Source organism: Hyaena hyaena, unplaced genomic scaffold, assembly GCF_003009895.1.
Source record: "Hyaena hyaena isolate Hyena2069 unplaced genomic scaffold, ASM300989v1 scaffold_95, whole genome shotgun sequence".
Taxonomy (NCBI): domain Eukaryota; kingdom Metazoa; phylum Chordata; class Mammalia; order Carnivora; family Hyaenidae; genus Hyaena; species Hyaena hyaena.
In genome coordinates, this window is record NW_024080727.1 from 3362504 (window position 1) to 3505859 (window position 143356).

The 143356-nt window shown below is 47.0% G+C and overlaps 1 protein-coding gene across 1 annotated transcript; it reads left to right on the forward strand.

Annotated features, from left to right (window-relative positions):
- Window positions 1-25063: 25063 nt before the first annotated feature.
- On the forward strand, window positions 25064-116743 carry LOC120233700 (protein FAM169B-like). The gene is made up of 9 exons (XM_039235079.1): window positions 25064-25100; window positions 47303-47433; window positions 51117-51216; window positions 76167-76252; window positions 82818-82995; window positions 104748-104930; window positions 108768-108899; window positions 113889-113983; window positions 115204-116743. The coding sequence occupies exons 1-9, from the start codon at window positions 25070-25072 to the stop codon at window positions 115285-115287; spliced, it is 1020 nt and encodes a 339-aa protein (XP_039091010.1). The 5' UTR covers window positions 25064-25069; the 3' UTR covers window positions 115288-116743.
- The last annotated feature ends 26613 nt before the right edge of the window (window positions 116744-143356 follow it).

Genomic DNA, 143356 nt, shown 5'->3' on the forward strand with positions numbered 1-143356 from the left:
GGAGATAAGGATACAGCCACTGCATTCACAAGTCACTAGATAAAATTTAAGAACAGGGTGGGAGCGATGCCCACCACAGGCGGCACAATGTTAAACACTTTGGCACATGCCGTTGGTAAACAGCGTGAAGTCATCCTTCTGGGAGCCTGTAGAAAATGCTTCTTTTCATTGTGGACTTTTAGCATCTATATTACTTTTCTATATTTTCCTACTTTTAAAAACCACTCTTCTCCCCACTTAAGAGCAACTATAACAACGAGGTGCCTGGCTGGCTCAGTTAGAAGAGCATGTGACGCTTGATCTCAGGGTTATGAGTTCAACTCCCACATTGGGTGTAGAGATTATGTAAATAAAAACTTTTAAGAGCAACGATGACGAAAACAAATTCAAGTTCTTATTCATTAATAGCTCACCTCTCTGAGAGGTGAGATGCTGCAAGTGTAGAATTAAACATTCTTTTCCTCTCTGTAATTCCATAAGGTCCATTTACGATGCCTGGCATGGAGCGAGTACACATTAGACATCGCCCATGATATTGACAAGGTTGACTTTGGTAGGAGAAAGCATGAGGTTAGAAAAGAATGCCATTCATCTGGGGTGCCTGGGTGGCTCAGTCTGTTAAGCATCCAACTTTGGCTCAGGTCATGATCTCATGGTTTGTGAGTTCGAGCCCCACATAGGACTCTCTGCTGTCAGCATGCAGCCTGCTTCGGATCCTCTGTCTCCGTCTCTTCTGCCCCTCCCACACTTGTGCTTACTCACTCTCTCTCTCTCTCAAAAATAAACAAACATTAAAAAAAAAAAAAAAAGAATGGCATTCATTCATGTATCCAGCCCTCTGTGGGAATGGGGATATGTTGACAGAGATCCCCACAGACAGTGTGGTGCTTATGCTGACTTAGGAACTATGTGCCCGTTAGTGCATTGTTCAGCCCATCTAATTATCCATATCTGTATAATGGTCCAAACGTATGTACTTGAACTAGGTTGGACCCTTGCCTTAAGGTTGCCACTTAGATAAATGGCTCAGCAGTGGGTGCTGTGTTGGTAGTCTGCTGGCACTTTCGTGGGTGCTACCACTGTGGTCCCAAACCAGAATCGGAAAGTCTAACCCTGAGTAGAGTATGTAGGCTTGTGAAGGACACAGAATGATGGAGGGAAGCCCAGGGACTGGGCAATGGTCCTGCAATTGAGAGCGAAGAGAGCCTCTAAAGACTACAAGAGACTCTGCCCTGGAGAAAAAAAGCCAGAAAGAAGGGCAGAGCAGAAGCCAGAGTCAGAGAGCAGGGACCAGGGAAGGAGGCAAACTGGGGTGGCAGTGGGTGCTGGGAGCTGGGCCTGGGCTTGCTTCCTCATCAGCTGTTAGTGTGGCTTCCTTTCTGGTCATCACCACTGTGGTCCATCGTGAGCTAGAAGAGTGACCAGGCTGTCAACTAGTTTGTATCTTGGGCTCTGGTGGGAGAGCTGGGAAGGGGGTGGCGATGAGCTTAGGACACAGAGCGGCCTTGATGGCATGGCTGTAGGGCTGAGGCATTTGGGTGACTCTCCCCACTTTGCTTACCCAGGGGTCATTGAGCAGTGGTTCTGAGTGTTTCTTGAGTTCTAGGAAGTTTATAAGCCATTACTGAGCTGGAAGTGGTCCTCTTCCTCTGAACCAAATGCTGTTTTCCCCCAGGGGAAGAGGGAGGCATGTGAGCTGAACCCGGACTTCACTCGCCAGGACCATGGGGTCCTCAGGCCAGATAGTCAACAACCCTGAGCTTCCATGTTCTCACCTGCCAGTGTCATAGGGGCAAGTCACAATAACTAGTGATCAGCAAGACAATAGCACTATCTTCACACCCACCTTGTTTCCCAAGGGGTGATTTGTGGGCCCTTTGATTAGGGTTTTGTTCAATTTTCCTTGTTCTATTTTGTTTCTCTACCATCTTGGAAGTCATATACTTTGTTTCTACTCTTTTATAGTTATTCTTGAAATTTTCCCATGCATATATAATTTAACAAAGTCTAAATTTAATATCACGTGCCTGTCCTATCGAATACAAGAGCTTTAGAAGATTTATATTTCAATTGCCCCTTGACTTCTATGCTTTCACTGTCCTTTATTTTGGTTTAATGTTTCATTTCTAAATCTACAAATTAGCCAGTTACTATTATTATTTATTGACAAATAATGCTGCTTTAGGGGTATCTGGTTGGCTCAGTCAAAAAAAGCATGAGGATCTTGATCTTGGGGTAATGAGTTTGAGCCCCACATTGGGTGTAGAGATTATTTAAAATAAACAAAGCTCAAAAAATAATGCTGGTTTAGATTTTACCTCTTCTTCCTCCTTCCATCTCATGCCATCTTTCTGAAAGCATATTCCTTCCATCTAAAGGACATCTTTTACATTCTCCTTTAGTGTTGTGTCTGCTAGGAATAAACTATTGGTGCTTATTTTTATGAAAATGTCTTTATTTTTTTCTTGTTCTTGAAAAATAATTTGCTGGGTACACAATTCCAGACTGACATTTCTTTTCCCCCAGCACTTTGAAGATACTTCTCCACTGTTCTCTGGCTTTTATTATCATTTTAGAAAAACTCACTCTTGGTCTCATTGATTTGCCAATTTCTATGGGTGGCCCATCTTTTCTTTCTGGCTACTTTTCAGATCTCTTTGTCCTTGCTTTTTTGTGGTTTTACTGTTATCTCTGTGGATTCATGTCTTTCATCAATTCTGATATCATCTCATCATTATCTTTAAATATTGTTTCTTTTCCATTCTCATTATTCTCTCTTCATGGGACTCCAATTAACCATATGGTAGATATATCATTTTATTTTTTAATTTTTAAAAATATTTTTAATGTTTATTTATTTTTGAGAGAGAGATATAGCATGAGCAGGGGAAAGGAAGAGAGAGAGGGAGACACAGAATTCAAAGCAGGCTCTAGGCTCTGAGCTGTCAGCACATAGCCCCATGCAGGGCTCGAACTCACCAACCATGAGATCATGACCTGAGCTGAAGTTGGACACTTAACTAACTGAGCTGGTTAGAATATCTCATTTTATTATCCATACCTCTTAATTTCTTTTTTCACTTCTCTGTTCACCTCTTTATGCTGCTTGAATAATATCTTCAGATCTATCTTCCAGTTTACTAATTTTCTCTTCATCTGTCTCTAAACTGCCACATATATGTATATTTGTGTGTGTGTGTGTGTTTCACATTTCACAATTTACCCATTTATTACAAAAATTTTTTTTAATGTTTTACTTATTTCTGAGAGAGAGACAGCATGAGCAGGGGAGGGTCAGGGAGAGAAGGAGATACAGAATCTGAAGCAGGCTCCAGGCTCTGAGCTAGCTGTCAGCACAGAGCCCGATACAGGGCTTGAACCCACGAACCGTGAGATCATGACCTGAGCCGAAGTCAGATGCTTAACCGACTGAGCCACCCAGGCGCCCCACAGTTTACCCATTTAAAGTCTATAATTTGAAAAAATATGGAGTCTATAATTCAATTATCTTTAGTATGTTCATGGAGTTGTGCAACCATCACCACAATCAATTTTAGAATCTTTTCATCACTCCTGAAAAAATCCCATACACATCAATAGTCATTCCCTGTTTCTTCTAATTCCCTTTCACTTGCCTTCAGCCACCACTAATCTACTTTATGTCTCAACAGACATTCATCTAAATGGAATCCTACGACGTGGTTTTCTGTGACTGGCTCTTGCACTTAGCATAATTCTAAACTTCCTTAGAGGTCATCTGTTGAATTCTTCACATCAACATTTTAAATTTCTGTAAGCTCTATTACTCTCTTTTTCTTTTTCTAATATGTATTTATTTTTGAGAGAGAAAGAGAAAGCAAGAGACAGAGCATGAATAGGGGAGGAGCAGAGACACAGAATCCGAAGTAGGCCCCACTGTCAGCCCAGAGCTCCATGTGGGGCTCAAACTCATGAACTGCATTTGATCATGACCTTAAACGACTGAGCCACCCAGGCACCTCTCTATTCCTCCCTTTTTCAATTTACCTGATAGTCTTGAGAGACTCTCTTTTGATAATCTTTTTTTCTGATTCTATCTTGACTTCTTTATATATGTCACATACAGTTATGCTATTTTATGATGCCATCTAGCAGAACAATTTAGAATCTCACGTTCTTGAGGTTCTAAGTCTGCTTCTGCTGATTTTCATTCAGGGCAGTTTATTTCTTCACATCGTTGGTGACATTTGAATGGAAACCGTCTAGTTTATCTTAATTTGTAGAAAATCTGATGTTATTAAATCTTCAAGAGAAATAGCTTCTGCTTCTGCTGAGAGCTGGGATGCTAGACAGGATCCCCTTGCAAGGGTGTAGCTTACTGGTTGAGTCATCTCCTCACCCCCCCAACCCCCCAACCCTCCCCCCCACTTACAGCTGACTGCTGACAGTTTTTCCCCCCACCCGCCTTTAGTGTGTGGAGGCTAACCTGCACTCCTTCAGGCTGCAGCCCTCATATGTGTGACGTATGCATGTACATGATGTGATGTGTGTAAGCTTTCCTCTCCTATGGCATGCCCAGCAATGCATGGAAATCCCATCCTTCCTCGTTTATCTACAGGGGAAGGGCCCCTCAGAGCACCTAGTTTGCCACTCAGCTTTCACTTCCTGGAAGCCCCCAGCCTGCGTCTGAGTCTGCCCTGCTCTTCTGACTTTATTGGTCAATCTCGAGACTCCCAAATAATCCTCTGGAACATTTCATTTCCTGTGTGGATCTTCAAGGTCAGAATCTCTTTGCCCACAACTGAGAACACTGACTGATAGAAGAGTTTCCTAGTAATAAGGGTGATATTTGGGAGCATCAGCAGTGCGCCTTGCCCTGGCCCAAGGGTTTTACATGGCTTAACTCCCATGGCCATGTCAACCATCCTGCTTTGCAGATAAGGAAACTGAGGCATGGAAAAGCCAGGTGGCTTGTTTGGGATCCCCCAGGCTGCAGCTGCTGGAGCTGGGAGGCAAATCCAGGCCCAGGCAGCCTGGCTCTTTTCTCTTTGTGTGACAGCAAAAAGAGACAGAAGGGCTTGAGGCCATCCAGCGTTGAGCAGAAAAGGCCCTGTTTTTCGAGGAAAAGGCTACCAACACCTGAGAGCTCATAAAATCTCTGACTTGGCCTTTCTGGTACGAAGTGTATAGCATGCTTGGCAGGGAGTCTGGGGGTCTGGGGTTCTCTGAGCTTTTCTTCTGGCTGGAAAAAAACCCACCCAAATTCTAACTCAAGAGTCATGAGTTTCCCTGACGGCATCTGAGCAGACAGGCTAGCATTAAAGCAATGCTATAGTGTCTGGCGAACGCATGATTCAAGGCCCTTTGCTGCACTCTCAGCTTGACTGGGAAACCCTGAGAATAGACTCAAGACCTCACCTTTTTTTTTTTTTTTAAATGTTTTATTTATTTCTAGGAGACAGAGAGAGGGACAGCGTGAGCAGGGGAGGGTCAGAGAGAGAGGGAGTCACAGACTCTGAAACAGGCTCCAGGCTCCGAGCTGGCAGTCAGCACAGAGCCCGACGCGGGGCTCGAACCCACGAACCGCGAGATCATGACCGAAGCGAAAGTCGGACGCTTAACCGACTCACCCCTCAAGGCGCCCCTCAAGACCTCACCTTTGACTTGATCCAACAGAGGCATGAAATTGACAGTCAAGTACAAATAAACAGCCCGCTGTGCTCTGAGCCTAAGTGATGCCCATGTGGGGACTGTAGGAGGCATTTGCTTCAAGAGGGAGAGATGGTCTGCTTTGGGGATGAGACCCTGACCCCTCCTCATCCTGTCCCAAAACGTACTTTCTCCGGGTCAGCCACTTCCTTAAAAATAAGGGAGTGTCATTTGTAACAATGATCATCATTAAGCACTTACCTTATGCCAGGCACTATGAAGAGTTATTTTCACAGACTTACATACTTGCTTTCGTGCTTGTTTCTTTTTCTCATCAGAACAACCCTGTAACATCAGCACCATTATCCACCCATTTCATGCATGAGGAAACTGAGGCTGGGGGAAGTGACTTTCCTGAGGCCCCACAGCCAGAAGGGGTGGGGGTCATGGAAGCCCAGCTCTTGGGGCAGCAAAGCCTGTCTTTGGGCAGTCCCCATCCTTCCCATCCTTCCCAGGAGTGTCCCTGTGGTCTCTTTCCTTTACCAAGAAGCCGGAAGGGCCACCTGGGGGCAGGCAAGTCACAACCCAAAGGCCAAAGGCCAGTCCTTCCAAGGGCCTGAGTATTTGTTTTCTCCCCTCTGATGTGGATCTGGCTACTGAGGGACCTCGTACATGGGGTTTCTCAGACCCGCAGAAGGAATCCGTGGGCCCCTGAGCTTCTGGGTCTGGTGGGTGTTTACCTTCACTGCTTCCCAGCTGGAATTTACCAGGTGCTGCCGGAAGGGCCCAAAACCTGAAAGCAAGGAGACTCTGGTTAGCTCAGGCCAGGCCTAGTTGGAGGGGGGGAAGATGTCTCTACATCTGGGGTGCTCCCTGTACCCCCCATGGGAGCCTCCTGCCTTTCTCAGGGCCACAGCGGTCCCTGGGAACTCCACACATGCCCTTACTTGCCTGCAACCTCACCAATCTGGGAGCATTTCAGGGTTCTCCGGGGGAGGCATTCTGGGAGAGCCAAAAAGGAATGTGCAGCCGACTCGCTAGGAAGGCTTGAGAGTGCACAGATGTCCGGTTAAAAAGCATGCTTTGTAAGAGCCCAGAAGTACACCCATGTGAATACGCCCAGTCATTTCCTAGGAGGGGTGCAGAATCAATTCCATGGAAGAGGGGTGGCCTTTCCAACCAGTGCGGATGGAACAGGACACTCAGAAGGAAAACATAAACCCTCAACCTCAGTCTTGCGCCTTATTCAAAAATATACTCAAAATGGATCATCAGCTTCGACGGGAAAAGTAAAACTATACAATTTTTAGTGGTAGAGAAAAGAGAGGAAATTTTGGGAGGAGTTCTTGATGCCAAGAACATCCCATGATCTATGAAAGTAAATGTTAGTAAACCAGATCACGTCCCAATGAGAACTTTTGCTCTACGAAAACCCCTTTTTGAGAGAATGGAAATACAAGTGACCGACAGAGAGAACATAGTGGCAAATCACACAACTTCTCAGTTGTGGGCAAATAGGTTATGACTTGGGACATTCACACTGGAAATCGAATGATCAAGAGGATTATTTATAGTTGCAAATCATACAACATTGAAAAAAAACCAACCCAGGGCACCTGGGTGATTCCGTTTGTTGAGCATCCAACTTTGGCTCAGGTCATGATCTCATGGTTCATAAGCTCAAGCACCGCGTTGGGCTCTGTGCTGACAGCTCAGAGTCTGGAGCCTGTTTCAGATTCTGTGCCTCCCTCTCTCTCTGCCCCTCCCCAACTTGCACTCTCTCTTTCTCTCTCTCTCAAAATTAAATAAACATTAAAGAAAACAATTAGAAAGTTGGCAAAATACACAAAGGGACAGTTCACTGATGAAGGTCTGCGTACAGATAGCAAATAAGCATAGCAGGGGATGTCCGAGATCGCTTGCCAGGAAGATGCAAATTAAGACCACAATGAGATATCATCACACTTCTAGAAGAGTGGCTCGAATAGAAATACTGATAACACCAAAAGCTGACAAGGATGGAGAGAAACATTGCTGGTGGGAATGCAAAATGGTACCCCTACTCTGGGAAATAGTTGGCCAGTTTCTTTTAAATGTTTTATTTATTTATTTATTTATTTTTATTTATTTATTTTTTTATTTCTAGGAGAGAGAGAGACACAGCATGAGCAGGGGGAGGATCAGAGAGAGAGGGAGACACAGACTCTGAAACAGGCTCCAGGCTCCGAGCTGGCAGTCAGCACAGAGCCCGATGCGGGGCCTGAACCCACGAACCGCGAGATCATGACCCAAGCGAAAGTCGGACGCTTAACCGACTAAGCCACCCAGGCGCCCCATAAATGTTTTATTTATTTTTTGAGAGAGAGAGAGAGAGAGCACAAGTGGGAAGGAGCAGAGTGAGAAGGGGACACAGAATCGGAAGCAGGCACCAGGCTGTGAACTATCTGCACAGAGCCCGATGTGGGGCTTGAACTCACAAGCCATGAGATCATGACCTGAGCCGAAATCAGGCCCTTTACCAACTGAGCCACCCAGGTGGCCCAGCCAGTTTCTTTTAAAACCAAAACTGGACTGCACACCTTACGGGCTCCTGGATATTCATCCCAGAGAAATGAAGACTTGTCTTTGTGCAGAAACTTCTACACCCTTGTTTACAGCAGCTGTATTTGAAGTAACCCAAACCCAAAGCTGGAAACTACCCAATGTCCTTCAGTAAGTGAACAGTAAAGCAAGAATTCCAAATCATGGGAGACTACTCAGCACGGAACAGAAAAAATTAGAAACAACATAAATGTCCATCGACTGATGAGTGGGTAATCAAAACATGGTATAATCCACACAACAGAACATTATTCATCAGTGAAAAGAAATGAAGTACTAATACAAGATACCATATGGATAAGCCTTGAAAATATTATGCTCAGTGAAAGAAGCGAGCCACAGAGGACCACTTAGTTTATGGCTCCATTTATATGAAATGTCCAGAATTGGCAGTCTAGAGAGACAGAAAGTGGATTAGTGGGTAGTAGATCTGGCTGGGGGACTAGGGATTGATAGTTAAGGGGAGTGGGTTTCTTCTCAGGGTAACGAAAATGTTCTAAAACTGATTATGGTGATGAATGCGTAACACTGTGAGTACACTAAACACCATCGAACTGTAAGTTTTAAATGAATGAATTGTGTAGCATGTGAATTTTATCTCAGCAGAGCTGTTAAAATGAAAAAAAAAAAAAAAGAAGAAGGAACCACTGATATGTACATCAACTTGGATGAGCCTCAGAGGCAATATGCTGAGTGAAAACAAGTCAATCTTAAAAAGGATACATTCTACATAACACCATTTATACAATACAGTAAAACCTTGGTTTGCGAGCATAACTCATTCCAGAAACATGCATGTCATTGAAAGCACTTACATATCAACGCGAATTGGCTCAGTTTGTGATCATGTGATATTCTACGTCACGTACTACTCATATTGCAAGATATCAGTCATTTATCAACTTAAAATTTATTAAAATTGTTTTCTTGTCTTGCAGAACGCTTGCAGAACAAATTACTTGCAATCTAAGGTTTTACTGTGTTTGTAAACTAACATGATTACAGAAATGAAGAACAGATTGATGGTTGGCAGGCGTTAGAGAGGAGGGAATCAGGTAGGTGTGGCTATAAAGGGCTCCTTCCAGAGAGCCTCGTGATGTCAGTACACTTATGTATCTTGATGCTGGTGGTGGTTACACAAAGCTACACATGTGATAAAGATGCATAGAGCTGTACACACACACACACACACACACACACACACACACACACACACACACACTAGATCATACCAATGGTGATATCCTGGCTTTGATATTGAAGAGGTTAACATCGGAGGAAGCTGGGTGAAGGCCGAAGGAGACCATTCGATACATTTCTTTGTGAATTCCTATGAATCTATAACTACTTCAAAATTAAAAATAAATTTAAAAACGTGTATTTCGGTTCAGCATTTCTCAGATGCTGATATGCACATCTGTCTTACTAAAATATAGCATCTGATGGTGTGGGTTTGGGTGAGGCTGGAGACTGTATTCCTAAGAAGCTCCCGGGGGGTACTGATGCTGTTGGCCCTTGAACCACCTGGTGAGTAGTGAGGCTTTGAATGCCTAGGATCAGAATCCCTGGAAGAGGAGAGAGAGTGGGAGTGGCTGGGGGAGACTTCTGGAGGAGATGAGGGGTAGCCAGGACTTCATGGTGGGGAGGGGGCAGAGTGGCTGGTAGCAATAGGCAGCCCCAGTCAGTAGGTGTGGTCTGGGCAAGGTGAGCCCCCTGGGGGAGGCCTTTGTCAGGGAGCCTCATCTGGGAAGGAGGGCTGCTGGGTGAGCCTGGTGAATGGAATGGCTTCTTCCGCTGGGAACACTCATTTACACAGTGTACTATTTCACAACTTAATTGCAGTGAAGATTTCTTTCTTTTTAATTTTTAAAATGTTTATTTATTTAATATGAGAGAGAGCATGCATGCACACATGGAGGAGGGGCAGAGATAGAGAGAGAGTGTGAATCCAAAGCAGGCTCCACACTATCAGTGCAAAGCCTGATGCGGAGCTTGATTTCACAAACCATGAGATCATAACCTGAGCCAAAATCAAGAACTGAGCAGCCATTGGGGCGCCTGGGTGGCTTAGTCGGCTAAGCGTCCGACTTTCGCTTAGGTCATGATCTCGCAGTTCATGGGTTCGAGCCCCGCGTCGGGCTCTGTGCTGACTGCCAGCTCAGAGCCTGGAGCCTGTTTCAGAGTCTGTGTCTCCCTCTCTCTCTGACCTTCCCCTGCTCATGCTGTCTCTCTCTCTCTCTCCTAGAAATAAATTAAAAAAAAAAAAAAAAAACAAAACATTAAAAGAACTGAGCAGCCAGGCACCCCTACAGTGAAAATTTCTAATAAAAGGAAATTAGGTAGAATTTTGCTTTGGGGAGGACAGCAACCCTTCTCTGGAACTAGTTTAGGAAAGGTTACCTGCTGGCCTGGGGAGAAGCCATGTCTTGGGACTCCATTGCCCTCTCTGTGTTCTGGCTGCTCATTTATACTGCACCCATATCTTGAAGTGGTCCCTCTAAAACCCAGGCCATGGCTGGAATGGAAGCCTGGAGTGGTCAGGGACCTGAGTTGAGCTCTGTCTTCACTTTTTGCATCTCTGCCCCACCACTGACCAGCTGGGAGACTTAGAGCAAGTTTCTTAGCTTTAATGCCTTAGTTTACTCAGCTGTAAAATGGGGACCAATTATAGTCATCTAGTAGGGTTGTTATGAGGAATAAATGGGTGAATAAAATGAACCATTTGCAATACTGCCTGGGGCATAGAAAGCAGAGTGTTCACCTTTACTACTGCTAGAGTTATATACTTCCTGGGCTGGTCTGTTGTATAGATTAATCAATGCCATGTATGGAAAGTACCAGACAGTTTCCAGAACTTGGGAGGGGCTCAGCAAATGCTGAATCCTTTTCCAGTCTCCCCATGTGGCTCTGATTCTCCCTGATCACCTGATGCCCCCACCCCGCAGGGCACTGAACCCATTAGTCAGGGGCACCCCATCTCCACCCTTCGAAGACGAGGTTTCTCCTGGGCCTCTATTCCTCTCTCCAGAAAGAGAGGCCTGTATCAATCAGGGTTCTACAGAGCAATAGAATACATGGTTATCCTTTCTAAATATGTATACGTATCTAGAAAGAGACATTACCAAGTACTGGCTTATGTGATCATGTGGGTAGCAAGTCCCACCATCTACTGCCTGGGAGCTGGAGGCCCAGGAGAGTCAATTCCTCTTGGAGTCTGAAGACCTGGGAACCAGGGGCACAAATGATGTAAGTCCATCTGAGGGCAGGAGACCACACCCCAGGCCAGCAGTCAGGCAGAAAGAGAAAATTCAACCTCTGTATTCTATTCTGGCCTTCAGTGGCTTAGAAGATTGTGGGGTTTTGTTTTTGTTTTTAAGGCTGCCCTTGGGACTTAACTGCTTTCTGAATGAGCCATGAATTTTGAAGATGAACTTAACTAGGGCAGAAAGGTCTCTGCAGACAGGGACATTGATACAGACCATTTACTTTCCTGAGCCCACCAATTTAAATGCTCATTTCTTCCCAAAACACCCACTCCCACTCTCTCTCCTCTTCCAGGGATTCTGATCCTAGGCATTCAAAGCCTCACTACTCACCAGGTGGTTCAAGGGCCAACAGCATCAGTACCCCCCGGGAGCTTCTTAGGAATACAGTCTCCAGCCTCACCCAAACCCACACCATCAGATGCTATATTTTAGTAAGACAGATGAGCATATCAGCATCTGAGAAATGCTGAACCGAAATACACGTTTTTAAATTTATTTTTAATTTTGAAGTAGTTATAGATTCATAGGAATTCACAAAGAAATGTATCGAATGGTCACCTTCGGCCTTCACCCAGCTTCCTCCGATGTTAACCTCTTCAATATCAAAGCCAGGATATCACCATTGGTATGATCTAGTGTGTGTGTGTGTGTGTGTGTGTGTGTGTGTGTGTGTGTGTGTGTGTACAGCTCTATGCATCTTTATCACATGTGTAGCTTTGTGTAACCACCACCAGCATCAAGATACATAAGTGTACTGACATCACGAGGCTCTCTGGAAGGAGCCCTTTATAGCCACACCTACCCGATTCCCTCCTCTCTAACTCCCGCCAACCATCAGTCTGTTCTTCATTTCTGTAATCGTGTTAGTTTACAAATATTGTGTAAATGGCATCATGCAGATTATGTCCTTTTGAGGTTGGCTTGTTTTCACTCAGGTATCGAGGTACCCTGTGGCCGGGTCAAGTTGACGCATAAAATTAACCATCACAGGCCCCAAAAGATGGCTTAGAAGGAGTGAACCCCCCACCCCCCCTTGGGGCCTCTTACTTATTTCATCTCTCCTTCAGAGTGACGCTTAGAGTAGGAGCCCATTCTGGAGAGGACTGTGCCTTTGCTCTGGATCCGGAAGCTCTGGATCTAGAACCACTAACAAGTGTGACTCACAAGGGGTAAATCTTTCTCCGGGAAAGGAGGGAGTTTGGACAGGATCCTGACACCAGGAAGCAAACGGTGTCCTCTTGACACTGACTCAATCCTATGGAATAAAAAAGACCGTAGCTGCCCCTGAGAACAGCCAGGAAACAAACAAAGAAACAAAAAAGAAGTTTTTAAAAATATTGAGATTCAGGAAAAAGGCACTGAGAAATCACACACTTCCTGGGATGATTGTACACGTTATAAAAATGCAGCGACACACACACAGAAATCACCTTCTGATTCTCTGCTTCAGAATCGTATTCAGATCAACATATCCAGATCATCTCTTACCTGTTTTTAATTAGGAAAAACAACTCAGCTAGTACAGGTTTGAAGCTCTCTAGTTTTGCAGGGTCAAACCTGATGGCTTTACCCTTGGCAGGCCCTGGGGGTGAAATTTGCCTAAGGCTGGAGGAATCTTCTGTAATCAAGGGAGGCAGCTTTGGAGGGACGGGTTTTCTGGTCTCTCATTGTTCTGTTGGTGCAAGTCAGAAGGCTTGAACCTGAGGCAGTTCCTCAGAGCCCCTGTCCTTCTCCTCACCCCCCGCCCCCCACAGCCCCTGCACCCTCCCATCTCCTTCGGCCTGTGTGCCAATAGCCTTGGCGATATTTACATGCAAATCCAATCAGAGGAAAAGAAGACCCTAAGCATTTTTAATAAAAGAAGACCACTCTGTGGAAGCCCAGTGAGCTTTCCCACATCGTGGCTGATTATCAGGTACTTCAACAAACAATCCAGAGTTTGCCAGCAAACCACAAGCTGGCCGACCAGAGGCAGGGGTCACTGTGAGTCTTCAATATTCGTATTTCATTGTGACAAGTGTTATATTTATGGGGGGGATACAGTTTCCTTAGCAATTCAAGAATATTTTGAGCCACTCAATCTCTGTACCCAAAATAACACAGATGAGAACAAGGGAGACAAAAGATTTGCAAAAGACTTTTCTTTTCCCTCAGAAGCTTAACAGGAGTTTGATGATAGTCTGAAAATATTAAGATAGGTAATTTTCAATTTTCTGTGTACACAGGAATACGGGTCTCCTCCGTTTCCTTCATCTAATACAATTAAAAAACCTTAAAAGGTGCCAAATATGTCTAACTAAAAAGAAGGGGCTTTGTGAAGAACTCAAGCCCTTCGGGGACCCGCTGTGACAAGGACTGGGGGGGGAGGCTGGGGTTGATTTGGGGTGTGCTGGTGAAAGGCAGGAGTGGGTAGCTACCATTCCTTCCCAGTTGACCTTTCGGGGTTCAGAGGCTCCAATTGGTGGGTCCCAGGGGGACCTTCAGGGTTTTCTGAGTAGCTGAAAGTTCTTCAGTCTGGGCGTGGGGGCTGGAAGCCCCTCTGAGGTGGTTATTGTAGAGGGACCGCTGTCCCAGCCTTATAAGGCCCCATCCCTTCTGGATCCTCAGCAACCACTTCCTTGCTATGGAAAATGCACCCCGGCGGATACCTCATGGGCCTATTGGGTCCCAGACGCGGACAGCCCATGCCACCCTGGGATTCGCCCTTGGCGGGTGGAAGGACGAAGTCTGAGCCCAAGCCACACATGGGCGCCTGTGTGTGTACCGCTCGAGAGTTATTCGAAGTGAAGGATAGGACCGAAGCAGAAAAGCCCTGTTTTTCAATACGGCACAGCACGAGGTTAGCTTCCGTCTGGAATTATTGGCACCACCAGTTGCCACTCTTTTTCCCTGAGAGAGACCTGTTTATGACCGGATCAGGGAAGCGCACATTCCAGGGTCAGGCTAAAAGCCGCAGCAAATGAGAAAGCAGAAAAACAGTCTTACCGGTCACCACCACGCAGCTGGACTGGGAATCCATGAAACCCAAGTGCGGTGTGTGTGGCTCTGTGTCTCTGAGGGTCAGATGGCTCCGCCCAGGGCACTGGGTGCTCAGAACACTGGGTACCCCTCCTGCCTGGCTGCTGGTAGCCTCAGGCTCCAATCAGGGCACCCAGCCTTGTGTAGCAGGGAGCCCCCCTCCCCCACAAAGGGGGAATGGCTGAAGACTCTGGGTGGGGGTAGGGCAGTAAGATGATATGGCTCGAAGTCAGAAATAGCCAGCTGAGGACTGAGGCTTTGGGCAACAGATAAGTAGCGGGTCAGAGCACAGTCAGGGACTTTCTGGACCCTTGGGTCTGGATCAGTTTGTTGCTGGATCAGTTTGTTGGGTATGGGTCTAAGGTGAGCTACGAGTTTGGGGACCAACTGTCCTTGTTTGCCCAGGACTGAGGGGCTGCTGGGATTGGGATGGGGGGGACTACAATGGGCTGAATCCAGTGCAGTCCCAGGCAAATCTGGTGGGTGGATGACCCCATAAGCTGTTTGTTTAGACTTTGTTTTCTCCTCTTTAGTATTCTCCCCCTCCGCTCCTCTGGAGTCCCTCATTGTGTGAGGTCCTTAGGACTAAGTGAAACTTGGTTGCTCTTGACACTGATCATGCAAATTCTGTTAAAGAAAAACTGGGAAGGGGCACCTGGGTGGCTCAGTCGGTTAAGCGTCCGACTTCTGCTCAGGTCATGATCCCACAGTCCGTGGGTTCGAGCCCCACGTCGGGCTCTGTGCTGACAGCTCAGAGCCTGGAGCCTGCTTCAGATCCTGTGTCTCCCTCTCTCTCTGTCCCTCACCCACTTGCTCTCTGTCTCTGTCTCTCAAAATAAAAACATAAAAATTAAAAAAAAAAAACTGGGAAAAGAAAACCAAAACCACAGATGAAGCTTATGGCAAAAGTGTTGGTTGAAAGCACCTGTCACCTAGAACCCTCCTCAGAAGAGTTCATCTCTCTGTGCCCCGTCTCCCTCTTTCTGTGAACCAGGGAGGATCACGGCACTTTCTTCCTAGATGGAGCCTTCCTGAGCCCCGGGACTGTCCCTGGCCCCCGCAGCCCTGGGGGACAGAGGCTAACCCCACATGCTGCCTGCCTGCCACAGCACTTAATAGGTTCTGGACTAACTACTCAATGTTAGCCGCTGCCTCTTGGTAGCATTCTACCTGGCTATGAAGATGTTCCTCCTCCTTAATTATGTCAGAGTAACTAAAGCTAACCTTTGGGGCTAGTTTCCCTATGGAGGAAGCCATGTAATGCAACATCTTGACCTTTCAGAATATATATATATAGATATATTCAGAATATTCTGAATTGGGTTTTATATACATATAATATATGTATACTATTGTATACATATAATATATGTATACTATTGTATACATATAATATATGTATACTATTGTATACATATAATATATGTATACTATTGTATACTTATAATATATGTATACTATTGTATACTTATAATATATGTATACTATTGTATACTTATAATATATGTATATTATATAATAGTTAAAAATACCTATTTAAAAAATTTTTTTAATACAGAGCCGCAGAACGTAAGCACAGGAGGGGCAGACAGAAACGGAGACACAGAATTGCAAGCAGGCTCCAGGCTCCGAGCTGTCAACACAGAGCCTGATTTGGGGCTCAAACTCATGGACCGCGAGATCATGACCTGAGCCAAAGTCGGATGCTTAGCGGACTGAACCACCAAGGTGCCCCTAAAAATATATTTTTTAGAAAGCTGTCTGATAGGCAGTACAAAAAACCATTTTCTCTCTCGCTGGGCGTGGCCACAAGAAGCTCCTTCTCAGGGAAGCTGGCAGAGCTCCTGCAGAGCCACACTGCCTCCCCAAGTTCCCCACGCTGCTCTGTGTTAGAGGATGTGACCATGTGGTTGCAACTTCTTAATTGGCCCCCTGATAGAAAAAACTATACCACCCCCTTTAATTGGGATCACTGCCAAGGACTAGACTCCACCTGATGCCTTCCTGGGACGATGAACCAAGGACTATTCCTTTTAATTGGCCCCTGGTGTGGGCTGCAGGCTTATTTACAGCCAAGAACAGGTGGGAAGTGGCATTTGCCCCCCAGTGGCCTTCCCCTGGCTCCTCTGGGAAGCCGGGCCCACCTTGTTTTGCAGGGGAGGTAGAGGGCGTTGCACTATACCTTGTTTTGAGATTAAATCAGGCCAAAAATCCAAGTTGGAAAGCAATTACGGAGTTTCACATAGTCCCTCGGGCACTGTTGATGTTTTGTCATCCCCCATTTTGGTGAATGGTTCCCTTGGTTCTATTCCAGTTCATGTCACTTACGTAGTTCTTCTGTCAGGAGGGTTTTGCATGTCTGTTACAGTCATAAGCCAATTAGACCCCTGGAAATGCCCACATTTGTAAAGCCGGTTGCTGCTAAGGTCACACTCTGATAACAACATTAATTAATGAGATCTGGGTAGCCAACTTGTGTTTCCTAATGTTCACTTACCACACCTCGAAACAGACTCAACTGTTTTTAAGATTGTGCTACTTTTCTGATAATGAAACTGCACTTTTTATTTTAATTTTTTTCAGGATTTGACACGAGCCATTCTTATTTTAACTCAAACTGGAATGGGTCCTAGAATTTTCACTTTCCCATCATTCACTTATTTCCCTGTATCCTAAACTTTCCCCTAATTTTGCAATTAATGAAAAGGAAAATGAGAAATGCAAAATACTTTACTTAGCAACAGTGACATGTCTGATTGCATCCAACCCCACCCGTAAAAAAAAAAAGCCCCACACATTCTCATCTCTAAAATGAAAACAATCCAGAGAAGTATGGATTTTGAGGTCTGACATCTGCATTTTTATTTCTTTTTCCATTGTAAAAACAAATGGTCTCTAACAATTGCTGATGTCAAACACAATCTTTAGGCGGGTGAAATACAGTAAGCCTGAGAACGAATAAGGCGACTAAAGAGAGATGTTTTATTTAACAAAAAGCACAGTGATCTTCCTTATGAGTTAGATTCCCGAGAGGAAAATATTTGTAATCATGTTGGACTCTGGGATTAAGAGGGCAAGGTGCGACCCTGTCTCAGTGAATTGAAAAGCAAATAACAGTACACACGTGTTCTCACCAGGGACAACAAATGTGGACTGCCAAGATTATAATATCCCAAGACCTAAATATTTTGAGTTTTGAACCAAACATAAAACTTTGTAGGATTTGTTTAAAACTTCTCATTGGCAAGTTGTGGCTTCCTGCTTAAGCAAGAAAAAGAATGAAAAGGCCTGTTTATTTGTCCCTGACGTGAACAGCTCTTACAACACATTTTGTACACTTGACATAAATGAAATTTAATCAACCTGGTCAAATTCCTCTTGGGAGTTAGGGAGAATAAATCAATCATCAAGAAGCACTTGCAATTAAATAATAACAATAGTAATAAGCTCTCTCTGTGTCAAACATCTCTGCCTCGAGCTCAGCTACTTATGTCTACCATAAAATACAAAGCTCATGCCCAAAATGCCTCTTATCAAAGCACTAACAAATTCTCGAAAAATGTCACTTTTCCAAGGTAGCCTCTGGGGACTCACTCACTCGCCCTTACTCCTTTCCTTTTCTAGCTTAGTAGTTCAAAGGGGGACAAAACAGGGTCAGGAAAGAGCCACAGAGTAAACACTATTTGTCCCGCCCATGTAGCTTTCAAAGCAGCGAGGACAATATGCAAATGAGAGGGCGTGGCTGTGTTCCATAGCTATGAATTTTGAATCCGCGTAATGCCCACTTGTCACAAACTATTATTCCTCTTGTGGTTTTTAGAACTATTTAGAAGTGTAAACACTATTTTTAGCTCACAGGCTGTACAGAAAATAGGCGGAGGGCTGGGTTGGGGCTGTGAGCTGTAATTTGCCAGACCCCACGCTAGAGTACAATTTTTCTTCTATAAGGAACAGGATGTGGTTGAAGATAAAGTGACCTTATGGGATACAGGAACAGATTTGTAGTTAAATGAGTAACTAGATTTGGTTAAAATAAAAATGAGGATTAAGGGACTCAGACTATTCCATCAAAGAATTCATGGCTTTCCCTTTTCAGTTAGGTTTGTCTGGTGTTAAATTAGAAGAGTATTCTGAATGAACGTTGCGAACAGTTTTGTGTTCAAAATTATAGTATTTATGATTTTGACTACTGTGGAATTAGCTCACTGAAGCAGTTAGCAATTGATTTTTTTTTTTTCAATTTTACCCCACGATATGCTATTGTTGGTTTCCTAGGTGGGATTTGACTCCAACACTCATGTAAGGAAAGACCTGGAAGCCGTATTTCACCTTTTCGCAGGTTTCTGACACAACATATTCATGTTTTTAACCTTCATACTAAAGAAGAGCTCTCAAATGCTCACAGCATTTATTTATTTATTTAAAAATTATGATTTTTAGACTTTTATAATATTCTGAAGCAACCATTTAAAACAAAGGCGTCTGGGTGGCTCAGTCGGTTAAGCATCTGACTTAGGTCCAGGTCATGATCCCATGGTTCATGGGTTCGAGACCCGCGTTGGGCTCTGTGCTGACAGCTCAGAGCCTGGAGCTTGCTGCAGATTCTGTGTCTCTCTCTCTGCCCCTTCCCCTCTTACGCTCTGTCTCTCTGTCTCCCAAAATAAATAAGCAGTAAAAAACATTTTTAAGTAAAAAATTAAACTTTTAAAACAGAGAATTGGTATGTTAGCAACCACATTATAACATTGAGATTATGTTCAATATTTCCACAGGAAACTGGTATAGAAAGATGCTAGTTTTAATTAATTAATTAACCTTTAATTTGAGAGAGAGCATGAGTCAGGGAGAGGGGCAGAGAAAGAGAGAGAATCTTAAGTGGGCTCTATGCTCGGTCAGCTTGGAGCCCAACGCAGGGCTCGATCCCACAATCCTGGGATCATGACTGATGGGGTTTTGAAGTGATGGGGGTTCAGAGCGCACAGCCAAGAAAGAATTCTTGGGACGCCTTTGGTGCAGAAAGATTTTTTTTTTTTTTTTTTTTTTATTAAAGCATGGGAGACCGGACTGATGGGCATAAAGAGCTGCCCCAGGACCTTGGGGGAGAGACTGGTAATCTACCTGAAAGCTGGGGGAGATAAAGTCCAGGGGAAGTTTCTTAAAGGGATTTCCATAAGCTAAACAGGACTCACAGATTACCAGAGGCCTAGCTATTGTCAAGCTAAGGTTGTTTTTCCCTCTAGCAAAGGATTAACGTTGAGACAGTTGGGCGTTCCTGGAGAAATGTTTACTCTGCTTGCGTCAAGTATTTGTCAATGGGCTGCGGGTTATGAAGAAATTTAATTTTATCTGCCATTTTCTTTTGCCTTTGTTTCCCACATCAGTGACCTGAACCGTAATCGAGAGTCAGACGCTTCACCGATGGAGCCAGGCACCGATGGAGCCAGACAGGCGCCCGAAAGATGCTACTTTTTATGTGACCGCAGAATTTTGAATTAATAGCTTAAACATTTGCATTTTAAGATTTCTAGCAGTCTTCTCTGATACATCATAAGGTAATGTTCTCCCTACATTTTATAGGAGACAAAACTTTCTCCTTTTTGTCTCTATTTTTCTTCTGTGTTATATTTTGTCCTTCCGTTTTTGCTAAGCCTTGATCTGTTTCCGCCCCTCCTCTTTTTTTTTTTTTCAGGACTACAGCTCCTTGACCCAAAAGTAACAACTACTACAAAAGGAATTTGTTTACTTATTAAAACCCAGTAGCTTGCTAGCCCTTTTGTTTAAATACTGGGATTTCTTTTTTTTTTATTTTTTTATTTTTTTTAATGTTTTTTTATTTATTTCTAGGAGAGAGAGAGAGACAGCGTGAGCAAGGGAGGGTCAGAGAGAGAGGGAGTCACAGACTGAAACAGGCTCCAGGCTCTGAGCTGGCAGTCAGCACAGGGCCCGACGCGGGGCTCGAACCCACCAACCACGAGATCATACCCAAGCGAAAGTCGGACGCTTAACCGACTAAGCCACCCAGGCGCCCCTCACAAAGTCCTCTTTAAATAAAAAGAAAGGATCATATCACAAATTATCTTGTAATCATCATTATTTTGATTCCAAAACCAAGAAAAGACAAAGAAAGAAAACTACAAACAAGTCCCTTCAGCAAATTGAATCCAGCAATATGGAAAGAGTCATACATCATGACNAAACAGGCTCCAGGCTCTGAGCTGGCAGTCAGCACAGAGCCCGACACGGGGCTCGAACCCACGAACCGCGAGATCATGACCTAAGCGAAAGTCGGACGCTTAACCGACTAAGCCACCCAGGCGCCCCTAAATACTGGGATTTCTTTCAAATTTCACAAATACCTTGGGAACGGCGAGAACAGTTGTGTTCCGACTGAGGAAATGGCCATGTAGATAAATGCGGCCTTACGAGGACTAAACTACCTTCTAGATGTAAGATAGAACCACACTGAAAACTTGCTCTAGGCCTTGTGGGACCCCCATTTTTTCAGTATACATATTTAAATATATTTTTCTTTTCTTGGTTAGGGTTAAAAGCAATTTCAGTGTCAGAAGTAAGTGCAGAGTGGCTGAGGTTTGAGGAAGGTTTAGACATCCAACAACTTATTTATAGACAATCAGATGCTCTACTTAGAAAATCTATGATAATTGGCTTTAAAAACTATTAGACCTCATAAGAGTGGCTGGATAGGAAACCAAGCCAATAGTTTTCTTATGTACCGGTAATACCCAATTAGCAAGTGTAGAAAAGAAAAGTGGAGAAAAGAAAAAGCCCATTCATAATGACCAACAAATATCAGACACATGTAGGAATAAACCTAGCATGAGAAATGTATTAGATCCAAAAAATAAAAATAATAAAAAATAATATAAAAGGGGTGCCTGGGGTGGCTCAGTCAGTTGAGCAACTGACTCTTGGTTTCTACTCAGTTCATTAATCCAGGGTTCTGAGACTGACCCCCACGTAGGGCTCTGCACTGAGCATGGAGCCTGCTTAAGAATCTCTCTCTCTCTCCCTCTCTCTCGCTCTCTCCCCCTCTTGGGATGCCTGGGTGGCTCAGTTGGTTAAATGTCCAACTTGGGCTCAGGTCATGATCTCAAAGTTTGTGAGTTTGAACCCCTGCATCAGGCTCTCTTTGGTGGTGGTCCAGAGCCTGCTTGGGATCCTCTCTCTCCCTCTCTCTCTCTGCCCCTTCCCCATTTGTGCGCTGTCTCTCAAAATAAATAAATAAACTTTAGAATTGAAAAAGGATCTCTCTCTCTCCCTCTGTCCCTCTCCCCTGCTTGCTCTCTCTCTCTCTTTTTTTAATTAAAAAAGTTTTTTTTCATGTTTATTTAGTTTTGAGAGAGCACGCGAGTGAGCAGAGAAGGGGCAGAGAGAGAGGGAGACACAGAATCCGAATCAAGTTCCAGGCTCTGAGCTGTCAGCACAGAGCCTAACTCAGGAGCTGTGACATCATGACCTGAGCTGAAATCAGACACTTAACTGACTGAGCCACCCAGCCACCCCTCTCTCTCTCTAAAATAAAGAAAAAGTTAAAAAAATATAAAGATGTATTAGGCCCAGCTGTAAAAACTAGAACTTTAGCGCCCCCCCCCCCCGCCCCAAAAAAGACCTGAATAAATGTAGGTGAGTTTATGTCTTTGATTGGAAGGCTCAAAACTTTAAAGATGTTAATGCTCAGGGGCATCTGGGTGGTTCAGTCCCTTATGTCTCCAGCTCTTGGTTTCATGGTTCATGAGATCAAGCCCTGCATCAGGTTCCTTGCTGACAGCATTGAGCCTGCTCGGGATTGTCTCTCTACCTCTTACCCCGCCCGCCCCCCCCCCACCAAAATAAATAAATAAACTTAAAAAATCAAGATGTTAGTGCTATGAAATTAATGTTCAAGTTAGATGTAATCTGTGTCAACTCTCAATATCCTTAACTACCTGGTTTGAATATTTGATTAGGACGTGCTTGTCTTCCTGGATGTCCAAACATGTGATAAAGCTATGGTAATTAAAATAGTGTGGTATTGTAGTAGAAATAGCAAAAATGGTCAACAAAAGAAGAGCCTCATGTACATGGGAATTTAATATATGATTTAGGAAGCAAGTCGTAGTAATGGGGAAAAGAATGGACTATTTGGTGGTGTGGGAACAGTAGGTTCTAGTTAGATCTGTTCCTTATGCCAGAGACATAGATGAGTTTTGATTGGATTTAAAATTCCAATCTACAGGCCAAAACAATAAAAATATTGGAAGCAAATGTAGAAGAACTTATTTTCTTATTTTGGGGTAGTTTCAGCCTATTCGAGAGAGACAGAAAGCCCAGAAATTATTAAGGGAAAGAAGGAGTTTTTGATTAAACACCAACTTTGAAACAGGAGTTTAATAGGAAACAGGGACCTTTTCAATCTGAAATCCTTTTTTTTTTCTGAAAGAACATGTATTCAGGTATTATGTGAGTAATTAAAAAAATACAAAACTTAAAAAAAGTAACAAGGTTTTGAAGAAGTATGCTTTATTTTTTAAAATTCTTAAAAAATATTTATTTTTGAGAGAGAGAGAGAGAGTGAGACAGAGACAGAGTGCAAGTGGGAGAGGGTCACAGGGGAGGGAAACACAGAATCTGAAACAGGCTCCAAGATCTGAGCTGTCAGCACAGTGCCAAATGCAGGACTTGAATTTAGGAACCGTGAGATCATGACCTGAGACGAAGTCGAAGTTTAACCAACTGAGCCACCCAGACGCCCCTGAAGTATGTTTTTTTAAAAAAAAATTTTTAAAGTTTATTTCTGAGAGAGAGAGACAGCATGAGCAGGGGAGGGTCAGAGAGAGGGAGACACAGAATCTGAAACAGGCTTTAGGCTCTGAGCTGTCAGCACAGAGCCCGATGTGGGGCTGGAACTCATGAACAGTGAGATCGTAACCTGAGCTGAAGTCAGACGCTTAACTGACTGAGCCACCCAGGTGCCCCAATAAGTGTGCTTTAGAGAAGAGATTAATAAGCCTTTAGCTCTGTGCGCCAATAGTAGCACCCACGATTATCAATTATCGGGAGTTCAACAAAGATGCAAGACTCCCCAAAAGAGACTTGTTTCCACCTCAGGGCCTTTGCACTTGCTGTAACTTTTGCCATTTTCCACATGCTTACCTCCCTCACTTTCTTCATGTTTTTACTTCTCTTTCTCTGTTTTAAACATTTCCCCCCCCCCCAGCCCATATTTACCACACTGTTATGTTCTATCTCCTGCTCACTTTCATCCACTAGAAAGTAGCCTCGGAAGGCAAGATTTTATTAATCTTGTTCACTGCCGAATGGCTTCAATCGAGAACAGGATAGGGCACATCCTGAGAGCCTAATAAGCCCGTGCTTATTAAACAGGACAGGTGTTTGGAGAAGTTAAGGGTTCTGAATGCTATTGCCCAGGGAGCTCTGCGTTTTCATTGATGTAGAAAATGAAACCTCCAACTTTCAAGGACTCAAGGATGAATCTAAGGACAGTCTCCAGCTCTGGTCTCCATTAACGTGCACATTGCTGTGAAAAGTAATGGAAGCACAACGGGGGGCCATTTTTCACCCCATGCATGAGGATGTCCTCCTCTATGTTAAGTCTGTTGCTCAGTAGGTGGGGGTGCACACTTTCTGGCAGTTGGGAGGCTCCCCTGAGCAGCTGGTTGCTGAGGGCGGAGGGACAGGCCCGCAGATGAGTTCTAGACCCTCCCGTGTTGCGGCACAGGCGCAGAAGGACTGAGGATGCAGCTTGGGCAGTCAGCCAGCCACAGGGGCCAATTTCAGAACTGCCGACCCAAGAGAGCAGGCGCTGACTGACCACAGACTATAGGGTCCAAGGCCCTTGGCATTTTAAAACCACCCCCTGCTCCACACCTCCCCTGTAAAACAAAACAAAAAAAACAAAACACCTTGAAACAGGCCAAGAAGAACTACTGGAGAAATACTTGGCTGTCAGGGAATTACGCTATTTCAAGTTGAGTACAAACCTGAACAATTTAATAAATGAAAGTATTGGTTATCAGCAAAAATGGGCACATTGCAGGCATCAGAAGAAATCCGAAATGGGCAGAAAAGGTTAGGAGATGCCCTTCCTTATGTGTGACATTCATGGTCTTTGGGTTAGTTTTAAACTGTAAATTTTCGAAAAGGAATAATGCAAATGATTCTGGTCCTCAGAAATGGAATTAGAACAAGGAAGTGAGAAGGGGCTCAGAGAGGGGCTACTGGGTTTGGAACCAGAGACACTGGCCTTGGGATGGGATGCAAATAGTTTTCTCTTCCAAAAAATGAAGGGAAATAATAAACTCCTCGGGGGTGTCGGACTGGCTTTGCAAACTGGGGAGTTGTTGGGGGGGGCTCCGCTGGACTGCGCAGCGGGAGGCCCCCAGGCCCAGCTCTGGGGAGGGAGCCGCGATCCCGGGCAGTCCTGGGGGAGGGGCGGGTTAGCCTCGGAGTGGGGGCGGGGGAGGGGCGGGAGCAGCCTCAAGCGGCGAGAGGAGGGGAGGGGGGGGGGGCCGAACGCCGCGCCGGGGGAGCCCAGCATGGAGGCGGAGGCAGCTCGCGGAGCCGCAGGTAAGCGGGGCCGCGGCCGTCGGGATCCGGAGCCGGGTCGCCTCCCGGGCTGGCCGGCGCGGTGGCCCCTCCCCGCGTGTCGGGTTTCAATGGCTGGGCTGGCCCGAGAGCCCGGGGCCCCAGCGCTGCAAAACAAGACCATAAACAGCGCGCAGCGGCCAGGAAAGTTTCCCCGGAGTCGGCGCCAAGGCGCCACTAGCCGCGCACCTGTCGCCTCCAGGGAACTAGCTGGGCGGGCGGCCCGGGACGTCGGGTGCGGGGCCGACGGGGCCGAGGCCCTCACCCCCCGGGAGGGTAGCTCTGGAGGGGTCACGGTCACGGCTCCCCCGCGCGTCTCCGGGGCCACCGGACGTCCGCACCGCTGACCCTGGCTTGGCGAGCTCACTGCCTTCCCAGCCTTGGTGGCCCTGTCTGTGAAATGGGAACCGCACGGCAGGAGAGAAATCAGTATAGCAGCTCCGGTTACAGCGGTCACCTCTGCTCCCCGCCGCCCCCTTCCCGGCCTCGGGGACGGTCTGTTTTATTCCCGGGCACCTTGCGCGGCGGACGTGCGGCCCCCAGCCCTGCAGGCCTGTTGGGGAGTCAGGATTTGAGCCCCCCCCACCCCCACTGAGTTTGTCTCCTCCTGCTCTGCCCAGGAGGGGCCCTGTCCCGCCCCCTCTCGGGAGAATTAGGCCAGCGGTGCCACTTCTGACTCTGAAAGCACGTGGGACAAAACCCCAAAGGGGTTTCCGTCTCCCGCAATGTGTGCTTGGGTGGGAGCTGGCGTAGGGGAGTTGGATGCTGAGAAAATGCCTCTCCCCGTCCTGCATGCTCTTCCTCCAGCGGGGACCCGAGGCCAGGTACCTCTCGTCCCCTCCGCCCAGTCCCGCTACGAGGCGCGCGGCCACAGGTGGCCAGCCCTGCCCCCACGTGCAGTCAAATCCCGGGCCGGCCGCTTTCTCCCGCCACACATTTCTGTAAGGAAAAAAAACATCAATCTTATAGAGGCTCCTCTGCCTTTTATTGGAAATCAGCAGCGGCGAATGACTCTTTTTTTTTTTTTTTTACGATCTCCATTTTAAAAGCTGTGACTTTGAGTTGTTTTCCCCAATTTGTAGAACGAGTTAAGGAGAGAAAGTGGCCACTGGCCAATTGTATGAGTTTTCCATTCCCGGTGAAAGTTTTCATTGGTCTAGAGATTGAGGAATCCTTTCGTCGCTGTTTTTAGAGGTGGGGGTGGGGGGTGATACTGTTTCGTTTTTTATTTTTTTCCTCCCTGTGGTCCTTTCTGGAACGTTGCTCGCCATGGTTGTGGATAGTGAGCGCTGGGCCAGTTTGTTTGAGAACTGGGTCAAGAAACACAAGTGACTTGCTCCTCTGATCTCTTCCGCATCTGCACGATGGAGAAGATTTTGCTCCTTGAGGATTTAGTGTACAGGAATACCTTCTATATTTTCAGCACTTAGTGAATGGGCACAGAGTTGCTCAATCCCTTCTTCCCTTCCCCTCCTCCGCTGAGTGTACCATGAATCAGAGAGGTCCTCCTAACCACTGCCTTAGCACTGTGCTATTCTGCCCAGCCTTTCTACGTTTAATGGGAAAAGTAAGGGTAATTTCATCTTCTGGAAAAGTGTAGTTGGCCTGAACACTTTGAGGATTTTCCTGTATTTCTTTCAGCGTTTGCTGTGGCTTTCGTGGTTGCTGATGGACCAAAGGACACACGGCAGTTACACATTAATCATTTCCACATGCGCTAGAGCCTAATGGATTGGAGTCTTACATAGCTGAACCATTGCCCAAGCTTTGATAGCCCATTTCCAAAAAGGGCTTGAACAAATCATGTCGATGGAGGAACTCTTTTTCCTTTAGCAAGGAAGCATTAAACTAAGAATTATGCTTTCAGATAGGGCTGTGTCCTGGTCCCTGCTTGTCTAGCCCTAAAATGTAGGCGAAGGGTATGCGACATTCCCATGGGAGATGAGCCTCCTCAGTATAGGGGTGTCTGGTTGGGGGTACGATACAGTGGGGTTCTGCAGCTACCCCAGAGTAATTCAAGACATGCCCCGGGGCCACATCCACACAGTCATATACACACACTCACACACACACAGTCTCTCTCTCTCTCTGAGGGTTTGTATATGTTTTTAATTTCTCTGAAGCTGAAAAAGTTCTTAGGTACTAGCCGACCATCCGCTGCTGTCATTTTAGCTTAGAGCATCGTGGAAAAGAAAAGGAAAGTCAGACACGGTCCAGTTCTGTACTCCTCTCATCCTTCACCTTGAATTTCCCTCATCTATAAAATAAGGACTTGTCCTACCTCGTAAGGGTTTCATGTGACCCACGTTCATCACTGCTGACTGCTGGGCCCATCGTAAAATTTAGGGTCCCCTCTGAGAAGGCCATTTGTTTTGCCTTTCATCCCTTCTGTTTATACCCCAGATTGAAGGGTTTGTGAGAATGGCCTTTCTTATGATCTCCATTTAGAAAGGCAGTTTCAGGGCACCTGGGTGGCTCAGTCGGTTAAGCATCTGACGCTCGGTTTCAGCTCAGGTCATGATCTCACAGTTCCTGGGTTTGAGCCCTGCGTTGGGCTCTGCACTGACAGTGTGGAGCCTGCTTGGGATTCTGTCTCCCTCACTCTCTTCCCCTCCCCTGGTCTCTCTCTCTCTCTGTCTCAAAAAAACAAACAAACAAACAAACAAAACTATTTAAAAAAAGTCAGTTTAGTGTTCCAGGTAAGAAAAGTTAGGTGTTGGACAATTTGCATTGGTCATAAAGCAGAGCCTTGTAGACAGGAAAGCTAGAAGCACGCAAGGAAGACTCCAAAGGACAGGTTGACTGCGAAGCTTGGGTTGGGGGAACCAGGACAGTGATGCTGCCAGTAAAGGAACTAACTTTCAGAAACACGGGGAAAACATGAAGTAATCTGGACACCGAGATTTCAGAATGTTCCAGAACATGCCACCCATTGGTGATACTGAAGAGTTAGTCAGAAACACTAACTCCGGAGTGTGGGAGGAATCCAGAAAGGGCAGTACCTGCTCTGAGCTCTGTTGGGGACCCCTGGAGGTCTGGTGAGGGTGTCTCCTTGGGAAATGGGAGGAGGAGAGGAACTGAGGGCACAGCCTGAAGGCTCAGAGAGGGGGCAGTTCTGAGGTTATGAGACATAGACCCAAAGGAGGAGAGACCAGAAAGAAAAGAAGCCCGGGGCAGGGCCTGGGGCCGAGAGAGACTCAGGCATGTAGGACCCGGGTCTGCCCAGAAGGAGGTTGGGGCAAGGGAGAAGTAACTTGCCTAATGTCACCTGCTAGTAAGTGGCAGGTTGGGACTCACATGGGGGTGGCGGTGTTTGATGTGGAGCCCCTCCCAAAAAGAGTGTTAGGCTCAGGAAGGAAATAATTCTTTTTTTTTTTAATTTTTTAAATGTTTTTATTTATTTCTAGGAGAGAGAGAGAGACAGCTCGAGCAGGGGAGGGTCAGAGAGAGAGGGAGTCACAGACTGAAACAGGCTCCAGGCTCTGAGCTGGCAGTCAGCACAGAGCCCGACGCGAGGCTCAAACCCACGAACCGCGAGATCATGACCCAAGCGAAAGTCGGACGCTTAACCGACTAAGCCACCCAGGCGCCCCAGGAAGGAAATAATTCTTGAAGCAGTTCCTAAACGGCCTCCTTCCTTAGGGACGACTGCACGTGAACATAAAACTTAAACCAAAGAAAAAAAAAATCAAATATTTATCAGCCACTTTGGGTCTTCACTAGTTCAAGGTTCAGAAGGGTCCTCATAGAGGCATGTGGACATGGCAAGCCTGGGCACATGACTTGAGTCTCTGGCAGCAGGGTCTCTTTGGGGGACAGTGGGTGGGGGTCTGGGCTGGCCACTGGGTCTCATGTCACTGTCGCTAAATACTTGCGTGGCCCTTGGCAAGTCTCCATCCCTTCATCGGGAAGGAAGAGAAGAGATGAGACGGTCTCCAAAAACCCACTTGACTGAAGTTTGTCTGTTACTTCCTACCCAGCCAGACTGCGATCTCTCTGAGGGCAGGACCTCGATGAATCTTTCTTCTTCAGTGCCGGCTCTTACCTGGCACATAGCAGGAGCTGCATGAGCTTTGAATGGTGACATCATTTCATTTTAGGAGCTGGTGAAAGCTTTCGTTGGTTGTGTGGTTGTAGGATTACCACATATTGGGCGTATCAGGATATGGAATGATCCAGGCTGATCTACCCTTGCTGGTGCCGGGTGTCCCTGGACAGGGCTCTGGTCAGTCCATTCCTTGGAATATCCTTCCCAGGCCCTGCTGGTCCTGGGAGGCGTGGGTCCTGAGCAGGTCCTCCTAATGGCTTGGACCTTTCGTGTTACACCCCCGCCCCCAGTCCCCACCGTTGGCCGTGATTCCTTGCTGTATAATGTTATCTGTGCTATAGACGGTCCTTACTCCATTTCTGAATAAGAGCTGTGTAATATCTGTGTTAAATGGGCATCTCCAGTGCATGAAGCCGGGCCAGAAACGACTCGTGTTCTGACCTCCTTCTGCCGTGTCTTGGCAAGTGGAGTGAATGACTGAGTGGCCAGGACTCTGGCTGGGTGGGCATGGAGGTGTTGTCTTTCTGACCTTTGAAACCCTAGTCTGCTGACCGGCTGACTGGCCTTAGCTCGGTTCCTGACAGCAGTTCGCTCCTGGCTTCTCTGATGACATTCTTATTTGTAGCTTAGCCTTGGGAAATTCCAGACAGAGGATTGGAGAAAATGGCTCTGTTTTGTGCTGTGTCTGAGTGGTGTGGAAAGAAAATGCAGGGCAAAATTCAAGCACATTTTGGGGTCCGATGCCCCTGGCGTCATGTGACGTTCAAAGTCAGGGTTGCTAGGTTGTGGGGGCCTTGGCATTGAGACTGACTGTCAGTAGCAACTGAAGGTCGGGGCCTTTGAATAACGCTCATTAGGATGTAACAGCTGTGCTTGAGACATTCCATGCTTTTGAGTGCGTCCTTCCTCTCTTGTGGGTTTTCTTTCCCAAGGCCCTTGATCAGCAAGCTGCGGTGGGGGGTGGGACACACAGGGTGTACGAATCCAAAGGCCACTGTCTGTGGTCATCCCCACCCCACTCTGAACCCCCCCGGGGAGTCCTCTCTCCTCGAACTCTTTGCCTTCCCGATGCCCAGGCAGTGGCCTCATTTCCCACTTAAACCAATACCTGTTGTCTGTCTAGGCGTAGAAAGCTTTCAGTGTGCTTCTTTGCTCCTCCAAAGGAGGGCAGCCCAGGACCATTGGGACCCAGACAAGATAGAGGTCTGGGGGCCTCAAGGGAGGGTCTCAAGGGAGCTCCCATCCATGTATGTGCTGGGGGCTCCCAAGGCCCAACCAAACTCTTCTAGACCGCTCCTTTTCCCGGACTTGCAGAAGTTAAGACAAATGTGCTTTTCTTGGAAAATGAGTTTCTAACCACTACTCTTGAATTGCATTAGGAGAGGGAGAAAGCTATGTTCATCTCTTCATTGCATTTTGCTGAAATAAACCCTAACCAGAGTCCCTGAATATTTCATTCAGTGGTTAAGACCTTGGGAAGATGTTGTGGAGACTTCCCCATTGTGTAGATCTTCCTCTGGCAAAACTGTCCCCTGCCCAATTCTCTTCTGCTACTTTGTGGACTATTTTTGCTGAGTGTGTGTATGTGGGTAGAGGGGTATAATGCTTAGAGCGAATTATAGTTGGTTGTTAGTTTTGATCTTTATTCCTGCCAACAAGGGATTTCTGTAATGTATACGTATTGCTTACCTTTGGGCTCTTAGAACATCTTGGGGGGAAAAAAAGCCATGCAGAAAGAAAGGTATTGCTTTGTGTTTTTTTTCCATACTACATGACCACTGAATAAAAATATTATGAAAATATTAAGAAATATATGGGTAAAGACACTAATGAAACAAAATCTGTCCTTCTGCTAAAACATAATCTAGTTATTTGCTGATGAATATTGTTTTATTTTTGAAAATTTTCAATGTTTATTTATTTTTGAAAGAGAGAAAGAGGATGAGTGGGGAGGGGCAGAGAGAGACGGAGACACAGAATCCGAAGCAGGTTCCGGGGTCCGAGCTGTCAGCACAGAGCCTGACGCGGGGCTTGAACCCGTGAACTGAGATCATGACCCAAGATCATGACCTGAGCCAAAGTTGGATGCTTAACTGACTGAGCTACCCAGGTGCTCTGATGAATACTGGTTTTTAACCATAACAATTAAATATGAGTATCAACAAATCATCTTGTTTTAATTTTTTTTTTTTTATATTGAGATGCCCTCCTCCTAACCCTTGGCCTACTTCTATTTTTCTCTCTTCTATTTTGAAATATGATACCTATGTTTCTATTCTTGGGGGAGGACTATAGAAATTCTACTTATTTATTTTTTAAAGTTTATTTTTATTTATTTTGAGAGAGAGAGAGAGAACAAGCGGGGGAAAGGACAGAGAGAGAGGGAGGCTGTATCTCAAGCAGGCTCCATGCTGTCAGTGCAGAGGCTGATGTGGGGCTCAAGCTCAGGGACCATGAGATCATGACCTGAGCCAAAGTCAAGAGTGGGATGCTTAACCGACTGAGCTACTCAGGCACCCCTCCCTCAGAAATTTTATTTTATTTTATTTTATTTTTTTAATATTTTTTATTTATTTCTAGGGGAGAGAGAGAGAGACCGCGTGAGCAGGGGAGGGTCAGAGAGAGAGGGAGTCACAGACTCTGAAATAGGCTCCAGGCTCTGAGCTGGCAGTCAGAACAGAGCCCGACGCGGGGCTCAAACCCACGAACTGCGAGATCATGACCTAAGCGAAAGTCGGATGCTTAACTGACTAAGCCACCCAGGCGCCCCAAAAATTTTAAAATGCATGTTAACTCAAATTCTGAAACTCATCACTTTTTAAACTTTCTTAGAATCATGTAAAGACCATATAGTGCTTCCGTTTCAATGACCCCCTTCCCAGTTCATGTGCTGTTGTTACGCAGCACCTTTGTTCTAATTTTTAATTTCCTGATTTCCAATGTCTGATGCTCTGATTTTTAATTTCCTCCAGTTAGATGTGTTTGTTTCGTCTGGTCGGCACTGGCTTGAATCTTATCCGCATGTTTATTATTTTCTTTGCTCGCATTCCTTCTTAACTAACTTACCCTTGAGGTTCTTTTCCTTTCTCCTGGTAGATATCCTCTAGAAATAACTTTAGTGAGGATTTTCTGGACACAAACTCCCTCAGGTTTAGTTTTTCTAAACAGTTCTTTATTTGCCCACAGTCTTGGAAGTTACTTTTGCTAGGTGGTGGATCAAAGTTCTTTTCCTTCTGGCCTTGGAAAATGTTCTTCCATTGTCTTCTGGCTGCTATAGTTGCCGTGGAGAAGGCCGCTGTCAGTCTACCTGGTATTCCCCGAAGAGCTGTCTTTGTCTTCTGGCTGCTTCTGTGGTAGGCCATCTTTTTGTGTTTGTTGTTTTGCAGTTTGATCACAGTGTGTTTAGGTGGGGATTTTTCTTTTTCTTTTTTCCGACTTTGGGGATTGGTTGGGATTCTAATATCTGAGGATCAGTATCTTTCGTCAATTCTGGAGACATTTCAATCGTTATTTCTTTAAACCTCGACTCTTCCCCATCCTATTTTCTCCTTCTAGAACTTCAGTTAAGATTAGTACTGGACCGCGTCGTTCTACTTTCCCTCTTTCTTAACCTGCCTATCATATTTTCTGCCTCTGCCTTTACGTGCTGCTTCTGGGTAATTTCTTCAGATATATTTTCTAGTTCATCAGATTTTTAAGACATTCATTTCTAGAAGTTCTACTTACTTTCCCCCTAGAATCTTATTAGCCAAACAAAAAAAGTTGGTTCTTTAAATTTCCTATTTACATTTCTTTAAGCATATATAAGATCCTCATCTTCGGTACTGGATGATTTCAATATCTACAGCCCTTGTAGGTCTGATTTAATTTGTGCTGACTCTTTGTGGCTATTTATTTCATCATATGTTTAGAGATTTTTGAAATCAGGTCTGAAGGACCCCAAAGCTGGTACCCTTCCCTTATGCCCAGACTCCACAGCCCGTGTGGCTCCATACTGGGGAGATCTGACCGGATGGCATCTTTTTGTGCGTTGCTTCATCTGTCTTTTCTGATGGGCCCTGTTCATAATACCTTAAGGAAAATACTTAGTGTTTTAGAATAATGTACATCTCATTCTTTCCATTGGCAGTTCATCAATTTCCCGCTTTGGAAAGAGCTAGGATCTTAGCAGACATAGATTGCTTCCAGTGCTAGCTTATAAATCTGTCACAAGCTGACAGCTCCCCCCAGTAGAATTTCATTGACTTGTATAGAGGGGAGGGGGTGAAGTAGAGGCCAGCTTGGCCCCTCACCTTACGGATCCAACCAGCAGCCAGTTCCACCAGGTCTGCTGCCCATATGACTCAAGCCCACCATCTCTTTCTCATTATCTCCTCCGTCATCTTTGGTTCAAGCCATTGTCCTTGGCTGCCTCCACCTATGTTGCCTCTGGTTTAGTTCCGAATGCCGTGAGTTCCGGAAGAAGAAATGAAGACACACTGCAGCTCTGCCGCCCTGTTAGGCACCTTTCAGCCACCTCCACTTGCATTTTCCTTGATTCCCGAAGTCAGGAACGAGGCCAGGGCCCTGAGCCTTTGGCCTCTGCCTGCCTGCTTCCTGTGACTCGTGTCCGTTGTCCCTTGGCCAGCCATGCTGCAGGTACACTGGCTGACCGTTAGACCTTGGAATCCTTCTGCTGCTTTCTCCCTCCTACATGGACTGTTCCTTCAGTCTTTGGGGCCCTTGCCCCTGCTCTGCACGGGGCTGACATTTTATTCTTTGGTTCTCTGCTTAAAGATTACTTTCTTAGATCGATCTTCACTAGTCATCTTGTCTCCCGTCTCCCCTTCCCTTCTCCCGCCATGCCATGGGGATATTTAACGTTTCTGTGTCTCCCTGACCAAGCTGGAAGTTCTAGAAGTGCAGAGACTCTGTTTTTCGCCAGTGTTGCCCAGCACCCCTAAGTGATGGCCCCAATGTCTGTTACACATTTTAACACAGTTTTATAGTAGAATACTTTGCAAACCTTTGCTGTGGGTTGATAGTGAATGTGACCTGGGTCTGATTAGACTACTTCCTGTGACCCTGGGGGTAACAGGGAGACCATGGTCTAAGTTAATATCACCCTTGGGCAGGGACCCTGGGAGCAGGTATCATAGAGGCCTCAGGGTATTACTGTATTATTATTTTATTTATTTATATATATTTTAAAAAATTGATTATTTTTTACTGTATTATTATTTTTAAAAAACTGGAAGAAGTTTTATTTTTTCCCCCTCCAAGCTTTAAAGTAGCTTCCCAGAATGACAGTGCACACTCAGTCTGTCCTCTGGACTTCAGCCATCTCCCAGCTACTGCTGTCTTTGGAGTGTGGCTCAGCTGGACAGTGGGCGTCACTGTCCTGTGATGCAGGTGGTGTGAATGAACCGTCTGCAGGCAGCAGCCCGCTTAGGCCACTCCTACCTTGCCATTTAACCCTTTGTGAATGCATGTCTTTTTACTTCTTACAAGGTTTTCAAAGTACAACACATGTGTTTTTTTTAAATTTTTAATGTTTATTTTATTCTCGAGGGCGAAAGACAGAGTGTGAGAGGGGGAGGAGCAGAGAGAGAGAGGGAGAAACAGAATCTGAAGCAGGCTCCAGGCTCCAGGCTCCAGGCTGTCGGCACAGAGCCTGACATGGGGCTTGAACTCGTGAATGGCAAGATTCATGACCTGAGCCGAGGTCAGAGGTTTAACTGACTAAGCCATCTAAGCCATCCAGGCGCCCCCCCCCCCAAATACAGGTTATGTTTGGGCAAAAGACTTGAATAGACCTTTCTCCAAAGAAGATATACAGATGGCCAGCAAGCACATTAAAAGATGCTCAAAGCATAATGATACCACCGCATACCCTTTAGAATGGCTGTTATCAACCCCTCCCCAAACCAGAAAATCACAAGTGTTGACAAGAATGTGGGGGAATTGGAACCCTTGTCCACTGTTGGTGGGGACATAAAATTAAGCAACGACTGTGGACAGCAGTACGGTGGTTCCTTAAAAAAATTAAACATAGATGGGGCACCTGGGTGGCCCAGCTGGTTAAGCGTCCAACTCTTGACTTCAGCTCAGGTCACGACCTCATGATTTGTGAGACTGAGCTCCGTGTCAGGCTCTGCGCTGACAGTGGGAAGCCTGCTTGGGATTTTCTCTCCCTCTCTCTACCCATCCCCAACACGTGCATGTGCACTCGCTCTTGCTCTCTGTCTCTCAAAGTAAATAAATAAATTTTATTTAAATAAAATTTTTAATGTTTATTTAGTTTTGAGAGAGAGAGAGAGAGAGCTCAAGCAGGGAGAGACAGGGGAGACACAGAATCCAAAGGAGGCTCCAGGCTCTGAGCTGTCAGCACAGAGCCCAACGTGGGGCTCGAACGTACGAACCTTGTGATTATGACCTGAGCCGAAGTCGGACGCTTAACCGACTGAGCCCCAAATAAATAAACTATTTTTTAAAAAGTTAAAAAAATTATGGGGCACCTGGGTGGCTTAGTCGGTTAAGTGTCTGACTTTGGCTCAAGTCATGATCTCACGGTTTGTGGGTTCGAGCCCCGCGTTGGGCTCTGTGCTGACAGCTAGCTCAGAGCCTGGAACCTGCTTCAGATTATGTGTTTCCCTCTCTTTGACCCTCCCCTACTCATGCTGTCTCTCTCAGAAATAAATAAAACATTAAAGAAAATTTAAAAAATAAAAAAAATTAAGTGTATTATTACCATATGATCTAGTAATTCTAGTTTACACTCAAAAGAAGGGAAAGCAGAAGCTGAAAGAAATATTTCTAAATCCAGGTTCATTGTAGTGTTATTTACAATAGCCAAGAAATGAAAGTGGTCCAAGTGTCCAACAAAAGGTGAATGGATCAACAAGATGGCATTTTTGCGCACGCACACGCACACACACACATGCACACACACATATTATATAATGTAATATTATTCAGTCTTAAAAGGATTATTTTAAGCAGTGCTGTGGTGAGTACAAGCTGTGCTTTGGTGCCAGCACACAGTACATGGCTCTCGACATGATCTACATCAGTAAGCAGGGGCGCTGGTCAAGGCTTTGCTGGAAATCTTAAAACCTGAGTTTGAGTCTGGCCCTACTACTGACTTTCTGTTTTTGAACTTCCGTTCCCACATCTGAAAAGTGGGGTGAGGCTCTGTGTGCTTTATTGACTTCAAAGGGTTGATGTAAGTTTCAAACAAGCAAGTACTTGTGTGAAAGCCTTTTGCAAAACTGGAAAAAAACTATGTGAATGGAAGATGTACATTTTACTTATTTTTAAAAAAATGTTTATTTATTTTGAGAGAGAGAGAATGCATACACAAATGAGCAGGAAAGGGGCAGAGAGAGAGAGAGAGAGAGAGAGAGAGAGAGAGAATCTCAAGCAGGTTCGACGCTATCAGCACAGAGCCTGACTCAGGGCTCAGTCTCCCAAACCTTGAGATCACGACCTTAGCAGAAATCAGGGTTCGGATGCTTAATCAAATGAGTCACTCAGGCACCTCAAAGGGTACATCTTACTGTGAGAACTTCTCATTAATAGTCTAACCTTTTTCTCCCAGCTAGTGCTTTTTTAAAAATGTATTTAATTTATTTTTTTAAGTAAAATCTATGCCCAAGGTAGGGCACACTCAGGACCCCAAGATTAAGAATTGTGTGCACTTCCCACTGAGCCAGCTAGGTGCTATTTAGTGGGTACTGACTTTGATGCAGCTTGTCGTATCTGGCATGTACCTCTTCATCTACGTTTTAGTTTTACACAAAGGATCCAGTGCCCTTATAGAAAGGTAGCTCCCTTGAAACATTTCCAGTTATTGGGGAGTAAATAATTTTTTTAGGATTAAGGTAAACCCATTCTTTTTTAAAAATGTTTATTTATTTTAGAGAGAGAAAAAGAGGCAGACAGAGTATGAGCAGGGGCAGAGAGAGAGGGAGACATGCATTGTGAAGCCGGTTCCAGACTCTGAGCTGTCAGCACAGAGCCCAACGTGGGACTTGAACTCATGAACTGTGAGATCATGACCTGAGCTGAAATCTGACGCTTAACCGACTGAGCCACCCAGGTGCCCCTAAACCTCTTATTTTCCATTCATTCTCCATGTGTGTGGTAACCTGGGTGATGAGTCTAAGTACTATGCAGCGCGCACAATTTAGTCTAGAGCTGGGATGTGGAAACTGAGGACTGGTCTATTTTCAACTATGTCTGATGCCTTGCACAGGACTGGGCAGGCCAAATAGAAGCTGATCTTTTCCTCCGCTTCAGAGCTATTATTATTTGCCGTGTAATAGATGAACATATGTAGGGATATGATTTTCTGGATGAAAGTTTGTGAAGTCCATTAATAGGCACAATTTTGGGGTAAATTCTGAGAAACATTATTCTGTGAATAATGGGTAAAAGCATTACATTGATGAGGAGTTATTTTTCTTCTTCTCTGTGTACTGTGTGGTTTAGGGCTCTGGTTCCACTCTGGACAATTGCTCCCCACAGCCTTTTCCCATCAGCTTCAGGGCCATCGTGTGTTGTGGTGTTACTGACACTGGGGCTCGGTATTTTCACAAGTTCTTGGTCAATTACATTCAGGATGCAAAGAGTCAAGCTTTCTGTGTTCTCCTGAGCCTTCTTCCTTCTCAGTAAAGGATAGACAAATATGGCACCGTGGTGATGAACACGTGGGATGCAGTGGCTCAGTTTAGGGGTGAGGACAGCCTCAGCTTCCTACAAGTGTCAGGGTCAGAAAATTCTAGGTCACCATTCATAAGGAGCTGTGTATTGGAGATGCTGTTTCATCCCGTCCGCCCCAAACAGGGCTTCGCATTTGTCCGCCGAGGTGACACCCCTTTGGATGCAAAAAAGAACAGCGTGTTTCATTCCCACCTCCTATTCTTTTGCATGATTCAGGGGAAAAAGAGGTTTGTCTTTGTGTCATTTGCCTACAAGTTAAGATGCACCGGCGCTCAGATTACGAGACCTCCGTATTAAAAGCAAGATTACGCAAACCTTTGTGTGGGCGGCACACAAAGTCATTGGCATATTTTACCATCTTATACTTGGGACAAGTGATTTATTCTCAGCCAAGGCAATGACATGTTGCAAGTGGGCCAATACTAAATATGTGATAACAGAGAGACAGGCTCCCTGTCAATTACCGGGGAACGAAACCTTCCCGCCACCACCTGCAGACCTTTCCCAGCATGCTTCCGTTCCCTGACAGTTTTGCTCATCTGCTTGGAAAATTCTCACATATTCCACAGTCTGTCTTTCCAACTTTCTGTGTTCCCCCCGCTCAATTCTTTGCTAAGAATATTTTGGCAATCAGCTGCTCTTCAAAACCAACAAAAATATCTGAGTGTGTGTTTGCTTCACCTTCTGTTTTCTACTCCTTTCTGTAGACGATCGCTCTGGTCACACTGTGGCTCCCTTGCCTGGTGGACTTGTGGGCTCCAGGTATTTGCATATTTGCTCTCTGAGAAAGATGCTTCCTTCTACCCTGATGTCACTTCAAAACACTCTCCCCCGGGCGCCCGGGTGGCTCAGTTGGTTGAGTTGAGTGTCGGACTCTTGATTTCGGCTCATGTCAGGATCCCAGGGCCGTGGGATCGAGCCCTGAGTTGGACTTCGCGAGGAATGTGGAGCCTGCTTGAGAGTGTCTCTCACTCTCTCTCTCCTCTCCCCTGCTTGCATGCTCTTTCTCTCTAAAATTAAAAAAAAACTTAAAATATCCTCCCTCCCCCAAGCTCCCACTCTTCTCTAAGTTGTGCATCTCATCTGTCAGTGTTTTGGACAAAGGGGTCCCTGGTTAAATAAATTTGGGAAATAAATGCAGGATTAAGCACATTCCACTGCCTCAGGATTTTTCCACATTCTACTTGCTGCAGAACTCCCAGCAGGGAGCTCTGAGGACAGTGGGCCCCCTTTATGAAACCTGCCGGCCTTGGGAACCCTGTTCACAGCATATCGTCTGGAGCTAAGTGTTCAGGGATGCACTTGGGAAAATGCTGGAATGGCAGGTGGAGAGTAATAGTGAGGGCTGGATTTTTTGATAGCAAGTAGATGCCAGGCAACGTTTGGTACGACTGTGGGTATTTCTCACCACAGGTTTCCCCCGCTCTCTGCAAATAGGCTGGAATGGTATAAAGAGAAGAGTCAATTACCATAAACTTACATGGAAAAATGTTCGCGCATGCATAGACCCAAAAATAACCTGGCGTTGGCTTTTCTGATACCTTAGGACACATCTTGCTGAGGGACACGTAAAATAAATCACGATAAAGCGCAGGTGCTCGATGACACCGTTCCAAGTCCTGGCAGCTTGATGCTGAGATGCTGGGTGTGGTTCTCCGGGAAGGAGCTTGTCCGGGCTGCTCTCACTGCTCAAGGTGTGCGCCGTGTCTGTAAGGGCTCACTGCAGAACTGATGCCGAACACGATTTTCGCTTTTCACCTTTTATCATAAAAGGAAAAGTCCTCTTTGGATTGCTTCAGTGAAGAAATCCAGCTCTTTCTTTTTTTTTTTTCCCAATGTTTTATCTATCTCTAGGAGAGAGAGAGAGACAGCGTGAGCAGGGGGGGTCAGAGAGAGAGGGAGTCACAGACTGAAACAGGCTCCAGGCCCTGAGCTGGCAGTCAGCACAGAGCCCGACGCGGGGCTCGAACCCACGAACCGCGAGATCATGACCCAAGTGAAAGTCAGACGCCCAACCGACCAAGCCACCCAGGCACCCCAAAATCCAGCTCTTTCATAAAAGCCAAGTGGCATAGTGCAAACTTGGGAAAAGCAGGGGATACCTGTATACGCAACAGCCCTCTTTCATTTTTTCGTTAAACATACTCATCCTTTAAGTTACGAGGAGTTCTCAGTTTTAAGGTGTCCCGTGGCGAATGCTTGGGAGGCTCAAGATGAAGTTTGCATGGCGAATGCTGAGTTGTAAAGCATACAGCTCGAATACACACAGCTCTGGGAGTGCATCGTGCGGTGAAACACATGCCTCATGAGGAGTCGGGGAGCCCAATAAGTTCCTGGTCCTGAATCCTGAGCAATGGAGGGGGCATTTGGGAATCTTCTCCCATTGGGTGCTGCCTCGGGTGTATGGAACACTGGGGTTCAGAGCTGCACGGATCTCTTGCTTCAGGCTTTCTGGTCTCTCCTGGTGCCTTCCTCTCTCTGGTTACAAACTAGTCTCCATGTTTCCTGCTAAGTCCAGAATTAGTCACTTAATCCTCCTTGGCAGGTTTCTTCTATAATATTGATTCTTTCTTAGAAGTTCCTTTAAAAATTTTTGTTTTAATGTTTATTCATTTTCTTTGAGAGGGAGAGAGACAGAGTGTGAGTTGGGGTGGGGCAGAGAGAGAGGGAGACACAGAATATGAAGCAGGCTCCAGGCTCTGAGCTGTCAGCACAGAGCCCGACACGGGGCTCGAACTCATGAACCACAAGATCATGAACTGACCAAAGACGGACGCTTAACCCACTGAGCCACCCAGGCACCCCTCTTACAAGTTCCTTTTAGAAGAAAATTGATTTGTGTAGAAAAAGCAGACCACTTGTGTGAAAAATAAAGAAAAGTAAAAATTTAAAAACTTGTATATAAGGAATATCAAGTCTTTTTTTTTAATAGTCTATTGTCAAGTTGGTTTCCATATAACACCCAGTGCTCATCTCCCCACAAGTGCCCTCCTCCGTGCCCATCACCCCCCATCCCCTCCTCCCCACCCCCATCAGCCCTCAGTTTGTTCTCAGCTTTCAAGAGTCTCTCATGGTTTGCCTCCCTCCCCCTCCCCAACTATTTTCCCCTTCTTCTCCCCCACCATCCTCCGTTAAGTTCCTCCTAATCCTCCTATACGTGCAAACATATGGTATCTGTCCTTCTCTGCCTGACTTATTTCGCTCAGCATAGCACCCTCAAGGTCCATCCATGTTGCTACACATGGCCAGATTTCATTGTTTCTCATTGCCATGTAGTATTCCATCGTATAGATAAACCACATCTTGATCCATTCGTCTGTTGATGGACACTTAGACTCTTTCCATGTTTTGGCTATTGTTGAGAGTGCTGCTATGAACATTGGGGTCCATGTGCCCCTATGCATCAGCACCCCTGTATCCCTTGGGTAAATTCCTAGCAGTGCTATTGCTGGGTCATAGGGGAGTTCTATTGTTAATTTTCTGAGGAACCTCCACACTGTTTTCCAGAGGGGCTGTCAAGTCTTAATCATTGTTGAAAAATAAAAGTGGAATACTACCTTCTAATTTCATATTCTTAAATTTTTTTTCATGTATTATGAGCAAGAGTCCTTACCAGTAATTTAAGAATGACAAGCCGTATTACTACAAAAAAATCAAGTGATTGCAGTCAGCTTTTCTGATGACATATGCCATGTAGTTACTGTGGGTAGATAGAGGCTTTCACTGGGGTTGACCTTCTCAAGAGCGGGCTAGTAAAATTTAAAATATCTTTATTCATGTTTCTCATGATCATAGTCCCATATGAGAAAAATCTCACTTTGCTAAAATGAAAGAACTTTCCTCATCTTCGCAGTGAGGTGGTATTTGGAGAGAATATTTTGCAAGTGATACTGAATAAAATGGTTAAGTGCAGATCACTGACATCTTTCGAGGTCTTCATTAATTGGCTTTGCTTTTTTATTTTGAGAGAGAGCACAAATGAAGGAGGGGCAGAGAGAGAAGGGGACGGAGGATCTGAAGCTGGCTCTGAGCCAACGACAGTGAGCCTGATGTGGCGCTGGAACTCATGAACCGTGAGATCATGGCCTGATCATGGCTGAATCATGACCTGAGCTCAACCGACCGAGCCACCTAGGCGCCCCAGCATTGCTGTTTGTATTGGGAGGCCCAAAGAGTGCTGAGAAGGTTCTAGAGCATTAGCCTTTGCCAGACTGAGCAGCACTAGCTGGCCGGGTAGTGGCCGTAGCTGATCAGTAGTGGGTGACAGGAAGTGGCTCAGGGGAATGTGGGTACCTTTCATGCAGCCCTGGGATCTTTAGTACAAAGATCCTGAATGATTTGAGTGTTTTCTCCAGAAGTATGCTTCCAACGGTACCACGTTATTTATTCTTTTTAATGTTTATTTTTGAGAGAGAGAGACAGCGTGAGCAGGGGAGCATCAGAGAGACAGGGAGACGCAGAATCTAAAGGAGGCTCCAGGCTCTGAGCGGTCAGCACAGAGCCCGATGCCGGGCTCGAACTCACAAACCTGAGATCGTGACCTGAGCCCAGGTCGGATGCTTAACCGACTTGAGCCACCCAGGCGCCCCAACCACGTTATTGTTCTGGTGACTACAGCAAACATATGCTTAAAGCGAATTCTTAAATGGGGGGCTCCTTTGGGGATTTCTTTTTTTTCCCCAGCCTGCCACGAATTATCATTCCGACCGGGTGCCGTTTTCACAAAAGCATTTTACGTTGTACTGAAAAGATTACATTCTTTTGGCTTTGGAGAAACATTTCCTGTTCAGCTGAAGCCAGTGAAGCCTGTTCGCATTTCACATCTGGAAGCCGCTGCCCGGAGTCTGCCTTCCATCGGCGGCGAGGCCGGTGCGGGGGCCCCCAGAGCGCATGCGTCACACGTCCCAGACTTGTTTACTTCCTGGAGGCCCCTGGGCACTGCCCCCGTGTGCCCTCGCGGTTTGGGGGGGTGAGTGGGTGGGAGGCTTCCTTCCTCTCCCCGGGGCGCGCGCACGCACGCACGCACACGTGTGTGTGTGTGTGTGTGTGTGTGTGTGTGTGTGTGTGTGTGGCTGGGGAGGGAGTCTCTCTCCCTGCCAAGTTGGGGAGGGGTCTTTCTTCCTCAGGGAGAGCAGGGGTCCTCTGTCGCAGCGGGTATTAGATGTCCCCCTCCCACTGCTTGAAACATTGCCTTTTTTCACCCCCATGCAGGTTTCCAGAAACCGAACCCACACATTTTGTGTGTAAGAGCGAAGCTGCTGGAGAGTTCTGGCGGGGGAGCTCCTGCGCCCCCGGCCCCCTCCCCCCGCCCCCGCCCAGGCGGAGGAGAACTAATGAAAACCCTAAAGGCTGAAGAATTGAGCCGCCTCCCCTAGTCTGGCTTGCCCGCCTGAGGACCCTTCTGTGGGGTGTGGGGCCTGCGCCCGGCTTTGAAGGGGAAGCGAGTGTGGGTGCTGGGGTGCTGCGTGGGGCCTGAGGGGTCCGCAGCCGCCCTCCGCCGCCCAGAGGGTTACTCTGTGCCCTCTGGGGTCCAGGACCCCAGAGGCAGGCCTGGTTCTGCTGGTGGGCGTCTTGCTGAGAAGAGTCCCCCCACCCCCACCGCCACCCCAGGGCTCTGCCCCCAGGCCCAGCTGGCGGTAGAGAGCAGAGGGTGTCCGGGGCTTACTGCCCCTCCCCCGAGTTCTCCGAGGGGGTCTCCCAGCCTCAGCGGCGGAAGCGGCAGGGGAAATGATTTCATGGTGTGCGAGGAGCAAAACACATTCATTGCATTTCTCCTGACCGCAGGCGACCAGGACTGATGCCTCGTAACCCCTGGCAGCCTGCAGGGGAGCCAAACAGGAGCCTCCCTGGGCGCCCCCCCAATCCCCCCAGGCAGGAGCACCTAGGCTTTCTGGGACCCATGGCCGGGGGAGGTGCCCCCTCTCTGTAAGCCCTGAAGACCGCAGCGTCCTCCCTGACCCCTGACCCCTGACCCCAGGGGGCCAAGTTCAGCCTCTGGGTGGAGCTGGTCAATAACCCTCTCCTGGAGTGCACTAGATGCCTGGGGTCTGACAGGCATCATTTTTACTCGCTCCTTGGGAGCTCCGGGGGGCAGTTAGGAAAGCATGTCTCTTGAAGCTGTTTTCTTTTCTTTCTTTTTAAAAACAATTTTTAAAAAATGTTTTTGAGACAGTGCGAGCCAGGGAGGGGCAGAGAGAGAGGGAGACACAGAATCTGAAACAGGTTCCAGGCTCTGAGCTGTCAGCACAGAGCCTGATGCGGGGTTCGAACCCATGAGCCGGGAGATCATGACCTGAGCTGAAGTCGGATGCTTAACCGACTGAGCCATCCAGGCGCCCCATCTTGAAGCTGTTTTCAGAGGCCAAGTGAGCAGCTTGAGTTGAGCGCTTCAGGGTTGAAGCAGCCCTCTTTCCAGTTTGTTTTTCTTCCTGCATTCGGAAGTGCACAGGCTTTTCTCATAGCTGCGGGAGCCCCTTGACTGTGTCGAGGAAGTGAGGAGCAGCTTGAACAGAGCGCCCAGCCAGCAGCCCACCCAGACTGCCTAAACTCAGCGTGGGGGCGGGACAGGCCTGGGGAGGGGTCTCCGCGGTGGGAGAGGAGAGGAGTGTGCACACCAGGGGCTCTGAGGAGCGCTCCGTGTTCCTGGCCTGGGAGACAGTGAGGTGAGGCTGCCTGTCTTGCCCACCGAGTTCATGCATGTGAATCCCTGATGGGGGAGGGGAGGGGGGCGCAAAGACAGATTGGGTCCCATCCTAAGCCGAGCTGGGATTCGAACTCCTCAGAGGCCCCCAGAGCCCTTGCCTTTTGGGGCTCGGTGAAGGCTTCAGGGAGTGCTGGTGTTTGAGATGGGCCTTGGGGAGTAGGGGTGTGGGTTCGGAAGTGTGTTGGGTGGAGGGGGTGTGGAATCATAAAGGGCCTTCAGTGGGGGGGGGGCGATCGTTTTGATGGGGTCACTGACATAATCTGAGTGCTACACAGGTTTTGAAATCAGCCAGACCTTCATGACCTGCTCCTGCCACTGACAAAGTGACGCATTCTCCTCTTGGCCTCAGTTTTCTCATCTGTAAATGGGAGTTAAGCCAACTCAGTGAGATAAGGGCTGGAGAGCAGTCAGCCTCCGGCTGGACCCAGGGCCCAGGGAACCTAGCTGGGTGGCGCCTTTTGCTTGGTGGCGGGTGGAGGGTGGCCGAGACGCTGAGGCCCAGGACTAAGGATGAGTGTGGAGAGAGGGGAGGCAGGTCTTGGTGACAGGTTTGACGTGGACCCCCGAGGTAGGAGTCGGGGTGCCAGCTTGGATCCATCTGGGCTTGGAAGGCCTGATAAGGAGTAAGGGGGGCGTACTGGCTCAGCCTAGAGCCATGTCTGGTCAGTTTCTGGGGCTTCTGGGCTCAGTGGGAGGAGTCTGGGCCTCCTAGACTCTGGTGTGTGTGTGTGTCTTGTCCATCCACAAGCGTGCATCTTTTACAACAGACTATGTTGGCTATATGGAGGTATAGCCCTTTTCAGAGAGAGAGAGAGAGACCCTAGAGTTCATTGTTGACTTTTTCATAGTTGCTGAGAGCACTGTTAATTCTTCTGTCTTTATATGAAACATTTGGATCCGCGCATTTATAGTTGTAATTTGGGTACACATTTTACTCTCAAATACTTGACTTTTTTAATGTTTATTTATTTTGAGAGAGAGAACATGGGGGAGAGGCAGAGAGAGAGAGGGAGAGAGAGCAGGCTCCTTGCTTTCAGGGCAGAGTCTGATGCGGGGCTCGATCCCACGAATCGTGAGATCACAACCTGAGCCGAAATCAGGAGTCAGACGCTTAACCGAGCGAGCTGCCGAGGCGCCCCTCCAATCCTTTTTTAAAACACTGAATACCGCGAGAATGTATTTGCTCATCTGTTTGTCACTCTGTGTGCACCCACGACAGTTGCAGCACGTGAAGCCTGGGGCAGGGTTTGGGCCCAGGCGCTTCTGACATCCTCCCTTTTCTGCGAGCGTCTCCCCCAGTAAGGAATCCGTGGCAGTAACATACCTCACAGGCAAACTCGGTAGACTGGAGACTTGAAAGCCTTTGCTGCTAACGGCACCTGTTTCCCGAAGAGTGGCCGTCAGGAGGGATACTGCGATTTCTGTGAGTGTTTACGTGAAGGCTTATCTTTCTTGAGGAGGTAGAGGAGGGGAGGAGCAGGAAGGGGGTGATCAGGCAGCCATCTCGGCAGCCTTACCCCTGTAGGAGGCCCAGAGCTGAATCAGAGGCAGGATCCACAGACAGAGGAGGGGGCGACAGAGTCCCCTCCCACCTGGGGACACGCCAGCCAGAGGCCAGCCGGCATCTCAGGAGAAAACCGACTGCTGCTTCCAAGCCCAATTGGATGCTAACAATTTGTATGATTATTCAAGGATATAATTTTCCGCAACAAGTGTGATGATAAGAGACACAGAGGAAGAGCCAAGGGGAAACTTACAAATTACTGTGCCCACTGGTCTCCCTGTGTACGGACATGGGGGCTTCCAGTTCCTCCTAACTGGCACTTTTAAACTCTCTTACGTAATGGTAGCCCAACTCAAGGAGAGGAATTGGCAGATCGTATCAGCCTACACAGCGAATAAGGAAGCCGGCAAAACTCAGGTTGGGTTTGCCAACGTTCTCAAGGTTCTAATCAGGGGGCCCGGGTAGCTCCGTCTTTAAAGATCTGACTTCTACTCCGGTCGTGATCTCACGGTACGTGAGTTTGAGCCCCGCATCAGGTGAGCTCAAGCCCTGCTTCGGGTGAGCCCCGTTTTTCTTTCTCTGCTCTGCCTCTTGCTCACTTGCGCCCTCCCTCAAAAACAAGACAAAACAAAAGCTTCTAACCAGCTAGTGTGGGCTCTCAAGGTACCTACCTGTACGTGGGTGCTGTGGCTGACACTCCGGGAAGACACTTGGGAATCTATCTGATGGTTTGGGCTTATGGAAGGAAGTTTCTGGAGCAATACAAGAGGGGTCCTATGTCCCCAGGGCTGCTGCTGGCCCTGCCCTTGGGAATATCTTCTGGTTTCTTTAGGCACCTGATATACAATACTTTTTTCATTGGGGGGGGAAAAAAACAGGTGAACATAATTTTTACAGCAAGTGTTAATTGTGTGCTTTAAAAAAACCCCAACAGGGGTGCCTGGGTGGCTCAGTTGGTTAAGCGTCTGACTCTTGATTGTGGCTCAGGTCATGATCTCACAGTTCCGGAGATCGAGCCCCTCACTGGGCTTTTTACCCTGACAGCGTGGAGCCTGTGTGGGATTCTCTGTCTGCCTCACTCTCTGTGCCCCTCCCCCTCATGCGCGCTCTCTCTCTCTCTCTCTCTCACACACACACACACACACACACCAAACTTCAAGAAATAAGAGACTTTCCTTTAACAAAGGAGTAAATCTAATGTCATTTCTTGCTCTCTTTCCTCCTAGCAGGCATTTACCCAGTGGATATTTTGGAAGATGACCCTGAAAGGCATCGGGAAGCAACCATGGGTTATTATGCGACACTCAGGGAAGGGAGACCGTTGGTAGAGGCCTTCTCTCTTCCCACTGGGGAGCAGGTATGTGTGATGTTACTTGCTGGTAGAGAGCTCTGTAAAAATCTAACTTACTGGAAAGTAGAACGTTAGTACTAGAATGAGTACTATAGATTAAAAAAAACAGTAACTTCCAGAGTGAGCACTAGAATAATTCCACGCTGAGAAGCAGAAGGAATCCTAGAATAGGCTTCAGGAGTCCTGAGTATAAAGTCCAGTTATGCAAGGCGTTGAGCGAGGCAGCCTGTTGTGAGTCCCACATTTACCACTTACTTGCTGTGTGATCTTGAGCAAGTGTCTTAACCTCTCTGGTTTTGGTGTTCTCATATTTAAAATTGGGACAATAACAGAGCTTACCTTGTATTGTTATGAGGACTGAAGGAGACACTGTGTGTGATGCCTGGTTGGGCCTCAGTTTCCCCACATGTAAAACGAGGGGATTGGTTGCTCTTTGGTCTCTAGGGTTTGGCTCAGTTTTAAAATTTTGTGATTTGGAATGAAGTTTTGTCAACTGGAATGAAATTACATAAACATGATTTTTAGTACCGATAAGATTGGATTTTTAAAAAACGTTTGTTTATTTTGACAGAGAGTGAGTGGGGGAGGAGCAGAGAGAGAGGGAGAGAGAAAGGGAGAGAGAGGATCCCAGGCAGATTCCAGGCTGTCAGTAGGGAGCCCGGTGTCAGCGGGGCTGGAACCCATGAACCATGAGATCGTGGCCGGAGCCGAAATCAGACGCTTAACCGACTGAGCCACCCAGGCGCCCCAAGATTGCATTTTGAATAAAGACTGGAGGAGAAGAGAGAGAAATGAAGACCATTTATTTGTCAGGATGGTGGGACTGTGGGTAAGGAATTTGTTTTCCCCGTGCAGTACGTGAAAAGAGTATGTCAGTCACCTTTCTCTCAGATTTGAGTCTGATGTTCAAAGAGACCAGGTTTTCTCGTTTTACACGTATGTAAGGTTTTCCTCAGATTACCGTTGCTGCCTGGCGTAGCAGGGTTTTATTTCACTGGACTGAAGTTGTTCCAGAGTTAATTAGAAAAGTGCCTTGTGCAGCTTATATAGTGTGGCTTCCTTGAGATTTTTGAAGATGCTAATTCATAATCAAGTCCTAGAAGAATCCTCGGGGTGATTCCACATTGTTTTGCAGAGGGAGCTGGAGGGAGGTCCTTGCACGCACACGCTCTCAGCGCCCCCTAGTGGCGGCTGAGCCGGAAGAGGCCGCAAGCTCCCCGTTAGAGGTAGGGTTGCTAATTCTTGGGGAACCAGAGGCCCTGGGCTGCAGGGTGGGACTGAGCCGAGCGTGGGGAAGCGCAGGTCACCCGAGAAGCGGGTGAAATACAAGTTAGCGCTGGAGTACCTTAGGATGCAGTTTCAAACTCTGCTTTCAACGCACGCTTATTTATGAGATTGCATTCCTTAAAACCCCCTGAATATGTTAGTGTGCTCAGCGAGCCAATACTTTTAGTGTTATTAGCAGAAACATAACAAAATAAGACAGTTGGGAAAGTTAACTTTTTTTTTTATGCTAGAAATGCTGAAATGACTTCATATCTCTCTGCTTCTCCCCCTTGGAAGAAAATAAGCTTCCACGAGAATATTACCATTTGTTTTCCAACCATTTTAGCGATTACTTAAGAAATGGTAACTGTTTAGTACCACTTAACAGTTGAAATAGTTGAATTTGGGGTGGCATCGGACCTCCTCGTTGCTTTTAGCAAATTTTACTTTTGTTGTTGAATCCAGAGAGATTTTTTTCCCCAACAAAAAGGAAGATGAGAAAGTGGTTTGAGGATACGTGATACCCCGTTGATCTGGTTCTCCGGAAAGTCCTAATTAACTGTTTCCAGTCTTGAAGCTGTCTTATCACATTTAAACAATAATACTTATGATTTTTCTGGTAATAGACCAGCATATCCTGGTATAATTAATGGTACGATTAATTGTATAATTAATAATATATTCTATAATATGTGGGGAAACTGTAGCCAGGGAGAGAGAAAATTAAAAAAACCCACAGTTAACTGCTGTGAACATTTTGACATGTTTTGTTTAAGTTTTACTTCTGCAGGTACATTTTAAATATTCAGGTCCTCTCGGAATGCAGTATTGTCTGTAATAAACATCTTTTCATGCCAATACAATGCTCTGTGTGTATACTTTTTAAAAGATTTTATTTTTTGGGCTGCCCGGGTGGCTCAGTCGGTTGAGCGTCTGACTTTAGCTCAGGTCATGATCTCGTGGTTCAGGAGTTCAGGCCCCGCGTCGGGCTTTGCGCTGACAGCTCGGAGCTCTGAGCGTGGAGCCTGCTTCGGATTCTGTCTCCCTCTCTCTCTGGTCCTTCCCCCACTCACGCTTTGTCTCTTTCTCTCTCAAAAATAATTAAGCATTAAAAATATTAAAGAAAAGATTTTATTTTTAAGTAGTCGCTTAAACATGGGACTCAAACCTGCAACCCCGAGGACAGGAGTCACACACGCTCCACCCACCGAGCCAGCCAGGGGCTCCTCTGACAGCCCTCTGGTGGGGAACCTGTGCTTCACAGAACCACCCTGGGGGAGCAGCTCCGAGTCTCCCTAAAGGTGACTTGAATTTGTTAAGAAACAGTTCTTAACAGAAACCCCGGAAACGTGCACAGGCAACCGGCCTGCCTAGCACAGTGCCACATCCTTCCCTCCTTTTCTTATATTCTCCTCGGTTTTCAAAACGGACTTTGCAATGGAACATGTTGACCTTCTGCTTCGGGAGCCGGGAGCAGCGGGCTCGATGGCCCCAGAGTGGCCTGGGACGGCAGCACTTTGGAGACGGCTCTGGGACAGTCCCCGCATTAGAGGCCCCGCACACGCTGCTTGGTGTCCCTCGGGGTCCCGAGCGAGCAGGCAGCGGCCGTGAGGTGTGCTGCCCCTGGGCCGCCCCGGAGCCAGCGCTGAGCCTGCAGGGCCCAGAGAGGCCGTGGGTTTGTTGAGACTGCTTGCAGGCAGCCCGAGTGGCATCGTGGGTGGACGCAGGCTTGTTGAGGCTGTTTCCATGGAGTGGCCGCGGGAAGACCGCAGAGGCCAGCCTGGCAGGTGTGGGCCCGAGGGGGCCGCGGGGCCAGTGGCTTTTGTAGGCTGAGGCCCAAGGGAGATTTGGGTCGGGGGGGGGGGGGTGCATGGAGCCCGAAGCACATGGAAGGGAGAGACTGGAAGCGTATCAGCTGAGAAGGTATCTAATCAGTACTTGGATAGATGGAAAGGTTTTTTTTTTTTTAATTTTTTAATGTTTTATTTCTGAGAGAGAGAGAGAGAGAGAGAGACAGCGTGAGCAGGGGAGGGTCAGAGAGAGAGGGAGACACAGAATCTGAAGCAGGCTCCAGGCTCTGAGCTAGCTGCCCGCACAGAGCCTGATGCGAAGCTTGAACTCACGAACCGTGAGGTCATGTCCTGAGCCGATGTTGGACGCTTAACCGACTGAGCCACCCAGGCGCCCCTAGATGGAACGGTTTTGCTGGGCGTGGGACAGAGGAAGGGCCTTTGTCACATCCCATTTGTGTTTAGCTCAGAGTGGGTAAAGGTTTCCATTTCCACAGTGCCTCCATCGTCAAATTAACCTCTGGGTAACAGTTCTTTTGGTGAATCCCGTGCTAATTAGTTGTGGAGCAATTTCCCGTGCCCTTACCAAGATGACAGAGCAAAATGGTGATTTTATTATTTTTTTTTTTTCAGATTAAACTGGAAGCTTTGTCTGTTCGCTTATGCACTGTGTACCGTGATGAACCTCAACATAAAATATTAGCCTTGGTTAATCCCCAGGACACAGAGACAGGTTGGTAGTTATTAATGGATTAAAAAAAAACAAGAATTCTGATTTAATTGTTTACAGCTAATGGAATTAAATATGTAGAATGGTGGTTGTACTCTTAGGCTGGACCTAGAAGAATATCAAGGCAGAAGTGATTTATTTTCAGCCTTTAGAGATCTGATAGTGCGTTATTTTGTTTCCTGACACATGTGTTGGCTTTTGTATTAAGACAGTAGACCCCTTTGGGGTGCCTGGGTGGCCCAGTCAGTTGAGCGTCTGACTTTGGCTTAGGTCATCATCTCATGGTTCGTGGGTTCGAGCCCCGCATCGGGCTCTGTGATGACAGCTTGGAATCTGGAGCCTGTTTTGGATTCTGTGTCTCCCTCTCTCTCTGTCCCTCCCCTGGCTCTCACTGTCTCTCTCTCTCAAAAATAAACAAACATTAAAAAATGTTCCCACGATGACTGTATTCCAAGCTGCCTTTGAGGGTAATACTTGCTGTTCTTGTTTATAACATGTATCTGTTGCATGCAGAGCGGGGAGCCCTTTGGCTGGAGTGTCCCCATAGCCCTATGAAGCACAGGGACTGTTCTTTTTTTTTTAAATTTATTATTTCTAGGAGAGAGAGAGAGAGAGAGAGAGAGCGTGAGCAGGGGAGGGTCAGAGAGAGAGGGAGTCACAGACTGAAACAGGCTCCAGGCTCTGAGCTGGCAGTCAGCACAGAGCCCGACGTGGGGCTTGAACCCATGAACCAAGAGACCATGACCTAAGCGAAAGTCGAACGCTTAACCAACTAAGCCACCCAGGCGCCCCGCACAGGGACTGTTCTTAACCCCCAGGTACAAACGCGGCCTCTGATGGTCAAGTGATCTGCCTGGGGCCACACAGCTAGTGCAAGACAGGGGAGTTTTGCAAGGTGATGATTGGGCGGGGTTTCGTTTCTGATGAGGAAGCTTATGTAATCTGTAGCTCATTTATTCTTCCTCTGCATCATGAAGAGACCATTTGGGCCTGATTTCAGCTCCTTGCAGGGACTGCTGAATTGCATACGGGGCAGGGCTCTGGGGCTGTCAGTAGTGGGCGGCAGGAGACGGGGAGGGGAGAAGGGTTCGAGCCCATGATTCTACCTGGGGCCCAGGGCACCAGTGAGCTGTAAGCAAGACACCTTTGAAGTCTCTGACTTCAAGGGGACCCCCATTTAAGTTTCATTCTATAAAAATTTTTTTTAAATGTTTATTTTTGAGAGAGAGAGACACACACAGAATGTGATCAGGAGAGGGGCAGAGAGAGAGGGAGACACAGAATCCAAAGCAGGCTCCAGGCTCTTCTCTGTCAGCACAGACCCTACATGATGTTGGAACGCATGAACTGCGAGATCATGACCTGAGCCGAAGTCAGACGCTTAACCGACTGAGCCACCCAGGCGCCCCAGTTCCATTCTCTTTTAGAAATTTTCTCCTTGATTATATTTTTCTGTGTTTTACAGATTTTTTTTTCAGGGACCATGTGTGGTTTTCCTAATAAGAAATTTAAAGAGACCAAACCAACCCTTTATCAGTCAGCCCTCCTTAAACGATGTAGTACCTGGTGAAAGTTTGGGGTTACAGATCTTTAACTATAATTTGCCCGGGGTGGGGCTTCCTTCAGCTCTCCAGCCCCTCTGGAGAAAGTTTGCTTTTCACCCTGCGTATCTGGGGTTTGTACTCAGAGGACACCCTGATTGGTGTCACAGGCATCCTGGACTGGAGAAACTTATTCAGCCCAAAGACTGTCGTTTTTGCTTCTTTTCTTATTAATCTAGAGAGACAAATGTGCTTAGCTAGCTGGCTGTGGGAGTTTTCGGCATGCTGGCAAAGCCTCTTCATTGGTCTGAGGCTGAGAGCGGCTGCTGTGTGTGAGAGCTTTCCGGTCCAGGTTTAGGGCTCCTTCCATTTCTGTCCAACAAAGCCTTGGTTGCCATGAACAAAGGGGCCGTGAGAACCCCAGGCCCTTGACGTTGCCTTGCATTTGGGACTCCATCACCAGGTTGGCGAAAGTAACAAGATGTGCCCACAGATACTCTTCAGTGAATAGATTGTCAACAAAACTCAAAATATCACTTACCGATTTTAAGAAAACGTCCAAATATCAGCAGCGTTCCCTCCCCTCCCCCCACCTTTTCTCGGCATTTAACAATATCCCCGGTTATAGGTCTTTAACTATAATTTGCATCCTGTCAACATATGACTGACTCATAAATCTGTTTCCTGTTTATACTGTACTTAATTTTGTGGTTTTCAAGAATGTATTGTAATAAATATTCATAAGCTACGAGAAATCTCACTCTGGACCTTTCCTTATTTGCAATAGCGCTTTAAATAAAGTTTTCAAATGTTTCCTTACTGGCTGGGGCTCTGTGGTGCTTGCTGAAATTTTGCACAAGTTCCAGAAAGTGTGCAGGTGTTGTGCATACCTCATGCTCTTTAATCTAGTGTTTAGAAGTGGACGTGAGTGCATGAAAGCACCTCCTGTAGCTTGAAACCTACGAACTCCGGGGCACCTGGGTGGCTCAGTTGATTAAGCGTCCGACTTCGGCTGGGGTCATGATGTCGCTGTCTGTGAGTTCGAGCCCCGCATTGGGCTCTGTGCTGACAGCTCAGAGCCTGGATCCTGCTTCAGATTCTATGCCTCCCTCTGTCTGCTCCTCCCCCGCTCACACTCTGTCTCCCTCTGTCTCAAAAATAAATAAACTTAAAAAAACCCAAAACATACAAACTCAGAAGCAGCTGATGGTAATGTAGACTCTCTTCCCATCTCTGACCTGTTGGTTACCTCTCCCCCATGCTTGTTATGGCCGTTGAGAATATCGTCCCTGGTGCTTTTATAGTTCTGCTGAAACCGTTGTTTCGGTGAAGGCCATGAGTATGTCTGGGTGTATGTGTGGTTGGATGGACCCTAAAGAGATCTGAAGCTGGTTGATAAGCCCCATGTATGAGTTAATTATTGAGAAGCTGGTTGAATCCATCGCAGCAATTCCTGATAACCCCGTGAGCAAATGACAAGCTCCCAGAGTTCTGAATTCCCAGGAAACGAGCAGTGAACGTGCGTGAAACGCTGCCGTTGGGATGTAAGTCGGGAAGCTCTCTAGCTTGCCCTTTCCAGAAAGGTGGTTTGAGCAGCACGTGCCTTTGTCCCCGTGGGGTTCATTCTTGACTGTTTCTCTGATCGGAGGCTGGTCAGTCACCAACGGTGCCGAGGACCCGCCATTCCTTAGTTGCCTCTCAAGGACCTTATCTTTCATTCCTTTCCCCTTGTTTTACTCTTCCTCCTATTTTTAAATTCTTTTTTTTTTTTAAATATTTTTATTTATTTCTAGGAGAGAGAGAGACAGCGTGAGCAGGGGAGGGTCAGAGAGAGAGGGAGACACAGACTCTGAAATAGGCTCCAGGCTCTGAGCTGGCAGTCAGCACAGAGCCCGACGCGGGGCTCGAACCGCGAGATCATGCCTCAAGCGAAAGTNGAGATCATGACTCAAGCGAAAGTCGGATGCTTAACCGACTAAGCCACCCAGGCGCCCCTATTTTTAAATTCTTAACTGATGTCAAGTGTTTACAGAGATGAAAAAATAACTCCTTATCAAAAAAAGCTGTGGGCTTGCTCTTATCTCCTGCCTTCAATCGAAACTGTGTACCCTAGCATTCCAGATTCCCACCCACTGACGGCCCTTTGCCTTTCCCATTTCCTCCTGTGGTTCGCAGAGAAGAACACAACGAACCAGGGCGATGGTGTCAGAGCCGACTCATTTGGCTTCCGGGCTCCGCCAGCTGCCTGGGTGACCCCGGAGAAGTGATTTAGCCCGAACCGGTTTTTTCATTTGCAAAACAGGACACCTCACCTTGTGAGCGCAAAGTGATTTGCGGCAGAAAAGCCGATGATGCTCTGGACCGTCCAAGGCCGAGTGTAGGCGTGTTCTTACATGGTGCACTCGCCTCTTGCACGTGAGGGCACGTGGTGCTTCCTCTTCCTCCGTCTTCGAGGGTTGTGTTATAGAAGCCGGGGGTTTTAGAACGGGAGGCATTCTCATCAAGCGCTGGCCATGCTTTGGTAGCTGCGTTACCTCCCTGATGAATTCTACCTGCATAGCTCATGGATAGGAAGGCAGTTCACACTAGGCCAGGTTAGTCTGTGTTTGAGCAAACCTAACTGTAAGAGAGTTGTTTCTTTCTACTGACCCCTAACTGCCTCACGGGATAAATGTCATACAGTCCATCCAAAAGCAACCAATGATCAAGGATGCACCCTGGTAAAAAGACACAGATGGCGGTTTTCATCCTCAGAAAGCCCAGTGAACCCCGGCATTGAAGTGGGGCTGCCGGACAGCAGATGTGACCCGGGACTGTGGTAACGGAAGGGTAATATCCTAGGGCAATTATAGCTTTGTTCTCTTTGGTGCTGCTCAGGCCACATAGGAAGCAAACTGGCACTTATCCATGGAGATGAACCAGGGCGATGAGAGGGCTTGAAACCATTTGAACAAAGCTTGAAGACAGTAGGGCTATTTAGCTTTGGAGGAGGGACCCAGGGGTCCAGAAGCTCATGATTGCAGGGCTGTTTAGATCATTAGGTCCAGTATTTTCCAAGATGATTTTAGGGGGGGTGCAGTTGAATTTCAGGAAGAAAAAAAAAGGATGGATGATCTTTTGAATTTTATATCAGTTCTAAATATATCAAGGAAAAAGTTTTCATTTCCTACTCATATGCCTTTGACACGTACCTAACACTTGTTAATCTTAAAAAAAAAAAGGAGAAAGGAAAATAGGTCTCCCAGCTGAGAGCCCATAGCTAGAATTGAAAGATTTGTCTAAGGTTTATTTTTATAACAGCAAACGATGCTTCTTTGGTAGTAGGGCTGATGAGGTAGGCATATACATCTGTCAGTCTTGACGGTGGTGCCTGGGGAGACTGGCCTCTAGTCTGGGGCCTCTGCATCCTGGGATAGGCTGTCCTATCCTGGGAAAGCACGGAGTATTAGAACATTCTTCGCGGAGTGGGGGCGCCTGGGTGGCTTAGTCGGTTAAGCGTCCGAGTTTCGCTTAGGTCATGATCTCGCGGTTCGTGGGTTCGAGCCCTGTGTCGGGCTCTGTGCTGACTGCCAGCTCAGAGCCTGGAGCCTGTTTCAGCCTGTGACTCCCTCTCTCTCTAACCCTCCCCTGCTCACGCTGTCTCTCTCTCTCTCTCCTAGAAATAAAAAAAATATATATATTAAAAAAAAAAAAAGAACATTCTTCACGGAGTATTAGAACATTCTTCGTAAGGAGTCCAAACTGATAGGCCCGTACATCTCCTCTCAGGCTGGAGGGCAGAGCTCTTTCACAGGATAGGTCTTCCCGGGCTTGGGCCTGCTGCCATGTCTGACGCCCATTTCTCAGTCTTAAACTGCTCCTCCTGTGATGTGGGCCCCAGGGCTCCTGACCTCCTGGATTCCCCTTTGAGTCAGATCTAGGCTTCTGGAACGTGGCATCCAGGGCCCATGTCATGGAGGTAAGAATGTGGGTTATGGAGGCCTGACTTCCAATCCTTGGTCCTTGGTGAGTGGGGTGACCTGGGTGAAGCTATTAGCGTCTCTGAGCTTCCGTTTCCTGTCTTTTTACTCAGCGGTGTGGCCTGTGGCCCAGCCATGAGGCATCCCCAGGATGCTCATTGGAAATAAATGTAGGAGTTGGGGCACCTGGGTGGCTCAGTCAGTTAGGCGACTGACCTCAGTTCAGGTCATGAGCTCACGATGTGAGCTCAAGCCCCACCTCAGACTCTGCACTGATGGTGTGAAGCCTCCTGGGGATTTTCTCTCTGCACCTCCCCTACTCACTCACACACACTGTGTCCTCAAAATAATAAATAAACTTAAAAAAAAAAAAAAAAGAAATGTAGGAGCTTGGACCCTCTCAGACCTGGTGAGTCAGAATCTGTACTTTAACAAGACCCGCGGGTAACTATGCACATTACCATCTAAGAAATACTTGTTCTAGAACAGCGAGGCAAAAGTGGTGGCTGAGAGCTTTTCTCCCTCCCCTTGCACATTCTGCTTCCACAATCTTAGCCTCAGTATGCCTCAGCATGGCAGTGGAACTGATCAAAGGCTGACTTTCCTCCAGCTGACAGTTAGCTCATTACCATGCATGCCTGGCTTCTGGGCTTTTTCAACACAAACTCATTATTAAGACATGGCCCCATCCTCCAAAATTTGTGGAGTTGATGTTTTGAACCTACAGGAAAGACTACTTTTATTCCCATTATATGTCTAAACAGATTTATCGAGACACAATTCAGGTCATACAATTATTCATTAAAATTTTTTTTATTAAATTTTTTTAAATGTTTATTTATTTTTGAGAGAGAGTGTGTGTTTGAATTGGGGAGGAACTGAAAGAGAGAGAGGCAGAGGGTCTGAAGCAGGCTCTGTGCTAACAGCAGATAGCCCCATGCAGGGCTCCAGCTCATGAACCTTGAGATCATGACTTGAGCTGAATGAAGGCGGACACTTAACCAACTGAGCCACCCAGGTGCCGCATACAACTACCCATTTAAAGCATATTTCGTTGATAGTTAGTATGTTCACAGAGTTTTGCATTGATCACCACGCTTAATATTCATTATCCCTAAAGGAAGCCAACCTGTCTCCTCTTGTGTATCACTTTCTTCTGCCCACCTGTCCTCCTTTACTGCTTCTATGAATTTGTCTATTCTGGGTGTTTCATATGAATGGAATCATGGCCTTTGAGTCTGATTTCTTTCACTTAGCATATTTTCAAGGATCATCCATGTTGTAGATGCTCTAGTATTTCATTGATTTTTATGATTCCACACTATTCCATTGTATGGATATACTATATTTTATGCATCCATTTATCAGTTGATGAACTTTTGGGTTATTTTCGCCATTTAGCTATTATGAATAATGCTGCTGAAGAAATTCATGTACAGGGTTTTATAGATACACGTATGTCCTTTTGAGTCAACGTTTTTGTTTCCTTTAGATAAATACCCAGAAGTGCAGTTGCTGGATCATATGGTAGTTTTATTTTAAATTTTGTGAGGAACCTCCATATTGCTGTCCATAGTGGCTGCATCAGTGTACATTCTGACCAATCGTGCACAAAGGTTTCTTTTCCTCCACATCCTTACCAAAGTCTTTTTAATACTAGCCATTTAACAGACGAGATGATGTCTCATTATTATTTTGCTTTGCATTTCCCTGATGGTTAGTGATATTGGACACTTTGTCATGTATCTGTTGGCCATGTGTATATCGTCTTTGGAAGAATGTCTGTTCATATTGTGTTCTGAGACTCAGTTTGCAATGTGTAGAGGGGGTGTTTTCCCATACAACATGAAGTAGTCCTCCGTCTACCAGCTGGGTGTTATACCATTCAACTCAGTTCTGACACCATCTACCCAGAGGTAGCATCGATCCCACAGGGTAAGGGTTCAATCCTATAAGCCTCCCTCCCTCAGCCCCTTGAGATGCCAGTTACAAGCCCAGGTTGTTACTTTTACTTCTGACCGACTGGCTACAGATTGAAGATTCCCATGACTTTGTCTTTGACCTTTTATGCCAGTTGCACACCTATGTTGTTACCTGTTTTCAGACTGCTATAAAATCAGAGTTTTCTACTTCTTGAGTTTGATTTGTTTGCCATAGTGGCTCACAGAACTCAGAGAAACATTTCATTTACTAGATTACTGGTTTATATAACAGGCGATAACTCAGAACAGCCAGATGGAAAAGTTGTACAGGGCGACGTAGCGGGAAAGGGCAAGGAGGTGTCATGTCCACTCAAGGCATACCATTCTTCTGTTAGCTCCACATATTTGCCAGCCTGGAAACTCTTCGAATCCCCTCCATGATATGGACACAATAGATTCAATCATTGGCCACTGGCAGTTGATTCAACCCTTTAAGTCCCCATGGCTAATCACATGGCTTGTTCTTCTGAAACTAGCCTCTATCCTTAGAAGCTGCAAAAGTCACCTTGTTAATCTGATAACACCTTTGCCACTTAAGAAATTGCAACACGCTCCTAAAGGAGCTCTGTCAGAAATGGGGATGAAGATCATATATATATGTACGTATACCTATATATTCCTTGTTATAAATCACAGTATCGCACAGAACCTCTGCCTATTTTGTAATCGGATTCTTTGTCTTTTTGCTGTGGAGTTGTAGGAGTTCTTTATATATTTTGTATACTAACCCTTTACCAAATATATGGTTTGCACATACTTTCTCCTCTTTGGGTAGGTTGCTTTTTCGTTTTGTTGATGGTTTCCTTTGCTGTGCAGAGGCTTTTTAGTTTGATGTAGCCCCACTTGTTTCTTTTGCTTTTGTTGCCTTTGTTTTTGGTGTCAGAGCTAAAAAGAATCATTGCCAAGACCAATGTCAAGGAGTCATTGTGGTTTTTAAAGAATCTTATTTGTTTTATGTTTATTTTTATTTTTTAGAGCCATTGTGGTTTTGATTTGCATTTCCCTGGTGACTAATGATGTTGAACATCTTTTCAAGTATTTACTGGCCACTTTTATATCTTCTTTGGAAGAATCTATTTCATACTCTTTGCCCATTTTTATATTGGATTATTTGTGTTATTTTTGAGTTGGAAGAATACTTTATTCTGGACACAAGTCCCTCATTAGGTATATGATTTGCAAAAAATTTCTCCTTTTCTGTGGGTTGTCTTTTTACTTTCCTAATGGTGTCCTTAGAAACAAAAGTTTAAAATAAAAAAAAAAACTAAAGTTATTTATTTATTTAGAGAGAGAGCAAGTGGGTGGGGGCAGAGAGCGGGAGGAGAGAGAATCCCAAGCAGGCTCTGCACTGTCAGTACAGAGCCCAATGCGGAACTTGAATTCACAAACTGTGTGATCATGCCCTGAGCTGAAATCAAGATTTGGATGCTTAACCAGCTGAGCCACCCAAGCACCCTTAAAATTTTTATTATGCTCAGTTTATCCATGTTTTGTTGCTTGTGTTTTTGTGTCATATCTAAGAGGGCTTTGCTTGTTTGAAGAGTAGATCCTTCTATCCAGTTAGATTAACTCTTGCTTCTGGCTGTTTAGTTAATATAATTTGGCTTTCTGAAAGTGTGCATTCTTTTTCTTCTAAAGTTTATTTATTTTATTTTCAAGTAATCTCTCCATCCAACGTGGGGTTCAAACTCATGACCACGAGATAAGGAGCTGCATGCTCCTCTGACTGAGCCAGCCGGACGTGCCCTTGAAGGTGTGCATTTTATTTTTACTCCAAGTCATTTAAAAAATGCTGTTTTTTTATTCATACAGTTGTGATCCCACTAAATATACACCCAGCCCGTTGTTTAGCATACATTTATGGTTCATCCATAAGGAGGTTTAAAGATGTTTTCTGAAATGCATGCCTGAAATTAAGAATGGAGGAAATCTGGCTAGTGAAATGAAGATTACTCATGTTTTGTTATGTTCCTAACACTAGCCTGGCACCCCTGTTAGAAAAGGTATGTGAAGCCAGTTTGTCTTTTCTGGTCTTGGTGAATGCATGCTGATTTTATTTAAAAAGTTTTTTTTAAGTGGTTGTTTATTTTTGAGAGAGAGGCAAAGCATGAGTTGGGGGGAGGGGGACAGAGAGAGAGGGAGACAGAATCTGAAGCAGGCTCCAGGCTCTGAGCTGTCTGCACAGAGCCCGACGTGGGGCTTGACCTTGGGAACGGTGAGATCATGACCTGAGCCGAAGTTGGATGCTCAACCGACTGAGCCCACCCCCCCCCCCACCATGGGCCCCAATTCATGCTGATGCTGATTTTAAATCCAGTCTTTTTTCTAGGGTCCTTATGGACCATCTTTTCTAATTTGCTCTAGACTCATTAGGAGGGGTGTTCAGGAAACCAGGCATTGGTTCTGAGACCTACATCCTCTCCTCACACATTAGGATAGCTCTGGTTCTTTGGGGTTTTTTGTTTATTTGTGGTTTTGTTTTGTTTTTGGCCCAACCGTAGCCTCCCATATACTCTCAGAGATTAAGGGTTGAACTTCACAATTACATTTGCAGGACTGTCTGGCCCCTGGGACATAAATTTGCTGCGTCTAGAGACCTGAGCTTCTCTGAAAGTAGCTGATGCACCCCTCTTGCCTTTCCGCTATTTCTAGTCACCAGCTTTGCTCCTAATTTGGAGCGAGTGAGGATGGTCCTCTGCGACCGTTAGAGCTTCTGGGTAAGGAGTTTTTCTATCTGTAGGTTCTCCCCTTGAGTCTGGGCAGTGTACCCAGGCACAGCTCACTGCATTTTCTTGAGTATTTTCCTAGCCTGCCCAAACGTAGTTACTGCTACAGTCTTTCCTGTGTGACCTTAAAGGATTGTGCTGGGCCTGGGGACCTGTCCTGGGTGATGGTGGGGGGGGGGGGGCTCTTACCCTCGACACTTGTTCTTTTAACACCTGACCCTTTCCGTTGGAGGTTCTCTCAGCAAACTCCTGCGCCACATGTGTCCTTTTCCTAGATGATCTCTACCTGCTTTCCGTGTTAGGAAACTTGCCAGAATTTTTTCTCAGCATTTTTTCTGACAGTTGTCTGTTTGATATATTTATCTTTTCATATAAAACCCAGGGGCCAGATGATCACAGGGGACGGTGAAGAATATCCAGAGGCTGATTAAAAAACTGGCAATTTGTAATTGAGTCAAATGAAAGAGAGCTAATGGTATGGTGCTATAGAAATTTCTAGAATAAGGGGTCTTTTGGGTATTGCTGGGTGGAGGGAGGGGCCAGCGCTGGTTCTTGGCAGGGAAGTGACAATCTGGTCAAAATAAGGGGTGGGAGTTCTCCATGGTCAATTTCCTGGGACCGCTGGGTCTCTTTCCTGGCATTCAAGCTCACTGGTGGTCACAGAGGCCGCTTCTCTGCCCTACAGGGCTGGGGGCTCTGGACCCGAAGGAGCACCTGCAGAGGCACAGGCGGCCCGGAAACTCATCCCCCCCCCCGCCCCTCAGCAGCTTCCCATCTTGCAGAGTCTGGCCATGATGCACACTGGTCCCTTCTTTGAATATTTTTTAAATTTTTTTAAATTTTTAAAAATTTATTTCTGAGAGAGAGAGACAGCACAAACAGGGGAGGGTCAGAGAGAGAGGGAGACAGAATCTGAAATAGGCTCCAGGCTCTGAGCTAGCTGTCAGCACAGAGCCTGACGCGGGGCTCGAACCCACGAACTGTGAGATCATAACCTGAGCCGAAGTCGGACGCTTAACCGACTGAGCCACCCAGTCGCCCCCTTTCTTTGAATATTTTAAAAGTTTCCTTTCACAGAAGCTTATCATTATGCCCCGGGCCCTTGGCTGCTGGGAGGTCATCTTGTGATGCTCTGGAGGATGGGGGGGGGCTCTGGGGCTGGAGACAGGGGTCCTGTTTGGATTTTGAGCCCTTTGCAGAGTGCCTCACGTGTGCCCGGGAGGGAGGATGAATGGAAGGATAAGCCAGCAGATCCTCGGGAGGGAGGACGGTTAGCGCCCAGGGCAGGGATGCTGAGGGCTTGCCTGGCGGGGGAGGGGGGCACAGGTCGGAGAAACAGCGAGAAGGACGGGACTGGGGGTGGATGGCAGGTACGGGGAGGAAGGGCTGGGAATGGCTCAGCTGGTGGTGCCAAGAGGTCTGGGCGACTGGGAAGGAAACTCACCCTCTGGGTGAGGGGATGCTGAGCTCATGTCTGAAGGGTCTGTGGGAGCTCAGGCTGGAGGGCGGGGTCTGGGTGGGGCCCATCAGTGTGGGGCACATCACTTTGCAGCTGTTCTCTGGTGGCCATTCATTCTCAGGTCAGTTTTTGTGGCTCATCTCCGTAGGTGGCCCGTCGGCTGTTGGACGGGAGGGCTCTTCCGGGTGGGTGTTGGGCCAGGTCTCCTCAGCTCCCTGTGCAGGGGCGGGGCGGGGCGGGGGTGGGAGCAGGCAGCCTGAGGAAAGATGGTTTGTGGTCTTTTCACCACATGTTGACTTCCCCTAGCTCGCTCCCAGGACGTTTTGTGACCAAGCATAACACTCATCCTTCAAATTGCTGCTAATTTATTTACAGTTTTTGGTGATTGCATGTCATGTGCGCCCTGAGAAAAACAAGCAGGGAATCAAAAAATGATGCTTTTTCCTGGAAAAGCGTGCCCATTCTAGGCCTGCAGCGACAGCAACGAGCCAAGGCAAACATTCGGATGAAACTGGAAACCTTTGGAGCCCAGCCTTCCCAGTGGCTGTCGCGGGGCTGGGCGGGATTGCGACATGCCAGGCCCCAGTCCAGGCCTTCTTGGCGCTGTTTTTGGGGCAGGTGGGGTGTGGGTTGGGGGTCAGGGGTGGGAGGTGTGGCCCCGAGGTGCCCAGGGAGCTTCAGAATTGGGGAACCCTACCCGGAACGCTCCTCATCCCGAATGTGCTGTCTTGATTTTGGACAGGGGTTAAGGCAGAAGGTCAGAGGGTGATGGCGGAAGGGCACTGCGAACTTCTGACTCCCAGAAAGGGAGCTCTTAGTCCTGAGTGTGCCTTAAAGGCAGAGGCCTGGCCTCCTGGGGGGTGGGATCAACGGGCTTAAACACAGCTCTGTGTAGCGGGATGAGCCTGCCGATGGGACTCAGTGAAATGGTGGTTCTGCCTATCCAGGAAAAGCAAGCCAATATGGCGGTGGGGGTGGGGGTGGGGGTGGGGGAGGCGGGCATGGAGGAGAGGCTTGCTAGCCCGGTAAAGTCTGAATTTCAGCAGAGTTTTTCTGACTCTGAAGCGTGATGACCCCACAGACTCACAAAACCAAATGCCCAGGGACCACTTGGTCAGCAGTCAGCCCATTGGTGCAGCCTCCATGACTGTGCTGTCATTGGGTCTTTATGTTTCAGTCTGGGTTTGCTTTTTTGTGTCATGCAAAGGTCAATGTCAGCCCAAGACAGGATGTCTCCTCCCACCTTCCACATCGGTGAAGTCTCTCTTAAGTGAGTTTGACAGTTTGGGTCTAGTTCCCTTAAGCTAGAGGAGCTCCATGCTAGAAAACAAGGTTCTGTTTTCCTTGGGCAATGATGGGTGCAGATTGAAGGGCCGCAGGCAGTGACAGCATCGTGTTTCGGGAACACGTGTTGGCTATTGTTTGGGATTTTCTTCTTTATTCCCTGTTAATTTATGGCACTTACTGTGAGTTGGATTTAAACGTAGGGGAAAACAGCATCCCACAAACAAAGACATGTCATTCCTACCAAGGGACTAATGGTATTTGCAAAAACACAGAAGGTCCAAGGAAAATATTTCTAGTGCCAAGGATGGAGCCATTGTCTGGGGCTGGGCCGGGGGTGGGGGGCGTCTTTGAGGCATCTGAGGGTTTTCCCACTGCATCGAGGGCTGTCTGCACCTGTCTCTGCTTCCTTGAGCCCCAAGAAAGGGGGCTTGCCATGCTTGCCTTGGTCCAGGCTGGTGATTTTGATCCCTTTCCTAGGTGGACTAGCTTTGGTGTGCACCTGCCTCCCTGCCTCCTTCCCTCCCTCCCTCTGTCTCTTTCTCTCTCTTTCTTTCTTGTTTATTTATTTTGAGGGGTGCCTGGGTGGCTCAGTCAGTGGAGTGTCAGACTTTGGCTCGGGTCATGATATTGCCATTCCCCCCCGCATTGGGCTCTGTGCTGACGGTTCAGAGCCTGGAGTCTGCTTCGGATTCTGTGTCTCCCTCTCTCTCTGCCCCTCTCCTGATCGTGCTCTGTCTCTCTCTTTCAAAAATAAGTAAACGTTAAAAAAATAAAATTTATTTTGAGAGAGAGAGAGAGAGAGAGAGAGAGAGAGAGAGAGAGAATCCCAAGCAGGCTCTGCACTGTCAGCAGAGCCCGATGCGGGGCTCAAACTCATGATCTGTGAGCTGAAATTAGGAGCTCGACGCTTGACCAACTGAGCCACCCAGACACCTGGTGTGGGTTTTTTTCTGCCCCTACACCTTGCACTTCAGCTGCACCTCAGGAACCAGGCACCCCCTCTTGCCCATCTTCGTTGAACTAAACTCTTAGACTCATGAAAACAAAATTGCTTAAGGCGAGGAAGGCCCGAGAACCACAGGGAAGCTGTTGCGAATATCCTGCAAGTCAGATGTTTCTTTCTCTATGGCAGAGAGGCGCCCGAGTTCAGGGGGCATCTGGGGAAGTGTTTTCCTTTAAGGAAGACATCTGTATGGAAATGGTAGCCCGAGTAATGCGATGTGACAGTTGCTATGTCAACGTGCGTATTTTCCCCTCCCCTTAAATTATTGACCAGCTCGGTCAATGTTGCATAAAAGTCATGCAATGCCTTGGAATGTGTTTATGTGCTGTACTCTGCCAAAACTTTTCAACGTGTTTTTTTCTTCTTTTCCTATGTGTATTTTGCTTTTGGGAAGATGGCCTGTCACTTTGGTTTAAGTGTGCCCTTTTTTTTTAGTGGAACTACATATTTCTTAGATTTGTAACGGGGCAATCAATGGCAGCTTAGGCTCTGGGGGAGCGATCAAGTTAGGGCAGAGGGTGGGCAGCAGGGGGGCTTGAAGCCCCTTCAGTTGGGATTGGAGAAGCAGAGACCATGGGCCAGGATATGAAGAGCTTGCAGTTAGTGTGGGGGAGGTAAGGGGTGTGTGCCTGTGTGTGCGCGCGCCTGTATGTATGAGTGTTAACCCTTTCCTCTTTGCTTCCTATGATGTTCTGGGGGCAGGAATCTTCTAGCTACCTGCTGGCTGCCCTGACCGTGCCATCTTTAACAGGTACTTCAAAACTGACACCTGTCTGTCTTCTCTTGTCACTTCTTCCTGGCGAAGACACCGGCATCTTCCACTCAGGCTTGAGAGACACCCCCCTCCTCCCCTGAACTCTCCTGAACTCCATCAGGGGAGATCCTTCTCCAAGCACCATTTGTTTTTTTTAAACTTCAAAATGGCTAATTCCTCCTCCCTGGGCATAATCCAACTCTTACCTTTTTTTTTTTTTTTTTAAATATTTTTTTATTTATTTCTAGGAGAGAGAGACACAGCGTGAGCAGGGGAGGGTCAGAGAGAGAGGGAGACACAGACTCGGAAACAGGCTCCAGGCTCCGAGCTGGCAGTCAGCACAGAGCCCGACGCGGGGCTTGAACCCATGAACCGCGAGATCATGACCCAAGCGAAAGTTGGACGCTTAACCGGCTAAGCCACCCAGGCGCCCTTCTTTTTTTTTTTTAATTAAAAAATTGTTTTAAGTTTATGTATTTTGAGAGAGAGGGCGCGTGCGGGTGAACACGGGGGAGAGGCAGAGGGGGAGAGAGAGGATCCCAAGCAGGCTCCGCACTGACAGCGTGGAGCCCAGTGCGGGGCTCGACTTCACAAACCCGTGAGATGGCCACCTGAGCCGAAACCAAGAGTTTAGACGCTTGACCAACCGAGCCCCCCCAGGCACAACCCCCCCCCCCAAACTGTTCTCTTTCTAAAATACTACTCTGATTATGTCTCTCATGGGTCAGACTCTTCCAGAGACTTCTGCAGCTGATACCTCAGCCTGGTCCCCACAGCCCCCAGCTTTGAAGCCTAGTGTGGCTCAGGACTTGCATTGGCATTCTGCCCCAGCACCCCCCTTCCCCCCGAAAGACTGCTGTGGTCTGAGTGTTTGTGTGCCTCCTTAAACTCATGTGTTGAATTCCAAACCCCAAGGGCATCCCCTTAGAAGTATGGTTTAGCATTAGAAGTAGGGTTTGGGGGAGGTGCTCCATCCTCATGAATGGGAACCAGCGTCCCTCCCAAAGAGACCCCAGCGGGCTCCCCAACCCCTTCTGGTGTGTCAGGACACCGCGAGAAGTTAGCAGTTTGGAATCTGGAAGGGGGCTGTCACCGGAGCCTGCTCACGCTGGCAGCCGGACTCAGACCCCCAGCGCTGTGAGAAATACGTTTCTGATGCTCATAAGCCTGTGCAAGTCTGTGACATTTTGTCATGTCAGCCCACATGGGTGAGCGCACAGCCCCCCGGGGGGTGGGGGTGTGCACGATGGCTGCTCACTCCTGAGAGTTCTGGTCGTGGTGCGTGGGGTCATGGCCTGGCCACCCGTCTTGCCCCTGCCGATGCCAAATACAGTGCCTGGCATTTGTCACTGCTGAATACATGGCAGGCCCCTCCCCCACCCAGAGCGCAAAATGAAACCCTAAAGCATCCGCTGTGGTAAGGCCTTCCCGTGCTGGTCTCCTTCCTTGTCACTGGGTCTTGGCGGATGTGCTCCTCATCTCTCATCCCTCTCTTTCTGATCCGTCAGCTTTCATGGAGGCCTGCCCCCCCCCCCCCCCCGCAATGTTTCTCCTTCACATGGAGCTCAGAGATCCGGAAGCAGCAGGACTCGGTTCACACCCAGTCCCAATGCTGCTGTTTACAGGCGCCTGACCTTGACCAGGTTTCCTAACTCCTCTGAGCCTCACCTGAGGAGACAAAAAAGAATCAGCCGTGGCAGCATTAACTGAGATACTGCCCTTGGCTCTGTGCCAGGCGCTTGGTGCGTGCTTGCACCTGTGGTCGTGGTACATGTTGTTTTTTAAATTTTTTAAATGTTTATTTTTGAGAGAGAGAGAGAGACAAAGCATAAGCACGGAAGGGGCAGAGAGAGAGGAAGACACAGAATCTGAAGCAGGCTCCAGTCTCTGAGCTGCCAGCGCAGAGCCCGATGCTGGGCCTGAACTCACGAACAGCTAGATCGTGACCTGAGCTGGAGTCGGACGCTTAACCTACTGAGCCACCCAGGCGCCCCATGTTATTGTTTTAAAACTGTAATGGGGTCGTGTCCCTTTTTTTTTTCTCCAAGACACGGTGACTGGCGGTGGTCTGCAGGGGACCTAGGCCCCTGAGTCCTCCGGGATCCGCCTCCTCCCTCCTCCCCTCGCCCGAGGGCGGCTCTGGCGCACTGCAGTTCCTGTCCGCGGCCGGCAGGCGGCGCCCTCTCACATCTCTGAGGCCCCGTCACCTACCGCACGTGGAGTCCCCTTTCCTACCTGGGCCTGACGCGTCCTTCAGGCCTGCGGAGGGCACCGTCCACCGCGGGCTCCTGAGGCCCCTCGCGAGGGACGCCGGGCCCTTCCTCTCTGCTGTCCCGCAGCCCCCGCTGACTTCACTTTATCCCGCGTCGTGTCCCAGGAGGCTGTCTCCTCCTCGTAGCTGTCAGGGCCTTAAGCCAGAGTCTAAGTTTAATTCCTTGAGTGGATTTATTATGCACGTTGCAGATAGTAGCGACGCAACATGTGGGTGAAATGAGCAACACGTGCTTCAGAATTGTGACTTTGCCGGGTCTGTGTACGATTCGGGTGCATCCTGCTGCCGTCCCCTGTGCCGGGGCAGACGGGGAGGGACGGCAAGCGCCACCACAGGTGCTCCTGACCTCCTCCCCGGATGTTGCTAATCCACCACAATGCTCCTTTCACAGTGCTCCTGCTTGCTGAGTTGGAGTGTGGCCTCAAAATCCTCAGGAAAGGGGCGCCTGGGTGGCTCCGTCGGTTAAGCATCCAACTTGGTTCTCAGGTCATGATCTCTCGGTCTGTGAATTCAAGCCCCACGTCGGGCTCTGTGCCGACAGCTCAGAGCTTGGAGTCTGCTTCGGATTCTGCTTCTCCCTCTTTCCCTGCCCCTATGCCTCTAACCCGCTTGGGTGCATTCTCTCTCTCTCTCTCAAAAATAAATAAATAAAAACGTTAAAAAAAAATCCTTGTGAGAAATGCTCCCCTCTGTCACAGCCCATCCTTCCAAGGACAGGTGACAACCAGCTCTCCCTGACCCGAACTATGGAAAAGTCATGTCAACTTCCTAGCAATGATTGCTTATTTATTTATTATAAAAAGCATTTTTTAAAGAAAAAGGACTTAGCTTTTTAAAGAGATCTTAGCAGGCAAGACGAAAGGTTTAAAAATTTTGTCAGGGGGCGCCTGGGTGGCTCAGTCAGTTAAGCATCCGACTTCAGCTCAGGTCATGATCTCGTAGTTGGCGAGTTCGAGCCCCGTGTTGGGCTCTGTGTGACAGCTTAGGTCCTGGAGTCTACCTTGGATTCTGTGTCTCCCGCTCTCTCTGCCCCTACCCCACTCATGTTCTGTCTCTCTCTCTCTCAAGAATAAATAGACATTAAAAAATTTTAAAAATTTTGTCGAGAGGCACTGAGTGGGTTCACGTGTGTGTCATCATCAAACTTGAGGTGTGCCTGCAGCCTTGGAAGGAGAAAGCGAGGAAGACAGGGGTCAGCTTAACACTCCCTGATAGAAAAAGGAATGGCTGTGAGAAAATGTGGTGGGTACAAACCTGTATCTGCTTGAAGAAGCAGACAGGATCGTAGAGGCCAAGCTGGAGAAAGAAAGGTGGACATTTCCATGCAAGCCAGAGCAGGATGGGAGATTCCGGGAAGACACTGAAGTGTGACGAAGCCCAACAAGTAACAAAGGGCTTTTCATACTTCTTTGAAATCCCAGAGAACCACTTGAAGCAAGTGGAGGAAGTTTCCGGAAACCACTGACAATCTTCAAACACCTTAGGAAAAGCAATTTGTTGAGGTGGACTCATTCACCTAACCTGCCTAAGAACCAGGTGAGAGGATGTTGTGGTCTCCATTTGACGGGTGGGAGACTCAAGGCTGGGTTAGGGTCACATAACTAGGATATTGGAGAAGCCAACCCCCATCTGATTCTGAAGTCTGTAGTCTTTTCCCTAGACGGGTGCATAGGGCCATATATAAATGCTTATATCTTCTTGTTCTCTGCTTGCACAGAAGTCTGTTAGAGACCGGTGAGTGAATAAAGTATGTTTTGTGGAGATGGTGTTTAATAAGAGTGAGAGGTCTGTGTCTTGCTTCATTTCTGTATGTGTGGATGTCCAATTGTTCTAGTACCATTGGTTAAAAGACTATTTTTGTTTCATTGTATTATCTTTGCTCCTTCATCAAAGATCAGTTGACTCTATTTATGGGGGACTATTTCTGGGCTCTCCATTCTGTTCCATTGATCTTTTTGTCTCTTCTTTAACCAAAACCACAGTGTCTTGATTACAGCTTTATAGTTAGCTTTATATATATTTACATATATATACACACACTATACTATAAAGCTTTAAGTATCTTTATTTAAAAAAACTTTTATGTTTATTTATTATTGAGACAGAAACAGAGGATGAATGGGGGAGGGGCAGAGAGAGAGAGGGGGACACAGAATCTGAAGCAGGCTCCAGGCTCTGAGCTGTCAGCACAGTGCCCGATGCGGGGGTCGAACCCACAAACTGTGAGATCATGACCTGAATTGAAGTTGGACGCTAAACCGACTGAGCCACACAGGTGCCCCTTAAGTAGCTTTACAGTAAGTCTTGAAGTTGGTTAGTGTCATTCCTCCAAATTTGTTCTTCTTCAGTCTTGTGTTGGCTATTCTGGGTCTTTTGTCTGTCCCTATAAACTTTGAAATCAGTGGGTTACTATTCACAAAATAACTTGTTGGGATTTTGATTGGGATTGCATTGAAGCAATAGATCAAATTGAGGGGAACTGACATCTTGACAATATTGAGTCATTGTCTTTTTTTAAATTTAAAACATTTTTTAATGTTTATTTATTTTTGAGAGAGAGAGAAAGAGACAGAGCATGAATGGGGGAGGAGCAGAGAAAGAGAGGGAGACACAGAATCTGAGACAGGTTCCAGGCTCTGAGCAGCCAGCACAGAGCCTGACACAGGGCTCGAACTCAGGAATGGAGAGATCATAATCGAGGCTGAAGTCGGACGCTTAAACAACTGAGCCACCCAGGTGCCCCCCTCCCTTTTTAAAAAAATGTTTATTAAAACATTAAAAGAGAGATAGAGAGATAGAGGATCTGAAGCAGGCTCTGAGCTGATAGTAGAGAGACCCATGCAGGGCTCGAACTCATGAACCACAAGATCATGACCTGAGCCGAAGTTGGTGCTTAATCGATCGAGCCACCCAGGCACTGAACAATATTGAGTGGTCTTATCCATGAACATAGAATGTCTCATTATTAGTTAGTTCTTTGATTGTGTTTGTCAGAGTTTTATAATTTTCCTCATAGATCTTGTGCATATTTTGTTAGCTTTATACTTAAGTATTTCATTTTGGGCAGTGCTGATGTCAATGGTACTGTGTTTTTAATTTCAAATTCCACTTGTTCATTGCTGCTATATAGGAAAGCAATCGGCTTTTGTATATTAGCTTTGTATCTTGAAACCTCGTTGCAACCAATGTTTGCAGCCCCGTCTTTCACTGTTTAGGCCTCGTTCCAGCTATCCCTAGTGCTTGAGATGCCCTGAATGTGGCTTTGGATTTGTAGGGCTCTGTGCTTCTGCTCACAGGTTATGCTGCCTATAGTGCTGTTGCCTGTTGTCTCTGCCTGTTGAAACCTTACCCACGGATCCAGAACCCAAGCTGTCTGAATTCCTAGGGGATGCCTTTCCAACACCTCTCTGCAGAATTGCCTCTCTTCTCTGCGTCCTGATGATGCTTTGGCTCCCATCTGGACTCCAGCACCTTTCATGCCCTGGCCTGTATTGGAGTAGCTTGTTTAGCACTCCTTCCTCCGTAGGCGGCCAACTCCCAAGGGCAAGGGTGGGGACTTACTCACTCAACCTCTGAGGGCCTAGGACAGACAGCACTGTTCATGCATTCAGGAGCTCAGCCAGGGTAGTCGGATGCAGTTGACATTGCTGAGCTGCAAGGAAGCCAGGCCACTGGGAGTTAGCCTTAGGGACCTCCCTGTCTTAATTTGTTTGGGAACCCTCGGAGTGTCACAGAATAGAATTCATTACTGACATTTCTTTGTAGCCCACATCGCCTGCCATTCAGGGGGGCAGGGAAATTAAATTCATGCAGCGAGGCTGGCCTTTAACTAGTAACATCCCGTTGACTGTTGTCACCACTACACAGCCATCTGCGAGTGTCCAGTCTCCGCTCAGGCCCTCGACGGGAGAGAGCCAGAGGGATACTGATCGCATTTTCTTTTAAAACCACAGGTGTGTGGCTTCTGCTTTCTAACCCTTGGAACTTGCTGGCTTCAAGATCTCAGAAGTGATGCCCTGAGGCCGGCTCTGCAGTGCCTGTCAGTCCCCAGAATCTGTCCTTTGTCCTTGCTGAGCTGGCTACAGTCTCTCTCCCTACGCTCTGCCACCACTCTGTCCTCCTGATTCCTCTTGACTACATATTATACTTTTCTGATCAAAAGCTGCTGGTTTCCAGAAGGCTGATTCTGTTTTTAAGGAGAGTTGATTTGGAGGACAGTTTATTTTAGATCTATTAAATTTGATTGGACCTCACCTTCATTGTTATGTATCCTTAGCAGCTTAAGATTAGTTTTGGGAAAAAACAAAAACAAAAAACACCAACAACCAGTTCAATCTATTTTGTGACAACTTGTGTGACTAATTAATGCTCTGCGGTACACTGTGAAATGTGCAAGGCACCACACAAATGCCAAATCATAACACATTTCCTGTTTGAAACTGTCTTAACAAATTGAACATCTGTGTTACAGTAATACACTGTATTAGTACATGGAACATCTTCTGTTGATTCACCTTGTTAAGCAGGAAAATAATCCTTATGGCTTTATAAACCTCCTGTAAGTTCTAGTAGGTGACATTTTGAACATGAATTTAATTGAAAAAATGAAGGCAGGTGTCAAGCATTTAATAGGCGCTTCTCAGCCGGCTCAATCAATTTTGGAACAATTGCTGATGATGTAACTCACCAATGATATGAAACTAACATAATGGATTAGATGCTATTGGTCTTTGGGGAGGAGGGGTTGATTGGGCAGAGTTCATGCTTAATAACTGACCAATGTCATCGTAATTTGGTCTTCACGGAGTTTTCTACTAAAGTTCCTCAAAGAGCAGAGAGAAATAGGGAAGAAGGTGGTAGTGGCTTAACCTGATTGGCCCACAAAACTGGTTTTAAAGCCTTGAGCCTTATGTAAATGTTCAAGTGACTTTTGTTTTCTATTCCATGTTATTTTCCTCTACATCTTCAGCTAAAAAGATTTGACTGGGGAGGTGCATCTTTTTACTGTGTGGCTTCTGGGCCCCTCAGGCTTGAGAAACTGGTATAAAAATGGCAATTTGGGTACCTGGGTGGCTCGGTCAGGTAAGTGTCCAGCTCTTGATTTCAGCTCAGGTCATCAACTTGCACTTTGTAAGATTGAACCCCATGTCAGGCTCTGCACTGATAGCATAGTGCCTGCTTGGGATTCTCTCTCAATCTCTCTCTCTCTCTCTCTCTCTCTCTCTCTTTCCCTGCCCCTTCTCTGCTCATGCTCTCCCTCTCTCAAAATAAATAAATAAACATGAAAAAAAGTTTTTAAAAAATGGGAATTTAATAAAAGGGGGCATAAAGAAGATACCAGAGGAGAAATTGTGTGGTACATCCAGACAATGGAATATTGTGCAGTGCTAAAAAGATTTTTGAGATCTCGAGCCGTGAAAAGACAAGAAAGGAACATTAAAGGCATATTACTAAGTGAAAGGAGCCAGTCTGAGAAGAGCTGCATACTGTATGATTCCAAGTATATGACATTCTGGGAAAGTCAAAAGTATAGAGACAGTAAAAAAAAAAGAAAGAAAGAAATCAGTGGTTGTCAGGGGTGCGGCAGGGGTGGGAGGAAGGGGTCAAACAATGAAGACCAGAGGATTTTTAGGACAGTGAAAATACTCTGTATGATACCGTAATGAGAGCCGCATGTCGTTACACATTTGTCCAAACACCCAGACTGTATAAGAAGAGTGAGCCCTGATGCAGACTAGGGATGCTGGGTGACTATGATGTGCCAGTGTAGCTCCATCAGTTGTAACAGGTGTTCCCGCTCTGGTGCAGACAGTGGCAGTGGGGGACCTGAGCGTGTGTGCGGGTGCGGGGTGCCTGTGAAGTCCCTGTATCTTCCTCTCAGTTTTGCTGTGAGCCTAATAAAACTGCTGTAAAGAATGATCTTAATTAAAATAAAAAAAACCTAACAGGGGCACATGGGTGGCTCAGTTGGTTAAGTAAGTGAGGGACTCCTTTTTGTTAAAATTTTTAATGTATTTATTTATTTCTGAGAGAGAGAGACAGCATGAGCAGGGGAGGGTCAGAGAGAGAGGGAGATACAGAATCTGAAGCAGGCTCCAGGCTCTGAGCTGTCAGCACAGAGCCCAATGCAGGGCTTGAACCCATTAACCATGAGATCATGACATGAGCTGAAGTCGGACGCTTAACTGACTGAGCCACCCAGGCGCCCCAAAGTGAGGGACTCTTGATCTCGGCTCAGGTCATGATCTCACGGTTCATGGTATTGAGCTCCAACTCAGACTCCATGCTGACAGCACAGAGCCTGCTTGGGATTGATTCTCTCTCTCTCTCTCTCTCTCTCTCTCTCTCTGCCCCCCCTCCCCTTGGGCTCTGTCTCTCTTGCATGCATTCTCTCTCTCCAAATAAATAAATAAACTTAAAAAATAATAAAATAAAAAATAAAACAACAACCACCAGAAAACAGCCAAAGTAACTTTGGTGTTTAAATGGAATCCTTCAGGAGGGAAAGGAGGGTTGCCCAGCTGAGAAGCAAGAGGCAGAGGGCACGACTGGATTTGCCTCTGGAGTGACCACTCAGTAGGGCTGGATCAGGGGAGACTGAGGTGGGGGGGGTTCTGCTGAGGGACTGTCACGGTCTTCTGTGGATGGTGGCCTGGACCCTGCTGGCATCTGGGGCTGTGGAGGAGGGGCTGGGCCCCATCATGAGGTGGCAGGTGGAACTGATTGATTTGGTGGCAGCATCATGGCGGGGGTGGGGGTGGGGAGGGAGACATCTATCAGCTGTCACAGAGCACACTCAGCCCCCTGCTGGGGGTTTCTGTCCGATCCGCATCAGAACATGTCAGCCGCCTCGAGTGATCAGTTTGGGCAACTCTGATGGCGAATTTGGGGCTTAGTGAGGTTGAGGGTGTTCCAAGGTCACCCTTAGAGTAGCAGGGCCCATGTCCAAACGTGGAATGGATGGAATCCACAAGGGGCTGTCTAGCCGGGGGGTGGGGGGCAGGAGTGGGTGGAGGAGAGATGCCTCTTCCTTCTGCAGTCCAGCCCCAGCCCCTCCTTATTCAAAGGCACCCCCGCCACCCCATATTCTCACAGCTGACTCATTTCTGGCCTCTGCTAGGCAGCACTGTACTTGCAGTCTAGTGGCCCAGGGTGGACCCACCTCGGGGCCCCCTAGCTGGCTGCCTTCATGTTACTCTACCTCTCAGAGCATCACTGCCCTCCTAGGAAAAATGCAGGTGACAGTTTCACTGTGAGAAGGGAGAAAAATCGGGGCGCCTGGGTGGCTCAGTCAGTTAAGCGTCTGACTTTGGCTCAGGTCATGATCTCACGGTTCGTGGGTTGGGAGCCCCGTGTCGGGCTCTGTGCTGACAGCTTGGAGCCTGGAGCCTGCTTCGGATTCTGCATCTCCTTCTCTCTCTGGTCCTCCCCTGCTCACGCTCTCTCTTTCTCCAAAATAAAAAAACATTAAAAAATTAAAAAAAAAATAAATAAATAAAAAGAAAAGAAGGGAAAAAAATCATGGAAACGAAGCCAGGGCCAAACCCGGTGCCGAGGGCGACGGGAAGATGGTGTGTTTGATGCCCTTCGATAATGTTGGACTTGACTAAATGGGGAGTTCTGAGTTGTAGCCCATAACTGCACTTTGAAAACAGAAATGTTAGTCTTGGCCATGGAATTTGTCAGTGGTGGTGTGTAGCGTGTTTCGCCCAGTAGCACAGGGACACGCACGTCTCGGTATGGACCTGGCTCTGGGCCATCTGCGAAGACCTCTGTGAAGTCCCTTTCAGGTGAGAGTGGTCACTCTATCCTGGTCCGAACTCTCCGAGAATATGGTTCTAGAAATACCACCTGCTTTACTAGCACATCCTCTTCCTTTGGGCCTCTGAGGTGACTGCATGCTGTTGAAACCTCTCTGGTGGCCTGGTGACTGCGCGCACTTCATCATTTTCTCTTGGCTTTCTCTCCAGTCGTGGCTGTTTACATAAAGGAGTCCTGGTGGGCCACCGAAGACCTTCTGCGAACCTCTGATCCTGCCAGAGAAGGTCTGATGAAGGTGAGGGGCCATAACCTTACCCAGATATTGCAACACAGGGTTTCAAGTCTCTGTGCTTATTATCACGTTAATAACTAAAAACAGTCTGCCTCAGTGGATTAGTCTCCTGGGGCTGAAACATCAGGAATGTACTGTCCCACAGTCCCGAGGCTACAAGCTTGTCCTAGCTGCTGGTGGCCTCAAGTATTCCTTGACTTGCAGACGGTCATCTTCCCTTGGTGTGGGTCTGTCTTGGTCAGGTGCCCTCCTCTTTCTCTATGGACACCAGTCAGATTGGATCAGGTCCATCCGAGTGACCTTGTCTTTTTTTATTTTAACAATTTTTTTTTAATGTTCATTTATCTTTTTTGAGAGAGAGACAGAGAGTGAGCAGGGGAGGGGCAGAGAGAGAGAGGGAGACACAGAATCCGAAGGAGATCCAGGCTCTGAGCTGTTAGAAAAGACCCCAATGCAGGGCTTGAACCTACTAACCATGGAGATCGTGACGTGAGCCAAAGTCGGATGCTTAACCGACTGAGCCACACATCAGATTGGATCAGGGCCCATCCCTAATGGCCTCATCTTAACTTGCTCATCTACAGAGACTCTGTTTCCAAGAAAGTCACATTCACAAGTTAGGATGGCAACATCTTTTTAATCTTGAATACCCTGCCAGTAAAGAAGAGTAAAAAATGGCTCTGTGTAACAGACATCTGGCTATTGGCAAATCTCTCTTACCTTCCTGAGTGGCCCCTCATGTCTTAATCCACATCATCTATCTAGCGTGTAGGAAAGTTCTGCTTCTAGCATCCAAGTACTGTCTATTGCTACTTACTGTGAATCAGACATTGTGTTAGGTGCTGGCCTGTGTGTTATCTCAGACTCTGCGGGGATTATCTACATTTATTTATTTAAAAAAATTTTTTTAATGTTTTATTTATTTCTAGGAGAGAGAGAGACAGCGTGAGCAGGGGAGGGTGAGAGAGAGAGGGAGACACAGATTTGGAAATAGCTGAGCTGGCTGTCAGCACAGAGCCCGACGTGGGGCCCGAACCCACGAACTGTGAGATCATGACCTAAGCGAAAGTCGGATGCTTAACCGACTAAACCACCCAGGCGCCCCGGGATTATCTACTTTTAGAATTTTTTTTTTTTAATGTTTATTTATTATTGAGAGACCGAGACAGAGCGCAAGCATGGGAGGGGCAGAGAGAGAGAGGGAGACACAGAATCAGAAGCGGGGTCCAGACTCTGAGCTATCAGCAAAGAGCCCGATGCGGGGCTTGAACCCACAGACCATGAGATCCTGACCTGAGTGGAAGTTGGACACTTAACGGACTGAGCCACCCAGGTGCCCCTCTATTTTTAGAATCTTAAAGGATTTTGTTTTGCAGTTGAAGACATTGAGGCTGAGCCATGCAGCTAGTAAATGATTTAACTGGACATAAACTCCAGTCTCTTTGACATCAGGCCTGGAAGTCTTTGACGGGCCATGGTGTTTTTAGAGTGGTTATAAAGCCAAAACCCAGGATGTCAGGGGTGAGGGCAGGTGCCCAGCAGCTCCTTGGAGTCCCTGTGGCATTCTCTCCACTGAAGTTTGCCTGGGGCAGAAGCTGAGGAAAAAGGTAGGAACTAGTGAAGAATTTAGACTATTTGTCTCACGTCTGCCTGTTTTCATTTGATTGGCATAGTTATCTTAAAAAAATTTTTTTAATGTTTATTTATTTTTGAGACATTGAGAGACAGAGCATGAGCAGGGGAGGGGCAGAGAGAGAGGGAGACACAGAATCAGAAGTAGGCTCTGAGCTCTCAGCACAGAGCCCGATGTGGGGCTCGAACCCACAAACTGTGAGATCATGACCTGAGCTGAAGTCAGATGCCCAACCGACTGAGCCACCCAGGCGCCCCTGGCATAGTCATCTTAATTCCATAGGTGCTTCTTGGCAGTCTTGAAGTGGGGGATCTGTCCATAGTCGTCTGGACTTCCACATGATCTCCTTCTTTGGGTCCTATAAATACTAAATGAAATATCAGTATTCTTTCAGGTTGGGTTTAGAAAATGAACAGATAAATGTGTACTATAAATTACACTCTTTCAAAGTGTATAATTGAGTGATTTTCAGAATTTGCACAGAGTTGGACACCAGTCACCGTTATTTGATTCTGGATTGTTTTTGTCACCCCAAAAGGAAACCCCTTACCCATCAGCAGTCACCCCTCATTTCCCTCTTTCCCCAGCACCTGGCAATGGATATGCTTTTCGCCTCTATGGATTTGTCCATTCTGGACATTTCGCCTCCATAGAATCAGAGAGTAGGTAGTCAGTCTTTCATGTCTGGCTGCTCTCACAGAGCATAGAGTCTTCAAGGTTCATCCACACTGTAGCGTGTGTCAGAACTCCGTTCCTTTTTATGGCTGAATAGTATCCCATTGCATGGATAGACCACATTTGTTCATCCATTTATCTGTTGGTAGACATTTGAGTTGTTTCAACTTTTTCGGCCATTATGAATAATGCCGCTATGAACATCTGGGTGCAAGATTTTGTGAGGACATAGATTTCCAGTTCTCTTGGGTATGTACCTGGGAATGGAATTGCTGGTAAGCTGGACCACTTTACATTCCCACTAGCAACGTCTGAGGGTGTCCATTTTTCCATGTCACCCTCCCTCTCCACACTTGTTACTGTTTTTTTTTTGTTTGTTTGTTTTTTAATGTTATCCATCCTACCGGATGTGAGGTGGTATCTCATTGTGGTCTTGATCTGTAGTCTCTGATGGCTAAAGACATTAAACATTTTTTCATGTACTTGTTGCCCATTCATATATCCTCTGTGGGAAAATGTCTATTGAAATCCTTGGCCCCCTTTTTAATTGGGTTGGTTGACTTTTTACTGTTGAGTTGTAAACATTTTTTCGTATGTTCTGGGTGCAAGTCCTTATTGCATACATGGCTGATACGATTTGCAAATATTGTTTCCCAGCCTGTGAGTTGTCTTTTTCATGGCTGTCCCCCCCCACCCCTACCCCGCAGCTTTACTGAGATACATCTGACATAAATGTTGTGTAAAGTTTGAGGTCTACAACCTGTTGATCAGATACACTTACATATTGCAACATGATTGTCACAGTGGTGTTAGCTGCCACCTGCATTCCATTACATAATTGCCATTTTTTTGTGATGAGAACACTTAAGATCTACTCTCTTAGCAACTTAAATATAACACAGTATTATTAACCGTATATATTATCATGCCATATATTAGATTCCCGGAACTTATTCATCATATAATTGGAAGTTTGTACCTTCTGACCGATATCTCTTTTCTTCCACCTGTAGCCCCTGGTCACCGCCATTTTATTCTCTGTTCCTATGAGTTCAGCTTTTTAAGATTCCACATGCATGTGAGATCATGCAAGTTTGTCTTCGTCAGACTTATGTCACTTAGCATGATGCCCTCTGGTTACATCCATATTGTAGTACACAGCAGGGTTTTTCAGGTCTGGTTTGAATTCACTCAAAAGATAGTGTTTTGAAAAGCATCCCCCCCCCAAAAAAAAAAACCTGGCAAATGTAACGATGGCTTGAGATTCAGCAGATGAGTGTGGGGTGCCCAGTGGGGTGGCCTGGTATGCCTATTTGTGTTTCTATTCTGGTCCCTTTCCACAGGTGGGCCGGTGGTATTTAGTGGCGGGCTGTTCTGAATGCCAAGGAGGAGTCTGATTTGCTCTTTAAGCCATATTTCCCCCCAGAATAAGAGTGATCACTTCTTCCATGTGTCAATTTTTCTGTGTTTAGATGAGGAAAACCCCAGATTTTCTGACAATGTGGCCTATGTTGTGAACAGAAAGAAACTTGGATGTTACTTGCACTTCATGACCCACGTGGTGAAGATCTAGCTGTCCCAGCTGTCTTTGGAGAGATAGTTTCCCTTTCCATTTCTAAATCTTTGGGTCTTGACATTTATTTATTTATTTTTCTCTTAATTGCATTTTATTTCTTAGCCAGCTCTTCTTCACAAATTACCAAAAAAAAAAAAAAAAAAAAAGGTTGATGTTCTTTCTGTTAACATAATTAGTGGTCCTAATTGAGGGATTAGAACTGGATCTCAGTTTTGTGTTTTCAGAAATGTTTCAAAGTCAGAATCACATGTCACACATTTTTTCCCCACCTGTAATGAAATTGGACAAATTAAGTGCATTTTCTCTTTCTCCTTTTTTTTCCTGCCAGATTTTGATTGGATATTTCCCTTCTGCCAGATGCAGTCTGCTTTTCTCTTCTGGCTCTTCTCTGAACCTTTTGGCTTTGGAAGTTGAAAAATACAACCTCCCACATCACCCCACTCAGGTTTTGTGACCAGCGAAGTTATTTCTTAAAGGCTGAACTTTGTTTGGCCTGCTACTGTCTGAGATACAAAATTGGGGTGGCTTTTCAGAGTTAAGCTGGTGTGGGTTTCACAAAGCATTTTCTCATTTAAGATTTGGCTCCAGATGAAGGCGAACTATTTTGCATTCTGGACCAATTAATAAGTTTATTGGCACTGAACGTGTACCATTTGCTAGGGTGCTGCAAGCTGCCTTGTTTTTATTATCAGAGCATTTGAAAACAAGTGTTTTCCTCCCTCATCCTCCCCCCCCCGCCAAAGCAAGTGTTTTAAGGACCACTTAGGCAACCTTCTCTCTTGACCCCTGGAGGAAACTGAGGCTCAAAGAGATTGGGTGTTGTTAAAGATCTCCCAGCAAATCTAGGCTGTAAAGCCAGTATCATAGATGATGATAAAAATTTAGGGTTAATTATTCAATATAAAACTAAGCATAGATATTTATATGAAACTTTCCTAAAGTCTTAGTTCTTTTTTTTTTTTTTTTTTTAATGTTTATCTATGTTGAGAGAGGGAGATAGAGAGCGAGTGGGAGAGGGGTGGAGAGAGAGGGAGGCTGGGAATCCCAAGCAGGCTCTGTAGCTGTCAGTGAGAGCCAGACTTGGGACTTGAACTCCTGAAAACCTGAGATCATGACCTGAGCTGAAATCAGGAGTTGGGTGCTTAACTGAGCCACCTAGGTGTGCCCCCGCCAAGTCTTAGCTCTAATGGATGAAGTTGCAGAAGGGAACCATGAGCCAAGCTGCAGCAGGTGCACTGGCCTGGGACTCTGAAGCCCGGGCCTGTTGTTTTGAGCCTGCCTGCCTCTGACGGGGCCCTTGCTCCACTGTCATAAGTCCTCTTTGGAATGAGGCAGGGAAATCAATACATGTAATCACTTACCCTCTTTGAGTTTCAATTTCCTTCCCTATAAATCAGGACCTCCCTGGCATGTGGGGAGAATGGGATGGTAGCTTGTGGGTGGAAGTGTGGAAGTCATAGCCCAGTTACTGGCATTGCTGATCTCATGGTGATGCATAGGATGGGGTAACAAACACCCACACATGTAGGCTGTCACATAGCAGTGCTGTCTGTTCATCGAGAGTTGATTGAGTTCATCTCAAGTGCTTTCTTGTGGTTGCCTGGAGGACCGCATTCAGAAGGACTCTGTGACCAGATCCCGGCTCAGCCACACAGATGGGGATTGATTGGCTATGTCTGCTGTGGGTATAGGAGCGGGACGCCTCTGTTTATGCCACATATTTGCCACCTGTGGGCTATACAAATGCAGAAGATTTTTTTTTTAATTTTTAATGTTTTATTTATTTCTGAGAGAGAGAGAGAGAGAGAGAGAGACAGTGTGAGCAGGGGAGGGTCAGAGAAAGGGAAACACAGAATCAGAAGCAGGCTCCAGGCTCTGAGCCAGCTGTCAGCACAGAGCCTGACGTGGGGCCTGAACCCATGAACCGCGAGATGGTGACCCGAGCCGGTCGGACGCTTAACTGACTGAGCCACCCAGGTGCCCCCAAATGCAAAAGATTTTAACAGACAGAGGAGCATGAAGTCATTTGGACTTTTTGTGAGCCTGACCTTGACCACATACAATTTCCTCACTTGGGACATTGCGGTAGGCAAGAAATGGTTTCATGTTATAGCCTTAGAGCAAGATGAGCCTTGGCTCCCAGTCATTCTCTGAGATTGGGTCTCTAGTGTGTACTCCAAATCTATCACATCACAGCCGTTGAAAATTATCTGCTTTTGGTGTAGCCATTGATCTCCCCCAATTCTTTATCCTCTTTCTGAGGGTCAGAATTCTGGGGCGGTTATTAAAAATGCAGAGTGGGGTGATTTCTGGACATGTCCAATGGAGCTGCTGAAATGGCTTGCCTGCCGCCACTGGAGGTGACTTCTTGTTTTGTTGACCTGCAATGGGTTGTTCTCTCTACTCACTCACATTCCACGTCTGTGGCCCTGGGGACCCAGGAGGGCCCTCTGGCACCGCCCCTCGCTCCTAGAGGCCGATGGGTGTGAAAAGTCAAGGATGGGAAAACCTCTGTGAGAAATTATGATTCACAGTTTGGCTCCTGAGCCCGGAAGGAATCCCGTAATGATGGCGCACACACCTGGCCCCAACACGCGGGTTGATTCCAAGCGCAAAATTTATCGCATGTGATTTTCTTCTCTCACTTGCTTGTTCTTCCTTTTTCTACCTCCCCCCCACCAAAGGTTCGGTCATTTGGGGAAAGGATTGTGCTTTTCATTCTAAACGTCGTTATTTTTGGAAGATTGGAGAGAAATTTGGATGCTGGTGATATGTTTTTTTTGCCTCACTCTGTCAAGGAGCAAGCAAAAATTCTGTGGCGGGATGGAGCGGCGGTTGCGTTTTACACAACCAAAAGGAAAGGTAAGGGACACATGGCCTTCTGGGTGAGGGAGCCTCTCTAGATGTCTGCCTGCTGCGGAGGACTCCCTCAGCACAAGTGTTGCTTGGAGAGAATCTTCTGGCACAAGAAGTGTTCCTAATTCAGCTGTCCTGTAAATAAACCCAAGGTATGGGTTTCATTTTCTCATTTCTCATTCTATTGGCAATTAGGGTGCAAAGCGTGTTCTTTTGATTCTCAGGCAGTGCCATGTCCCTCATAAAATGCTTATTGCTGTTAATGGTGTAAAATGACTTTGCAAGCACAACGCTCTTCATTTCTTTTTCTTTAATATTACCAATGAGCTGTCAGGAAAAATACCATTGCTAATAGCTGACATGTGGTGAAAAAAACACACAGGATGCCAAGATTTATAGACATTACCTCAGAAGAGGGGGAGGTCGGCCGTGATAATAAGGTTCGGGTAAAATACTGGGACTTATTTTTAGGGGTTGTGACAAGAAGTGTGATGCTAACACCATTTTGCCTCCGGGATTGCTCTCTTCTTTAAAGTTGCCTTCTTTAGTAGTTTCTTGAATTTTTAAAGGCTGTCAACATCTCTAATCCAAATGGTCTCAGCTTTCTCCTTTAGTTCTTAGTGTTCTAAATCTTAGCAAAAATAAAGTTTCCCAGGGAAACACAATAGGATGCTGTTCTCTTGAGCTAAGTGTTTTCTCAGGGGATGGAAAGGCTGATTGTTGGTCTTCGGCTATGTGCATACTGTGTGTTGGATCCACCTGTCCAGGATGGAGTAAATCTGCATTTTTCCCTCCCCCCCACCCCAGTTCAGTGTGGGAAGACCAGTTTCTCATGCCAACAACTCCTTTAGTTAATTATTTGTCAAGGTCAGTCTTTCAACTCCTTTGATCACCATAGCCATTTACTCTTGGATTTCAGTGCATCATTTCGCTTTTTCAAGTGGCTGCGTTCTTTAGTCGTTTATCTTCGATAGACCAAGGGATCCGGAGAAGCATTAAAATGGAAGGGGAACCTTTTGTAATTCCTCTTTCATTTTCTAACACATGGCTGGTCTTAAATCTGTCGCAAACTCATCTGTGCTGTAGATGTCCTACTCATAGTAAAAATGGTTAATGGACCCTATCTTGATGTGTGAGAATCACAGCAATGGGGTGAAAGGAGTGTGAACTTGTCTCTCCAGCTCCTTCCGTTGCAGCTGGTGGCAGCGATTAACCAGGATGTGAGGATGAAGTACAGGTTGGTTGTGGCTGCCTCATTCTTCCCGGGGCTGACCCAGACCTCAGACTGAAGGGAGGACCTTCAGATGTCATGATCAGTCCAGGGGCTTGGATTTCTGCTTCCTCTTCATTTTTGATGCATTCCATGAATTTGGTGGAAAGTTCTCTGAAGCTGCCTACTGGGTCATGTTGTTTTCATCCATGAGCTGATTTTTTTTTTTTTTAAGTGGCAAGACTTTTAGTTACTCTACAGTTTATTTCATTTGAGAAGTACCACACCAGTATAAAATCAAATAAGGAAAATATAGACTTCGGGTATACATTGCCAATTAAAGCTTTTTATTTTGTATGTTAATCAGCAGAAAAGCTTCATTTCTTTTAAGGACAAACAATGAAACCGTGTCCAAGTCCTTAACTTACAGATGCAAACCAAGGTAGCCATTTAAAGCGTTAGCTATTGAGGTACAATATGTACACGGTGGGGGGGAGGGGACAATGCTTCACCATTTGCAGCTTATATCCAGTGTTGCTCAATGGACAGCTGAGCTCTGCTAGTGCCTGTGTGTCTTTGAGGGTAAGAGCACATCTTCAGAACCAAAGGAGAACAGCTGTGTACGGAAGCGTTTTAGACCACATGGGGGCGGGGGGGACAGGCTTCACGCTGAAGGGAAGAGGGGGGGAAAACAGCTATGTCCCTCCCCTAGGGCAGGAGGCTACCTTGCAGAGTGCCGCAGCAGAAAAGTGCACCTCCCCTTGCTCACGCTCAGTGAATTCTCTACAGACCTTGGCGGCATCCTGCAGCAATGGGTCCTCTGAACTGGTGCCGTGGCTTACCAGAAAAGGCATTCGTCCATCAAGTTCATAGAGATGGCCACCCGCCATGAAAATTCACTTCGTCATCTCCCCGACATTGGCCTTCCTGGGCCACGGCATCATGGGCTGCCTGAATGGCCTCATTCTTCTCAAACAGTTTGCTCTGTCTTCAGGAACAGCTTCTCTGTTTCAGAAAGAAACTGTTTCAGGACTGACCCATTCTCAAATTCCAGTTTGTCATGGTTATCGGCCATTGCGTGTATAAGTCCCATGGAACCTAGGGGTCCCGATGGTCTGCTTCATGAAGTACAGCTTAAAATTTTTTTTAACTGCCCTTTGCTCAATTAGCTTATTTTTAGAGAGACAGAATAAAACTATTTCTGTTAGAATAATTATATACATGTTGCCCCCAGCAAAGTGCGAGAGTTGCAGCCATTCCACATCCTTGCCAAGAGTTGGTATTGTCAGTGTTCTTAATTTTAGCTATTCTACAAGGTGGGAAGTAGTATTTAATTTTGGTTTTAATTTATGTTTCCCTAATCATGAACAGTATTGATTATGTTTTCATGTGCTTTGTTGATGATCACATCTTTTCTTTAAGTGCCTGTTAATTATTTTAGCCCGTTTTTTAAAAATTAGGCTGTTTGCTTACTATTGAGCTTCATGGTTTCTTCATATGTTATAGATGTCAGTTCTTTATTAGATATGTATCGGAAAACATTTTTATTTTGGCACAGCAGTATTTTTTTTTTAAATATTTTTATTTATTTCCAGGAGAGAGAGAGACAGCATGAGCAGGGGAGGGTCAGAGAGAGAGGGAGTCACAGACTGAAACAGGCTCCAGGCTCTGAGCTGGCAGTCAGCACAGAGCCCGACGTGGGGCTCGAACCCACGAACCGCGAGATCATGACCTAAGCGAAAGTCGGACGCTTAACCAACTAAGCCACCCAGGCACCCCAGCAGTATTTTTTTAAAGAGCAAACATGTTAAATTTTGATGAAGTCTGTTTTATCACATTACCACTTTTCATTATTATTCAGTTCAAAATATTTTCTAGTTTACTTTGTGATTTTTATGAGTCATTTTAAAGTGAGCTTTTAATTTCCAGATATTTGAGGGCTATTCCAGATATTTTATTTATTTATTGGTTTCCAATTGAATTCTGTTGCAGTTAGAGAATGTAGTCTGTTACATTTTAATATTCTAAAAAAACTATTGAGAGTTGTTTAATGGCCCAGTATATGGTTTATATTGGTAGATATTCCCTGTGGATTTGAAGGAATGTGTGTATTCTGCAGGTATTGGTTTAGTAGTCTGGAAATATCAATTGGATTAAGGTGATTGATAATATCATTCAGATTTTCTGCATTCTTACTGATATTTTTATCTAGTTCTTAGTTTGTTCAAGGCTTTATGATTATGAATTCATCTTTCTCATCTTTCTCATTTTAGTTCTGTCATTTTACTTTATGTGTTTTGAAGGTTTGTTATCAGTCACATCTATATTTATAATTGTTCTACCCACCTGATGTATTGACCATTTTATCATTATGAAGTCCCCAGTTGTCTTTGGTAATATTTCTTGTTATAAAGTCTATTTTGTTTGATGTTAATATATAGCTACTTCATTTTTCTTATGCTTGCTGTTGCCTGGAATATATTCTTTGTAGTTTTTGTTTTATGTTTAGTCTATGTCTTTATTATTTGAAGCATATATTTTATTGACAGCATACAATTGGCTCTTTGATTTTAAATCTAGTCTTAAAAATGTCTGTCTTTTAGGGAACTTGGGTGGCTCAGTAGTTAAGCCTTGATTTTGGCTCAAGTCATGATCCTGGGTCATGGGATGGAGCCTCACATATGGCTCCATGCTTAGCATGGAGATTCTCTCTCCTTCTCTTACTCGCCCTCCTCTGCTCATGTGTGCAAGTGCTTCCTCTCTCTCTCAACTAAGAAAAATAAAGTCTTTGGTGTGCCTGGGTGGCTCAGTCAGTTGAGCGTCTGGCTTTTGCTTAGGTCATAATCTCGCGTTTTGTGGGTGTGAGCCACGCATCGGGCTCTGTGCTGACTGCCAGCTCGGAGCCTGGAGCCTGTTTCGGAGTCTGTGTCTCCCTCTCTCTCTGACCCTCCCCTGCTCACGCTGTCTCTCTCTCTCTCCTAGAAATAAATAAAAAATATTTAAAAAAAGAAAAAGAAAAAGTGTTTGCTTTGATTGAGGTATTAGTCAATTTACATTTAATTACTGGTATGGTTGTGAGGCCTTCTCTTTTGCACTTTGTTTTGTGTCTTCTGGTTTTTTGTTCCTCTGTCCCTCCTTTATGTCTTCTTTTATAGCATTTCATTTTAATTTCTCTATTGGCATTCTAGTTCTATATTTTTGCATTTTTAACTTTTTAGATGTTGCCCCAGGATTACATATATGTCTTAAACTTTCCCAATTTACTTGAAGTTAGTATTGAATTCCTTCAGGTAAAATATAGAAATCTTGCAGCAGTGTATTTTTGTTTACCCCTCATTTTACTTACATAGTATATTGTTATCTATCAGATCTGTTTATGTTATAAACCTATTAATGTTGATTTATAGTTTTTAATTTAGTAGTTATATCTTTTAGAGATTAAAAAATGAAAGAAAAATATAGTTACAATAGTTATATTCTTACCTTTAAAAAATGTTTTTTACGGGCACCCTCCTACACTGTTGGTGGGAATGTAAACTGGTGCAGCCCCTCTTGGAAACAGTGTGGAGGTTCCTCAAAAAATTAACAATAGAGCTCCCCTATGACCCAGCAGTGGCATTGCTAGGAATTTACCCAAGGGATACAGGAGTGTTGATGCATAGGGGCACATGTACCCCAATGTTCATAGCAGCCCTCTCAACAATAGCCAAAACATGAAAAGAGCCTAAGTGTCCATCAACAGACGAATGGATCAAGAAGATGTGGTTCATCTATACAATGGAATACTACATGGCACTGAGAAAGAATGAAATCTGGCCATATGTAGCAACATGGATGGGACTTGAGGGTGTTCTGCTGAGTGAAATAAGTCAGGCAGAGAAGGACAGATACCATATGTTTGCATGTATAGGTGGATTAGGAGGAACTTAACGGAGGACCATGGGGGAGAAGAAGGAGAAAATAGTGGGGGAGAGGGAGGGAGGCAAACCATGAGAGTCTCTTGAATGTTGAGAACAAACTGAGGGCTGATGGGGGTCAGGGAGAGGGGAAGGGGGGTGATGGGCATGGGGGAGGGCACTTGTGGGGAGATGAGCACTGGGTATTATATGGAAACCAACTTGAGAATAAACTATTTAAGGAAAAAAATAAAAAATAAAAAAATGTTTTAAAATATAGGTCCCAGTTGCTATCCAGTGTCATTTTTACCTTCAGGCTAAGTACTTCCTTTAGAATTTGTTGTAGTGTAGTTCTGCAGGCAACATAAAAACAGTTTTTGTTTACTGAACAAACATTGTCATATCTGAAGGATAGTTTAACTAGATACAGAATTATTAGTGATAGCTCTCTTTTTTCCTTCAGTGCTTTTAATATGTTTTTCCAGTCTGTTCTGCCTTTCATAGTTTTTGGCGAGAAGTCAGCCAATTATTCATTTTATTCTCTCATATATAACACGTAGTTTTTCTCTGACTGCTTTTTTTGTAGTTTGACTGTGGTATGTCTAGGAATGATTTTATTTTTGTTTATCTTTTGGGGGTTTGTTGAGTTCCTTGAATCTTTAAATTAATGTTTTCTACTGTATTTTGGAAGTTTTGAGCCATTATTTCTTCAATTTTTTTAGATTGCTTTTATTCTTCTTTCCCTGTGATTCTAGTTGTATGCATGTGAGGTGTTTCATAATGTCTTAAGTTATGTCTTGGAGGTTTTGTTCATTTTTCTTCAAACATTTTTCTCTCTTTGTTGGGTAATTTCTACTGGTATATATATTTTTTTAAAAAAAATTTTTAATGTTTTATTTATTTCTAGGAGAAAGAGAGAGACAGCGTGAGCAGGGGAGGGTCAGAGAGAGAGGGAGACACAGAATATTTTTGAAATAGGCTCCAGGCTCTGAGCTGGCTGTCAGCACAGAGCCCTACGCGGGGCTCAAACCCACGAATCGTGAGATCATGACCTGACAAAAGTCAGACGCCCAACCGACTAAGCCACCCAGGCGCCCCTCTACTGGTATGTATTTAAGTTCATCTGCCATCTCCAATCTGTTGTTGAGCCGTTGAAAATTTTTCGTTATACTTTTTAGCTCTAGAATTTATATTATTTTGTAGTTGCCATTTCTCTGTTGAGATTTTCTATATATTTCCCTTTAATTTTTGATTTATTTTATTTTAATTCTTGGACTATATTTGCAAAGCTGTTTTGAGGGCTTTGCAAACTCCAAAATCTAGTTCTATTTTAAGTTGAAAAAATAATAAAGTCAGTTATATTGACTGTCTTTTTTTTTTTTTTTTAATCCTGAGTGTGGGTCACACTTTACTGTTTTCTTCATGTCGAATAATTTTTGGTTGAAAATTAGATGTTGCAGCTACGGTGTACCAACTCTAATTTTGTGTGTGTTTCCTGAGGATTTTTAGATTTTAGACCTAGTAGTCATTCAACTTGCCTGGATTCAAACAATAGACTTTGCTCCTTTGTAATATGCAGCTGCTAACATCTGTTTGTGTGACTTCCTGTGGCTGTTTCTTTAGCATAGCCTTGTAGAGTTCTTCCCTGTGGCTGCGGATTGGTAGTCAAAGATTTGGATTCAGCTTACCTCTCCTGAGGGTTTTTTGTTGTTGTTGTTTGGTGCTGCTTTTTGTTTGTTTGTTTTGTTTTGTTTTGTTTTGTTTTGTTTTGCTCCTGCTGGTTTGGGGCTTTGTACTTTCACTGTTGAAGCCTGTTTGGCTCCAGCTCTCTGTCACTCGATCTGATCTGCCTCTGTTGAGGAATGTCTATGGTTGAGAAAAGCATCAAACTCACAGATCTTATCCCATGTAGTTCCATTTATTTTAATGAAAGGGGATAACTTTCTCATCTTTGACTTTTTTCTTATTGGGTTCCCTGGGGGCTCCTTCACTCATGTGTACGTTAGCTGCAAGCCAGGGATTTGGGCAATTGTTCAGAATTTGAGTCTATCTCATTCTGTCATTCTTGTGCTGCTAGGACTTTCCCTTTAAATTCCCAGCTGCTCTCCCAGTTCTGAATCGTATCTCTGATGCTTTAGCTGGTAACACTTCAGCTTTTCCCACCAGTGTTTTCTGTAGCATTGGAGGTTGAGTTATATCTCATGACCAATAGGCTGCAGACTCATAGGTCTTCCCTATTCCAGTCACAATTTCCTGAAATGAAAATTTCCTCTGGCCCCTATGTGCTTTTGGGTGCCCTCTGGTGTCTTTCAATGATTTCTTAAATCTATTTCTTAAACAGTTATTACATGTGGGGATTTGCACAACTGTTACACCCAGATCGCAGTTTCCTCACCGACCAGAGACCACCAGGGAGACCGAGTCACGCATGCAAAGGCAAAGGGCTTTATTACGGGCTTAAGCTCGGGCTCACAGACTTCACCAGTGTATGGGTCCGTGCTGAGAGCCTCGAACAAAGGCAGAGTAGGGTTTTTATGGGGTTTGAGACGGGGGAGTTACAGAAGTTGTGACATGGGAACAGTGATCCAATCATAATAATTCAACATCATTGACAGCGGGTTTGACCATACACATTGTCTAGAGTATTCGTTACTTTTGGCGGGATCCAATTACAACATTTAGAGTACCTTTAAATTCAACCAATCACAGAGCGAGCCTAGGGTCTTGTTCGGCGACTAACAGGTTAACTTTAACATTAGGTAACAAGGTCCCATCTATAGTTTCTATCTCCAGGCCTCTCCCTTAGTAATGTGGAGGGTGGTCGCTGGACTTTCCTGATTGGGTGTTGCAAGGGTGGTTTCTCCTGCCTTGGGCAATGTGTAACTGCCTGATAGTTTCGGGAAAGCTGAAACTCAGGCCTTCTAGTTTAGAGGGGAAACTTAAAGCCTGTCATGGAGTCAGTTTGGTTTAGATGTTTAGACTTGTGGCCTTACACAACCATTTCATTCCACCACCGTTATCTGATGGGGACTCTGTTCAGGTATGGATCATGGAATTTTTTTCCCCTTTCTTTCCCATGTCGTTCTATAATCTGAGAGAAGGATTTATTTTGATGAATTAAGAAATGCTTGATACTAGTAGCATCCAAGTAGGCCAGACAAAACATAAGTTAGATAGTGAATAGATCTATTTTATTATGCTTCATTATTTGCACACATGATTTATGAAAAATCACCAGCAGATATGTGTAGTGTAATGGACTATAGGAAGGGTTTGCAGTTCACAAGTTCAGAAGAGTTGATGTTTCCTCAATCTTGGCTTTGTCTTTGATGCTTGTGGCAGCATTACGTAGTGTTTTTGTGTTGGTGCTGAGGGTATGGGCATAGCACATGGCATCCTTCTCAACTTTGTAGATCCTTTGGATTCAGACTTATCTGTTAATATAGCTCAAGCTGGACTGCGGTGTAGAATTTCATTATGAAAGGGAAAGGAAATGTGCAGATTCATTGCATCAATTGGATCACAGGGGCCAGGGTTCACCTATTTAAAAGTAAGCATTGCTTTGGGGCGCCTGGGTGGCTCAGTCAGTTAAGCGCCTGACTTTAGCTGAGGTTCATGGGTTCAAGCCCCGCACTGGGTTCTGTGCTGACAGCTCAGAGCCTGGAGCTTGCTCCAGATTCTGTGTCTCCCACTCTGTCTCTCCCCTCCCTCCTGCCTCACTCACACTCCATCTCTGTCTCTCTCAAAAATAAATGAACATGAAAAAAAAGCATGCATTGTTTCTAAGTACGTTCTTGGCACATATTTTAAGTATTTTAAAAATTTATCAGACAATAAAATTGACCATTTTTTGACTTTATAGTTCTATAAATTTTGACTTATGTATGGATTCATATAACTCCAAACATAATTAAAATACAGAATGTAGGGGCGCCTGGGTGGCTTAGTCGGTTAAGCGTCCAACTTTCGCTTAGGTCATGATCTCGCGGTTTGTGGGTTTGAGACCCGTGTCGGGTTCTGTGCTGACTGCCAGCTCAGAGCCTGGAGCCTGTTTCAGTCTGTGACTCCCTCTCTCTCTGACCCTCCCCTGCTCACGCTGTCTCTCTCTCTCTCTTCTAGAAATTAAAAAAAAAAAAAATTAAAAAAAGAAGAAATATTGACACTTCAGCCATTTCACGATTTTATGTTGAAATTCTCCCTCAGCCCCAGATAATCAAAACGAATAAAGTTTCGCTTTAACTTCTGTTCTCAAACCGCTAGTCCACAAAGCTGTCAGCATTCAAAGGAAGAAAATACCAGACTGGTAAGTGAAGAGTTGGCCAATTTAAGGCTGAGCTAAGAAGTAGTTTGCTTTTGTATAAAAATCTAAAAAAGAACAGCTTTATATTTCAGATTCCTGAAAGCCCAACGCTAATGCAAATCATAAAAACAGGAGCGGCACTTAAAAGCATTAAGTTAGGTGATTTGCAATCCAGACAGGCCTGTGTGATGGCGGCCATGCCTTTGAGAGGCTATAGCTGCCCTGCTCCTCCCTGGGGGGGCGGGGGAGGGGGGTGGGGCTTCTCTTCCCCTCCCCCAGACACCCAGTGCCACTGGCACCTCCTGGGCGTTGTCTGGTCAGGCAGGGCCCCCTCGTGCCATCTTCTGGACTTCAGCAGAAACGTAAGCAGCAGAAGTGGTGTGAGTGGCGAGAGTGTGGTATCGGTCCAGGTATTGCCCGGGCTGCCCGACGAGACGAGAAGGGGGCTGCTGTTGGGAGGAACAGAGACCCCCTCGTGCACCTGAGGATGGGGTGCTGGGGATGCAGGAGAGGAACACGGACGCAGCCTGGCGTCTCGTGCTGGGATGTGTACCAGCGGCTACTGCACGCCCATCCTTGCAAACCAGCTTCCTTCACGCACGTAGGTCTCCTGCTTCCTCTTTTTAACTTTCTTTTACGTTTATTTATTTATTTAGAGACATAGAGAGAGAGAGAGAGAGAGGAGGGGCAGAAACAGGAAGAAAGAGAGTGAATGAGTGGGGAGGAGCAGAGAAGCAGAGGGAGAGAGAGAATCCCAAGCAGGTGCCACACTGTCAGTGCAGAGCCCCATGTAGGGCTTGAACTCAAGAACTGTGAGATCATGACCAGAGTGCAAATCAAAAGTTGGACGCTTAAATGACTGAGCCACCCCAGGGCCCCTTCTTCTTCCTGTTAACTTTGACTAGAGTTTGCCATGATGCCCACTGGGCCTCTACCTGTACTGCCTTATAAAGAGCCAAGATCTATCGTAGTCCTAGTTTTAAGTTGCCTCAAAAGAATCAGGTCGGTCCAGCTGGCCTGTGGGGTGGTTTCTTATGGACCATGGGTCTACCTTTCAGCTTAACTGACTGGATGGGTGGGCTGGCTTTTGTGGTCCAGATATGACTGTGGCAGGGGCCATTTGAAAGCACTGTGGGCTGGGCAGACACCCCATAATAATCCATGGAGGAATCTTGTTTATGAAGTCACAGTCTGGCCTCGATACTTCCGGTCAAGACCTCCAGGCAGCCCTTCACTGCTGCACAGCAGATGATGCGTAAGAGATGGAGTGTGCCAGCAGGCGGTCTGTTATGGGCTCCAGGAATTCTCAGGCTCTGTCCAAGACCTGTTGCGTCAGAAACACCGGTGGCGGAGTGGGGCCCAGCAATCTGTCTTAATAAGCCCTCCAAGGGATCCCAGGGACCCTCCGAGGTTTTAGAAACCCTCACCCAAGGCATGCATTCTCAGTGGGCTGCTATTGCCCCCAACAGGCTAACCCTTCTTTCTTGGGGAGCCGAAGAATCATAGATAATATATAGGTCTGTGGCTCTCCAAACCTCAACCCTACCCAACAAAACCTTATTCTTCAGTATTTAATTTGGGGGAGATGGTGATTAGGGAAAAAATGTCTCCAAAGGCTCCTTTGGTTGGTGGTAATGAGAAAACATTTGATTAACACTGCTCAAGAGTGTATCCCTACGAGAGGAACTGCTAGCCATTGCAGAGTCTTACACTCAGCTTACCCACGGGGTGCACCACTGGCTTCCAAAAGGGCCGTACGCATGTATAGTGTCGCCTGCAAAAGGTGAGAGTTTTTTGTTTCTCCACGTCTTTATCAGACAATTGGTATTGTCTGGGCTTGTGATTGTTGATCCTGTGGTTACAAAATGTTATCTTATATTAAAGCCTATTTTCTGATTGTTGTTTGTAGATCAAAATACCACTTCCATCTCTTTCGTATTGGTCTTCTGTCCACCGACCTTGTGAAACTTTCCTCTTGGTTTTATAATTTGTAGGTAGCTTCTTTTGCTTTTATAATTTTTCTGTATTTTATGCCATATGGAGTGGATAAGGTGCAGGGACCACCATTATGTTGAACTGGAGCAGTTCTTTCTTCTGTAATCTATAAAGGAGGTGAGTTACGGATACAGATTTTTTTAAAAGTTTATTTATCTATCAATTTTATTTTTTATTTAAAAATTTTATTTATGTTGAGAGAGAGAGGGAGATTGAGAGTGGGGGGAGGGGCAGGGAGAGAGAGAGAGAATCCTAAACAGTGGTAGTACAGAGCCTGAAGTGGGGCTCAAACTCACGAACCTTGAGATCAGGGAAATCAAGAGTTGGACGCTTAAGGGACTGAGCCACCTAGGTACCCCTAAAGTTTATTTATTTTGGTGGGGGTCGGAAGAGGGAGGGAGATGCAAGTGGAGGAGGGGCAGAGAGAGAGGAGACAGAGAAGGTTCTACACTGTCAGTGAAAAGCCAGATGTGGGGCATCTTATGAACTGTGAGATCATGACCTGAGCCAAAGTTGGATGCTTAACCAACTGAGCCACCCAGATGCCTCCGAAACGGATTTTCTTACAGTTAACAACCTGAGACAAAGTCATTATATTGTCTTCAGGATTAGCAGGACAAACCTGGACAGATGCTTCATAGCCCCCACGAATGCTCCTTTGCAAAAGGAAATGCACCAGGAGCATGGCTGCTTTTGGCCAGGCACTTGGTTTTTTGTGCCTTGTGGCTCCACATCATAACTTTCCTGGTGCCCAGGTCTTAGTTCTCAGAAACAACCGGCAGTGGGAATACACCGTGACTTTTGTCTTGCCGTCTACCTGTTATATCTTCCTCCTGACAAATCTCTCTCTTTGAAGCAGACACAGTTTCTTCCATTACTTTCTGGCTGCCTGTTGCTGCCATTTCCACATGGTGCACCGTCTGTGAATTCTGTCTTAGGTATTCCAAGAATTCACTCATGTCTTGAGCCTCCTGCTCATCTTGTGTGTTTTGTTTGGTGTGTGTTTGTAATGGACAGTCTGTTGGCATCACATTGTTGACTCTGTTAGGCTTTGTCTCCTTCTCTCAGAGGTACCTTCTTCATGTCCTCCCAGGCTCTTGAAGGTAAAGCCATAATTATGTGCAGTGTTAGTTCATGCCCCTGGTCATGGTTTCATCCCAGATACTTTACCAAGCATGCGTGTCTTCAGGAACAGCCAGTGGGGTGAGCACAGAATCCAGCCACTTACAGTGATCTAAATTAACTCTGTATACTCTATGGAATTCAGTTTGTTGATATTAGCTTATGGTTATTTTTTTGTTTTTTTTTTTGGTCTAAGTTCAAGAATTACTGTTATTTACCTATTTTTCCTACCTGTGGCAAGGTAGGAATTTTTTCTTTTTCCTTAAAAAGTTATACTATATTCATAGACAAGGGTGGAGTCTCTGTTCTCTGGAAGGCTTTCCTTTGGAAGGTTGGTAGAACTTCTGTCTAAAGCCACCTGACCTGGTGTGTTCGATGTGGGAGAGGTTGAAACTTCTGATTTCATGTCTTCATGCTCATAGGTATTAGCTTATCTTTTTTTTTTTTTTTTGAGTCAGTTTTGGTGGGTTGTTTTATCCTACGAATTTGTCCTTTTCCTCTCTTTTCAAGTTCATTGGCATAGTTATTTACTGTATTCTCTTACCTTTGAAATTTCTGCCGCATCTATAGCGATATCTTTATTTTAATTCCTAATGTGTTTTATTTATGGGGTATTCATTTTTTCTTACTTTAGCTACTCTTTTTTTTCAATCCTTTGTGTTGTATTTTTGTGTTCTATTTTATAAATGTCTACCCTCCTTGTCTTCTTCCCTTTATTTTCTTTGGGTCTCTTTTTTGTTCTCTTCTAATCATTTAAATTCTAACGCTTGGTTTGTTAATTTTCATCTTTTCTTGTTTTTTCCTATCAGCATTTATGGTTAAAATGATCTCATCCTACTGCCATTTTAGCCAGTTGGGTTGGCCATTCTTTTTTTTAATTTTATTTATTTATTTCGAGAGAGAGAGAGAGGGAGTATGAGTGGGGTAGGGACAGAGAGAGGGAGAGAGAATTCTAAGCAGACTCCTCGCTATAAGCACAGAGCTTGCAATGGGGCTTGAACCCATGAAGTGTGAGATCATGACCTGAGCTGAGATCGAAGAGTCAGATGTGCAACTGACTGAGATACCCAAGTACCCTTGGGTTGGCCATTATGACTGTTCTGTGCTTTACCATAGTTTTTGTTTGTTTGTCTTGTTTTGTTTTGTATCGTAACTCCCACCATTTACTATGAGTTGTGGACCTAATGGATCTGTTCCCATGACCTTTTTTTTTTTCCAGACCAGTAATCCCCAGGTAAAAGACCTTTCTGGATATTTAAATTGGCCTGAGAGACAGCATCTTTATTCCAATTTTGAACATTTCCTAACTGGAATATGCTTTACTCTTCTAAGTGTTGTTAGGTATAGACAATCTGTGTAGCCATTGAAGGCAGTTTTGGACATGGAGCAGCCAGAAAGAAGAAAGGACACCAGACATCTTGGCTCTTGGCTCATCGGTTCTGCCATCAGCCAATCTGGTGATGTGGGTCAGTCTGAGTTTGCTCTGGGATCAACAGACTGTATGTGAACTGAGGAGAGGTAGTTGGGCAATTGTTACTGACAGAAAGGAGCCAAGCCCTTTGTTCTATGTGAGGGCACGTGTGTGTGTGTGAGCGCGCACACACACATGCTCCGCTTTCTTGACCCTGTTAGCTGTCGTGTCTGTAAAATGGGTAGAATGAATGAGATCATTGCTGGGGTTCTTACCAACCATTCCATGCTATGTGGCATAATTTTCTTGGAGTTTATATTCTGATTATGAGTGGAGAGACCATTGGCCAACAGCAAGCTCATGGCCTGTGCCCCAAGCCAAGCCAATTCTTTGGCTCTGGGAATTTATGTTAGAAGGAAGATTTTATTCGACCAGCCTGAAGTTGTGATTAGCCTTTAGAAAGAGCTGGTGGAGTGATTTTGTTTCTTCTGCCCCCTAGGCTCCCGCAGCTTTTTATTTTGAAATAATTTTAGATTTACAGAAGAGTTGCAAAGATAGTTCAGAGAGTTCCTATTAAATACCCTTTACCTACCTTCCCTTGCTGGTAATATCTTATGCAACCACAGTACAGGGATCAAAACTGAGAAATTAGCATTGGTTAGTTTTTTTTTTTTTAACATTGGTTAATTTTTCAACAATGTCCTTTTTCTCTTATAGGGTCTGATCCAGGATTACCACCTTGCATGTAGTTTTCATACCTCCTTAGTTTTCTCATCTAATCTGTGACCATTTCTTGAGTCTCCTTGCCTTTCATCACCCAGACACGTTTGAGGAGTACTGGTCAGGAGATTTGTGGAATGTTCCTTAATTTAGATCTGTCTGGTATTTTCTCATGATTAGACTGGAATGTGGGTTTGGGGAAAAGTGAAGTGTCCTTGTCCTCACATGCTCGTGTCATACATGAAGGCACACGATACCAACATTACTATTGGCGATGTTCACGCTGATCACTCAAGGGTGTATCTGATGGATTTCTCCATTGTAAAGTTAACTATTTTTCCCTTCCTACGCTTGATTGTATGTTTTTCATGTAATTTTAAATATAATTCATTGTATCTTTTATTATTTATTTTTAAAATTTAAAAAAAATGTTTATGTATTTTTGAGAGAGGGAGACAGACCACAAGCAGGGGAGGGACAGAGAGAGAGGGAGACAGAATCCGAAGCAGGATCCAGGCTCTGAGCTGTCAGCACAGAGCAGTGCAGGGCTTGAACCCACGAACTGTGAGATTGTGATCTGAGCTATAAAGTCTGACACTTAACCGACTGAGCCACCCAGGCACCCCTCATTGTATCTTTCAAACATCAATTTCGTAGATGTGTAAGTTTATACCCCAGAAAATCTGCCAATGGTAAGTGATTTCTAAAAAAATTTAGAGAGTTGTTATTTCCATTCTTTCAGAAAGTTGTCTGTTTACCGTCAATCTCTGTTTCCACCCAAGGTCTCAGCAACCCCCTCTCCGCTCTCCATCTCTGTCAATTTGCGTTTCCCGGGCATTTCATCTAGATGGAATGATACAATATGTGGTCTTTTGTGTCTGGCTTCTTTTACTTAGTGTTTTTGAGGTTCATCCAAGTTGTAGCATGTATTAGATTCCCAGGAATAGAATTGGTGGTTTATTTGATAAGCGTATGTTTAACTTTAAGAAACTGTCAAATCATTTGACCAAGTGGCTTTACCGTATACATTCCCATCCGCATTATGTGACGGTTTCAATTTCTCCACATCTTGTCCACACTTATTACTGCTTGTCTTTTTGATTATAGCCATTTGTATGGTAGGTCAAAAGTAGCATTTCATTGTGGTTTTCATTTTCATTTTCCTAACGGCTAATGATCTTGAGTGTCTTTCCACTGATTATTAACCCTTTGTCTTCTTTGAAGAAGTGTCTGTTCAGATAATCTGTCCGTGTTTACTTATTTATTTATTTACTTACAAGGCAAGTTCTATTTTCACACTTTCAAACATGTTAGGGTTAAACTTGCAACTACCTGATTTTTCCTTTTGACAGTGATCAGGTTTTAGTATTGATGTCCAAGACCTTAAAGGTGGTTGATACAAGAACTTAATGCACGTTGAGAGAATGAACAAAAGGACCCAAGAAAGACAGCTGGGAACAGCAGACATTGTATCTCACATGTTTCCAGAAAAAAAAAACAAAACATGGGGGAGACGGGGAAAGCCACTGAGAGTTGTTATCCCATGTGGCACTGAAACAAACATTCAGGTCAGTTTAGGTAAGAGTTACCTATCCCTGAACATACAGGCATCAGATGCTAAGCAGCGTTAGGAATTCAATGTTTCCTTTAGCCTCTTCCAGGAAGTGACTGCTGATCTGAAGTCCTAAATCAAACGCAAGTGTTCTCAGCAAATGACTTCCTTGGTTGTCACTGATCAAGGCTACTCTACATGTTCCTAGAAATGTCTCTAGTAACAAACTATAGAAATGATCCCCGAAACTGTAGTTTTTCCTCTGTCCACTTCTAATTGGTTGTTTGTTATCTTTTTGTTGAATTATAACAGTTCTTTATATAGTCTGGAAATGTCTTTTTATCAGAAATGTGATTCGTAAACACTTTCCCACAGTCTCCTTTGAAGTACAAATGTTAATTTTGATGAAGTCAGATTTATCAATTGATTGTACTTCTGGTATTGAATTTAAGAACTCTCTGACTCTCTAAGAACTCTGTGAAGATTTTCTTCTTTATTTTCTTCTGAAAGCTTTATAGGTTTTTTTAAGTTTATTTGTTTATCTTGACACACACACAGAGAGAGAGAGAGAGAGAGAGAGCAGGGAAGGGGCAGAGAAAGAGGGAGAGATTCCCAAGCGGGCTCCATGCTGACATGGGGCTCGATCTCACAAACTCTGAGATCATGACCTGAGCTGAAACCAAGAGTTGGACCCTTAACCAACTGAGCCACCCAGGCGCCCCTGAAAGTTATAGAGTTTTAATTTATATTTATGCCTAGATCCATCTTGAGTTAACTTTTGTTATTTATTTTTAAATTTTAAAAAATGTTTTATTTATTTTTGAGGGGGAGAGGGACAGAGAGAGGGAGATACAGAATCCAAAGAAGGTCCCAGGCTCGGGGTTGTCAGTACAGAGTCTGATGTGGGACTTGAACTCACAAACCGTGGGATCATGACCTGAGCTGAAGTCGGATGCTTAACCGACTGAGCCACCCAGGTGCTCCTTGAATTAAGTTTTGTATATGATGGGAGGTAAGCATCCAACTTAATTTTTTAAAATATCTAACACATTAAAAACATTAATATGGCTTTGTTTTTTAGAGCAGTTTCAGGTTTATAGAAAAACTGAGGAGAAAGTACAGAGTTCTCCTATATCCCTCCTAACCTCTACCCCCCCCCACTTTCCTCTATTATTAACATATTATAGTGCATTTGTTACAATTCATAAGTCAATATTAGTGCAAGTAGTGGTCGGCTAGGCTGCCGTAACCAAATACCACAGACTGGTTGGTTCCAACAATAGAAAGTAATTTTCTCACAGTTTTTGAGGCTGGAAGTCCAAGATCAAGGTGTTGGCAGGTTTGGTTTCTTCTGAAGCCTCTGTCCTTAGCTTGTAGGTGACCATTTTCTTGCTGTGCCCTCACATGTCTTTCCTGTGTGTGTGCCCATCTCTCTGTGTGTCCACAGTTCCTCTTCTCATAAAGATACCAGTCAAATTGGATGAGAGCTCACTCAAAAGACCTTACTTTTACTTCATTACCTCGTAAAGTCCCTGTCTTTAGATACAGTCACATTCTGAGGTACTTGGGGGCTGGGCTGCAACGTAAGAACTTTGGGGAGACACCGATCAGTCCATAAGAATACATTATTATTAACTAACGCCCACGGTTTACATTAGTGTTCATTCTTTATGTTGTATATTCTGTGGGTTTTGACAAATGCATTAGGGTGTGTCTGCATCCTTGTAGCATCATGCAAAATAGCTTCACTGCCCTAAAAAACCTCATGATGCCCTGTTCATTGCTCCCTCCCCACAGCCTCTTGACAACCACTGATCTTTTCACTGCCTTCATAGTTTTGCCTTTTCCAGAATGTCATATAATTGACATAATGGTATGGTATGTAGACGTTTCAGATTGGCTCTTTTCTCCAAGTAATATGCCTTCTAGCTTCCCCATGTCTTTTTGTGGCTTGATAGCTTATTTCTTTTCGGCACGGAATAATATTGCATTATCTGGATGTGCCATAGTTTATTTATCCATTCGGTTATTGAAGGATATCGGTTGCTTCCAAGCATTATGAATATAGGTGCCATGAACATTCATGTGCAGGTTTTTGGGTGGGCGTAAGTTCTCAACTCCTTCAGATAATACATCAAGGGGCACAACTGAAGGATCATATGGTATGAGTATGTTTGCTTTTGTAAAAACCACCAAGCTGTCATCCGGAGTTGCTGTACCATTTTGCATTCCCACCAACAATGAATGAAAGTTCCTGTTGTTCACATCCTCACCAACGTTTGGTGTGGACAGCGTTTTGGATTTTGGCCATTCTGTTAGGTGTGCAGTGATATCTCATTGTTTTAATTTGTATTTACCTGATGAGATATCATGTGGAGCATCTTTTGATATTCTGCTCTGTCATATGTAATAGCTTTGTTGATGAGGTGTCTATTAAGATCTTTGGCCCACTTTTATTTATTTTTTATTTTTTTAGTGTTTATTTTATTTTTGAGAGTGAGAGACAGAGCATGAACAGGGGAGAGGCAGAGAGAGAGGGAGACACAGAAATCTGAAGCAGGCTCCAGGCTCCAAGCTGTCATCACAGAGCCCAATGTGGGGCTCGAACCCACAGACCACGAGATCATGACCTGAGCTGAAGTCAGATGCTTAACCGAGTGGGCCACCCAGGTGCCCTGACCCACTTTTAAACCAAGTTCTTTATTTTCTTATTGTTGAGTTTTAAAAGTTCTTCATATATTTTGAATAAAGTCTTTTATGAGACAAATGTGCCTTTTGCAAGTATTTTTTCCCAGTTTGTGCCTTGTCTTTCATTCTTTTGACATGGTCTTTCACGCTTCAAAAATTTGAGCAAAAAATTTTAATTTTTTTTTTAAATACGTAAGCTGTTTATTTTTGAGAGAGGGAGAGAGAATGCGAGTGGGAGAGGGGCAGAGTGGGAGACAGAAGATGGAAGCAGGCTCTGTGCTAACACCAGAGAGCCCAATGCAGGGCTCAAACTCACAAACCATGAGGTCATGACCTGAACTGAAATCAAGAGTCAGATGCTTAACCCACTGAGCCACCCTGACGCCCCAGCAAAATTTAATTTTAATGCAATAAAGCTTGCCATTTTTTTCTCCCACGGGTCATGCCTTTTGTGTTTTATGTACAAAATTTATTATAAAACCCAAGGTCATCTGGATATTCTGTTGTGTTATTTTCTTGGAGTTTTATAATTTGCCTTTTATATTTATGCTGTGATTCATTTTACGTTAAAATTTTTGAAGTGTTTAAGGTGTGTGTCTAGATTCTGGTTTTTTTTTTTTTTTCCCATGTGGATATCCAGTTGTCCAGTGTCACGTATTGAGACTGTCCTTTCTCCACTGACTTTACTTTGCTCATTTGTCAAAGGTCAGTTGACTATATTTGTGTGGGTATAATTCTGCTCTCTCTGTTCTGTTCCAGCTTCATCTTCTTCCTTTTGTTTTGTTTTTTTGATCTTGGCTTATTGATATACAATCATACCACCACCATTTGTTGAAAAGACTGTCTTTTCCTCATTGGAAAAGGGTAACATCTTTGAAATTAAAAGTATAAGAATTTATTTCTTGACTCATTTCTGTTCCATTGATATATACATGCCTGTCCTTGCACTGGTATCCCACTGACTTGACTGCCTTGATTTTTTTAAGAAACCTTGAAATTGGGTAGTGTAAAACTTCCAGCTTTGTTCTTCGTTTTCAAAACTGGATTTCTTATTGTAGAGATTTTGCATTTCACGTCAAATTTAGTGTCAGCTTGCCAATGTCCACAAAAATTCCTGCTGGGATTTTGATAGGACTGGTGTTGAACTTATAGAGTAGTTTGGGAAGAACTGCATTTTAACAGTATTGAGTCATCCAATCCATGAACGTGGGATTTCTCCATGTATTTAGCTTTTCTTTAATTTCCCTTAACAACGTGTTGTAGTTTTTCAGTATTCAAGGCTTATGCTTCTTTTGTTAAATATATTCCTAAATATTGGACTCTTTTTTTTAAGGCTATCATGAATGGCATTGTATGTTTATGTAATTTTAATGTTTCTCAGCTTCAGAAAACTACCATTTGAGGAATGTCGTTCTCATCAGTATAAAAGTTGGAAATTGCAGAATTCCAACCCAAGTTTGTACTATCATTTCAGGAACATTGAAGGTGAAATTCAAATACTTTACACTTATCGTATCAAGTGAATTGGGTAGTGTTGATAACTGGTCACAGGTTATTTATTTATTCATTCATTTTGGGCACCAAATCAACTGTTCAGCTCACCATTCTTTTGGATGACAGTTTCTCTGAGGCTCAGCTGGGTGGGATGGGCATGCAGTTACCTGCCCATCAGGTAGGTGGCTCTGCTCTGTGGGGCTGGGTAGATGTTTGCTGGGACCACGAGGTTGCCCAGGACATGTTTCTGTTATGGTGCCAGGCTTGTACAAATTTGTTCTTAGAGTGAGTGGCAGGGATCCGAGAAAGAATAGAGGGGCACTGGACCCCCTGAGGCCAGACCTCATTTTGGATGGGAGGTGCTTCAGAATCACATGTAGAGGGATGTGCATATAGGAAGGGGAATAATTGTGCCCATTTTGTTGCTAACACTCTACTACAGTAGGATGTATCCCTGCAACCCAGTCTGGCTGATTAGAATCAGAGTCGGGTTTTTGTTTAGGAAATTATGCACCTTCTGAATCTTGGTGGGGACAGATACTCTTCTTCCAGTAGGGGCTGAATAGGCTCCACACTTCTTCTCCTGGAGTCTCATGCATCTAGGGTGCAGGCACCTGTATGTCTGGAAGTGAGAAAGGTGATGTACTAGGCTCCATGTCGCGTTGATTTTCCGGTTAGGGTGACAACACAGGTGAACGCGCAAGGCCAAGGCCAAGCTCCTTTTGCAGAAACAGCAACTGTGCTGGCTTTGGCGCTGGTTTCAGTGAAGTTCAGTTCAGGATGGAAAAGTGGGAAGGGCACCGACCGTGGCCCCTCTTGCTCTGCTACAGAAAGGTCACTGGTGTTGTAGGGGAGACGGGACTCAGTCTATTTGGGGTAAATGCACTTTGTCTTAATTGGACACGATGACTGCTTGTTAGAGTTACCGAAACAAGTCCATGCCCTAGAGCTGTGTCGGGTGGGTCTCCCAGCCTGCATTCCCATTTCTGTGCACACATTTCTGTGCACACATTTCTGTGTTCACGGAAAACCTTGATCTCTGGATGCCCCTCATTGGCTTCCAGTGTCCCTGTGAACTCTGCACAGTGCTGGCTGCATCTGAGGGTCCTGGGGACATGAATCACGCATTCACCTGGGTTTGCTTTTCATCTGGGTACAGTAGTCTGGTGGCTGCACTCCCAGTGATCAGTGACACGTGGGCTGCTCCGTTGGCTGGAGAACTGCTCATTTGGGATGATCTGCTATTTTTTTCTTGGTGACATGAGTCCTTCTTCCAGGTGGTACCAATGACCCGGCTGTGCAGGAGTCCCACAGCGTCCCTTGTCTCGGTGCAAGCCTGGGACAGCGCACGGCTCTTCCTCTCCCCGCAGGCAGCCTGTGTGGTGACGGCACGGGGGCGTGCTACCTGCTCCCTGTCTTTGACACCGTGTTTGTCAGGAGGACTTACCGTCGCCAAGGCCTGGGCACGGCCATGCTGCAGGACTTCTGTGAGGCGTTCCGGGAGGATGAGGCTCTGGGCGTCAGTTGGCCGATTTCTCCTGCCATGTTCCAAGGTAAACCCGCTTTGTGTCAGGTAGAAGTGTTCGGGGACTGGTGATGGATAACACGTGCGTTCTAGGTGATTCTGGGGAGGGAGGTCCCTTGGCACTCTCGGCCTGTGGGTTTTCTCTACCTCCTGAGAAATCTCTCGTTGCTTCGGCACAGGTGAGACTTTATGCTGTAGCATGAGGGGCGAGCCTTTCCCAGCCCGAGAACTGGATTTGGAAACAGTAAAAAACACAGCATCAGGGAGAAGCAGAATCCAGAGGCGTGCACCTGCTGGGCGCTGAGTGCCTTTGCGGTTTCACTGGATGCTTCGAGCCCGTGACTTTGTCCTTTCAGCTCCTGGAGCCCAGGAGCCTGGGCTGGGAAGGCACCTGAAGTGCAAAGGCAAGCTCTGACTGCACTGAGCCCCCAAGTACCTCTGTGGCTCCTGCTTCAGAAGACAGTCCCCCTCTTCTGTTCTGATCCCACTGAGTCCCTGTATTGGTCAGGGTTCTCCGGAAAAACAGAGCCAATGGTGTGTGTGTGTGTGTGTGTGTGTGTGTGTGTGTGTGTGTGTGTGTGTATGGAGAGAGGGAGAGAGAGATTTATTATAAGGAATTGGCTCACATGGTGTGGAGACTGAGACTCCCAAGATCTGCAGTTAGCAAGCTGGAGACGCAAGAGAGCTGATGGTAGCCTAACGGTCCAAACTCCACTAGGCTCCAGACCCAAGAAAAGCCAACAAGATGTTTTTGGGTCAAACCCAAAGGCAGCTCAACAGACAGGCAGGAGGAGTTCCCTGTTATATGTGGGAGGGTCAGCCTTTTTCCTCTAGAGTCAAGCCTTCAACTGATTGGATGAGGCCCACCCACATGAGGGAAGGCAATCTGCTTTATTCGTCTACTGATTCACATGTTAATCTCATCCCAAACACTTTCACAGACACACACCCAGATTAATGTTTGACCAAATATCTGGGCACCCCTGGCTCAGTCAAGTTGACACTTAAAATGAGCGATCACAAACCCTTTCCCCATTCTGGAAGAGAAATCCTTATATATGTATTTTTTTCAGAGGAAATAAAACAAGCTCTGGTGTTAAACATCACATTCCAAGTCAGTAAGAGGGGTAGATTCTGGTGAGCATGCCCCCAGGTTCCCCGCCACCCCCACCATGAAGTACACCCATTCCACACTGGGTTCTGTTTCACTTCTTTTTTTTTTTTTTTTAATTTTTTAAATGTTTTATTTATTTGTGTGTGTGTGTGTGAGAGAGAGAGAGAGAGAAAGTGAGAGAGAGAGAGAGAGAGAGACAGCGTGAGCAGGGGAGGGTCAGAGAGAGAGGGAGACAGAATCCAAAACAGGCTCCAGGCTCTGAGCTGTCAGCACAGAGCCCGACGCGGGGTTCGAACCCATGAACCGTGAGATCATGACCTGAGCCGAAGTCGGGCTCTCAACTGACTGAGCCACCCAGGCGCCCCTGTTTCACTTCTTTTAAAAAAATTTTTTAAAAAATGTTTTATTTATTTTTGAGAAAGAGAGAGAGAGGTACCATGAGCAGGGAAGGGTCAGAGAGAGAGGGAGTTACAGAATCTGTAACAGGCTCCAGGCTCTGAGCTAGCTGTCAGCACAGAGCCGGACACGGGGCTCTAGCCCATAAACCGTGAGATCATGACCTGAGCCGAAGTCGGATGCTTAATCGACTGAGCCACGCAGGCACCCCTGTTTCACTCTTGTCAAACAGATGTTTTTGGACACTTAGTACTGAGTTTCCAGTGCTGTTATGGTTTGGGGAGAACAAGAGATAAGAGAGAAAATGTAGGAAAGGTAAGGAAACTTCTGTTGCTCTGAAGTCCTAAGAAAAGCAGGTGAAAACATATTTTCAAGTAGGTTTAGTCATTTCTTTGTATTTCCAAACTCATGGTCTATAATTAAACTCTGAAGATCCTTGAATGTCTGCAAAGAGCATTCCAGGATTCCTGTACTGTGTTGCTCACTTTGTGGTGTTGCAAAGTTCCAGAACCTAGGCAGCTGGCTTTCTGTCCACATGCTTGTCCTCTCTGTCTCTCTCCTTATTTTTGTTTCAGCTCTGAGACCTTTGTTTGAGTGCATTGGCCTCTCTGTGTGGCCACCTCAGGTTTCCCTAGGGGACTATCAGGCTCCACGGAGGGGGAAGGGCACCCCAGAGCCAGCACTGCAGATAGCCTTGCAGGGTCTTGTGGTTTCCCGCTCGCCCTTTTCTCTTCTCTTCTCTTCTCTTCTCTTCTCTTCTCTTCTCTTCTCTTCTCTTCTCTTCTCTTCTCTTCCTTTCCTTTCCTTTTCTAGTTTATTTATTTTTGAGGGAGAGACAGAGAGCGAGCAGGGGAGGGGCAGAGAGAGAGTGTCAGGGAGACACGAAATCCAAAGCAGGCTCCAGGCTCTGAGCTGTCAGCACAGAGCCCGACGTGAGGTTTGAACTCACGAACCCCGAGATCATGACCTCAGCTGAGGTCTGACACTTAATCGCCAGCCACCCAGGTGCCCCAAGACCGGCTTTTATTGAGTATAGTTCTGCCCTTTGAGTACAGGAAGGACTCCTGCCCAGGAGCCCATGCTTTATAGCCCTCTTGCAGCAGCATTTCTCTCCATGGTGTGAGGAATCTGTGGGCCCAAGAGTACAGTGCTTCCTGGATCCAGACCACTCCTTCTAAATTGGCTCAGGGTACCAGGACCCCTGGATTCCTGCCAGGGGTGTGAGAGCCTGCACGGACTCCATCCCTGGATCTGTGTACATAAGGGTTGACCACCACCAGTCTGCATATCTTTGGGGGACAAGCGTTGGTGGGATGTGGATGGAGTGTGGGCGTGGTATTCACATTTGCATGCACAGGCCCCTTGCAGTGTATGTGTGTGGGGCTAGGGTAGGAGAAATTGGTGGGCTGGCTGCCGGGGGCCAGCTCCCTCGGTATTGCCACATTCTGGTGCAAAACTCCAAGGAGTCCAAGAATTCTAAATTTGAAACTGGCTTTCCCTGTTGTTATGAAGTTATATTTATCAAGATAGGAGAGCAGAACATTCTATCTAGCACTCTGCTAGCTTGGCTTATACTTTCCAAATACTTGGTGTCACCCTCTGGAGTTTTCCATCTGGGCTGGGAAATATTAGCGGAGGGCCCGATGGGGTCCCCACGGACCTGGAGCAGCTGTCCATTTGGCTGGATTTGGGACACTGCTCCGTGAAAACTCTCACCTTGTGAACGTGTACATAGAAGTCTATAAGCCTTGAGGTGACTCTGGAATCAAGGCAACTGCAGAGGCTGAGCTGGAAGGTTCTGTGGGAGAGGAGGGCTGGGAAGGCCCAGGGTGAGGAGGGACAGTGCCCCAGGAGAGGGCAGTGTGGGGGGATGTTAAGGGTCGAATTGGGTCCCCCGAAGTCTTACGTTGAAAGCTTCCCCTCCATGTGACTATATGTGGAGGGGGTGCCTTCAAAAAAGCAATTAAAATTTAATGAGGTCCTATCAGTGGGGCCCTGTTAAGAGGAGGAGCCTGGGACACGGATGGGTGCAGAGGAAAGACCGCCATGTGCAAGCCTCCGCCCACACCTGACCGTGGGACTGCCCGCCCCCAGCACGTGAGACACGGAAAGTCTGTTGTTGGAGCCCTCGCGTGCGGGGTTTTGTCATGGTGGCCCCGGCTAAGATGGGTTGGACGAAAGCGGGCGCACCGAGGGTGGCGGCAGGCGAGGAGGTCAAACAGCGGTGCGCCTGGAGTGGGATCAGAGCCAGAGCCGCGGTGGGGCGGGGCCTTGACAGGAACCGGAAGTGCCCTGCCCTGAGGCGCAGAAGGGGGCGGGCCTTCCTGGCTCACAGTCGTGCGCTGGTATCTTAAGTGTGCAGAAAGTTCCTGTTGGCCCATCCGGAGGAGCGGGGTCGCCTGTGGGAGGTGGAGCCCCCGGGAGCCTGGGGCCAGCGAAGCAGCATCTGGCTGAAGGTTCAGCTGCAACAGTCAAGACTTCCAGACCGTGAGTCACAGTGACCAAAGTGCCCTTTGAAGCGCAGGTTAATGCATACAGTTGGAGTCAGGCTTGTGCAGGTGTTACGGTTATTGTTGCAAGAACAGAGGAGGGGGTGAGACCAAGGTGGTGGCTTCTTATTTATTTTTTTTAATGTTTGTTCATTTTGAGAGAGAGAGGGAGGGAGAGAATCCTAAGCAGGTCTGCGCCATCAGCTCAGAGCCCAGCGTGGGGCTTGCTCTCACAAATGGTGGGATCAGGACCTGAGCTGAAATCAAGAGTCAGATGTTCAACCTACTGAGCCACCCGGGCGCCTCCAGGGTCGTAGCTTCTTGGCCTTGGTCCACCTTCCTTTCCCGAATGAACTACATCTTCTGAACTTTGCTCAAGATCTCCCCCAATTTAACTAAATCAGAAGCTCCCTGGGACGGGGGCTCCCTGTTTCTAACTGGAAGGGGTCACTGAAACCCTGAAGAGGTTTAGTGTGTGCACCTGGTTTAAAAATTGGAAAGTCACGCAAGGGTTTACCTCGAAGAACAAGGCTTCCGTGCGCCCCTTCCTCCCCTTGGGGGAGATGGCATGCATATGTAAGTAGTAGCATTGCCTAGACAGCGTTCTGCAAATGAGCACTTTGTCCCTGTCCTTTTGATTGGCAGCATAGTGAGCTGCTGTATGGAGATGTTTATTTGGTCAGTCCCTGTTACAGACGGACACTGTCTTCAGTTTGGGGTTGTTATAGCACCACCGTGAGTTTGCCGGTGGGTTTTTTTTTTTTTTAATATTTTTTTAATGTTTTATTTATTTCTAGCAGAGAGAGAGAGAGAGGGGGAGAGAGAAAGACAGCGTGAGCAGGGGAGGGTCAGAGAGAGAGGGAGTCACTGACTCCGAAACAGGCTCCAGGCTCTGAGCTGGCAGTCAGCACAGAGCTCGACGCGGGGCTCGAACCCACGAACCGCGAGATCATGACCTAAGCGAAAGTCGGACGCTTAACCGACTAAGCCACCCAGGTGCCCCGATGGAGGGTGTTTTTGAGCAATGAGGACAGGCAGAGGGTGCCAAGGGGAGATGGGGTGGGAAGACAGACATACTTGTGTCTGGTTCTCCAAATTGCTTTTTGACAGTGCGCCTTCCTCTTCCATCTTCCTCCCACATCGGGGATGGATTGCACGTGGCTCTTGGTTCTCAGCTCAGGGTGAGGGCCTGGGGGGCAGGGCTGGATACCCGCACACCCTTTCAGGCTGCGGGTGCTGTGTGTGAGTGGGAGGCTCTGGAGTCTCTAACAGTTTAAGTTTCACCCGCCAAAAGTGAAAGCACTGGCTTTCCCTCCCCTGCCCCCCGGGAGGAAAGCTCCTGTCAATATCAAATGCCATTTCTCAAGCTGTAGGTAGCTCATTAGGCATCAGTGGGCTTTCTCTCCACATGGGTAACTGATTTACCTTAGGTCGTGACAGGGAAGAGCGTCTTGGAGTTTATTGATGATAACAGTGATAAGTTTTGCTTTTATGGTGCCTTTCAGCTAGAAGTCTTAATGGATCTTTACAGATATTAATGGGGTGACCAGGCACCTGGGAAGGAGGCCATGGCAAGGCTGTGACTGTGATCCTAATGAGGCGATTAAGTGACTTGCCCTGTGGCATCCACAGTTAGAAATGAAGGGGGAGCTTGCCTGCATCCCCACGCACTAAGCTGACCAGCTGCTTGGGTTTTTCAAGGAGCTTCACAAATGAGCCTGCAGCTCCCACGTGGACTTGGCCTTTGTGTCTTGGACGTTGCAGCTCCTTGGCTGAAAATGGGGGAAAAAAAAAAAAAAAGAGGGGTGGCGTTGCATATCAGAATATGGAAATAATGTGGAAGTCGCACAGGCTAGAGGGGGGTACTCATGGGGAGGACGTTTTCGCATAATTGGGGAGACTGCCTTCCTCAGAGGAGAATTCCACTGGGGGTTATTTCAAGAGCTGAGAGTTGGTGTGGTCTAGCCATAGGAAACTGAGCTGGAAGTCAGATGCCAGACCTGTCACTTTAACTCACTGTGAGATTTGCCAACTCCCTCTTTAAAACAGCAAATGAGGGAACTTTCTCAGAGAATGTTCCAGAAGCATGCTTTGAGTCCTTTGAAGGAAGAAGGGTCATCATTATGATTAGGATATAATTAGATTACTGAAACTGTATAATTAAAAAAAATTCTAAATTACAATTTTTTTCACTCCCTGTGTAAATCATGGCTCATTCCCAGTTTCACCCACAACTTCTGTCTCTCCACCCCCCCGTCCCCCCCCCCCCCCCCCCCCCCCCCCCCCCCCCCAGAGCCAGCAGTCAGGATTTTAATTCAGTCAGGAAGGTTTTCAGCCAGCCAGCTTCATCTTGTAACAATTTTGTCAGCCTTGACATTTCAGGTTTTTTCCAGGTTGGTGAGTGGGGGGCTGCAAATGCAATCACAGATTAGCCCAGATGCTCTGCATTTTCTCAGTTTACAGTCTGTCTGCCTTCATGGAAAGCTGTGGTCGTCCATTAGGTTTTCCCACAGGTCACCCCCACAGTGCAGGTTCTGGAATCTTCTTTTGCCTGGAAATGTCACATAGCCATTTAATTTAATTTTAGTTTTTAACCAGCCCGTTATTCTTAGACTTGCTTTCTTGAATTGTTCTGCTTTTCAAGTTCTATCTTTTGTTCCTTTATTTCTGGCTGTTATTGTGGAGGGCTCCTAGGGTTTCATGTGCTGTAGCAATAGAATTGTAAGCAAGAAGCCTGGGGGGAGCCGATTGCTTTTTACATTCTAAGTTAGGCATGGACATTTTACAACGTTCCAAAGGGAAATTAACTTGCGCTCCTTTCCAGGGTTTCAGAATCTATTTTTGAAGCAGCGTCATTTATGGACGAGGTCTTTTAAAGTTTGCACGATCTTGCCTGCTGATAACATCTGTGGCTTATAATGGCCCTGAAAATATTTACAGGGTTTTCAGAACTTTTGAGAGAAGGAGTTTGTGGGAATTTTTTTTTCTTCCTACACTCAGTTACATATGCAGCCTTTGAAACTTGACCAATAGGATCATAATTCTGTCTGGTGTGACTTCTCAGTTAGCTGCACACGCCTTAAGTTTCTTTACTGGAGGAGGTGAAATTGAATCCTCCAGCAGCAGTTGACTGTTCTTTTACAAAAATGTGGCTGGAGGCAGGAAATCATTGCACACAGCTTTAAAACCTATTGTTTTCATTGTTTAGGTTGTAGTGTTGCTTTCTTCCCAGGTGAATTTTTAATAGATTCAATTGTTATCCATAGGGAAAAGAATTGTATTTACATTTAATTTTTAAAGCTACAGTGTATGTACATAAAAAGATGGGAACTCTCTGAGCTCGGGATGGGGCAGGGTCCTTTTCCTAAAAATCTGATGCTTGTAGTTCTAAGCTTGTTTTGGTGAGTTGGACATTGTATAGTGCAGTAGTTACAGCAATTTGACGGCATGAGCTGTGGTGGGAAGTAAGCAGCACCATTGTACTCGATGGGGTTTTCCTAATGCTGCTCTTTGAAAGGTTGTGTGGCTCTCTCTAGTGGCCATTGTCATCTAGTGCGTCCTGTATGGTAGTAACTGGTGGATGGTAACTTACTTTGACCTACCCGTGTGGTTGCTTCTCAGATTCTTACCCTCGTGCTTCCAAATTAGAGCATTCATTTTTAAAAATTATTGAACTGTTATTGGTTAGGAATAAAATGCAAGTAAACATTTGATAGTTACTGGCACGCTTTAGTCTGTAACACAGAAAAGCAGTTTCACACATCAGGAAGCGTAGAATATACTGAATTGTCTACTTCATTCTCTGATTCATTCACTCATTCATTCATTCAGTCGATTACTCCTAGTGCTGGGCCATTGGTTGTGGTGATAAGGATATAGTACTGAATAAGGCTGACCGAGTTTCTGAACTCATTCATGAGCTTATTACGTTTTTGTGAAGAGAAGTACATGAGCAATGATTACTGCATTATGTAGAAACTCCCAAGGGAGCATTGAAGTATGCTGGTGTTTTTCAATGCTGAGGATTCATTTTGCCAAACCAAACTTGGCTAATTTATAAAGTCTGTAAATAAATTTTATTTTTATTTTTTAATTTTTTTAAAAAAATTTTTGAGAGAGAGAGAGAGAGACAGAGCACGAGCAGGGGAGAGGGAGACACAGACTCCAAAGCAGGCTTCCAGGCTCTGAGAGCTGTCAGCACAGAGCCTGATGCAGGACTTGAACCCACGAACTGTGAGGTCATGACCTGAGCCAAAGTTGGATGCTTAACTGGCTGAGCCACCCTGGTGGTTATTTACAGACACCCTGTAAATAAACCTTAAAATTTACCTATATAGGAAAGGATTAAATAATGTAGTTTTATTTGAAAAATGTGTTTCATTTGCATTTTCAGCTCAAATGGAAACCTGAGTAGTTTTTTCTTAAAGGATATGAACGTGCCCCCCACCCCCCCAGCACACACATATCTCCACATACAGATTTTGAGGTGTAGGGAAGTACATAGTGGGACAAGAAAGTCATCCTTCCCAGTTGGGTCCGATTTGGTAGGAGGGGGGCTGAATTAACCAGTGTGATTATGGGCTTTCTTGTAACAATTCCAGGTAGCAAAGAGAAGGGCCTGGGAATAACCATGCAAACCTGACTCCATTTAATGTCCAAATAATTGGAAGAAAAGAATTCCAGCTCAGTCTGTGGCTCTACCACCCTTGGCACTCCGGATCTCCTATGATCTTGGAAGCTAAGCAGGGTAGGGCGTGCTCAGTACCTGGATGGGAGAAATGCTTGAATAGAACCATCGCTTCATGTCTCCCAAACCCTGGCAGAGGTTTCCCTTTTCTCTGGAGGGCACGGTAGCAGGTGTCACAGTGAAGGTCATGAGGATGGAATTGGGTCGTGGTGATCCTTGCTGTACTGTTAATCTTTTGCTTGTCTGCGCCCTCGAGCCACCTCCATTGGCTCATGTCACTCTCTTGCTTGGGGAGGGCAGCACCCCAAGGAAATTCCCCGGAGGACGTGAGCAGTCATGGACGGACTTCTCCAGATGATGGACCCAGACAGTCTGGTCGTGAAGGAGGCAAGAAGGTACGGTGGTGAATGTGTCATTCTGGGAACATGTCTTGTTTTCTTTGCTTGTTGTCCTTGTTGAGCGAAGCTCTGAACCCGCGAGGCACCTCCCTCACCACTGTGGCTGTGGGCTTCTCCAGGCAGTGGGCTGTTGATTCGCACGCAGAGTCTCCGCGCTGTGGTATGAGAGGAGGCCTTCGTAATTAGAATCTTCATGGTCTTCACTGAGCTAGACAAGCTCTAACGAAGCCAGAACTAAACAGAGAGCACATGGCAATGAGTGTAACCTTGCTCTGTGAAGGGAACGTTGGAAAATCTGCATTTCGCATTCTGCCATGTACCAGCATCTTTCAAGCAGATCAAATGTGTGGACAAATTTCTTTCTTTCCTCCTCCATCCCTCAAAGCCCAGATGTTGTAAGATGGAACACGGCACTAGATTGTCGTAGAGCCCAGAGTGATGAGAGACTAGAACCGTGGACAAGGATGGTGGCTAAGTATGTCTTAGTGGCCCACTGTCTGTTTGGAAGCGGTGTGATTCCATTAGGCATTTTCCTGAATCCAAGACAGGCATTTGCCCGTCCAAGATCATTCTGATAACACTCATTCTCGGCCACAGAAGGGTGTTTGCTCTTGAATTCCTGAAGAATTATTAATGATTTTAAACTCCCAAGCTTACACTTGCAACGTGGGCAGCACTGCTTATTTTGGAAAGTAGATGATACGGAGATAGAAGACTGCACCTCAAAGGCGTGATCTATCCCCGTGAGCACCGGAGCATTTTAGAAAAGCAAGAGGAGGAAGGGCTTTCATTTTCCTTGGTTTGCAATGGAAAAGGGGGCTCAGTTACTGACACTATTGTGCTTTGCATCTTTGCAGATCCCTGACTTTGCTTTTAAACCTCAAAGCCTTCGGAGGAAGCAGGGGGTGCTCAGTGTGACGTCACGCCCATGGGCGTGTGTCTTGGGAAGGCCACATGCTCAAGCATAAGGAGCCCCCCTTTTAAAGTAGCGCTTCCTTGCTTTGTCCTGTCACAGATCTCCATGGGCTGGGCTCTTCTGTTCCCATCAGGAAGTATGTTCCCGCCAGTAAACAGGTGTCCAGAGCATCTTAAGAACAAAATGCAGTGTCCGCGAGGTTGGAACCGGGCTCAGCCGGTGTGAATCGGAGCCAGCAGTGAGTGGAGGGGCTTCCTGCAGGCGTCGGAAAGCTTCGCTGATTTTGTTTTTTCTGATTCAGGGAAGGACCCACGGAGAACGGGAGCAGACGAAGAGCGATGAAGAGCGCAGAGGGCACGAAGCAGCCGCAGGGCAGCTTGGGTGAGCCTGCGGGGCCGAGGCTGCCGGGAAGGGAGCCAAGAGGACCCTGTTGGGTGCGGGGCCGGACTGGGAGTCCCAGAGGAAGCACGTGCGGCCCAGCTTCTAGCTCCCAGACGCCATCCTGACTCTTGTCGAGGCCTGTCTGGGCCCCAGGGGGGCTCGGGTATGAGAGCTGCCCCTGTCTGTCCGCGCTCCTGTGGCCAGCGCTGGCCTCTGTCCCTGCTGTGTTCTCCTTCGAGGAGAGAGCGACCGCACGGACCTTGACCCCCTCAGGCTTGTTTTGTGGGCTCAGGTGGTAAGTGCTGCCTTCCTCAAGCACGAAGATCTAAGGGACACAGGCAGTTACTCCCCCAAGCCGGGATTCTTGAAGCCTGCTTGTTTACCCTGTGTGGCTCCCGTCACTCAGGGTGAGTTTGTAAAGACCACGCCAGCACCGCACACGTGTGCCCCTCGCTTGAAGCTCAGGGAAGGGCTGTGCCTGTTCCCGTGTGCACAGCCCAAATCTGACTCAGGTTTGCCCATGCCAGCTCGGATGTCACTGTGAGAGCACGGACGCCAGAAGGGTTTCTAGGGAGGCACATTTCTTTCGCAGAGAAGCTTCAGCCCTGTCGGCAGCTTCCTGAGGGCAGTGGCCGGGACTGCCTGGTGCAGATGGTCCATGGGTCCTTCGCTTACGTCCGGCCTGGCACACGGGAGGCGCTCGGAGCGGGCTCCAGGCGGGTGCCAGGACCTCAGTCATGGCCTGCTTCAGAGGCAAAGCCACTGGAGGGGACTCGGGGCTGCTGGCCCTTCCAGTATATTGGTGCTGTGAGGAGAGGCCCATACTGGTGGAGGTGACAGCCAGCCCCCAGTGTGACATTGGCCTCCTCAGCTGCCTACACCGCCCTGCTTGGGCCGTGCGCTCGGCCGCTCTTGGGGCTTCGGAGCCGAACTGAGGACCCTGCCTGGAAGAGCCCAGTGAGGACAGGAGACGCAGGCCTTCTGCCGGGTAAGGCGCGGTCCCAGCTGCTCCCTGAGGCCCCAGAGACTGCTCCAGGAGAGCTGCGGTGGGGGCTTCTCTGCAGTTGGCCTGGGCTCACCGCTGTTCAGTGGCATCAGTTCAGGTTCTAACTGGAGGACGCGGGCTGGGTGGCGTTGGGGCAGGCAGCGAAGCCCCGGCTCCTGCTTCTGGGTGCATGCAGAGCCGATCTTCTCCAACAGGACACCGCTCTGTGGCTCTCCTTGGAGCATCCAGGCCTGTCACAGAGGGCCCTGCTGACTCTGCTTCCATCTCTGTGCACACCTGCCTTGCTTTCTGTGTCCCCCTGCCTGGGCTTTCCCATCAGACACACCTGTGCCCTTGCTTCAAGGTCAGCACTCATGCACTTGCTCTGCTGTGGGCATGTGCCTTCTCCTTCCTCCCTTTGTCCTTCTGTCTTTCTCTCTGTCCTTTCTCTCTCTCTGTCTGTCATTCTCCCTCCCCCCGTGTGTGTGTGTGTGTGAGTGTGTGTGTGTGTGTGTGTGTGTGTGTGTGTGTTCTCCCCTCCCCCACCAATCAGTCTGATTCCTTCTCACAAATCTAGTCTCAGATACCCCTTCCTGACCACCTCCTCCTTCCCTTCCTACCTGGCCTCAAAACACCAGGCACTCCGCTGTGACCCCCATGAGTCACCACCAGGGTCAGCCCTGGGGCTGCTCAGTTGCTGCTTGTGTCCCCAGCACCAGTGTAGAGCTGGTCCTCTGAACTGTGTGGGGAATGAACGGTAACATCACCTCAAGGGTGAGGGGTGACACCTTCCTTCTGCTCCTCTGTTGCTAGACTCTGGAGATGGATAGAAGAACAGTTTCAGCTTTTTAGGGGCATAGTAAAGCCCTACCGTAGATCCTGGGAGGAGGCCACCAGCACCAGATCCTCACTGCCGGTTCCCTGAGTGGACAGAGGACACATGTGCTGGGACCTCTGTTGATTATTTATTCATCCATCTCTGTGTTCATCCACCCACCTGTCCATCTACCCATCCACCTGTCTGTTAGGCCATCTATCTATTTACCTACCCCCTTGTCTCCATCCATCAGTCCACATCTGTCCATCCATCCACTCAACTGTCAATCTGTCCACATCTGACCATCCACTCATCTGACCATCTGTTCTTCCATTCATTTATCCATCCATCCACCTGTCTGTCCATCTGTCCTTCTGACATCCATCCATCCATGTCCATCTTTCCAACTGTCTGTCTGCCTACATCTATTCATTTGTGTATCACTCTACTTACCTGTCCGTCCGTCCGTCCATCCATCCATTCATCCATCCATCCATCCTGTTGTACAACAGATATTCAGGGGGTACATGTGTGGTTCAGTCAGTTCAAGTCTTGATTTCAGCTCAGATCATAATCTTGCTCTTCATGAGATCGAGCCCCGCATCAGGCTCTGTTGCAGACAGTGCAGAGCCTGCTTGGGATTCTCTCCCTCCCTCCCTCTCTGCCCCTCCCCACATGCATGCATGCATGCATGCATGCTTGCTCTCTCTCAAAATAAATACACTTTAAAAGCCCCAAATATTTAACATTCTTGCTCAGGGTCAAGCTCTGGTGGGCACTGGGGGTATATAGATAAGTGAAATGTGATTCCTGGACTCAAGGAAACTGTTCTCTCTGGAAGGGTCTCTTCTAGAGTGTTCCCTGGAGTTGTCTTATAGCCATTAGAAAGAGGGAAGAGTCCAGTGGAGAGAAATCAAGTGCAGAGCTCCATACAGAGACTGGGTGAAGTCCCCCAGTGCATGTGGGCTCTGGATGAAGACCATAAAAGTGGGCTCTGTGGTGGAATGGACAGCCAAGGGCGTGCTTTCTGGGTGATGGCAGATGGGTGCTGGGAACTTGACACTGTTTGGGATGAATGGCTGGTGCTTTGTGTTTACATGAAGACAAACTGACGAAAATGTCTCAGGGGTTTGATGAAGTTACTGTTCAATAAAAGCATCCTCTCAAGGGAGAAGAACTGATGTGTTGGTGTAGTTCATTTAAAGATCTAAAAAACAAACAACCCTGTAGAGTTAGAAGGAAACACACAGGGGTTCCAAGCAACCCTCTCTCTGGCCAGTGACATGGTTGAGTTAGGTCTGGGGCTGTGTGCAGGGTTTCCTTCCACATAGCTTGTATAGGAATGTCCGTACGTGTGTGTGTGCGCGCGCGCGCATGTGTGTGCTGTGTTGTTTTTGTTAGAAACCATAAGATTAATTTCATTTGAAGTATATAATTCCTTTTTTTTTAGTAATTTTGCAGAGTTGTGCAATCAGTGCTCAGTGAGTACCCCTGAAAGAAACTGCACCTATTAGCAGTCTCTCCCTTTCCACCCTCCCTCAGCCTTAGGCAACCGCAAGTCTACTTTCTCTCTCTATAGATTTGCCTGTTCCGGACGTTTCCTGTTCTAGACGTGTCCTACAGGTGGAATTATACTACCTGTGGTCCTTTCCATCTGGCTTCTTTCCCTTGACATAACGTTTTTAAGGTTCATTCACAGTGTAGCATGTGTCTGTTCTTCATTCCTTTTTATAGCTGAATAATATTCCATTGTATGGATATACCACATTTTATTTATTCATTTACCAATGAATGCACCTTTAGATTGATTTCTTGGCTTTTATCAATAAGGCTGCTGTGACCTCATTCATGGCACAGTCTTTACATGGACGTATTATTCAGTTCTCTTGGGTATATACCCAGGAGTGGAGTGTCTGGGTCAGACGGTGACTCTATGTTTAAAATTTTGAGCCATTGCCAAACTATATTTCAAAGGGATTCCACCATTTTCCATCCCCCCCAGCAGTGTCTGAGGGTTCCAGTCTCTCCGCATCCCAGCCAGCACTTATTTCTATTCCTCTTTTTGATTACAGCCACCTTCCTAGTGCTTGAGAACCAGCAAGTATCTCACTGTGGTCTTCATGCGCATCTCCCTGATGACGAATGATGTGGAGCACCTTTCCATGGGTTTCCTGGCTCTTTGTATGTCTTCTCTGGAGAAAAGTCTACTCAGATCCCTTACGTGGCTCTTCACTGGGCTGCCTTTTTATTATTGAGTTGTAGCAGTTCTTTATATATTCTGGGTACGAGTCTCTTATCACGTATATCATTTGCAGGTATTTTCTCCTATTCTGTGGCTTGTCTGCTTTCATGGTAGTGTCATTGGAGCCACAGCATTTTGAATTTTGATGACGTGCAGTGAATCCACTTTTCTTTGATTGGTTGTGTATTTGGTGGAGTAGTAATGATTGTGTCTTATAAACGCACTCCGTCTACAGGGAGTTATTGGGGAGAAAGTGATTTGACTCTACAATGAAGATAGAAAAGCCCACAAAGGAATCGTTACTTAGAAGAAAGCCATCCCTGGACCCTGTGGACACAGGCTCAGGCCCTGTGAGAACATTTCCCTGCAGGCTGCTCCAACCCCGACTGACCATATGATCCAGAAACTCCGCTTCTGGGCACATAACCAGGAGAACTGAAGATGTACGGCCACATAAAAGCTTGTACACAAATGTTCAAAGCACCATTATCGATGATTGCTCCAAACTGAGTTCATTCCCAAAGCTCATAAGTTGGTAAATAGATCAACAAAATGTGGTAAATCCATACAATGGAATATTATTTAGCTGTTAAAAGGAATGAAGTACTTGTACATGCTACACTGTGGATAAACCTTAAACACATTATTTTGGGGCACTTGGGTGGTTAAGCGTCCAACTCTTGGTTTTGGCTCAGGTCAAGATCTCATGGTTCATGGGTTTGAGCCCTGCATCAAGGCACCCACTTCATTGCCCGTCACTCAAGTCACCCACTTCATTGCCTCTGACTCAGGACACCCACTTCATTGCTCCCAACTCAAGGCATCCACTCCCCAATGGGCAGCTCATAGCTGTTGCACAAGATGGACACTGAGCAGAATGCTCCTTTGGTCCTAGGGTGCTCAGCCTCTGAATTCCATGGGATTGGAGAGCATGTCTTTGGGTGGATGGTGGTACAGTCTTCTGGAAGAATTGCAGGAATGAATTGCAGGAATAGGTTTGCTTGGTTATTATTCCCTCTTGGCTCTACACTTGCTTGATTTGGGGAATGTTTGCTGGATTCTCAGGTTCCCAACTGAAGCAGGTAAAAACCACATCATTTGGTTTTTATAAAGTAATTTAGAAAATTTGTATAAATTGAATTTGATAAGCTTTATAAGGAATATCCTTTTTATTTTTTATTATTTTAGAGAGTGTGAGCAGGGGAGAGGGGCAGAGGGGGAGAGAGAGAATCTCAAGCAGGCTCCATGCTCAGCGCAGAGCCTGGTGCGGAGCTCCATCCCAGGACCCCGGGATCATGACCCGAGTCGAAATCAAGAGTCAAATGCCTAAGGGACTCAAGCACCCAGGTGCCCCATATGGAACATACTTACACATAACACTGTAGGCAGAATGCTGGCCTTTTCCGGCCTCCCTCCATGAGCATTCATTTCTGGGGCTTCCAGGGCAGGGGCCTTGGTGAGGAGGGCATGTCACCTCCTGGCTTGGGGCTGCGCGGCCCACACTGGCAGTAGCTCACGCGTACAGGTGTCCTGTAGGGGCGTCTGCTCGGGCATCCCCCGTGGGGGCATCACGGGCCACCCTGGCAGCCTTCCACGCCTGCCTCTTGCCACGCAGCCCCACTGGCATCTGCGGACGCTCCCACCTGGCCCCACGGGAGGTGATGCCACAGCCAGCGGATGTCCCTGCAACCTGTCTTGCTGTTTCTGGCCACGTGGGAAGTCGCTTGCTCTCCACAGGGGCCACTGTGGCTTTGATATGGGGCAGGCCCTGGCACCCCCACCCCCATGAAACTCCCATGGGCTGGGGCTCAGGTGGCTCTTGGGTCCTTCCCTGGGAACTGCACGCTGGGATAGGGCATACCCCCTTTCCACTCCGGAGCCCCCAGATCTGTCTGCGAGTTCCCGTCATCCCCTCCCGCCCTGGTCCTGCCCAAACGAACCTGGCTTTTCCGACCTCAAGGCCAGTCAGCCGGTCATTTCTTTTCCACGTCTTTCACGATGCCCCATGTCCTCACACACCACACTCTGGGCGTGTACTGTCAGTGCCTGGCAGGGTCACAGCCCCCGCGCTGTTGCACGTCACATCCCTCAGGCAGGCCAGGCTCTGTGGCTGATTCACACAGTCTTGGAGCCTCCAGGGGGACGTGGGCTGCTGACAGCAAGGGACCACCATTTCTCTCACACAGGCCTGACGCACAGCTTGAAACCCCACCGTCAGAAATGTTTGCCTCTGGGCCGCCTGGGGGGCTCAGTGGTTGAGCGTCTGACTTCGGCTCAGGTCATGATCTCACGGTTCGTGGGTTTGAGCCCCGCATCGGGCTCTGTGCTGACAGCTCAGAGCCTAGAGCCTGCTTCAGATTCTGTATCTCCCTTTCTCTCTGACCCTCCCCTGCTCATGCTGTCTCTCTCTCTCTCAGAAATAAATAAAAACATTAAAAAAATAAAAGAGAAACGTTTGCCTTTGGAGGTGCGTGATAACCTAGGGGTTTGCGTCCCAACCCTGAAAAGAGCCAGTGTGGGACCAGGGCCCCCACTGGGGTCTGGGATGACAGCTTCCCTTCTGGGGAACCCGGAGTCCTCATCAGTGAAATGAAGGGGTGAGTCAAGGTCTATGAACAGGCAGCTCGAGGGCCCACACCAGTTTACAGATGAGATCTGTTTGGGCGACACAGGGGTTAGGACCCAGACACGGCCGTCCCTCGCAGCGTGCGTGTCCCCACCATTCACTGGCCGTGTTTCTCACTCGCCGGCTGGCGCCAGTCACGTGTGTACTCTGTCGGGGCTGGCTGAACAACGACCCCCCACAGATGTCTGTGTCAGATGCCCCTGAACCTGTAACGGTATTCCCTCAGGTGGTAAAGGGGGCTTCCCAGAGATCTCGGAATGGGGAGATGATCCTTGATTACCCGGATGGTGGCCCTTAAAAGAGGGGGCCAGTGGGAAGTTGACTACAAAAGACTTCATTAGGGGGATGTGCTGTGAGAAAGACTCCACCAACCATCACGGGTTTCCAGTGTAGAAGAAAGGGCCACGGGGCAGAGGATACAGGCAGCTTCTAGAACCTGGAAAATGCAAGGAAATGGATTTTCCCTTGGAGCCTTGAGAAGGAACACAGCACTGTGGACTCCTGAGTTTTAGCTCAGGGAGACCCCCTGGGACTTCTGCCTTCCAGAACTGTATGATAATAAATCCTGCAGTTTGAGGCCACGAAATGCGTGGCAGTTTATTAACAGGGAATAGGAAACAGGCAATAGAAAGCAGGTATACCCCTAGATGGTGGTTCTCGACAGGAGCTGATTAGCACCCGCAATGGCATTTGGCCATGTCTGGCGACACTTTTGGTTGTCATGGTTGCATGAGGAGTGAGCTGGATCTAATGGGCAGAAGCCAGGGATGCCGCCCAACATCCTAAAAGGCCAGGGAGGCCCTTGGAACTTCCAGAATTACCTGGCCTGAAATGCCACGCCAAGGCTGAGAAGCCTTCACACACGCTAGCAGATGCCTCCTGTTCTCACGTCTGGAGGTCCGCAGGACCAGTTAGCCTCAGGCCTGCTGGCTCGCGGCGTCAGAGCAAGCATGGAGCCCTGGCCTTGCAGAGACATGGATGGAATACTTTAAACTGCTATTTATTGAGCACTCGTGCTGTGCTGTGCTGGCGCGGCTTCTGCACAAAGAGGATTCAGGGAACTCCCAGGGCTGTTTGAAACTCCGAGATGAGGGTGGGGCTTGCAGGATGACCCTGCGGAGAGCAGGCCAGTGCTTGTGATGCTTCACATCTCGGGCCTTCCTCCTGTGCTAGCTGGTGAGAAAGTTCTTCCCCATTTAGAAGAGAAATCACAGCGTGTGTATAGTTTAAGTCCATAGTAAGGCTAAGAAGATGTCCTGGAGAAGACTCAGACCTGCAACATTAGAACTTGATTTTCCTCTTGATCTGTATGTTGAGGCCCCATTCTGGGCTGGTGGCAGAAGAGCAGAAGACAGGTGACCTTGATAGAGACTTGCAGGGAGCAGGAACCTCTCTCTCTGGGCAGTCTTCCTAGAATACCCGCGGCGGCCACACGATGGCAGCCTTGCACAAACTAAAGCCCGCTCAGCCCAGGACCGCAGCACCAAGTGGGTGCTGGGGTCCTGGACACCCACCAGCCTTCCTGCAGAAACGGAAGGTGCCCAGCATGGCTGGGGGGGGGGCGTCTTCCATTGTATTTGGAAGCACTAATCTTTATAAAGAAATAGTGGTGCAGACTGCACATACCTACCTCTGTTAATTGGTTTCATTATGGTACTCATTTGCCACCCCAGTCCCTGAATTTCAGTGATGTGACAAGACATTCATCTTTGTCGTCGTCGTCGTCATCTTCTTCTTCTTCTTGTTCTTCTTCTTCTTGTTCTTCTTGTTCTTCTTCTCTCCTCCTCCTCCTCCTCCTCCTCCTCCTCCTCCTCCTTCTCCTTCTCCTTCTCCTTCTTTTAGAGCAAGGGAGAGAGCGAGCATGAGTGGGAGGGGCGAGGGACAGAGGGAGAGAGAGAGAATCTTACGGAGATGCTACACTTAGTGGAGAGCCTGATGCAGGGCTTGATCCCACAACCCTGGTATTGTGACCTGAGCCGAAATCAAAAGTCAGATCCTTAACCGACTGAGCCACCCAGGCACCCCCGCTGAGACTTAAATTCTTAAGAAGGGCTCACATCTCTTTCTCTCTTTTTTTTAAATTAAATTTTATTTATTTTTGAGAGAGAGACAGAGTGCAGGAAGGGAACTCCTGCACTTTGCCCTTCCTGCAAAGAGCAAAGGGGACAGAGAATTCCAAGCAGACTCTTTACTGTCAGCACAAAGCTTGACACAGGGCTTGAGCCCACAAACTGTGAGATCATAACCTGAGATGAAGAGTCGGATGCTTAACTGACTGAGCCACCCAGGGGCCCCACCTGAGACTTATTCTTAAGAAGGGCTCAAATCTCTCTCGTTTTAAAGGAAAACATGCTTAGCTTTCATTGTGAGTCCAGGGGTGCAGACACGTTCCAGTTTCCCGCATTTCTTCATTAACCCCTTGGTCTTGCCAACGCAAAAATAAAGACATGGAGCTTGCAACGCTCTCAAATGCACCCTACCTCCTTTGGCTGCTGGGTAAAGTGGGAGGCCTCGCCTCCTCCCCAGACCCCTCGCAGGCCATGTGCTTTCATGATGCTGTCTTGAAAGGGAAGGAATGGAAAAACATGAGGTGAACACACACCCACCTGTGGCCAGTGTCCTGCTGGCCAAGGGAATGGCGCCATCTTGGTTCCCTTGCACCCATTTGTGTGGTCCACGTCCTTCCCATCAGCATTGGAATGCAGGGCACTTGGGAGATCATTCCCTTTGGCTCTCTCTCTCTCTTAAAAAATCTGCTTTATTGAGGCATAATCGACACACAGGAAACTGCACATATTTACTGTGTACAGTTTGATGAGTTTGTACACACGCACACACCTGTGAAGCCCTCACCACAGTATCAGGGTATTGGACTTATCTGTCACCTCCAAAAGTGTCCTGTGTCCCTTTTGATTGGTGTAAAAACACTTCACATGAGATCTACCCTCTTCACCAGTTTTAAGTGTACAATACAGTCTTGCTAACTGGAGGCGCTCTGTGGCATGTTGGCTCTGTTGAACTTATTCTTGTTACGTAACTGAAATGTTATACCTACTGAATGAATGGTGTCTCCCATTTTCCCCTCCCCCAGCCCCTGGTAGCCAGCATTCAGTCCTCTGCCTCTATGAGGTTGATTATTTTCCATGCCTCATATACACGGAATCCTGCGGGATGCATCCTTCTGTGTCTGCCTTATTGCATTCACCAGAGTGTTCTCCACTTTCATCCATGTTGCCCTGGATGTCAGGATTTGCTTTTTTAAGGCTGGATAACTTTCCATTACATGTTTATGCCACATTTCCTTTATCTGTTCATCTGTTGATGGGCACTTTGTTTCCATGTCTGGGCCATTAGAAGTAATGCTGCAGTGAACAAGGGTGTGCAGATACCTCTTTGAAATCCCAATTTCAGTTCTTTCTACTTAAAGGTGCCTCCCAGAGCAACACGCTTTCAGCCAGAGTCATTAAGAAAAAAAAATTTTTTTTTAATTTTTTTTTTTATTTTTGAGAAAGAGGAGAGAGAGCAGGGGAGGGGCAGAGAGAGAAAGAGTCACAGAATCCGAAGCAGGCTCCAGGCTCTGAGCTGTCAGCCCAGAGCCCGACATTGGGCTGGAACCCACAAACCATGAGATCATGACCTAAGCCTAAGTCTGATGCTTAACTGACTGAGCCACCCAGCACCCCCAGCCAGACTTTTGACATTTTGACATTTGATGGCATTTTATTTTTCTTACTCAGCCTATTCCCTTCCTTCTGTCACCATTGTGTGTGTGTGTGTGAGGGGGTGGGGTGTCCCAGGAGGCCCAAACCCAGCTCCCTGGGGGAAAGGTGCATTGACTGACCTATGAGCGAACACGCAGGGGAGGGACACAGGTCCCTGCCCCCATGCACCCTCTCAACTCTCCTAGCCTTTCAGCAGCCTCCCCTAGGAGATGGGTGCAGGAAACCCTGGGGACTGGGTACCTAGGGACAGGTCACCATCCAACTGTGTTTTAGACTTCCTTTACCCCTTCTCATCTTTCATCAATTTGGCCCCATTTTCTAGATTGTTCCTTGAGGGGTTTGTACCCTCTGTCCTTAGAGCTAGGAACCTTAATTGACCCAGTTTAATTTGGGTGGGAATATTTTCGGTCGAGTCAGAGAGAAATTGTATTAAGAGTCAGGGGACTGTGACCTAGCCCGTCTTGGCCCCACCAGGTGGGTGAGGTGGGAAGCCACGAACCCTTGGGCAGGCGCCCATCTCTCCCTTTGGGTGCCCTGAAGTCTCTTTCCGTCTCTCCACAGAGACACCACTGTACATCTGTTTGATCAGAGTGACTGTGGGAAATGATACACGCGTGGCCGTGGCTCACTGTGGGGCTGCCTTGGTCTCTTCCACACAGAGCATCACGGACTGTCATGCAAGAAGCGAGTTAGGACCTGGGATAAATAAATGGCGGGGCAAGAGCATGCTGGAAACCACCGAGGGTGTTGTGGCTCCTGAATCCCCTCTTATCACAGGGACAGTAGGAGGCTAAAGTTGCTACATTAGTCAGGGTCCCTGGAGAAGGAGAACTGACGAAGTATTTATCTACCTCTCCACCTGCCTGCTTACTGCTTACCTGCCTACCTGCCTACCTGCCTACCTACCTGCCTACCTGCCTACTACCTGCCTACCTACCTACCTGCCTACTACCTACCTGCCTACCTACTTGCCTGCCTACTACCTACCTACCTGCCTACTATCTACCTGCCTACTATCTGCCTACATTTCTATGTCTAAAAAGAGATTTATCTTAAGGAATTGGCTCATGCAGTTCTGGAGGCCGAGAAGTCCTAGGATCTGGCATTTTCATGCTGGAGGCCCAGGAAAGTTGGTGTACATTCCAGTGTGGGTCTGAAGGGCTGAGAATCTGGAGTGAGGAGGGTGTAAGTCCTCATCCAAGGGGAGGAGACTGATGCCTTAGCTCATGCAGTCAGGTAGGGTGGGAGGGAGGGAGAGAATGAATGAATCAGAATTCCCTCTTTATCTTTTCGTTCTATTCAGCCCCTCAGTGGATTGGATGATGCCCAACAATGGGGAGGGCCATTTTCTTTACTCAGTCTCTGGATTCAAATGCCAATAGCATCTGGAAACCCCCTCACAGACATACCCCCAAGATACTACTTAGCCAAATATCTGGACAACCTGTGATCCAGTCAAGCTGACACATAAAATTATCCCCAAGCCTGCGGCAGAGCCAGCAGCCTTGTGATGGAGGGAAGGGGACTGAACTGTAAGCTAGCAGTGCCTTGGCCACACGTTGGGGCCTGCTCTCCATGCTTCCTGCTCCAGAGGGCTCTGACTTCCCTTGCCTGGAGCCCCCCCCCCCCCCCCCCCCCCCCCCCGCCCCGAGTGCGTGGGAGTTGGTGGGCTGGCGGGAGAGGGCTGTAGCGGAATAGCACAGTGATCGCCTGTGTTCTGCTGCGACCAGCTAGCTCTGATTCCCCAGAGAGCCGCCAGACCCTCGGACCCTGCTTGGGATGTGAGGGGATGTTGATTGGATTCAGGTGGCCACTTGTAATAATTTTGGATTGATTTTGAAATGAGTCTTCATTTGAGGAAGGGTGACACTGTTTCGCTTTACAGGTGTGATATGAAGATGATGCTTAAAACCCATTTTGGGGAGCACCTGAGTGGCTCAGTCAGGTAAGCATCTGACTCTTGATTTCAGTTCAGATCATGATCCCAAGGATTGAGCCCCATGTTGGGCTCCATGCTGGGCGTGGAGCCTGCTTAAGATTCTCTCTCCCTTTCCCTCTGGCTCTCTCCCCTGCTCTCTCTCTCTCTCTAAAAAACAAACACACAAAAAAACCCCAACTGTTTTTGGAAGTCCAATAGGCAAGTTAACTTAAGAAAAATACGTAGGTAAAAGGACAAGTGGCAAAATTCCAAGTGTGATGGGTATGACAGAGGTTGGCACCAAAAACACTTAACCTGTAAGGATGTCTCTTAAACTTACAGCAGTGAACTGACCGGCAAGGGCCTTTGTTAGGGATTTCTGCATCTTCCCATTTCCTTCCCCCTATACCTCTCGTGGGCCTGTGATAATTTTCTCTCCTTGAGTCTCACTGAAGGGACAGTAGGAAAGTGGCAAACACATAGCTGGGGGCTGGAGACGTGGCTCTGTGCTCTGGCTCTGCTGCTTTCTGGGCAGGTGATCTTGGACCAGCAGTTTAACCTGGCAGGGCCTCGTCTCCTCATTTGTGAGATGGGGGTCATGAGATCCTGGCCCCGGGGGTTGGTTGGGCGAGCCCACATGCCGATGTATGAGACCACTCACCTGTAAGGCACGTGCAGCTGGATTGGCACTGGGGCTGTTCTGCTTGAGCTAGGCAGGTGACCCAGACCCAGGCCAGTCAGAGCATGAGTTGGTCAAGACAGAACGCGTCTCCGCTGCCTGACGAGGGGGCTGGTGGGAAATGAGTGTAGAAAGACTGTGGTCATCTTGTGGCGCCTGATACCGGGCTTGAACCCGTGAACCACGAGATCATGACTTGAGCCTTGAGTCAGAAGGTTATCCGACTGAGCCGCTCAGGCGCCCCTGTTTTAGTTCCTTATTTTAAAGTTAAACATTTCCTCGGGGAGTAGGCAGAGTGCCTATTGTGCTAATAGATAAGTCAACTCTGAGAGTGTTAGCTTTTCTGCCCGTATACATTTTTTTTTTTTAAATTTTTTTTTTTAATGTTTTTATTTATTTCTAGGAGAGAGAGAGAGAGACAGTGTGAGCAGGGGAGGGTCAGAGAGAGAGGGAGTCACAGACTGAAACAGGCTCCAGGCTCTGAGCTGGCAGTCAGCACAGAGCCCGACGCGGGGCCCGAACCCACGAACCGCGAGATCATGACCTAAGCGAAAGTCGGACGCTCAACCGACTAAGCCACCCAGGCGCCCCTCTGCCCGTATACATTTTTATCATGGGCAAACATTTGTAACGAATACTTAGTTCCTAGTTACGAGCAAATCACCTTTTCAATTGACGTGTGATGCAATTAAGAGCCACATCAGCTGAGACCGAGTTCTTAACCGGACGGGCATGAACAATTTTGTAGATTTCTGGTGGGCGGGTTCAACTATTAATCACTTCTGATTGGGTGAAGTGATTTGATTGGCTGTGATGGGGGCATGGAACAGTGCTCAGTTCTGATTGGCTAGAAACGTTTGTTTGTGATTGGCTTGTATAAGATGGGGCCGGGGTCTCAGGGCAGTGCTCACTTCTGATTGGCTGAATACCCCTGTTGTCCAATTGGATGGAATGTGATAGGCTATGGCTAAGAGCACTGCTCACTTCTGATTGGCTGAACACATGCGCCGGCCTATTGGCCTAGGTGTCAGTCAAAGCCTGCGTGCTCTAAACTGTAGGCAGAGACAGCAGGAGTCACGCTGGTTGTACCAGGGCAGGAGCTTCCCATTCGCGTTCGTAAATCTCAAGCGTGAAATGCCCTCAGTACGAGTCTTTCTTTGAAGGTTGTGGAACACACACGAACGTTAATTTTGCAGAGATGATTGAAAGCTGCCCCTCCATGAACGTGGGCGATAGGTATCCTGACTTGAATGCCCCGCTCGAGGCTGTGGGTGTAACTAAGGGTCTTTGCAGTGTCAGCAGGCCTGGGGCTGGGGCTGACTTTGTCCCCTGGTGGATTTCAACCTGTGACAGCGTGGTGGTGGGAAAGATAGCTCCAGCATCCAGCTCTCTCCTATTTCTCCCTTGTCCTCCAAGTCCCTCCCCTGCTTTTCCTAAGAGAGCCCTGGAACTCTGCCAGTGTAAGGTCAGTAAGATAAGTGCAGACCACGGGGGCTTTCCAAACGTTTAGGAAGAAGCAGTCCAGCCTAAATAACTAATAGGCTTTTTTTTCTTTTTTTTTTTTTAAATAACGATGAGTTTTAAGCAGTGGGTCTGAGTGGGGCCCTAGACCAGCAACATTAGCATCACCAAGAATGTGATAGAAATGCAGATGCTCAGGCCCCACTCCAGCCATACAGATCAGAGCCTCCCTTTGTGTCCCTAGGAATCTAGGTTTTAGCAAAGCCTTCAGCATGACGTTGCTGCACACTCAGGTCTGAGAACTGTGCCTTTTTGAGTTCTCTTCTCAAAAGAGCAGTCTCTCTTTCTCTGGAGGAGGCCTTTAGTAACAGCCGGGCAGACAGGCACACTCCAGGCTGGCTGGCACTAGCTCTGGCAGGAGGACCTGAGACCCGAGAGACCCGGCAGCGAGTTCCACGCACCCGGAGGTCCCAGGAATCCTGGCCAGCGTCCCCTGTAGGTCCCTCATCAACATTCAAGCCAAATAGGTCAACCCCCTGTATACGTTCTGGCTTTTACTTCTCTTAGTGATGTGGCACCGGTAGCCATTCTTGTTGCCTCAGAAGCTCGGGAGGCCGTGTCACAGGCGCTGTGACCACGGATCCAGGGGGACCACCTTCCCTCCTCCCCCGCCCCCCTCCCCCCCGCTGCCCCCGAAAGATGGGTCGAGGCAAGCGGATCTCCGCAGCTGCCCAGCGAGGCCACTAGATGGCGCTGTTGCACTTCCCTGCGGGCTCCGCGCGGCGCGCCGGCACCGCCTCTCGGCTTCCCCGGGTTCCAGCCGAGTCCCCGAGTCCCCGAAGAGAAATAACAACGTGCCGTTGTGAGCGGAGGCCTCTTTCACTAAGATGTTCAGGAAATGATATGCAGCCAGCAGGCTTAGGCCAGAGGGAACTCCGACTGTGGGACTGTAGCTGGAAAGCTCTTTAGGACTTTACAAGTCTCCCTCCCCACGCATTGCATGCCACCCCCCCTCCCCGCCCCCCAGCCCTAGCCCCTTGGGGTGGCGCGGTTCGGGTCACAGGCCCTAACATGCACCGGCCGAGCGCCCATAAAAGTGGCAGCAGGCTGTTTTCTTCTCCCGGAAAGCCTCTCTCTTGTTCTTTCGTGTGTCTTTGCATCAATTTAGCGGTGACAGCGACCCGCCCGAGGTCTCCACGGGGGAAGAACTGTGTGCTGGGTTGGAGGATATGGGCTAGGGATCGTGAATGAGTGGGCCTGTGGGCATTGGGGGGACTAGGAGAGAAGGCAGCACTGGGCTGGCGCAGGGTTTAGGACCAGCTGCAGGCTGGAGGCACGGTCAGTGTCACCGCCTCGCAGTGTGTACCCCACCGCTGTCTGTATAGGAGGCTCGGTGGAGCTCTGGGTGACATCTAGTGACCCCTGCCCCGGACTTGGCGGTCTCTCTGGAAGGTGAGGCTGTACTGGTAATAAACGCAGCAGCAGCCTGATGATTAGACGCTGTCTGTGTGCTGGGCGCTGCTCTAAGAGAAGTAACCCGCGTGGGCCTCAGTACAGCCCACAGGAAGGGACTGTCGCCGACCGGTTTTCAGGTGAGGAAATACAGGTACAGAGAGTTTGAGTCGGGCCACACCTGACAAAGCCAGAGGGAGGGTCCACAGCGGGCTTTCTGTTTCGACTCCTCCTGGCCACAAAGCTGGTGGCCCCAGGGGCCTCCTGGAGCCGTCCCTGGAAACTGTCCAGACTGAGGGGCGGCTTGAGATGTCTTAACATTCGTTCCTTCTCGCTGGCTTTAGAGGAGCCAGAGGGCCCCAGTGCCTGGGGGGGGTCACATTGCTCCTCTGGAAACCCCGCCCCCCCATCAGCTGCACAAGCCCTGAGGCTGCCTGAGGAGACCACATCAGTCCCCAAAGGGCACAGCTTTGATTCCATCAGGGAGGAGTAAAAGAAAGCGCTCGGGCAGCTGAGGCCACCCGTAGGCCCGGGTGAGGCCGCGGTGATAGATTCTGGCTGCTTCTCAAGAAGAGGGACCCGGCCACAGGCGCAGGGGGCGAGACCAGCTGAGGGTAAGCAGCCAGCCAGAGCCAGCTGCGTCCCAGGAGCCCCAGGGAGAGGAACTTGGAGGGAGCAAGAAGTCCAAGTGCAAGAAAACAGTGGTGTGAATGGTCTCATCTCCACGAGTGTCACCCCCTCACCTAACCGCTGGGGCCCGGCCCCTCCTCTGCGTCCTGCTGCAGGGCTGCCTCATCCGTAAGACCCACCCGGACACCCCCAAAATGCCTCACTCCTCACGCCCCTTCACTCACGCCCCTTCAGCCATGCTTCAGTTGTCCTGCAACACGTTCTAATTTTGGTCTCCCATTTTACGTCTTCTTACATATTTCCAGCTTCTCCCTTGGAGATTTCAACAGTTTGTGGTGACGAATTTCCTTGTGTGACTTCCAGTGTATCATCTGCTTCCCCCTCCTCCAGTCTCCAAACGCTGTGAGACAGTTTCGATCCCCATTATTCTGGGGCCTAGGGAAGCTTCTGGAACATACTAGGTACTGGAGAAGATCAGAACAGCCCTCTCCTGGGCCCAGGCTGGTGCTGCCCCTGCCCGACCCCACTATGTTGCCAGCTAATCTCTAATGGTGGAGCATTCTCTACCCTTGCCGGTAGTCGCTCGAGATCAGGTTTGAAAACCAAGTTAAAGAAAATCTTCTTTAATGTTTATTCTTGAGAGAGAGAGAGAGAGACAGAGCGTGAGCAGGGGAGGGTCAGAGAGAGACGGAGACACAGAATCTGAAGCAGGTTCCAGGCTTTGAGCTAGCTGTCAGCACAGAGCCCAACGCAGGGCTTGAACCCAAGATCCGTGAGATCATGACCTGAGCCGAAGTCAGAAGTTCAACTGACTGAGCCACCCAGGTGCCCTGAAAAACCAAGTTTTCATTTGGAATTAATTTTAAATGGATAGGAGTTGCAAAACTGCAGATAGTATAAGGAGCATCCTTGTACCGTTTACCCAGATTTGCTCTGTGCGTAATGCATTTTCCTGACCCGTTCAAGGTCTTTGCATGTATCATGCCCTCTTACACCTGACGATTTCAGAGTGTATTTCCTAAAAATGGAGTGATTGCTTATGGGGCCACAGTGCAGTTATCAATGCTGATTTTCACTGGTACAGTGCTTTCGTCTAATCTATCAGTATTCTAATTCTGTCACGTGAGCTAATAATGTCCTTTGTAACATGATCCCCTCCCCACCCACCCCAAGTAATATAGGATGCAGTTGAGCAGATATTGCATTTGTTAGACTCCTTAGTCTGGAATGTTTCCATGACACTGGCATTAAAATTTTTTTTTAAGTTTATTTATTTATTTTGAGAGAGACAGAGACAGCGTGAGTAGGGGAGGGGCAGAGACAGAGGGAGAGGGAGAAACCCAGACAGGTTCTGTGCTGCCAGAGCAGAGCCCGATGTGGGGCTTGAACTCACAAAACCGTGGGATAATGACCTGAGCCGAAATCCAAGATTAGGACGCTTCACCGACTGAGCCACCCAGGCGCCCCCGTGACGTTGGCATTTTTAAAACGTATAGTACCTCTGCCTTTCTTTCTTTTCTTCCTTTTTTTTTTTTTTTTAAAGTAGGCCATGCTCTGTTCTGTGCTTGTCCAGTGTTGTTGTGTGGTTGTGACGGGGCACCGCACAGGTGCTGCTGCTGCTCTTTCTTGGGCGTGACATCTGGAGGCAGATGGAAAGCCAGGCAAGATCTTCCTCAAGTACCATTTCCTAGCCTGAGCTGGTTCTGCTTCTCTCTGCCTGCACAGGGTCTGTGCAAATGCTGTAGTGGCAAGAGATGGCTCATTTTCAATGTGGCCTCTGCCAAAAAAACCCAAAAACCAAAAACCAAAAAACTTTCTTCTTGGCTGTGGTTGTAGGACGGGAAGGAGCCTCCTGGCTTCCGGCAGGAAGTTCTGACTTCAGGCATGATCGTCGCCCGAGGTTCCCACGGGCTCCCAGACATCACGTTCTCTGTGCTCACTGCTGGGCTGCGCTCTGGAGTCCTGCCCAAGGAGCAGATCCGGGCAGGGAACAGTCTACCTTCTGGCTCCTCGGCGGGGTTGGCACACAATTTTCACAAGGCTCCGATGATGCGTCTTCTGCTTGTGAGGTTTGGAGCAAATGCTTTTCCTCACGTTGGAGCTTTAAAATGCTAATGTCCCGATGAGAGGGGACCCTGACAGATGTGACTGGCTATGGGCTACTGGAGGTGACTCAGCAACTGAGTGTCACCAAAGAGGGGACTGTGGAGACGTGGGGCCCTTTCTGCACGATTCTTGCCAGTCCCAGGAAAGAAAGAAGACCCATCTTTCTTGATGCCTTAAAGTGCCCATTGGGAAGGCAGCTTGGGGAGTGGGAAGGAGTGCCCAAGTTTGAGCCTCAGGTTCAAAATCTTGGTTCTAGACCCGATTAGTGTGGGGCCTTACCTGCCTTTGGGTGTCTCCTGGGTTCAGAGTTTGCAGCCACGAGAGAAAGAAGAATGCACACAGTTGGTGCTTCTAACATGTGGAGACCTTTCCCCCCGCCCACCTCCTGGCTGCCTTGTCCCTTCACTCCCTCAGCACGGAGACCGGAAGAAGTGCCGGATGTGCAGCCGTGACCCAGGCCTGAGCGGGCCTGGGCATCTATAAATGCTGGTGACGTTGGCATTATTGACTACTGCTGGTTTGGTGTTGTTCTGAGAGCCCCCGGGATTTGTTCTGAGCAAGTGTAGTAAGACATGCAGGGGCAGAAATGGGGGTTGTCCTGAAGAAGTTTATCATATTCATGGTTCTCTAGGGCCAGGGGCGCAGGACTCCACCCAGGGTGACCTGGGGTGGCACCACAGTCACTCAGGAGGTAGAGAGACAAGGGAAAGTGGGTTAGAGAACGTTGTGGTTTCCATGGGAAGAATGCGGGAGGCAGGTTAAGAAGGCTTAGGATTGGCTGGTTTGAATAGTTTCTGGCTCTGGGGCCGAGGGACTGTCCCTAGCTGTCTGGGACCCACGGTCCTGGACAATAAGGGCAGGGGCGTCCCTGCTCTGAAAGAGCTAGCCTGATAGAGGAGGGATTCGGGGGTGTGGGCACTGGACTGGCTGGTTTGCATAGGAATAGTGTCCTTGGTGTCATGGAGCTGTTCAGGAATTGGCTCACCCTGGAAGGGGCAGTCTCTCCAGGGTCAGCCGGGCCCCAGATGTCAAGGCATCGGAATACAGAGAGTAAAAGACGTGATCGGTGCAGGCACTTTCCATCCCCAGTGAGGAGGAAGGTCAAACTTTGGGGATCCTACCCATCAAGGCTGAACTCTGGTCTCTCAAGGCCACGGCCTGCGTTTCTGGTGTTCTAGACTGCGTGGTTCACTGCCACAGATGAAGACTTCCTGGGTGGCTGCAGAAAGGCTGGACTTTTCACTCAGATGGAGGAACTTCCTGCATTACATGAAACTCAGCAGGACAGGGCTGGCGAGGAGGCCGGGTCAACAGTGTCTGTTTAGTCTGTTTCTTGCTCGGTCAGCCAGGGTGGTCACCAGGGATGCTGGCCTGGGGTGGCCGGAGATGCCCAGGAGAAGAGTGACCCTTCTGGAAGAGGCCAGCATGCCGACTTCGCATCTGTGCTGTGTCTCCCTTGGAAAGGGAAGGGAAACATTGTACAGACCACGGATGTAAGAGTTTAGAACTCAGGGTTTTGTTTGTCCCTGGGCGTGAGAGCATCCTAGGTCACCAGCTCCAGCACTGGGCAATGGAGTCAAGTGGCCTTGCAGGTTATTTCCCATGCTTGCATATATGTGTGTGTGTGTACGAATGGTCAGGGTTCTGTGCGTTCTAGGGGTGAGGGCGAAGTTGATGTCCAAGGCCATGGGTGGGCCCAAGGTGTGCACACCTGGGGTGGAGAAGGAAGACCCTCTCTGGGGAGAAGAGGCTGCTGATTAAGAGTGACACTGTCTGGGGGTGCCTGGTGGCTCAGTTGGTTGAGCAGACTCCATTGGACTTTGGCTCAGGTCACAATCTCATGGTTTGTGGGTTTGAGCCCTGCATCGGGCTCTGTGCTGATAGCTCACAGCCTGGAGCCTGCTTCAGATTTTGTCTCTTTCTCTGTGCCTCCTCCACTCACATCCTATGTCTTGCTCATGCTGTCTCTCTCTCAAAATAAGTAAATAATCCTAAAAAAAAAAAAAAGAGTGCTTGTCTCATGTGCCAGGAGGGGTGGCTGGCTTGACATCAACAACTGGGCTTAGTTAAAATTTTGGACCGGTGTTAAAACTGCCAAAGAGACAACAGCACGCCAGTCAAGCCAAAGTTCGTAATGTTCCTTCATCCAGCCTTTAAGTTTCTCCAGAGAATGTGCCTCCCATCCCCCCACCTCCTTTCCATTCCTCCTGTGAGTCAGTCACTGTCTTCGGCACTGGGGCCACACGGTGAACAAGAAGAGACACACTGCCTGTCTGGGTGGGGTTCAGAACCCAGACCGGGGTTTCCCACTGTCAGCAGCGTTCAGCTTTGGGCAGGATAAATGCTTTGCCACGGCAGGTGCCCTGTGCGCCGTCAGGAGCTTAGCGCACCCTCTAACATGGGGGATGAGGGAAGTTTTGACAATCAGAACATGTCTCTAGACTTTGGTCAACGCGCCCTGGGTGACACACACCATGCTGGCTGAGAACCAGGGCTCGGATGGGCGAGACGGACAGCTAACTGAGCCTCTGCAGCGAAGCTTACGAGGCATGGGAAGGGCGTCCGTGGGGCTCTATTTAGGGCTCTTCTAGAAACCGGGCAGTGGAGCGGCAGAGATCGAGCAAATGGGTTTTTCTGCACTGGACCCAGGGGGCCACCCCCAGCTTCTGCCAAATGAGTGGCTGTATTGGCGCTTGGCAAGGGCGTTCGCACATCTGCTGCCTGGGATGTCGGACAGGAGATTCAAGAATCCTTTCCAGAAGACGCTGTCAACACCCCGTGCTTGTTCCTCCCCATGTCCAGCCAAGTCCCTTTCTCTCTGCTCGGCTCTCAAGTGTTGATGGGTCAATCAATGTGGTGCTTGCAATTTTCTCTCCACTGGGAACTCTGATGGGGCGGCCGTGTGCCGGTGTGTGCATGCATGCGTGAGCTCGCTCCTTGGTCAACACGCACGCGTTTAAAGTGCTCCTAGATGCTGCTGGAAAGGATTTTATCTTGTTCGTTTGACCGTTGAAAGAGGCCTCGCCTGCTGCAAGTGCCTCACAGACTCTAGGATAATCACAAGCATTTTAGAAAACAAGACCTCAAAGTGGGGATTGTTTTGTGTGCAATAAGACATGCTTTGGTCATTTCAGTAACGGAAACGGCATGTTTGGAAACCCCTCTAAGTGAACTAGGTTCCTAAGAAGGCATTTTTGAGAACATATTCTTTCAAAGAAAAATGTTCCAAACACCAGAACTAACGATGGCGAGGATGATCTTTATGATGACAAGGACAGATCTGTGCAATTTCCATTTCTAAAAGGCTCGAAGGTTCTTCTCCATCTCTCAGGCTCTGAACCTTGCAGTAATCCTTGTGACCCTCTGTCCGGTGCTCTCCTGGTCAGCCAGTTACTCATATCCCTAGGGTTTCCATCTTTCATCAGTTATGGGCGGTCCAATCCTTTCTGTTCCTATCACCTGCCATCAGCGCCTTACATGTCTTTCCTGAACTTTGACAAGGGCTGTCTACCTGGCCCCCTTTCTCCCTTTAATGTATCTCTCAGTTTCCAGCAATTTCCCAAGAATTTCAGTATAGCTATCTATTGCTGGTAATAAATTACCTCACACATATATTGGTTTAAACCAACAAACATTGAGGGCGCCTGGGTAGCTCAGTCGGTTAAGCGTCTGACTTGGCTCACTGTTTGTGAGTTCGAGCCCCATATCAGGCTCTCTGCTGTCAGTGCAGAGCCTGCTTTGGGTGCTCTGTCCCCCGCACCCCCTCCCTGTACCTCCCCTGTTCATGCTCTCTGTCTGTTAAAAATAAATAAAACACTTAAATAAATGGTTAAGGTAGTAAATTAAAAAAACCCCCAAACCAACAAACATTTATCATGTCACACGCTTTAGAGAGTAGGAGTTTGGGCGCATCTTAGCCAGGCGGTTCTGGTTTGGGGTCTCTTGTGAGGTAACAGCTAAGATGCTGGAGTCATCATCATCCGAAGGCCTGACTGGGGCCAGAGATCTACTTCTCTCCTTCCAAGATGGTGCATGACTGTGGCTGTTGGTGGGAGGCCTCAATTTCTCCCCACGTGGGCTTCTCCATACTGCTGCTTAGTGTCTTCAGAACATGGTACCTGGCTTCCCCTAGAGCAGATGGGTCCATGCGACAGAGCGATGGGGAAGACACCAAGTCTTTTAAGACCTGGTCTTGGAGCCAGATACGATTTCTTCCCCTACATGCTATCTGTCTGAAGCCAGCCCAAACTTTAGTTTAGGGGAGGGGGATACAGTTATCCTGAGGAAGGATACAGTTTTGAAAAATTTGAGGATATATTTTAAAATCATTATATCCCTTATATGAATGTCACTTTCGGTTTTTCCAAGGAAGTTAGTCTCTGAGGCTCTTCCCTGTTGGCTTATCCCGGCTGAGAGAGACAAGCTGTCAGCAACGTCACCCAGACCTATAGAGCTTTGCTCAGTAACCTCCAGGAACCACTTCTTTCCTGTAGGATTCAGCGCAAAGTTGCCCCTCACCCCCCACCCCAGCCTTCAAGGCCCCCCTACCATATCTTTTCCATAAGAACATTCCATCGGCCCAGCTGGGCTGGATGACTTGCTCTTTTCTGGACATGTCCTGGCTGCCCATCCTCTGCCTCCACTGATTCCCATCTCGCTGAACCCCTGTTTCTCCTTTATCCCTGTTCCCATTCACCAAGCCCTGCTGACTTTGCTTTCTCAACTCATTTCAAAAACCGGTCCCCACTTCACTCTCTCCCCTTCCCAACCCCAGGTCAGATGCTTGGCTTCTCACCGGCTCTCTTACAGGAGCCTCCCATTTGGACTGTCTCCATTTCCATTGACTTCCCCAGTGATATCTAGAGTGGCAGTTACCCCGTGATTCATCTAAAGGTCATAACTGACTGTGTTCACTCCTTGCCTAAAATCCTTCCCTGCCTTTCCACCAGCTTCTGTCCGTGATACCCACGACCCTCTGTGCCCTGTCCGCCAGCCTGGTTTCATGTCCCATCTTGTTCTCACAGTACCAGAGCACTTGCTGGTATAGTCACACCAGGCAGGTCCCCGCCATTGTGTCTCGCTCATGTTTTCCTTTGGCAGGTGGGGTGAAGGCCAGGGGAGAGAGGAAGCAGCACTGTAGGAGCCCCATGAATGTAAGGCCCAAGAGGCCGAAGGTAATCTTGGGGAGCACTGAACTTTCCATCTGGCAAGGAACGGGGAACCCCAGTTGATTTTATATAGGTCTCAGAGGATGGGGTTAGATGTAGATTCTGAAGCCAAGGTGCTAATTAAACTCCCTAATGATCTTGACCTGGAAAATGAGGTCCTTTCCTGAGTCCCCTGTAAGTCTTGGCAGAGCCGGGGGTGCTGCTGTTGCTAATAACTCCCAGCCCTCCCCGGCGGAGTAATACATCCAGAGGAATTTCTGCTTCTTTGCACGTTTTAAAACTCCCTTCTAAATTGGGGAAAGAAGCACTTTCTCAGCCCCGTGCAAGAATCCGAATTCTTTGAGGCATTCTGTCTTGTGTTGGCCCAACACAGGCAGCATTGTGATACAATGTGCATGCTCGGGTAGTATGAACACAGTTGACTTTTAAAGAGACCAGCGAGGGGATTCTGAGGTGCCCCCCCCTCAGCTAAAGGCAAAGTAAAGTCGTCCTCTGTGGTGACCCCCATGTCTGAGCTGCTGGGTCTTGGGAGCGGGTTGATGCCTTTGCCCTGCAGTCATCCTCATGGTACCACTGTCCAGGGTCGGTTTGGATGGAGCTTGCTAGACATTCCTTCTCCTGTGGTATATGGTGCTCGTTAGACCGTTCTCCAAACATGTCTCTTTCTTTACACTCTAGGCACATGTTGGCTTGTCCATCATGGCCCCTTTGTGGTTGGGTGGTGGCAGGTGGTTGGTTCAGGCCAGTGATTGTGCAGGGACTCTGTCACCCACAGACTGGGCATTTGATTGCCAATATGAGGACCTCTAGAGCTACCCTTCCCTCCACCCCCACCCTTGCCCCCGGCGCTGATTAGCAGTATTTGAGACAGTAATCATTCACCATGGCTGGATCTCCAAGCCTGTCTTTGCAAGTCTGCAAAGGGCATGTGATATGATTTTTAACCCACTGAAGTTTTGGTATTTGTTACTGCAGCACAACCCAGCATATCCTGACAGATACACGGTGATGGCATTTTGGGCAACTTAATATTTGGCATCAATTCACTTACACAGGAGTGGTGCCTTTGCCTTTCCTGGCTCATCCATTCACATTCCTTGAGGAGGTTTTCTCTGATGGCCTATTGGATGGCTAGAATTTGTTATCATTATCAAGACTGGGAAGAAAGAAGTTGTGGTCTTAATATTTTTGGCACTCAGCTCGACCATCTGATACTTGAGAATGACTTTGACATCCTTTGTGAGGTTAACCTTTCCTGGCTTGGTCACAGGTATTCCAGCTTTGCCCATGCTGTTCTCTTGCAGGGCTTGGTTAATGTCGACAGTAACTACAACTTATCGAGTGCCAACCATATGTCAGGTAGTGAGTGTATATTATCTCTAATTTTCAGTACAGCTCTGTAAGGTAGGCCTTATATTGTTTCCATTTCTTAGATGGTAACACTGAGGGACAGTGAGGCTAAATAGTTTACTTACACTCACATTGCTAGTGGAGCCAAGATATGGACCCATCCCTGGAAATAAAAGTTTTATTGCATGTAGCCAATTCTTGGCCAGTTTCTGAGAAAGAGATGAAAGATGCCCCTTTCCTTTAGGTTGTTATTCTTGGGGATATGAGCACCTTGATATTCTGTGTTTGGTTGGGTGCTGCATTTTCATTCATTCACTCACTCATTCATAAATTCATTCACTCATAAAAGTTACTCATTCACTCACTCATTCAGTAGACTTTGTTGAGAGTCTATCAGGTACTCAGTTTTATTTGCAGCTGGGATTTCGATGTGAACTGGCCTGATTCCTGCCCTCAATGGACTCACAGTTTTGAGGGGATAGTGATACACACACACACACACACACACACACATACGCGTGTGCACATAAACCCACGGAAAGTTTTACAGATATGCCCATGGAAGTATGGGCACACTGAAGAGGTGGCTCCTGGTCTGTACAAGATGGTACATTGTGTCAGGGCTGGCTTCCTGGAGGAGATGATGCCAGGAATCCTTTTGGAAGTTTTGGTTCTCTGTTTGTCTTTGAGAGTCTTTTCCTGTCTGCAGCTCCACTCCCCACCCGGTCCCACTACATTGGTATTCTGAGGGTCAATGTCATTATCACTAGCCATGAACCTCCCATTTCTGAAGGTCACAATGTCAACGACTTCTGTATTCTATCCTCTTTCCCTGGCAGGTGCGTGGCCCCCTTCCTGTTCTCCTGCCCCCCCTCAGCGTCCTCATTTCCCGCACCCCTTACTGAGGAGGTTAGGTGGGTCCTCCTGAAGAATGATGGGATAGAATCCTAGCTCTTTGGGGGCAGAAATAGATTTTCCCAAAGTTTAGCCTGTCACTTGTTCTTAATGGCTTGAGTTGGTTGCAGAACTATCCAGCAGGAAAAATGAACAGAACCTTCTGATTATGCTCTCCTCAGATGGCTGGGGTAATTTGAGCAGAAACCGCTCTGCAGCTCTGGGGAAAAAAAATGTAATTCTCGTGTAGGAAACGCGTGAACCAGAGTTGCCATGTTCGCTTCTTGTTTTTAAAGCCCCCACAGGCCAAGTCACATATCTGGGTCAGAGGGTCTATTGATTACCTGTCAGGGCCTGAGGTGTAGGTAATCAATAACACTAACCTACAGGAAAGGTGGCCTTGAATGCAGAAATTCCAGCGCGCTGACCATCCTTCCCTTCTGGTCTATAGGTACTTTGCAGGGAAACCCAAACTCTCTAAACTAGAGCCACAAATGCCCCAGATCCGCAGCAGTGTTTCTACACGCCAAAGCTTTGGAAATGCCCCCCTTTAAATGAACCAAAGGCAGTTTGTTTGCTCGGTCTCTTGGCCCTCAAACAGCCCTGGGACCATGCAGGGAGTTAGGGAGGAGACAAAGGTTGCAACAGGAGGGTTCCTGGGAAGAGAAATGGAGAGTGATTTTTGTCAGGAGACCTTGACCTTGTATTAATGTGTAATCAGGTGCTTAAAGCAAAGCACTTAAAAACTCCTGCAAATCCATAAGACCAACAAAGGGCCCTGTGATAGAGGAGCCTGGCTTTGCCAGGATCAGCTTGTGAAACTCCCCACATGAATGATTTTCTTTCCAGAGAGATGTGCCACACGGAGCAGATGCTGGCCTTTTATCGTGTATGGGCCAAGGCGGTCTGATCCAGGGTTTAAGTTAAGAAGAGCCAGTGTCCTGGGAACTGCAGTGGCTCTTAGAACCATTTACTTAGCATTCAGTACCCCTTCCCAAGGGCACCTCAATTTTGTTAAGTCCTCCCTTCCCCGGTATGACTATGGGAGGCACAAAATGTGTTTGGGGAATCAGCATGTAGCAGTCCTCTAGAGGCTGAGCAGAGTCAAATGGTGAGCATAGGACCTATGTTAGCCCAGTGAGAAAAGTTCCAGAATCTGTCTGATGGAGGAGGAGTTCTCTCTGGTGCAGGCTGAGATCAATCTACCTTCCAGCCCACCTGTTTGATGAAGGGCTGCTGCTGGTGGTGGCCCTCTTTGGACCTTCAAGGGACCGGTGTTAATATGAAGTTGAATGGGGACAGCACAGAGCCATCTTTGAAGACACCATTGAGTTGACAGATCAATGTCTACCCTGGACACCCTATTATAGGAAGTAATCAATGTTCACATTTTAGAACCAGTTTAAATCTGGATGGTGTGTTACTTGCAGTTGGAAACATCCAAACTGGGCAGTGGTGGATACAGTGGCTATAGTTTTGTCCCTGGATTTTGGCCAAATAATGCTAGTTAACATTATAAAAACCAACAGTTTGGACCACTTAGTATGGGAAGGAAGTTGGAATTTCAGAAAGTCTGAAAAAGATGCCATGTGTTGCACATAGGGGAGCCAATGGGGTAAATAGCAGATCTCTTGATGGAGGACCTTACTGGGTGGTGTCCCATGAGGAGGGAGCATGGGTGCTGGAAGCCACAGGCCTGGCCTGCCGAGTTGTTGAGCACTGTTGAGATAGTCAGAGGTAGTCAAAAACACCAGCTCCATGCTGGGGATACTCACTAATGGCTTGTCATTCCATGAGTGATGGATATTGCCCTTAGTGGTGCCTTAAAATGGTGTCTTCCCTAAAGAACAGTGGGACCTGAGATAGTCAGAGACCACCCTTCCAGTGTCTTTGACCATTAAGGAGAATTGCAAATGCAGAAGGACAGGGAGAGAAACTTTTTAGGCTGAATAATATTCCATTGTATGAGGAGACCACATTTTTCTTATACAGTCATCTGTTGATGGCACTTTGGTTGGGCAGG

What these genes read in the sequence shown, in the direction of transcription:
- LOC120233700 (XM_039235079.1), top strand. Translation starts at nt 25,070, where the DNA reads ATGGAGGCGGAGGCAGCTCGCGGAGCCGCAG. An exon ending in TTCTCCTGCCATGTTCCAAG is followed by an intron (nt 104,931 to 108,767) that starts GTAAACCCGCTT and finishes TGGTATCTTAAG; the next exon opens with TGTGCAGAAAGTTCCTGTTG. An exon ending in GTCGTGAAGGAGGCAAGAAG is followed by an intron (nt 113,984 to 115,203) that starts GTACGGTGGTGA and finishes TTTCTGATTCAG; the next exon opens with GGAAGGACCCACGGAGAACG.